General features: G+C 40.4%; 1 protein-coding gene across 1 annotated transcript; it reads right to left on the bottom strand.

The window, feature by feature from the left end:
- Positions 1-41,929: 41,929 nt before the first annotated feature.
- Positions 41,930-108,366, bottom strand: LOC308068144 (uncharacterized protein). The gene is made up of 9 exons (XM_080398233.1): positions 108,333-108,366; positions 84,370-92,093; positions 83,630-83,787; positions 82,154-82,221; positions 79,544-79,643; positions 67,753-67,878; positions 63,218-63,349; positions 60,178-60,309; positions 41,930-45,059 (listed from the first exon to the last, which is right to left on the bottom strand). Exons 2-9 carry the CDS (start codon positions 84,513-84,515, stop codon positions 45,046-45,048), a joined length of 876 nt encoding a protein of 291 aa, XP_080254359.1. The 5' UTR covers positions 84,516-92,093; positions 108,333-108,366; the 3' UTR covers positions 41,930-45,045.
- Positions 108,367-144,179: the final 35,813 nt, after the last annotated feature.

Here is a 144,179-nt window from a genome sequence, read left to right as displayed (position 1 = left end):
GTAATAAACCATGTCTGTAGACCTTTTTGCACACCAAAAACCCTGCCACAAAAGTGAAGAGTCACACAGATAAGCAGTGCAATCCTTTGCCCAATCACTACTACCTGTTCAATCAAAGAATTTTGAACTTCAGCTGAATTCACTTAGACCCTGAGGATTATATGGGCAGAAACCTACATTACAAATCAAAGAGCACTGAATAGCACATGTATATGTTCCAGTTATGAAAGCTGCTTAATGATTAAAGTCATCTATGCTTAAAAAAAAAAAAAAAAAAAAAAAAAAAAAAAAGAGAGAGAGAGAAAAGCAAAAACCAAACCTGACGTTGAGATCTGAAAGTATGTCTCTGGATTGACAGGTCATAGGTTAAGTACAGATGAGGGGCACTCAAGCCTGGTGTTAGTCTAAATGAGAACAGCATTAATGCTCAAAAATCCTCACAATGAGCTCACCACCTGTCTGCAGCAGAAATCCGACAGTGTAGGTTCAGTTTAAACTTGCTGTTTACTTGCATTTACAATACTTACACGCTGCTAACTAGGGAGAATAGGTAATCTGTCTTCCGATTTCAATCACTGTTCCTATCCTTAAATTGCTTTTGCCTGTTGCCTTTTAAGAAAGGCACCATCTTTCATCGCAAGTGCAACAGGATGCTTGTGCTTTTTAACTATGACAGAGAGCAGTTTCAGTAGAGCATAACTTTTAATGGTAAACCTTCTCAGGAAAACACCAGAATCTAGCTTCCTTGTTTATTTATTTATCTATTTTCTGATTTACAAGGTGTTCATACTGCATTTTTACGAGAGAGGTTTGAAAAAGATAAAGGAGAATTTGTGGAAACTGTAAATTGGCAATCATAGCAGTGTCAACAATACTAACACTTAGGTGCTGATCTCAAATAGAAAAATGTCTTATTGATTTAGAACTGCGCTTTGTATAACATCAAGGGGTTAAAATAACCAACACTTAAAGGAAAGAGGAACAGATTACTTACTACACATATTCTACTATTTGCTTAAAACTCATAGGGTTGATGTAAGCCTGTTATCATTCCCTAAAAGATAAAATTTGTTGCAGAAGGTACTCATTTTGCAAGTGTATATAACAGCTAATCTCAGACCACTAATAGATTTAACCTTGCACATTCATACATATGTAAAAGTGTTACGGTTTGAAGGTCAACTCCACTGTCTTACAGTAAAAGGAAAGCAAAGAAAGGAATAAAAATTAGAAAGAATTAATTCTTCAAAAAGTTTTTACAAATCAAAACCCTGCAGTTTCACACTGAGAACAAAAGAAGCATATTAAACACCAAAGTTTATCAAGACAAATTAGGTCCCAGTTTCAAATTTTCTTTAATCTTTTGCATCTGAACGTTTTTTTGCCTCATGCTGTTTTCCCTAGTTAAATGTTAAAATGAGTTCTAGCCAATACCATTGACTTCCTCCCTTAAAAATATTGAGACACATAATAAAAAATTAATTACTTCCCCTAATTTCCGTGTGATTCTTTAAAAAGATGTAAAATTCATTTAAAGTAAGTGGTGACTTTGTCTTTGAAGATCACGACAATTAACATGGATCAAAGCTTAGGTTCTGTAACGATGATAGCTTATTAGCATAATGAAATTAACTTAGAGACAAGAATCTTTAATAGGTACAACAAAAACGCTTTAATAATACTTGAAGAAAATTATGTATTTGCTAGAAGTACAGCAGTTTCAGACTTTCTATCCAATTAATAAGTTGTTAATTAACTCCTTTTCCAAACAATGTGCACTTTAAGTTAACATCTGCCATTGGATAACACTTTCCTATGGTGTGGTTTTTTGTGGGCTTTTTATATATATATATACACTATAGAACTGCAACAGTGTTTTACTGGGAATTCCTCACAAGACTATTCTTATACAAGGGAAACAGGACCCAAATATAGTAATATGCTTTCTATATCCAACCAATTAGAAAAAGAGAAGGCTTATTTCACAGATGGGGAGGAGGAATGGGTATTTCCTTAATTATGGAAGCATTGTTTGCAGCAGTGTGTAGTTTCAGATTTCTTTGCATTTTCAATAGAAAGTATTTTATGCAGTTTATGTGCCCCTGCAAAATGGCTCTTTGCTGACTAGCACCATATATAGACTTGATTTGGGAGCAATTTTAATATTTTTTTTTAAATATCTATTTTTAGTTACATGTTACAAGATTTTACAGTGTTATTTATAAGATTATAAATCAATAACTATTGTTTTTGAAGATACGGAGTGGGAAGGTTGTTCACAAAAATTTAAAATAGAACCTTATGTATAAAAAGAGTATTTTAATAGTCTTTGCTTTGTAGTGCAGAATAATAAGGGCTTTCAGCACTTTAATTTTTAATTAAAATGACACATTTTTGGTTTAGGGGCTTCTGCCTACATAGTGGTTCGGGGATCAAAAATTTCACAGAGCATTTTGAAAGTGGATTTGGAGAACACACGTGACCGCACTGCACCGATAGGCCTGCAAGACTCAGCGCAGGCTGCTTAGGCCAGCGGTGGACCAATTAAATAGGCCTTATTTGAAACAAATGAGTTATTATATTCTATTGGGTCAAGGATTCATGTTTTAATAAATCCCTAATTACAGTAACTTTTCATTTAATCTGGCGAATTCTAAGCAAGTTAAGAATTTATGAGAGTTGGAATCAGCAATAAAAAATATGCCTGTCTGCCATTCTGCTCAAGGCCACACAGGTTGAACTCATTTTGAGTAGCGTGGAAGCCAGGAATGTATCTCCCAAACAGGGCACTGCAACATGATTACATCTATATGTGCATAAAATAATATTATATAATAAACCATATATAAAATGTGTATAATTATTACATTATTATTAACAACAATAACCTGGAAATTCTTATTTCCCTTTTCCAGAAAGAAGAAAGAAGCAACAAAACCAAAACAAACAAAAGCACCCATAAAACCCCCAGCTTAATCATGAAAACATTTTTGATGTGAGTTGGGTTGGGTTTTTTTTTTGCCTTGGCAAACTTTTCTACCACAAACCTGTGAGTACACAAACCTTTTTGTGCCACATTCAGCCCAAACTCTTCCAGTCGCTACTGGCTAAGTTCAGGGTTTCTATTTCCGATCATGTATGGCTCTGGCCAGACTCCTCCCAGCCGATGGCATGGGGTTGTCAGAGTACAGACACCTTTGAAAGAGATTAAAATGAGTCCTGGTGCATGCCTTCATATGAAATTTTTAGCATTAGAATTTGCTGGTTCAACACCACCTTAAACACATGTCTGCTAGCCACAGCCAAACCTCTTCTCTGAAACAACATCCCCGTGAGTAATAACTAATTAATACTCAGCACACACATGTAGCCCAGGCTTCACCGTCCACTGAAATGCCATTCTCCTTGGGATGGGAACAAAGTGCAATTGATAACTCAGCTGGAGACAGCATGACAGTAGAATGAAACTGAGGAACGCGCCATTTGTGATACACAGAGAAAATGCCTCTATTTTGCTGAAGGTTGTTGTCTCTTTACCAAACATAAATACGTAAAATCCTAGCAATTACACGTGTAGCTGGTTGATTTTGTTTTGTTTTGTTTTGTTTAATCTGTCATTTGGAAAATTCTTAGTTGTTGATTTGTGGGGTATTATTTGTTGTTGCAGATCAGAAATGATCATATTTCAAAATTTATCCTAAAATACCAAAGGCTGAAGACCCTTATTTGGAAACAACAAAGCGCAAGAGCTGTGCACTGCAAGCTGCTCTCTGGGGCCCAGCAGCAGCTGCCCACGAGCTCACCACAGCCCATGACTAACAAGAGCAATGGGGACAGCACAAGGGGTGGCAGATGTGGTCCCTATTTTGGTCAACAGTTTCGAGGTCTACCTTGTTCCCTGGTGCTGGGGCAGTTTTGCCACCAAAATTGCTCTAAGTATTAGTAATATTAAGAGTTCTGTAGCCAGGAGGTCCTTCTTGGAGGAGGCTAACCCAAATGCTGGCAGGATTTGAGGCCATGCCCTGGGGAAGTCACCATTAGCGATCCGTGCGGGTGGCTGAGCTCTCCAGAAACCTGCTTCCAGCAGAATCTGTCTAAAAAAACCAAAGATGTTTCCTTTTAACTTCTTGCTTTTGGCACATCAGGATTTTTGAGGTAAAACATTTCCAAATTGTAAATCCATCAGATAATTCCTCAATTCCAAGTTCCTCGGTATCCAAGAAATACAATACGACCTTGGCTGGGAAGCGCAGTCAAAAGAACATCATCACCTATTGCCTTTCCTGCATACTTCCATGGCATACCTATTTTTCCCTGGATGACTCCCAAACTAAGAAAAGTCTGTCTCCTTGCTTAGTAAAATCCAATACCTACGTTGTACAAGATACTATGAGTGCAGGCCAGAAACATTACAGGTTCTAAGTAAGACATTATCCTTTACAAGAGGAAAAATAGATCAGGCTCATCTCTGAAAATGAGAAACATACTTATTGTTCCAAATTTTGAGGCAATCTTCAGAGTTAGATTATATATAAGGTTCTGCTGGAGTTTTACGGGAGATTGATACAATGCCAGAAGATACTAAATTCTCATTTTTAAGTGAATGACCACTGCACAGAGCTGCCAACCAAGAGTTTCCTTGATGGTAATAAAGAGCTTGCCAGGATAACCTCAGTAAAAAATTGACGCTGATAAATGCATCGGTTTAAAGATAACCAACACAGCACTTCCATTGTTCACACATGGTTTTATTTTTTGGGCCGTAGAGTATATTTTCCTTGCCCGAGTTCTCCTTCCAAGGAGGTACTTCAGTCTTTTTCCTGCTTTGGAAACAGAATACTGTATGACTAAATCATGAGTACACATGCAATGCTGTCAGTCGGCATGATACAATGGACACACATGAGGGCAGGATTTGGCTGTTGAGAAATGGCAGCGTAGCATGTTTTTCAAATTATATAATAGCTTTCTTCATCCATCCTATTCCAAATTATCTCTCTAGAATAATAACAATAAAAAAAAATGTAGACCCATTTTTCATTGATTATTCCATTTGAAATATAGCCCTTCCCTGTTAATGTGGTGGTGTTGGTTCCAGCTTTCTGTGATTTCTCTCAGTTGTGCCCAGGATCTGGATTTCCCTTGATGGCCCTGTTCTTTCAATGCTGCTGTTCCTGTCTGTTTTCAGAGTAATTTCGTTTCACACTTCATTTGCACGTTTTCTCCACTGCATGGGAAAAAAACAAGAACGAGTTTCCTTCTCTCCAAATTCACAACTGAGAAAAAATATTTTCCCCTTTCTTCCCATTCCTCCTAGCCTGCTGCAGAGCTGGAAATGTTGCTACAGGCGTTCATGTGCAGCACTGTGGAAAATCATGAGCAGAAACCCTGGCTATGAAGTGGGAAAGTATGAGCAGGTAGAAGAGCAACAGGTATCTCTGGGATATGACAGCTCTGGGAGTGCTGATGGTCCTTTTTCTGTAGCGCATGCCACAGAGGAGGACATGGCAGCTGAATCACGGTGGATGATGACCTGAGGACCACACACCACTAGAAGAACACAAACTACACTGGCTTCAGGTAAAAGCATAATTTCATCTTTTTCAATTCACATTGTCTTAAAATCTTTAAGTTTTAGTTGCAGGTTTGGGTAAGTACCTACTAAATTCCACCTTTTTAAATAGATGGGTTTCACCATTGCTTTTGCCTGCATCAGCAAGTTGAGCTTCTTAAATTTCAAGTGCAGATGCAACAAACTGACACAAAGGATGAGCTCTGCTGTGGGGTCACCCTCAATTATGTTGGTTTTACTCACCACTTACAATTTCACCCTCTATCCCCCTGCAAATACTACAGCACATGCTGAAAACTTCATCAAGTCAACAATCACACATGGCTTATAGAAAAATGACATCACACATTAAAAAAAAACACAACAAACCTAGAACATAAGGCACGATAGAAGCACATATTCAGAACTGTGCTGTGTCTCTGGTGCTTGTTTTAAAAACTGTTGAAAAGTGAGGAAAGAGCATAAATATGAAAACGGGATTCAGGTGCTGAAGCAAAGCCACAGATATTGCTAGAAACATTGCCTGATCCCTCTTCTCATTTATAAACCTTTAGCAGTCAGTCTAAGCAGAGAATCATTTCACTAGTTGGGGTTTCAGGGTCTTGCCCAGTGGTTATTAGTTGTTACTTGTATTATATCAGCAACAAAAGGCAGGCGAGAGCTTGCTCCATATAGCACCCCTCACTCCTGAATTACAACCCAGTAACACAACCCACAGCATTATACTACTCCACTTGGCCCTCATTACTGAGCACTTAGCATTCACACCCCGGTTGTCTGGTCTTTAATAAGAAATGAAGTTGTTTGTTTATTTTATACCTATTTAACTTGTCATTTAAGATTTGCAGAATGCCATCAATCTTTGCCTCAGTACATTGACCTCACTTTAATTGTTGGGACTCTAAATTCTGCACAGATGTTATTACTATGAATTTAACTTTATATAGCAAGAAATTCAGTACTGCCATATGCAGTCTTTTATGAGCTTGCAGTTTGTAATGAATATCCATGACTAATGCTTTTGACCCAGGTAAGTCCATGATTATGGAAGGTAAAAAGTTTACTAAACTTTATTGCAGTGCTTTCAGTAATTTTATCAACAACCAATGCACACATCTCCCCTGCCTCTGTATCGATATAAAAAATTGCTTAGCTTTTCATAATACATCTGTCCACATCCAGTGGCATTAATGGACTCTGATGAGTCAGTCAAAAATTTCTAGATTTATAGTCACATATCAGAGGGGATAAGATTATGGTCTCTGATATCCCAGTACAAGTCAGACATTTGTCAACGGTTTGTTTCTGTTGTTGTGTATTGGGGTTGTTGTTTTTTGGGGGTGTTTTTTTGTTAAATAAATTGGGAAAAAACTTTCTGAAGCTCAGTAGGAATAAGCCACGTGCTAGAATTCAAATATATCTATTAAGTTTGTGGGTTCAAATATTGTAAACAATTGCTATATAGCAGTAGGGAATACCTATTTGTAAGTAACTTAATCTATATTACTCAAGGATATGAACCAGATATTAGCTCCTGTCTAAATTAGTTTTTAAAACTACAACTGGTCTTATCAGACAGCAAATTTAGAACCAAAAAATAAACTTCCAAAACCAGAGAAGTACATCAATTGTGCAGTCCAGTCAGCTACTCCCCAAACATGGAGAGGACCTCTGCCTGCAGAGAGATGCTGAGCTGTGGGCTGCATGCTCAGCAGGGCTGGTGGCAGTCACAGTGACATAGGAACCAAGGAAATGTAAGGTGGCTAAGGTTGCAAGGATTGTTGCAAGAACTTGTTAAGGTTTAAATGAAGGTGATCTGGCTTCAGCAGCCTGTAGATGTACTGAAATCCAGAGCTGGATCCTCCTTTGGAGGGAAGATGAGATACCAATATCCCCACAATTAATTTAATTCATATTAAATAATGCATCTTTCGTTAACTGTAGGTGTGTCTTTTCTAGAGAATGGACTTGCGTCCTTCTCTGTATGGGGAAAGTCCACCAACATGGAAGGTAGGACTCAAGATGTCAGCAGGAGATTTGCCCTTCTCCTGGAATTATGAATTAAGGAGCCAACTTTTTACAAGGGGGTTTAAAGTAACTCAAAAGACATTGACTACTTTCCTGTAGATCTTTTTAGTAGGTAATTAGAAATCAAAGCAAAAGAGTAAATAGGAGATTATGAGGCCTGAAAGTCAGATTTGACCCACTTGGCATCAAACAGCTAACACCTGAGCATGCTAGAGGTGACTTACCAGGGCAGCTGAAGGTCACATCCCACACTGTAAACATCCCGACTGCCATAACATCCTCAAGTAAAATCAATGATATGTCCTGTTAGAAAACGACACTGACAACCAAAAGTATTCAAAGTCTTTACCATGAACCATTTTCCATGCAGCAGCTGAATATTAACTATCATAGTAAAACAAGAGCACAGAGAGTTGATATTTTGTGTTTCCATTAATCAGTAAGAGACTGAAGGTGAGCTGAGAGTAAATACTTGACAGTGGTAATGTGTGAGTCCATTTATTCAGTGCTGTATAACATTGTTCTTCTCAAATATCAATTAAAAAGGACCTAAGTGATAGCAAAGGAATCCTGGTCCTGCATCATTAATTTTTTGTCAGCATTGCAGGAAGTGTATCACTGATCCTATTACTGCCACTTTCCAGTGTGCTAAATGTTAGGGAAGGGATGCTCGTCTCAGCGTACAACTAGCTGATCTCAATCCTAGCATGCTCAACAAAGTAACACGAGACAAAATTCATGCAAGGTAAGAATGAAGTTTCTGGCCATCAGTCTTCCCTCTTATTCTTCCCACGTAGTCATGCTTGCTCTGCTAAGTGAAAGTAATAGTTGACAAGATGGTAACAGATGCTGAGTCTCACATACAACTGATAAGCAGCCAAGCCCTCTCTGGTTCACCTGATCTGAAGGTATAGACCATAGAGGCTTTTTCATTCCTTTTTTGAACACATTTGAGCCTTTTACCCTCTATATAGGACAAATAGAACTCAGACCCATAGTGACTGGTGACGGAGTGCCCCTAGGACATCCTTAGCTAGTATTAGTACTATAGTTTTGGAAAACCACTGTGCCAGGAAAGAGTTACTAATATAACACCAGAGACATGGCTCCCTTGGAAAGACTTCACTGCAGCTACAAAAAGGCTATCCACATTATATTCAGACATTCTGCCGTTGAATTATATCAACTGACATCTGGGTCTAGTCTCTTTTTTTTCTGCCTCAGATACTTCAGTTTTAATGTCTATTTTGTTTCACTATAATTCCATCTTTTTGTTTTATTGCTGCCTTGTTTTCACTTAAAGATATGCATTTATTCTCAATCAATTTCTTTTCAGAGTTAATAGTCTTATCTCTTGTGAAGTCAATGGCCAAATGTACCAAAATCGGCTATTGAGATGAGGGACATTTATGCAGTACAGTTTGAATTTAGCACAAGAGGAATTAATGCAGGACTCTACCACCATGACTATGGTTTAGAAGACATTTTCTGATTTTGGCTAAAGCAAATAGCGAAACAGATTTTTATCCGAAGCTCTGGAATCTGGAAAGCATAATAAAAAGATAAAACTCCCTTATTAAATTCCATTTCCTGTTTGAGGTTTACTGGACTTATCCTAAACCAAATTCTGCTGTCTCTCCTCAAGGCCCTATTATCCTCTTCAATGACTTCTTCCATCTAAAGAACAAAAATGCCTGAGTTCTCTCATGTTTTTACTGGTGAGGGATGAAAAGTGAATTTGCTGTCCCTTTACAGCTGACAGAGGTTTTGGCATCCGCAACAGAGAAGCCCAAGTCTTCTCTTACTCTTGCCTGTGATGTTTCCCTTGGCCTTGGTTTCTAGAGAGACACACAGGAGACACCACACCACCAGGAAAGAACAGCAAGGCATTCACCTCAGCTTAGGTGAAGGGAATGGGAGAAGCGCCACACCTGCAGAAGCAGAAATGCTCCCTTCTATGGAAAAGAGCTTTATGTATTTTCCAACTCCTCGTGGAGGACATACACAGAAAAGAAGAAAGCGATTCTCTGTTTCATGCATGACAATTGTCACATTTTTATCATCAAAATGTATATACACATAAATCAGTAATGTTGAAACTACTGCTTTACCCTGCCTCCTGGGATAAGGTGGATGAAGCTGCTACCAGTGTCACATAGACACAGATTCCAGGCCATGACTTGAAAGAAAGGCTAGCAGACATCTCTGCTGTTGCCATTTCAGGCTAAAGTCCCTTTGACACAAGTGAACACTTCATCTGAACAAGGGTCTCTACGATTAGACTCAGTGGAAAGAGTTTCTTGCCCCTGGTTCCAGCCAGAAGTAGAAAACCCAGAGATACCTGAAAAAATTAGGAAAACTTTTATGAACTGTGATCTATCATAAACTTCTTAAACTTCATTCCACCCAACACAAGCAGGAGGCAATGAGGAGAACATACATCTGAATTTATTATCTGATAACTTTCAACTATTAACCTTTTAAAAAAGGCAGCATGATTGCAGGGTGCATCAGCTGAATTATTTCCAGAACGAAGTGGAAATGTCATGGTAGAGGGAGCTGGTAGAGCTTTCTCTGAAATAAAGTGTGTGGTGAAGTTTAGTTGCAGTATAGCTTCAGTTTATCTGAAGCTCCAAGAAAACAGTTCACAGTTAGTGAACCTATTGTTCTGTAAACACCAGGAAAGAGGAAACATTATTCCATTTAAGAAGCAATCTGGAAAACAAGGAGTAGGAAAAAGAAAAAAAACTAGTGGATATAAATCAGTCATACATATATTTCCAATGCCAAGTAGGAGAAGGTCTTCAAACAACAGAGAACTGAGGCTGTGATGCATTCTTACTGCAGGAATGGAGGAATTGGAAAACCTAACATATCTCCAGATGTAACTAGCTAAGTTTTCCAAAGTGATTAAGTGAAGTGCAGCAGCAAGTAGGGGGACGTGAAGATCAGGAGTCCCTCTCCAGACGTATTTCTATGTCCCTACTCAGTTGTTTCCCTTAACCTTGCTAAATAAATTGCTCAGCTATTAGCTGTCAAGCAATAACAAACTCTCTCTCATTGACACAAAACATATCACAGCCAAAAGCACAGCAAAAAAAGTGAAAATGTCAATAAATCTGAAGCACCAAAAAGTTAAAGTTGCTGTTTAACAAGTAGTACTACATTTGCAGCAGCTCCTATCTTCACAGCACCTCGGTGTACATCTACTGAGGCAGCTAACGAACACGAATTGGAGCGTTGCTCTTATGAGTCATTCTGTTTGTAAACCTTTACATATTTAAAAAATAAATAAATAAAATAAATAAATAAAAAACCCCATGTGTTAAAAGTATCTCAGCCAAACATGCTATTTCTCTTAAATATACAACAAAACACAACTGTCCTCAAGGTAAATATCCTCTGTTTTATTATCTTAGGTCACTTTTCAGTGCTGCAATCATGTCATTAGGATTGCAGTTCCTGGCTTCCAAAGAAGCAACCATTTAACTATAACCTTCTGTTTTCCCAATCTATTTTGTCTGTGTCACTTTGCAGGGACAACCAGAGTTCGGTGGGTCTGAGCCTACCACTGAATCCGATGGCAGTAGGCTTAAGTCTCCTTGGTCCATGCTGTGTCCAAAGGAGACTAATTTTCTTCTCAACACTGCAGTTTCTAACAGATGCTCAGACAGCTCGAACCTGGAGATTCATATCAGGAGATATGTAGAAAGATACAACTGGAGACTGTATCAGGAAAAAAAGTGTTGGCAGGCTGTGCTACCCACTGATTTCCCAGCAGCATTTCTGCTGGTATCACCAGGGGATTCTGTGCTTCTGGTATTTTCTTTTGTATCCTAAAAAACATTGCAGGGGAACAGGGGAAGTGTCTTCCTTTGGCCTATAGGTGGAAAGGGGTTTGGATACTGAATCACTGCAATTGTTCTTCTGCAGGTCGTCGTAAGGCCACCGCAGTGACTCCCAGGATCAGACTGCTTCTTAGCTTTTACTCTAAGATTTTGTACCTTACTGTGCAATATCCTTGAGGATAAGAGCTCAAAAACTTGGTTTCAGCCTATTATAGTTAAAACAAGGTTAGTATGGGAATTCCAGTTGTTTTGTTTTCATAAAGTTTTGCAATATGTTACGCTCTATTTTCACTATGTCTGGAGCCAGAAAAGTCGCATCTGTCATGGGTAACTTCTGCAAAAAATATGATAGTGGAGACCAAAGAGTGACAGAAATGCTTCCACACTAAAAGGCCTCTCCCTACAATAACAGTATTCATCAATAATGGCAACAGCAAATGGCCGCAAGATCTAAGTGTCCTTAAACTACCTTTATGCCTCTCTACACAGTTTCACTGTCCCATCCTGCAGACGAGGTTGGGACCTCCCTTGTAGTAAGGTAGCTGTGGGCCAACTGTGTGCAAGCACTAGGAAAGTAACCTCTCAGGTGGTCCAGGCGTGTGCAAAAGCTACACTGACAAGTGGTAAGTAACAGGCCTGTAGACCAAACCAGTGTAGCATAGCCCCAAAAGATGCTCAAAGCTACTTTTAAGCATGAGCCCTACAGCTCATGATGGGCTCACCAGCCCTAACCTACCACAGATGTGCAGACTAGAGCTCCCATAGCCCCTAAATAACCATTGTTTTATTTATTCATTTTTAGAAATAAGATTGCAGATACAAGATGATACTTCAAAACCCTAAGTTATTTTTTAGCTCTCCATTGAGTGTCTATATTTGCCATGTTTCCTGAGGTTAAATCAGTGGCAGCTTTAATTGCACTTACAAGGAATGTTGCTAAAATGGGCACAAACTCCTAAACTTAAGTTTTTTTTCATTATTTTGCAACTTTGGGAGCCTGCCAACATCGTTGCGAGATTTGGCATGCGTTTACCTGGAAAGAATGAGACTTCATATTCCATTTCAGCTTTGCAAGGTTTTCTCCAACCTACCTCCCCTCAAAAAAGAGCAAGCAGAGGAATCAGAAACACAGTCAAAGAGTAAGGCCGGTCCCTTTACCATTGGTATAGGTCAACACGGCTCAACAAGCTTCTGAGAAGCTCCCCTTGACAGCAAGAGCAGCTTCATTGCAAGTGACTACACCTTTGTGGGTAGCCAACTCTCCACTTTCCACAAATCTGGGTGCGCAGAGAATATTTTTACCTGCTCTTCCACCTAAGGCCAGCTTGCTATGTGAGAGGTTCGTCACACTTGGATGTGAAAGGATGAATTACAGAGGCCAAGTTGATAACCTTACCTGCAGCCTAGTGCCTTAAAGCCAGATCTGCATTTAAACTCCTGGTTTAGACCTTTAATACAGAAAACAATCCTTGTGGAGCTGTTACTTGGTGCTTGGAGGCCATAGATGGCTTTGTGCTGACACTCAAGCTTGCCAGGCAGCTAGCAGGATTTTGTTAGAGATGTATATTAGCTATTTTGATGTGAAATATTTTAACAGCCTCAAGAAGGGATGGATGTAGCGGTTACTACCACCCATATCCCACCTGAGCCGCTGCCCCGCTGATACCTTAGCAAGTCATGCTTCTTGCTTTTGCTCCCTGCCTGGGGCTGCTTCAACAAGGATTCAACTACACCCACATAAAGCAAGTGCTTGCCTTTTGCTAGGTTAAAACAACAGCTCTGTAGAGTTGGATCCCCTCTGGAAAATCACAACACTGAAGCTGGGTTTCTCACCAACTGGGATGGTACTTACACAGTGAAGATGCTGCACGGGAGGAGGGGGGCTCCTGCCTGCTGCAAGGCGCGAGCCCTTGCCTGGGGATGAACTGCGAGGAAAGAGATACCCACAGCGGTGCTGAGAGGCGGACACCTCTTCCATCAGGGTGCTTTAGCTGTTGAATAAAAGCATTTTCCTGGTTAGATTCCCGGAGCTGTGCTTCTCCCGTCTGCGATGTCTAACTTTCTCCATACACCCTGCAAAGACTCGCTAACTCCTATCTCAAGCTACGGTAATCTACCAGGCCTACAATTTAAGCATAGCTATGTCAAAGCCCTTTTGTGGATCTGGTCTTCCCTCTGCAGCTGCCCCACTAAAAGGATTAAGCTATTTGGGAAATGAAGTACTGTTCGCTGTGAGTAAGGATGTCAGACACCAGTCCCAAAGAAGCGATGTCTCAGTATATTTTGGTTTAATGTTCTTATGTCAATGACACTGGTAGGAAATGGAAAAAGGTAAAAACTCTGTGAGGCATGTAAAACGAGCGTGGACAAGGCAATAGGAGTGTGACAGTAGGAACTGGCTGCGTATCAGCACAGGGGCCAGCACGGCTGTCACCGGGGCTGGCAGAAAGCATTCCCTACGGACCTGAAGCGCTTCCAGCACTCCCGACCCGAAGAGTTAAATTTTGCTCTTCGCCTGAGCGGTATAAATCCGTAGCATTTTGACTGAATCCCATAAAAGTAAATCAGTGTAAGTGAGGCCAGACTGTGGCCTAGCAATCCTGCAAACCGACGCTGAGAAAAAGACGGCAATACCAGTTAGCAGCAGCTCCCGCCACGCTGGTAGCAGAATAGCACAGAGTCAGCCAGGGAGCAGCTGGGTGGGAGCCAGATGGGCAATGAAAAGGGCACAGCAAGCTCCTCAAAACCTAGTTTTTTAATTGTAGGAAATTTTGCAAGACATCCCTGACATAAAGTTGAATTATTTTCATTTTTGCTCAAACAGCAAAAATGTAAATGCTGCCGTTTGCACAGAGAGGGGTTTTTCAAGTTGTTGTTGCAAGGTTGCACTTAAAAGGGGGCTGGTATTAATCATCTCTTCTTAAGGCAAGTTTAAAGGGGCATATCAACCAATTATTTGAGGCAGCTGATGGGCAGTGGTCTATTTTGCTGGCTGGTGTTTTTTTGGAGCAGGTATCAAATGGGTCCACGTGGCATGAACAGAACATAGCTCCAGATGGGAGAGCAGTTCCCATCTTTTGCAGAGTAAATCTGCTGTTTAAGACTATATTATATGACTGAAATTTTATACATATGACTTTGTTGGAGCTGGGATCTCTTCCTTTGAAAATGTGCTACAATAATAATTGCATTTACCAGTTGCCAGTCCTTCTCGCAAAACATTTTTTTGTTCGGATTGTGAAATTAATTGTCTCTAGCTAATATAATTAAAAACAAACACTTCTGATTTCAGCACAGGGAAAGGAGAAGGGGGGTGGGGGGTGGGGTGGGGGGGGGAAGGCAAACTGCAGCCCTGATTTTCTATTGACAACAAGAAAGCTCTGCCATCCCCGAACTGTTTAATTATTGAAATGAACTGTAACAGTACACTGGATTGTTGCCGAGGTCACCGAGTAGTACTGGATGTCAAAAGGAAAGCAGCAGCTCCGAGAGCCCTCCAACGCCCCAGGCTCCGTCTAAAAACCCACACACTTTTTCTCAAGCATTCAGCCTCTGATAGGTAGCCTGATAGCACGGCCGATTTGCTAGTATTACAGAGGTCCAACGGTGCTTGCTTGTTTTAAGACGAGCCAAACTATGCTCTGGTGACCACCGTGACGCTGTGATTCCCATGCCCTATCGCATTCCTCTTTCTCAGATCCCAGGCATTTTTTTTTTCCCCTACGTGCAGTCCAGGATGTAGACAAATGAATTCCAAGTGACCTATGTGGGGGTGGACTCTTTGGAAACAAACAACAAAAATAAGATATCTCCTGTCCTCACTTTCTCATTTGCTTGTTCCCTGGATACAGTTTATTCATGGCAATGAAATACACATTGTGTCTCTGGAGCTAGATCCAGCAGTAACATCTTTACCACCCCCTAACCTTGGCTGTTTTTTTTTTTAATTTATTTTTCTCTTCTTTCCTTTCTTTCCTTTTTTTCTTTTCTTTCCCTGACTTCCTACTTCAGCAGTTACAAAAGAGGTCTTGTTTAGCATTATCTGCTTCTTTGGAAGTCGGTCTGCCCCTTAAAGCCTATCGTATCAAGGCTTGCTATTGATTTAAATGGTGTTTTTTTCCTAGAAAAAGTTTAGGAAACTGGAAGCTTTTAAAAATGCTTGTATGAATCTTCACTGGCAGGAGGATCTGTTGTGCTAGTAATCACTGTGTTTGCAGGAAAGGGAAAAACTTCTTTTGTAACTTTCAATGTGAAGAAAATCCTGTAGGCACAAAAACTGTTAAAAAGAAATAAAACTGCAGTTGGGAAACAGACAATAAACATTTCAGATTGCTTTATGGCACACTATTACAGGCAACTATCTTGCTTAAGTAGGCATAACATTTTTCACAGTATATATTTAAGGTTTCTTTATGGTTTGGATTAACAGCAGGAAACCATTGCTCATGAAGGGAGAGGAGAAATAATTTTCGCCAGTCCAGTGTCCTGATAGGTAGCAAAAAAATTATTTTAAAATGACCTGAGAAAGGCACTGTGTGGTCAGGCACAAGCAGCCTACCCTGACACTCACATTGTGGACTGCATGCACAACCCATGGGTGGGAAAAGCAAGAAGTGACCCTTGGGATCAGTTCTGGCCCTGCAAGGCACTGGTGTAGCTGCACTGGTTTCCAAGACTTTCGCTTTAGGGGCACCTATGGAAAAGGCAGCCCAGAGATCTGGTGCCGGCAGCGCCAAGTGCAGACGGTGCTGGGAAGATGTTTCTGCTGTCAGACATCTGTGCTCTCCCGCCACCGGCGCGCTCGGAGCGTCGATGAGCCAACTGGCAGCAGCCCCTTGTTCTTGCTATCACTGTAAGCCTGCCTTGCTCACCAAAGTCACTGCCTGATTTTAAGGCCAGACATCAGACCGTTTGGGGCCACCACAGCCTCTCTGTGGACTTCAGCCGTCCTCTGGAGCAGCTCTCGAGGACAGCAAGCTATGCGGTGATATCTCCTCCCAGGCTGCCAGCTCCCGCAAGCTTGAAACAATGGAACAAAGAATGATGGGAAAAGAACAGTCCACAATAATGCATCCAGCATTGTCCTGCGTCCCCTTTGGCTTCATTAAAATCAGTGACGTCCTTCAGTCCTGGGTGCACCAGACTGCACAAAGCCAGCCCAGCGCCACAGAACCCTGCCCAGCAAACAGCTCTCCGCACTTCTCGCCTGCCCCTGCTGACACGATCAGCTTTGCAGCTCTGGAGCCCCAGCCCTGTGTGGGGAAACCACGCTGCAGCCACCTTGTCCCCTTGTCTCCTTCTCATTCCTCCTGTCCCAGGGGTTCAGCTGGGAGCACAGACCCATGCCTGCAAGCTTGCTGCTTGCAGGACATGAAGACATGTAGATATTTCATTGTCTGAAGGAAATTAGAGCAAACTGATCTTTATCATTCCCCATAGTAAAACAACTCACCCTGTTACCCAATTTACTTTTAACTCCTTCGAAACTTACACCATTTACCCCAGATGCTCCTGCAAGTGGCCAGACACTCATGGGCATGGGGGCAACAAAACCGTCCCTGGAATACACAAAGTTTCTGCACAGACACAAGGAGCTAAACTCTTTGTAAATTATGTGCACTGAAGTAAGTGATTTAACAGCTTATTCCCTCAGGTAGCCAGTGACCACTGTCCCTGTAATTTAATTTCACAGTTAACCTTTTGAAGGCTGGTAGTCATTTTAGATTACCTTTTTTATCTTAAAAATTAGTAAGCAATTTTCATCTGGTTAATTTTTTTTAATTGTTAGTTTTTCCACGTATTTCCAGTGGTCATCTCATCTAATAATTTCTTCATCCTTTTCAATGCATCACTTTGTGAGTCAGAGTAGGGCGGGCAGAGGAGGAGGAAGGGTTGCTAAGAAATTGGAAAACATTATTTAAGTAGGTAAGATTAAGTATTTGTGCTGTAGTTTACAATTATAGTAAAATAAATTTCAAAACTATTTCATGTATGAGAGCATGTACATTAGAAGAAAATATTTCTGTAATAGATAACCATCTTCTGAACACTAGAATGTTAGCAATTTGTCAGTTTTTCTTTTAATTAAAACTGTGACTATAGTTATGCTCTGTTTGATTCAGTGCCAACATTTTGAATGGGGGCTAAAACTGATTTCCTCTTAAATCTGTTGCATTTCTCAGGACAACTGATGAAGTGTGCCTTAACATTAAGCTCTTGAACCCATGAGGTTTGCTTGTTTCAAGATCAGTAAATCAACAGATATTAGAGTAATAGCTCTGATAAGGCTCAAGACTTCTAACACTTCTGTAAATTCTCTCTTTACCAAAACTACATCCATTTTTCCTCTCAGACAACCTGTTTTAATTCATTGCATCATTACCAAATTGGTCCACTGTAAAATGAATTAAAATTATGCTAGTTAGAAGTATCATTCTAATTATTTTTCTCAATGCAACCCATGAAACATTTAGAGTCTAAACTTTTTTGTCTTTTAAACAGCACAAAAATCCGCCTGGTCTTCCTCCACATCATTTTTAAAAGTCATTGTTATTTTCAGTCTTCCTTTGGGAGAATACGTAAACTTGCATGAATTAAGGATATGTCTCCAAAACTAGTAAGTATTAACCAGGGAAGGGCTCCAGTGACATCTTTACCAGGGCAAGTACAAGTGGCTTTGTCCCTCCCTCGATTATTTCAGTCCCTCAAAATACAATCACTGTAAGAAAAGTGCTAATTCAAAGAACTGATACACAATTTGAAGTCAGCATCCACCAAAAAGCATCTGCTGGGTTATGGTTCATGCACCACAGGATGCTTAGGTGATCTGTTCTCACCCCTTGCCATCAGCTTAGTCTGGGGTGGGTAGGCACACGATACCCACGCGTTACAGAACTGGCCTCAAAATCTGACCAACCCACACAAAATACAAGTGGATTTACACAGTGTGGTAAAAAAAATAAAACCTCAAAAAACTTTAGATAGAAGATCATTTGTTAGGGGAGTGATTGTCATTGGTTTTTAAGAGTGTCTCCAGTTCAGCGTGTTTGCCAGTTAATATTCAGCAGAAACCGCTGTGGAAAGTCTGATTGAATTAGGATCCCCAGCCCTCATGCCCAACTGAAGAAGTTCATTCCACCCCAGTATCAAAAGAAAAAGGAGCTCAAACTGGGGCTTGGTCTGGGGAGGACCAGGAAAAGCTTATTTCAGCAGTCGCCAGGGATGAGTCCCTTTGCTGCAATGGCTGAGGAGCAGGACGCGCTGTGCAGGCAGCTGCAGCGCTAGGACCAGCGTGGGTGCTCTCAGCCTAGGTGCTGAATCAAAAGCCAACCTGTACCTTGTGCATAAAGGTGAATGCATGAATAATTTTTTGCTGTAAAGAAGGGGACCGTGGGATACAATATATATTAAGTATTACAGTCTGCGTCCCCATGCATTCATGTCCCCTGTTCCCCTGCCACTGAGAAGCTGAGTTAAGCCACACAGAGAGTGGAAATAATCACTACATTTCTTAAAAGCACTCATAAGTTACCATATTTAGCTCCAAGCTTTAGTTCCTTCTACCTTGCTGATTTTAATAAATACTCAGGGAACTCAATAAAATTAAAACATCGATGAACAAAACAGATCTGTATGAAATTTTCCCTAGGGATTAGGAATGGAAGGGAAGCACATCTGGTACAGGAGAGTCATGTTGCTTAGTATGCTATACTTCCCCACTGATAGGGGAGTACAACAATAATCTTATTTATCTGTAATGTACCTGAATGCTTCCTGGATCAAAGCCGGGGAGATGCAAAAGAGAAACTCCACTCAAAAAAAGATAGTAACTTTCAAACGAATAATGTAATCACCATGGTAGTGAAAAAGAGCTTGTGCTTGCTTCCCTGGGAATTACCTCAAGACAAACATGGTGAGAATTACTTTGGAGAGTATGTGAGGAAAAGCACACCATGAGAAAGAGGAGCAGATGCATCTTTAGAGTTCCGTATTCCTCATGCCTCTAACTTCACATGCCCTTTACACAATCTTCTACTAATTTTTCTACACTGATAATCTATAGAACCTAATTACACAAAGTTTTTTTTAAAAATATCTTCTATAAAAATCATAATGCCTGATATCTGAGTCACAAGCACAGTTAATGTAATCTAACACATATTGCGGGAACCTACTGCACACAGATATTACCAATTAGCACATGATTTTAACAATCAACATTCATGCAATTAATAGAACACTTCATATTCCTTCTAATTTTGAGCTCTGCATGAGCATATGTTATCATGACGGAATGTGGGATCATTTATTTATACTGGAAGCAAGGCTCCACATAGAAAGCCTAGATGCTGAAAGTTAGCCTGAAAGTGAAAAGGCTCAGTTTTGTATTGAGAAAAGAGTATTTTTAGTCTGATTTCTAAAAGTTGAGCTGTGTCCTTACCTTCTTGTTGATCCGTGCTGTTAGTGAACTTCTGGAGAGGAAACTGCCCTGATTACAGCTGGGGAACACCACTATCAATTAATCAACAAGCGGGTAAACATTTTCTCTAGAATTAGAAACTGCAACATAATCAAGACTCATGAAAAAGAAATAATCATAGTCTTGCTTAAATATATATATCTATTTTTTATTATTTATTTATTTACATTCAGAGACAACAGTAGCTGAGCACCTTGTTTTCCTTAACATGTTTATTATTATTATACTCCATTTTGAGGAGAGAAGAATTATTATTCTTGTAGGACAGATGAAGAGCTAAGGTATAGAGAGATTCAGCCCAGATCCCCACAGTATTTACATTGAATTCCATAGGATTTAGGCATTTAATACCTTTAGGATCCAGTCCTGTCTTTTTTCACTGCAGCAGAAGCAGCCGGGAGCTGCACGCCTGTTTCCCAGGGCCCCGGTGCGAAGCCTACCTTCCTTGTCTCTCTCCTTGCTCTCCAGTGCTAACATAAGTCAAAAGCAATAAAAACTTACTTTAATTACTGAAGTCATAGCTGTGTTACTAGCTCATTGAGGAGACGAGGTGCTTACTAAGAGGGTGGTTTTTACACGTAGACTGCAAGGAATCACACTGCACTGCTGCAGTAGCTGGAACTGCTATATTCCCCATCTATCGCCATGAAGAATAATGTCAAAACACAGGGGTCGTGCAAGCCTTTGCTCCAGAACTTCCTCACATCTTCAGCTGCCTTGTTACAGAGATGTCCCACGCATGTTTCCAATGACTGAAGACATTCCAGCAGGCCTTCACAGCTAAGCACACCCTCCAGTGACTCCTGCAAGCTTGAGTACAAAGGTGTGCCGTGCCAGCGCCCCACTGTGCTGACCCTCCCTGTGGTTTAGGAAGCTACCTCCTCTAATCCTGCTCTCAATCAATTCTAGAGAACACGACAAGAGTCACAGCCAGCAGGGAGTCCTCTTCCACTTGCAAAGTGGCGGCAGAGATGGTGCGAGATGGGGCATCTGGTGGCAGGAGCAGCCTCTGTCCTTCAAGCCGCACGGTGGCTGTCCGTTCCACTCCTTCCCAGTGGGTTAGCAACAGCCATAGGTGTCCTTGGGCTTGTGCTTCAGGAACTGCTCTAAGCCCCTCCGTCAAGAGGCCATTGATGCAGGGAATTCTCCTTCAGCAGCAGGGACCGAAGCAGCTGCAAGAGCTGCAGATGTAGGCTCTAAATCATTGTGTCTTTTCCTCTTTTAGGACAAGCTCCTGAGAGAATTTGGTTTACCACACATCTGACATGTATTTATGTGTTGCAGAACAGGAGTAAAGTAACGATTCTCTGGGTATAACTGTATTTCTGAAAAACGTCAGAGAAGTATTTATGTCCCCCGTTGCTGCAACCCCTCTCGAGGAAGCCTTCATGAAGCATCACCTATTGGGTTGCTGCTGTTTCAAACAAGAATAGTTTATAACAGTCTATAGATGACTAAAGAAAAGAGAGATTTCACCTGTGACTGCACCTCTCATACTTATCTCAAGGGCTCTTCAACCAAACTCTGGTAAGCATGGTAGTAAACATTCTCCACAGTCAGCGTCCAATGGTGTAACTTGTACATTTCGAAATAAGTATGTGGTGAAGTCAGTCCAGATTTCCATGATGACCAGGGGAGATGCACAGCTCTAGAGAAATAAGAGGAAAAAAGAAAGATCTCAAATTCAGTATGCTTGAGTAACTACAGCCATGACAATAGAGCAGCATCAGTGTCACTCGCAGGGAGGTAAACTAAGCGTAATTTTTTTCACAGTGACTATGTACATTAGGAATGACCTTCCTGTCACACACACACACACAAAAAAAAAAAAAAATCAAGATATACTTTCTTCTGCCAATATCAATAGCAAATACTTATTTTTCTTAACCATTATTTTTACTAAAGGCTTTACTGCACAAAGAATCCAGGGGGAACAGAAAATTGTATAATTGTGCAGGTTGGGGAATTCTCTAAAAATACATAACCATGGCACCCTTGTCATTACCAATCAAATAATCTTGATAAAAAGTAAAGTAATTAGCCTTTGAGAAGAGCATAAAGCTAATTAAAAATGACAACTTAGTCATCTCAATAAACAACCGCACAGAACCAGTCAGTAGTTCTAACTATAGCACAATGCGATAACCTGACCTGCCAGAATGGCTTGCCTTCAAGCCCGCTTAAAGAAGCCACAGTTCATGAGAGTGAAACCTTGATAACCTTTTCTTTTATTTCAAAAGTTCAATTTCCTTCATCTACCAACCAATATTTCCATTTGCTTTCTCTGTTTCATCTTCCTTTACTAAGATTTTGCCCACCTATCAGTAACTTTTACAAATGAAATGATGGAAACTCCTGTAATCTGCTAAAAGGGGACTATAAAATGTGAAGTATGAACATACATGTTGTCGAAAAGATTTACAAGTTGCAAATAATGAGTTCAGTCTCATAAAAAAGTTGCTTGTTCAGAATCTGTATATAATAACCAGAAACGAAAAGACACCACCGGTCTCTCATATATATAGCAATCTGAGGGTCTGTCCTCTCATACATGTTAATGGCAAAGTTTTAATTAATTTCTATGGGAACAAAAGTGAATTTTTCTTTGTTTCTTGCCATCAAAAACTCCTTGAAATTCAGAAAATTTTCACAACTACCAACACCTTCCTCAGCAGGTATATATACTCAGGTTGCAGATACTGAAGGAAGCAAATCACTCTCTTTTCAAATCACAAGACTCTACTAAATATTTCCTAACACAAATATATATATGTATTATATATATAATTACACCCACAAGTTACAGCCAGGAGTCCATGGTACTATATCCCTTAAAGCTGAGAGCCCATTTGCTTTAAGAATTAAAATGTCCTAATCTAAGCGTCATGCACACAACTTACTCTCCATGAAGCTTTGATGCAACTCCTGAGCCCATACTGACAGGCTTAGATTTAAAAAGGATAAATTGGTACTGTCATGGGCCAAGCCCAAACATTGGTATCTTAAACAGATCCAGCTGAGTGATGCTGACACTTAATCACGCTGATATACCTTCTTCAAGCCCACAGAGAAATACAGGTTTGATCCTCGGAATAGGGATTGACTGGAATAGGAAAAGAGGTAGAAGAGATTATGATTAGGTTTTGCCCAGCCCGTGCTAATCTTTGACTATAGTTTTGGTTCCTTCTTGCTAGGAAAGAACAGAATAATGATTTAGAGAAGCCCTTAGGCTGCTGAAACACAATGCATAGGAAGCAACCTGCAAAACAGAATGATTGCAACTCAATGCAAGAAAGTGAGAACTTAAGCTCCTTTGACTTACAGTATATATGAATACATGACTTGGTAAAATGGTTACAGATGTGTATCTAAACCAAATGAAAAGACCTTGCAGCCATGGAGAAATTATGTATCTGCTTGTGCTGCACTACTTCCACTCTTAGGAAAGCTTGGAGCAGAAATAAAATGTTTGCTTATATTTTGAACAAACGTTGAACGAAACAAAATTCTGAGCAACCGTGAACTAGATAAAGACCTTGATCCTGCTCTGTAATGCATGGTAAGGCACAGTTCACGAAGGCCAGCTCTGGCTTAGGAAAGCAAGTCTCCCTAAGCTTTCTCTGCAGTCGGTGTAGACAGGGATCATCCATCCCCAGCTATTGTAAACAGGCGTCGTTCCATTCCAAGCCAGGGAAGCAGACCAACACATACAGGCTGAATATCTTAGGCTGTGATCCCAAATCTACAGACCTGCACCTCTTAATAATTCTTCATATGCTAAATGTAATAAAAGTTGACAACCTCTCTGAGCTTCAGTTTGCAAGCTTTTCACTGAAAACATTTTCAGTGTCACATAGTCCTCCAGCTGAATTCTGTATCACAAATTTGGTGCAATTTTGGGTGATGCCAGGGTGCTTTTTTCAATTCTTTAAAGTATTTGCACAAATGTATTTTTAAAGTTCCATGTCTCTTTTAAAAGAAGCTTTCTCTAAAAAAGTTTTTAAAGGTCTTCAAGGAAACACAATCCCTCTTCATAGCAGGTGTTTTGCTCCACTCTTTGGTGTTACAGGACATCAGGGAAGATAAGAGAAGTGTTGCTTTTCTCTTCCTTTTTTGCTTTCCCTGAGCAAAAATTAATTTTTTACGGGGATGAGGTAGTAATCTACAACACCTGCAAAGACAAAGTATCTACTTGATCTTTTGACATGCCATTACTTTATGTAAGGAAGGTGGAGACAAAAATGAGATATCTGTCTAGTAAGGAAAGAAGAAAAGTGCAAAATCTCCACTTGCTCTTGTACCTCTCATCAGACCTACAGGCTCTTAAACTTAATTCCAAGTTTAACCTGGACAAAGACATGGAAAAAATGCACTGTAGGGAACTGGACTGAGTTGGCAGTGGAGTGGATTCAATGACTTAATAGTTCTTTTTCCAGCTCTGATTTCTTTGATACTATTTATAAAAAGGAAACAAAAATGATGGGCCACTCCAAACAAATTGTTACCATAAACCAATAACGAACATCAAAAGTGACAAATGCCCCTTTAAGACTTGCATGGCTCATGGAGCCAGGGAGAAGACTAATAATGTACCTCTCTGAAGGTCCTGGACTATGTTTATTTCCCGCATTTATTTAAAAGAAAATCAAAATACTTTTAAGCAAGTCGGTTGGTTCCAAATTTAAGAACAATTGAACAAAGAGGAATCTGCTAATTCCAGATGGAGTGCATATAGTCCCCTGGCACTTGTTACTTACCAAATGTTTCAGAAAGCAAACACATGACCTAAAAGATTTTGTGAGTGTGGGGTCCTCAAAAAGTTTTTAACAAGTCATGTATTTCTAACCGTATTTACTTTACCCACACACAAAACCCCACTTCGTTTTCCCGTTTTTTTTTTTTTCCTAAAACAGACAATACTCCCTTTGAAGACTATTTATGTACAACTCAGTTACCCCATAAGGCAAGAGGCTCTAAAGGTGTCACCTCTGAAAGGCTTCAGCTGCAGAGCATCTGTTCCCCATGCAAGGGCCACCTTCCCCAGCACTGTGGCTGGCGCAGGTGTTTTGCTAATGTGGGATCCTCCTGTCCAGAGGTGCAGGAACGGGCACCCACAGATGGTTTCTCATCTCAAAGATGCAACATACTTTTCTGGTTTTTGGTTTGAGTTTTTTTGTTTTGTTGTTGTTTTTTTTTAAAAATCTGGTCCTTTGCACATACCTAAGCTGTTCACCAGCATCCTCTACATGGGTGCCAAGCCACCCTCAAAACACACCTCTAGGCAAATTAATAGAGCGTTGCTGGTATGCATTCTGTATTCATTACTGAGATTTTATATTCATTTCACAAGAAAATGAGGGTGATTAATACAATTAAGAATGTTTTTAGCAAGTGTTATATTCCATTTTTATAATTGTGTCCTCCCCAAATTAAATATTTTGAGGGAAGAGTAAAGTAGAAAATTTGAATTTTGAGGCCGTTTGGTGAAAGTTAGCCATTTGGCAGTTGCTCTCCAACCCAAAGAGCACAGAACCTTACAGAAGTGGCGGTGCCATTAGCTCCTGCGCCCATCCCAAGCTGCCGTAGCTGGTGCACAGCAGCACGTGTAGGTCCATGTAGGCAACAAGCCTGACCCATATAGGGGAGCTGCTTTGGGAGATCTTTGCTAAACCCCTTCACTGTGAGAAGGTGGGAAGGTTTCACTTCTATTCCACTGCACAAACAGAAATACCCCAGGGACAATTTTCATAACACAGACCACAAAAACTTCAAGATTTCTGCTGCTGGTTCTCTTCTGCTGGTTGGACAAACCCAGTCCTGCAAAAGCGGCAGAACCAAGGAGAGCAGGCTACAGAAAAAATGTTTAATAAACATCAGGCTTAATTATGAACTTGGATTTTTTTTTCTATTATTACTTTCAACATTGTTCTAATAACTTGTCTTTTCATAAAAGGCAAAACCCTTCCCCTGTTCTCAAAGGGGGAATAAAAATCCGTTAAAGACAGTGAGTTGTGACTAAAAGAGACCAAAAAGAGAAAGCACTTATGATAATATAAACAGGCCAGGTAAGTACAATTTAGTCTTGAGTTTTACATGAGAGATATCTCTTCCCTTTAATATTTTTTTTCCTCTAATTCTGTCCCTTATTTTAAAAGCCTTACTTTCAGTTATGCTGCAATCCTTTCCTTTGGACTTCTGTGGATGTCATTTTTCCATAGCCACAGACTCAGACCAGAAAGAAACTGAGGGCAAATGTTATTTTTTCAATTCAAGTATCTACAAAGGGAAATTTATCTGCTGACAAAGACATACACCCATTCTCCTTCTCCTGCAACTCTCTTCTGTGTGCAGTGTGATAGTCCCCAAAGTTTTACTGCTGTCGGCATTTCTCTGCAAATCCTTAAGCTGCACCAGCAAACTCCACTGAATGTGTTACTTCACATTTTTAACTGAAATGCTTTTTGTTTTTATTTTAATGAATCCCCTAACTCCAAGGTTAATTAAACTCATGTTTTTTAATTAATTACCAACAAATGCAAATAAGGCATACTACACAAACATGCATTCACTGTTCACTGATAGATATGTGGAGTTGTTTGTTTTTAATCCTGAAGTGTCAGGATTTTAAAATCTCAAAGTCTTGAGGGTTACAACCTAAAAATTATTTTCACTTGGGGCTTTATGAGAATATCTTACTAGTGTATGACAGGGAGCTTAATTGCTTAAAGGAACAGAAAGCGCACTGCAGGTTCTTAAGCTTTACCCAAGTCATTCTTGCTAAACAGTAAAACTCAGCAGAATTAGGTCTCTACATACAATTATTGGAAGAGGAAAGAAGAACACAATAATTTCTCCATCATAATTATGTTTAACTGCCCTAACAGCTGACAAATACGGACTCATTAAGTGCTCTTTCTGATTATTTAAGTTCAACTACAACAGAAATCCTCAAAGGAAGAAATAGGAGTTCAAGCAACAAACTCCAAATCCATAAACTCCAAGGCGGCCAAATTTAAGAGATGTAATACACTCATGTTTAAAACTTGAAACCGTCTCCTGGTACTTGCAAGTAGTGACTATTGCTAGTGCCTGAGGACAATACACAGCTGAATTGACTTCTTTACTATATAAGCGTTACTATTTTCAGGAGAAAATATTTCAAAATCTCATGAAATATTTCTCTGAGGAGTTGCTCAAAATTCTCTTAGCCTCTCTGATGACTTTTTCAACTTAAAGCACTGCAAAAAGCAGCCTGTCCCGAATATGTGGAATTATTGAAATCATTAAAGCAGGAGGCCAGGAATATTTATTTCTGTTCTCTTCCTAGGGCTGACATGGATGAATTTGGCTACGACCAAACATCTAGTTCAGCTCACTCTCACAGTCCCAGAATGACTTGAATCCACACACAGAGGTCTCGAGCTTGCTTAAAGCCTAAACCTGGTGCTTGAGCTCTGGCCCTCCTGGATCGCTGCCCAGAGCTCAGCCCCACGTCCTGGCCCTCTGCACCGTGGACACGAAGCAAAGCCAGCACTGGAGTGCTCAGCAAGACAGTCCCCGGACACTGTATTTTCCCCTCAAGTCAGCAGGTAAGAGTTGCTTTTCCTACATGGCAAAAGGATTTCTTACATGCAGCAGAATGACACACCGATGGAAAACACATTCTGGAAGTGTTGCAAGCCTTTGTGTTTCCACTTGCTTTTATAACTACTTTTAGATTACTTTTTGCGACATAATGAATATGTTTAGGTACATATGCACACACATATACCTCTAAGTACATATATATAGTACCTCTTCTACTTCCCCTTCCCCCAAAATATCAGGCAAATTTCTCCACCGCTTACCATGGGCTGGAAGGAGCAGGTCAAAGGGCTGGCACTAAAGTCCCTTTTCCTCCACAAGGGGTTTGCTGCCCCATAAGATGCAAGATGTGATTGCACAAATCTGTGGTGCTTCTTTCCCCACCAAGAGGGGAAATAAATAACTTAGAAGGGAAATTAATAGCTTAGAGACCTGCCTATGTAGATAACTTTTGGGCTAGTGGGATTTTTTCCAGCTCTCTGTCCCTCCATATCCCCAGATGAAAAATGGGAATAAGTCACCCTTAACAATCTTATGCAAAAATTTAATTATGTTTAGCTTATCTAATTGATATATTTTGAAGAGGCTGGCTAAAAGATGTCATATGTGCAAAGTTATTTGTTGTGTTTAAAGATATTTGTGCTCCCATCCTTGGGAAAATTCTTCACGTTCCCTGTCCTGCTGCACTTAGAAATGATCCTATCTTGATTGCTTTCCAGTTACCCAGCATCAAAAATAATCAGGAATAGGAAAGATAAAGTGCAAAAGTGTTCTGTGGAAGGCTGCAATTCCAGTGACTTCTCCTTGCCCTGCTTGTCTAGCCTCAACATATGTAATTCTTAGGGGGGGAACAAAAAAAGCAAACAAAAAAGCAGCCAAAAAAACCCAAACAAACAAAACCAACCAAATAAAAAAAAATAGCAGAGCAGTGTCCACTCATCTCCTGAGCAGTTCCTGCAGTACGATAATCTGTAGGCAGCCATGTAAGATTTATCATCAGAATTTCACAGCTTAAGAAAGTCCTTAAAATATCCCATGTCCCTCAGCCAACTCCTTAAAAAATGAGGAAACCAAGATATTCCCTCCTTTGCTTTTTCACAACTTCCTTTCAGCCCGTACGTCGGGAGCAGTGCGGAGGATGCCTGCACGCCGCGCTTCCTTGCACTGGGTGCCCGGAGGTGCACGGGAACCTGGGCTCCCACCCAGCCGGCCCCTGTCAGAACGAGCTTCAGCAAGAAGGGGTTTTCCTTGCTTAAGAAATATTGCAAACAGAAGATTCCCATGTTTGAAAGGTCAGAGGAAAAAAATATAATGCACTCATGAAGAGACAACCTCATTAATCCTGTTGTTCTTGGCCCAGTCAATAGAAGAAACATAAATGCTGTCAACACTGTGCTTCTAGATAAAGGATAAAAAGTGGGAATGAAATGTTTTACTGCAAGGACTGTTCTTATGGTTTGAGAACATTTCTGGAAATAACCTGAGCTGAGAAAATGTACCCTAGGAGGAATACATGCTGTGGGAAACTGTGTGGAAGATAAAGTTTGGTCAGCGACCTTCTCACTATCCTCTAATCGCACAGCGTACACTGCTCCAGAGAGAAAAAAAAAAAAAAAAAAAAAAAAAAGGGATACTGTGCAGCCAAGACACTTTACCTTCCCCACATTACACGAACTGAAGTGGAAAACACAAGAGTATCATAAATCTCTGTTTCATGCTTTCAGATACTGTAGTGAAATAAGAATCTACTGTAACTTGCAGGAAAAAATACCCCGTGACTTTTGGTTTAGGGCACTTCAACAGCACAAAATGCAATACACCTTCAGTGATCGTAAAAACAAATGACTGGAAGTTGCTAAAAGGGGAACATGCCTTTTCGTCTGTGCAACATCAGAAATAGAGAAAGATCATCACATTTCTCACCAAAAGCAGGAATGACAGAGAGGAGGAGGACACAAGGCTACCTCTCCAGTGCAGGCAGTTCCCAGGGGTGATACATTGCAGAGAAGCCCAGTTTAAACACTTGCACGTTAATGTACCAGCAGCACTCAGATACTGTATCTGTGCAGGCAGAATGAGTAAATATTAGCGTATGTGGTTACTCCTGGGAAGATTAAGGAGTCATCAAATATGGATGTCCCTAGTGCTCCTCACACAGTGAGGGTATTGGAAAACTCCCACCTTTAGATATTGGCGAGGAATATCACTTTTTTCCTTATTTTCTTTTTTTTTTATTCTTTTATTTATTTTTCCTTTAAAAACAGAATTACTGTAATTACTGTCAAAGGTAGTTATGTGAGGACTGGTGTGGCATGCACACAAATGCCAGAGCTTTTTCAGCTTCTGTAGCACAAATCTCAGAAATACAGCGCGATCTTCCTGAAATGGCATTACTGGGGTAATGCCACAGCATAGAAGTTGGGTAAATATTTTCCTTGTGCTCATCAGTTACTGGCTGTTGACAAATACACTACCTAGAGTGGTAACGCAGGGTAATGATGTCATTACTGGGGGATAAACAACACAGCTGCAGCACATGCCTATAGCTCTTGCAGATTCAAGGGCTGGGAGTGAATTACTTTGTGGATCCCAGATCTTCCAAATATTTCACCAGTCATTGCAGAAATAATTGCAAAAGTGATTGGTGAGCTAATTCAGACAAAATACAGGCTAGCCTGAACTGCTCAAATTAGAGATGACCCTTTTTTTGAACAGAGTTTAGGAATAAATGGAATGGACTAGATAGAAAAAGAGTTCTTTCCCTCATCTCTACTTGCTGGTTTCAAATCGGACATGGAACAGAAAGGCTGCAATAAGCTATTCTCTTCTTTTCCTTCCATCCATCTGGAAACAAGAACTACCAGAAGTCTGACAAGAAAGCCTGATCTCCAGCCAGATTTCTAGAAATGCTAATACGAGTTCCTTATTCAAAAAGCACCTTTAAAACTTCTTAACTATCAGGAAGAGAACCTCAGATGTCTCATCATCTACCACAATTATTCCTGGAAAAAGACCAAGAAGTGCCCTACAGAATTCTTCTGCTACTGTCTGTAACGAAACCCACATACATAAAAATACAGGGGTGTTATCGTACATATACATGACAATGCTGGTGACTACAGATGAGATTAGGAATAAAACCTTTTGGAAAACCTCAAGGGATGGACAGCGGGGAACAGCAGCTTAAGAAATCTTCTCTCATGGGTTTTGCTCAAAATAAATCTATGGAGGGAGCCTATTCCCTTTGCTTAGGTGTCAGCTTAGAGCTTTCCAGGCACAAACCAGAAACATCTCAGAGACTCCATGATGATGGGGGAGCATCTCCAGCAATTCAGTCGGGTACGCTTCAGCTGCAAAATGAGCTCAGGACCGCGCAGAGCCTGCAGAGGCTTGGAGGGGTGGCACACTGCAACTGAGGGGAGTCACCAGCAGAATTTCCCTGTTCCACTTTAAGCAGTGCAACTTAATGGCATATCGACATCTTCTATGATATACATCCTGTGATCAGTGCAATTACTGCATGTCATCACCACTGTAAATTTACCCAGCCTGAAACCATTTTAAACTTAAACTGCATACTTAAGAACTACTATCCACCTCCTCTTTGTAAATTAGCTATATGATTTATCTGTGGGAACCATTTCAAAAAGTATACATTCAGAAATACATATACCACATGATGTCTTTTCCATATGGCATCTCATAATTATTTTGCTGTGTGTGAACATGATGAAAACAGTTTCATAATTCTCTGAGGGTTAGGGTAAATTATTTCAATTAGACATATTTCAGAGCAAACATTACCTTAGGGTTTATTAATAATAGTACCTGAGAAGGAACAGCTGCCTTTTAAGCGGCAAGAGCTGTCAGCTTCTCACTGCCCCCCTGTAGCACCCCTTTTGTGACTCAAAAAAAATGGCAGATTTTCTCATGCTTTACCTAAACAGAGAACTTGGCAGCAGAGACCTGGTTGTAATCCTCAGCAAGGGAGCTGGTGGGTGGATTTTTTCTCTATAAACTCTTGTATAAACCACACCAGTCTCCTGGTATTTATTTTGTGTAATGTTGGAAATCATACACAGATCCAACAGGCCATGTAAAGGAGTTTTGTAACTTCCTGAAACCCTTTCAAGCAAAATCCTTTCTCCAACAGCAGTCCCAGGTCGTCAGGATATTATCACCATTTTTAAGGGCAAGGTTCCTTGGCCATTTGTAATAGTATAGCATTGAAAAGATGAAATGCAAATCTAAATTAGATCAGGTCATTATTAGGAATTGCTATTAGAATTATTAAAAAAAAAATTAGCTCCATTGTCGAAGTCTGTGGACTGTTTTGTAAGCACGGGGCTTACAAACAGATTGCTTTGCAGCTTTATGTGCTCTGATCCTCATCTAGCTGGTTTTCCCTATTAATACCGTCATATGACATGCACTGATTTTTGAGCTACCAATTCTGTAACAAAACCCCTCTGCACAATGTAGCCCATCTGCTTTGGGGCACCACACCACTCTGCAAGTGCATCTGCCTCTTCGCAAGGAACGCTTACATTTTGTCACACAAATGCCTAAGAAACACCTAGGTTCATGCAAGCCCCTAAAACGCTGAAGTGGAAGTGAGCTGAGAGCCAGTCAGGGAACAGGCATGGAAAATCCCTGCCTCTCCTCGCCCTGCACAGCGCGGGAGAGGTGAGTGAATTGACCCTGAATACACAGTCACTAACGCTGGGTTGAAAAAAGGGACAGACCTACGTCCGTTGGCTAATAAATAATGCAGGTACAATCACAGAGAAGGCTGCTGTGACTGACTACTTGTAACAACCTGTGGGCTGGAAGAAAATTGTTGTGGCGCTGTAGTGGGAGGTGAGGGCATCAGCCCCCCACCAATCCTGCTTATTCCAGCCTCATGCAAGGAGTGGGGCTGAAGGCACCCAGCATGGAGAGAATAAAAATTTAAACTGGAATACCTGTAATAACATCTGTGAAGAGTTTTAAAATTAATATGCTGAGAATTGAGCTCTCACCTTGTCAGTCTCTGAATCCAGCAATCCCTTTGTGCCTAGGAAGAGCGGGCTTCTAATTAATTTAGCATATCACAAATAGATATACACACACACAAACAGCACAAAAAAGAGAGAAAAAGGGTGTATTTGCATGCATAACTGTAGCTATAACACACATGTACAAGCCCACATTTGCTTGAACGCCAAAACCAGGATATCCAAAGCTTAGTTATCACCTGGCCAAACACGACTGTTCCACTGCATCGTTATCATACTCTAATCTTTTCATCTACGCTACAAGAGGAAAAAAGCATTTCCAAAGAGAAAAAGCGATTAGTAAAAGGCATTCAAGCTATAAAATATTTCCTTTTGGTTCAGGTCCTAGTATTTTTGCCTGGCTCAAGTTCAGGAAGCTCTATATAACTTTGCTGAATAATTTCCAAAGGCCTCTTGCCTGTATCTTTGTGTAAGACCACTCATACTTCGCCTTGAAATTGCCACCTAAAAGAAAAGGGAATTCATTTGCTTCTCTGACTTCTGTGGTGTAATGAAGCCCATGGATTTCTACAGAGCTATTTGCCTGTCACTTCTGCAGAGGTTGCTTCTGGTCCCAGCCCCACAAAGCCCCTTCAGCTCTGGGTGCCCCGTACTCGAAGGTCCAGGGGCAGACTTTCTTTCCCACTTGTGGATCCTGCTCCAGTGTATAGAAACCCATAGTAAGCAAACAAATGAGAACCCTGAGCCCGAGGCCTCTTTAATAAAATGAATAAACAAGCTTTTGTCTAACGTTTGGTCTTTGAAACTACTACCTCATTTTGGGAAGGCTATATTCTCAATCATGGAAACTTCTAATCTCTTCCTCCATGTCATCCAAGGAGTGGACTGACCTCTGACCTTTGCTTTCCTCTCTACTTAATCCCATTATTTATGCTCATTCACTCCATAACCAGACAATCTTTGTTACAGTTCAAATGCTTTTATACTTTTCAAAATCCTACACTTTTCCGAGTTCAATTTTTTGGACAACTGTCCTGCAGAAACGAAGCTTATATGTTGGCCACGTCTGCCAGACTTTTTATTCCTTAGCCATTTGCAAATTCATTGGCTTATTTCAATCCAATTCAATAGAGAGGTAGAAGTCCTGAAGATAATTAAATTCCTGTAACTTCTGCAAACATTGGCAGCTGGAGACAGGGAGGGGATGGAAAGGAGTGCCTGTGCTGCGGGAAAAGCTGCAATGTGAGGCTCTGCAGTAACATTTCTGCTGGCTTGGCCTTGGCCAAGAGGCACATGCCTGCGCCTGGAGAGCTCCCAGTCTCTCGTGCAAACAGCAGCTCAAGGGAAACTGAGGCACGCCCTGTAGGCTGTATGGAGGGGACTGGAGGTAGTGCCAGAAGGTGAAGCCGTTAGTACCTGGTGGGACAGTAGGGGGATGAAAGACCCAAATCCACAGGCAGTGAAGCTTCAACAGCTCTGCATCTCACGGTACAATGTTTATTTTGCTGTTCTCATTTCCACAAGTGTTGATTCTTAAATCTGTGTTTCATCCCATCTTTACAGAGAAATATAAGAACAAGCAAAATGACGTGGCTGCCTGGTACCCAGAGAGGAGAATTTTGTAGCAAATTCAACATCCACACATAAAATGTTGCCATTTGCCTGTAGCTTTTGAACCTGAAATCTAATGACAGCAACGAAGCAAATGTTTATATTGGTATTTGTCTTCACAGTAGTTTCTGGCATATGGCAGGGCTCACGCTACTCTTGTACCTGTTCATAGTGACGTTGCATGAGTGACTTGGCTATATACTTGTGCTCAACAATTACGCAGTATCCTCTGTTGACAATGGGACTAAGCTGGGAGTCAGGAGACAGACTTCCATCTGTTTGTAAAAGGTTGTGGGACTGCAGAAAGTTTTCTTCTTTTTTTTTTCCCTCTGTCCTTCTTTTTTCCTCTCCTATACTTTGCCTTTTTTGTTGGTTTGAGCTAAACGTCCTGGGTGGAAAGGCCTTTTTTTTACCAGATGTTTGCATGAGCCTAACACATTGGGAACCCTTTCTTAGCTGAAGTCCAGATGGCCTACTGAAATGTAGATAATAACAAGACTCCAGCAAATACTGATGTTCTTATATCTATATGACAACATCACCTTTGCAATGGGAATGTTTGTCTGTATGTTTTTACTTGTAAAAAAAAAAAAAAAAACCAAAGTAAAAGAATACGTTTTTACTTGTGTATTTAACCATAATAGCCCCACTAAAATACAAACATGAGACCTTAAAAGTATCAAAGTATCTCCATCAAAATTAATGGACAGTTTGTCAGAGATCAAACTTGTTTTCTGCAAAAATATTAATAATTTTAAGGCATCTGAGATTTTTCCATGCCTGTCTTGTTTGTCTTCTACTGTGTTATGCTGTGCTGCATGCTGTACCCTGCCTGTTAAAAACCTATCTCTTCCCTTGCTCAAAAAAGAAAGGCTGGACCTCTCATGAATGTTGTCTACCGCCCACGAGTCTGGCTCAAGACCCATCTATAAATTTCATTTGCCTTTTGAAGAGAAGACATTTTCCTTGATGAAGGTGATTATCAGGTATTAAAGGCTAATCTTATAATAAATTTCTGAATTAGTAAGCTTATTTCTTAACTAGTCAAAAGCAAATCCCTCTTGCTCATACCTTGTTATGCTAGCATTGCATTCTATCATATCACTGCTATTTAATCATTTGTCAGGGGGGAAAAAAAATCTCAAGCAGAGATATTCACTCACTGAAATGAGCTAAGGTGGCTAGGTTACTCACCATAATGTGTTTTTCAGATTTTTTTTTTAAATTTTTATTTAATCCCAAAGGGCTTTTATTTTTTGTCAATTTGTACAATAAAGTTCTGTTTTACGAGACTGACTTTGCTCATACGTTGTTAGTGCACTTAATTAAACTCAGAAATGCTTAATTCTTTCTAAGGCCCTAATTCTGTTCTGAAATACAAACAGTGTTATGTGCCCTCAATGAGAAAAAGTCAGTGTAATTTGACACAATTTCAAAGACCTCCCCGAAGCCTTTCTTTCTATGTCGTGCAAAGGAGAAGAGAGGGAAATGGTTGAATGCTGGCTTTTGAATTGCCCCCATTTTGAAGGTGAGGACAATCTGCAATACTTGGACCTGCTTCTAATACCCCTGTAGTCTGGATGCACGGCTTGATTCAGGTCCATCTGTACCCAAAAGCAGGAATAAATTATGCATGTGAGGGGCTGCAGCAGCCTTCACATTAAATATTGATCTGCTGGTCCTCTGCCACTCTGCAAAACCGTGCATCTCCAGATCCACCTGTCTGCACCATGGTGACAGCAGCTCCCCGAGGAGGGGCTTTAACATTGCACACAAAGCCCATTGTCCAAAATAGGTGGATCTAGAGCAAATTTCTTGAGCGCAATTTATTCCACGCCCTTGCTAGCATAACAAGTGTTCCTGAGCCTCTGTAGATATGTATTCAAGAGGGAGCTGTCTGTCTACATTTGATTTTACATTTCCTTCAGCTAGTTCAGAGATCCATAAGCAAAATCCAGCACCCAGGGACATCCAAGAGGACTGTGAATTCATAAACAATAAATGGTTTACAATCATACATTCCTTAACATTTTGATTTCTGACAGGTAGGGTTTGGATAACTGCTTCTGGGCAGCATGCAGACTCTGTGTAATACAGCTTTATTCACCTACACTGCATATTTCACTTGACTTGCTTCTAAGAAGGACTGCATGAGAATGAGGAAACAAAAAACCTGCCCAAAGGGTGTTCAGGTGCTGGAAGCAGGGAGACATCACCTATGCTCTCCCGACAGTGGTCTGGCAGGCAGAGCTACCTTTCAGTAAGAGGGAGCACATGCAGCACCCTTTTCAAAGGCTCCACTCATGCATGCCACCCAATGAGACTAATGGAAAAACTCTTTCTAATCCTACTGCAGCACTCCTCGACCTCAACATTGGGGGCCACGCTTTGCAAACGCACTGTAGCTTACAAGTCAGATCACACCAAAGCAAGCCCTGCTTCCCGTACCTTTTCCCCAACTCCCCACAACATAAACTGAACATGTGTTTGATCCAGAGGAAGTTCTGGAGCCACACAATGCTTCTAACCTCTATGGTAAGGTACCCATATTGCAAAGAACCGCTGCCCCAAGAGACTGGTAAACCCCCGCGAGTTAAAGGCTAGACCGTTACATTTGCCTTCCAATATGACCGAAGACACAGGCATCAAAGAAATACCCTTCGGGGGGTCTCCCTCCCATCCTGCAGCATTCTCCTACCTCCAGACACAGGTCCTTGAGGTACATTAGAAGACCAGAAGCAGATGCCTTCTCCAGCCCACGTGCTTATCTAATCCACTTGTCGATGTGTTTGTCGGTAAAGGTGCTGACATTTGCTTGAGACATCAAAACTGTAAGACTGAATCAGACCTGTGAAGTGTACAAATAACAGAGCGTTAAGTAATTTCTTTTACAAGAAATAACTGTAAGCCATTTTCCCAGTATTCCTTCACTACATCCAGATTTCTAAGTTGCAATGAGTCATTAAAAACATTCCCAGTTTTCTTCTTATTAGACACTCCAGACATGTTCCAACAAGCATCTGTGTAGCCCGACCGTGTAAGAAAGGCTGGAAGGGTGGTATGGTCAGGACTGAGATCTAATAGCACCCTTTAGCTAAACATTTCCCAGCAAGAGTCACATATCAAAGTTTTTCCACAGCTGAAAACATAAAGTCTTAAAGAAAGTTACTTAGTAAGGGTTTAGTGTGGTGTGCCCATTGACTTCATATTCCAGCCAGACTGAAAACTCTTACAGGCTGAGCCTTTACTATTGTATTTCCTTTTTCTTCCTAATTGCAATGAAGCCAAGAAAGCACAAGGTAGGAGAAAACAATGCAAGAAAAATGTAGGAGAACCATCCCCTTGTCTCATTTTCATAAAGAAAGATTTGGATTTAGCTTTTGGGAGGAGATTCAGCTCAGCTGACATTTTCACATAACCAGTACATCCTTCCCTATCTGCTGCACTGAGCCGAGTTCAAAATAGCTGAATAGAAATAACTAGCAGGCCAGTTGTGGATCTGACATTCAGAATTAAGCAGATGGTAAGCACAAAAATACAGTCTGGGTTAAATACTGACCACATTTGCCAGAAGCACAGACATAGAAACCCTAGCCACATCCAGATCATAGGCAGAGCACATACAGATCTACCAAAACAGTAAGAGCAGAATTCAGTATAAATTATTCTGTGTTAATAGTACATGGACATCTGACAGTATTTTTCTTTTATGCACTTTTTTTTTTTTCTTCAAAAGGATGGAATTTCACTCTGTACTGGACACTTTGGCTAAGATCTTTTTCCCAAATGGATGCAATCCCCTTTCTGATCTGAGTGCCTAACACCAGTCTCCTACCATTTCATCCAGACACGCTGCCCCCGCCACGCTGACGGGTAGGAGGTGATATTTAAAGCAATGCCAACTGAACACAACAGGGGATAGGCATAGCAGAGGCAACAGAAGGAGGATTTTGCAAGAGCTCGCTAGGTCATGTTAAACTCCTTCTCTGGCCACATCCAGTGTCCAGCCCGTATGTCTGAAGAACTTGCTGTAAGCCTTTGTTATTTATTTGGAAATTTACTGTGGCTGTGGTTTGACTCTGTGTTTTGGAGCTATTCTTTAAGTGATATAGTGCACTTCATCCTTCATAAACTATAACCAAAAGGTGTCAGTGCCTCAGACGACAGGAAGGCACATGATCGATACCAGTGGATGACCTGGTCTCTATAAGAATGTTACTTCTATGTCAAAATTTCTACTGAAGAAGAGAAAGCAAGTGTGTAAGAGCTGTATTTATTAGGTTAAGAAACTCATACCTTTGGCCAAGCATCAATAAAAGCCTCATAGACAAACTTCTTTGTTTCTGGCAGGAATAAATATTTATTATTGCACTGGGAAAAAATATTCTCACAAAGCCTAAGTATTTTAATAAAAAATTTAATATGTTTATTTCTTACAGACAGGAGATAAAAAGCTGTCAGAAAAATAATGGTTTAAATTACAGTGAGATGTTTTCTTTACCTATTCTTTCTTTTTCTTCTTTCCCAAAATCTATGCTGCGTGCTCAGAATTTTTATTTTTAGTAAGAAATGTCAAGGAAACACTTTATGGTAAGTGGCTGCTCACTATTAATTCTTTTGTTATTAAACGTGGGAACATTAATTACCATTAAACGTTTTGGCTCTAATATAGATTTCCCACAATAAATTCTTTACACACATATACAGACCCTATAATCTAATCAAGCAATTTTCTCCTACCTACTTGGAAGGGAGAGAAAGAGCAAGATTGTTATTGTTATTTCTAGGTTTTTTAATTCTGAGGAGGAGGAATTACAGGAGAAACTGGTAATGGGACCTATATAAGAACACAGAAAAACAATAACTATTCCTACAGCCAGTGTATGTGCTACTCAATTGGTAACCATACGTTCTAAAAGGTAAAGTACCTTAATAAAAGGTAAAGGAATTCAGTAGGAAAGACAGAGGTACGTAGCTCTAAGTCATCGAGCAAACGTATTGCTCTGCAAAAGCAGTGGTAATAATAATACTTTGCTTTCCCTCAAGACAAAAAAAGTAAAGTCTGAAATAATTTAGCAGCTATTAGCACAGTGCTTTCTAGCGTAGCTTGCATACAGCCCCAATTTCAATGAAAGTTCACATTTAGCGACATAAACATAGCAGAAGTTTAACAAGATAAAGAGGAGTTGCAAATGCTGGCTGTCGTGGACAAGGTAGTCGTGGGAGCTTGTGCTGCAAACTGTTGGTTTACACAGGATAAAACGGGGCTGCTGAACTCTTTGTAAAGATGCCATCATCAGATTTACCGATTCTCACATTGGCAGGTACGTTCTCTAAACCACTGGAGATAATTTTGCAGAATCAGGTTGTTATTGCTCCTCAGTTGCCCCAATTTGAATAAACATGATGAATGAATATACTGTACTTCTCAGAACAAACAAGCTGCAAGCTCCATCTTAAGCACAGAAGCTACAGTGTGACTGATTAAGTATGTATGCTGCTTGCCAAATCTCTGCAGATCAACACAGGACTTAAATCTCACTTTCACTTTTAGACTTATAATTATTCTCAGAATGAAGTTTCCATAATGAACAGTTAAAACCATTTATTTCAAATATTGATTTACAACTGGAGGCCTTACATTAGCATGTGTCTTTGTCACTTTGGGCCCTTACGACTAATCAAGGTCTGTGCAGACAGAGGAGAAAAACTCCATGTCGATACCCTTCCCCGGAACACGGTCCACAGATTGCGCTTTGAGGTCCAAAATCACTCATCCAAAATCCAGCAGCAAGACAAGGCAGCCAGATTCCAGCAAAATCCTTTCCTCTCACTTCACATTAGATTTAATTTTTTAAGTCTGTTCTTGCAAAACTTTAACAAACAGGTTTTAATCCCTGCACTCATGCCCTCCCACTCCAGACAGCTCCCACCATTCCTGCCTCTGAGCTTCAGCTCCTCTGCATCCTCTGAGCTCCTCCACAAGCTTGCTTTTCCTCCCTGGGACTCCAGTGTCCTTTAACTCTTCTTGCAAGTAATTCCAGAAACACAACTCTTTAATATAAAAATTCAGTCTTCTCAGAAAAGACAGTCAAACATTACTTTTTTCTTTCTTCCCCCCTCCCCCCGCCCCGAAAAATCACTGAACTGACATAACTTCATAGCTTGGTCAATTCCTACATTATTTTCTATTTCCCTTCCTCAGCCCAACAGGGTTTTACAGATTGCAAAGCAACTCAGAAGTATTTTTATGTAACCTGCAGCACAGGCAGCTGCTGAGGTGCTGCAGAGGTTCTAGACCATCTATGTGCAATGGTGCATGGCTGGACTCTGTTCACACACTTCCCTTAATGAAATCCTTTAAGGGGCAGAAATAATGGAACATGAGGTCATTGCAGGTCATATCAATTCCTTGATGATGGAAATATTTTAAGAAGAATAGTTATTCCAGTATTTCAGTAGTTCCCATAGATGCACGGAAACTCTATGGAAAACATCAGCTCGGATGCAGCGTGCAGTCATTTTGATCTGCCAAAAGCATTGCTGAAAGATCCTGACTTCCCATCTGCTCGGTAGATAAACTGCATCAAGGTCCCTCCAGTAATGTGCTACAGTGTGGATCTAAAAGGGCAGGAGTACGAAAGCATCCCTTTTCATTCTCCTCCATCCGCCAGCAGGACTGAGGGCTAACCTACTTTCTCCCAAGGAGTCCCTCTCTCTCAAAGGAGCACACCCATACCAGCAGCTCTCCAGCACAATGACTCAGAACGCAGAGCGCTAACTCACATATATTATTTGATCACATTTTAGCACCAAACTGCTTTTTCTACCCATCAGCCCACAGTTTTTCCTCCTCCCAGGATGTCACGGAGTTATTGACATTGACAGAACCAGGTTAACAGTGACTAAAGGAACACTACAAATTCCTGCCCCTAGCACAAGTGATTGAATAATGCTTTTTTTTCCTTTCTTCTCCTTTTTTCCTTTTTTTTTTTTTTTTTCCCTCCCAATGTAAAAGTTTGCAAGCTCGGGACAACAACAGGTTGCAATACAGGTTATTTAAAACCGCACCGCAAATGTTCATAGCCTTTTTGCAACCTGACTGGGTCATCCAGACCCCTCTCCAAATTCCTTTGTAAAGAGTTAAATTCTGACAAGTTATTTTCTTCAGCTGCATGAAACCCAGAAAAGGTAACATGAAATTGCATAGCATACCCATGTACTAAATTTTGAAAAAAATGCAGGGTTTTTTTCAATTTATGCCAGAACCAGTGAGAGCTACCCTTATCTCAATATTAGTCAATTATAACCTGAAAAAAAAAAAAACCACAAGCGACTGTCATAATTTCCAGTACTGCATTTTAGTGTTTTTGAGCTATTCAAATGTGATTCATTGGCTTATGGTTACCTTCTGGGAAAAAACAAATAAATAAATACATCTGATAATTTTCAGCTTCTACTACAGAAGAGACAAAATGCCTATGACTTAGAGAACCTGTCACAAGTTATAAGCATAAATACCGCACTTTTATATCTTCGGGAATAACTTCAAATACACAGAACAGCCCCTGGTTTTAATCTTATTTTTTCCATTAATAATTGACCTACATAAGCAACCAAATCCTTGGTACATTTTAGTGGCATAATTTACATTTCTCTTACGTGTACTGTGGAGTTGTCACTGAAGTCCCTAACCAATCATTACAGAAGACTGAGGAGTGGAGCAATGCTTTAGTTGCTGCAGTATTTAGGGGAAGAAAAAAAAAAACGATAGAAGAAAGAAAAAAAAAAACCTCAAGAAATGAACAACCTGGTGGAGATTTCAATCCATTAGCAGCATTGAGCTTGCCAGTTCTTTACTGCAGCATTTGACAAGGCTCTGAGCCAGAGATTAAGGCACGTCTCCTGAGGAAGGAAAAGAACAGGAGCTTCCACACTTCATTAAGGATATGTTTTATTTGCAAACTGCCAACCCACAGAGTGGCACTGACTTTTGGGTCATGGAAAAGGTTGCCGTTGTGCACTTGAACCGTGCCAAGCTGAGTTGGATAACACTCTTAAAAAAGAAAATCAAAGAAAAATGATAAGAAAAATAGGGAAATCCATGACTGCAAACCACCTAAAATAGGACTTGAAATGTAGCTTGTGCTCCAATCAGGTTTTTCCTCCTTAAAAATTGTACTAGAGCAGGACAAGTGCCCAAAACAACAAGGAGCAGTTAGCTACAAAATGCATATTCATGCTGTTTTTTTTTTTATAATTTAAACATACATTTGCAGATTTATTCCACATTGATTGCTTTAAAAATGTTAATATCCCTATAGAGTCAAGCCTTATCATTATTTGATCCTTTGCCAAAGACTGTGCTAGCATTCCACAACTGTATACATTTTTACTAAGCTATTGTTGCTTTTTCGTGGCTTGTTTTTCAAAATCCAAATAGAAATACATAACTTATATAGTTTAAAGTATAAATCATAAATCATTCATCATAAAGGGCCAGTTCTTGGAGTCTTTATTTGGTATTTGCACTGGCAATTTCCCAATCATTTTCGAATGGAGTTGTTGAGTAAAGACGTGGATGCCAGTAAAGGTAAATTTTCTCCATTCCAGCAAAAAAAAAGCTTTAACAACAATGTTCTCTGTTAGGTCCCAGATCCTCTTTACATCAACAGGATAGTCTGCAATGAAAGGCGTTCAGAGGTTAAAGGCAAAAAAACCCAAAAGTGATGTTACTGGGAAACTTGCCTAAGAATAGGTAAATTACACTATCGTAATACACATGACCTATTTTCTCAGTTTCAAATATACATATATGCACTAATAGTGGTCATCGACAGAGCTTTGAGCTGCTCAGCCTGTGCAACCAGCTGGTAGAGTTGCAATCACAACTACAGGTATTGCAGTGGGCTGAGGGCAGCAAGTGATGCCGGAAGAAGGTGCATTTCACTGAGATAAAAATCAGACCTTATGGTTATATATCACCTTCAATACCTAGGGAAAAGCAATGCAATTACAATTCCTTCTTTAATCTGTAGCTGAACTAAAACCGCTTATGGACAGAAAATGTTCCTGCTGTGTCTTCTGCTTTTCTTCATTACCTATGAAAATATGAACCTGATAAACTACAGATGCATAAAGTAGTAAGAATTTTTTTAAAGTACCGCAAGCTCAGCAACCTTAGTAGAATTTCTCTCTCTCTCTTTTTTTTTTTTTTTTTTTTTTTTTTGGTAATGCATGCAGATCTCATAGTATTCAAGTTTATTTCACATGTCCATGCATGGGTCTATCAACCATGGCTGAGTTCTACTTCTCCTGATAAATTTCCTGATCTTCCCCATTTCACAACCTTTAATGAGAATTTCAAATAGGACAGGTACTTTCCACATAACCCAAAATGGCAAGATTTCATGACAACTGTAATTAGCAGCAAAAGTAGCAGCCTGCCTCAGACCTGGCAAAGGCTTTGGTAAGCATCTTTAATGAGATCAATGGAAGATTTGCTTTGCTCTGTTCCCAGAACTGCTTTGCCTTTCCTCTCTGTTACAGTCATGCAGAGAAGGGAAAAGTCAACAGCTGTAAAGATATTGGTCTTTTTTGTCTTATCCATTCAGGATCACCAATTTTCTGACCTTTGAAGGAAGAGCCAAGCTATTTGTAAAGCTGAGGTGAAGGCTAGATTAGGATTCAAACTTCATGAATAAAATCATCAGCCAAAATAGAGCATTCATCCAGAGAAGTATGGCATCTTCTTTTGGTCTTATGAGTTGAGAGAAACGAGTGATTGGGAAAAATAAATTTAAAAAAAAGTGCAAGAGAGAACTTTTGAACTGTTGGCCAACTCTGCTTTGCTCCTATAAATCTTCTTCACTTGCCATACTCCTTTTGCAAAGAAAAAACCCCAAAAAACTAACAATAAAAACCCCAAACCTATAAACATTAGTTAGCTTTGTGGTAAGGTGTTTGTCTGCCAACCTGAGGTTAGAAGCAGAGCTGGGATCCCAAGAGCTAGGCTTTGTATTATAGTATTGTATTTTTGATATGGTAGTTAAGAGTCAATTACTGTTTCCATTATAAACCCTGTTTTCCAAGGGTTTATACCTCAACCATTTTCATTTCCATCATGCTGAACTTGGCATACAAGCAGTATGGATACACATTTTTTAAATAGACTAAATGAGGTTGACCCATTTTTAGATACAGAGTAGACAGAAACTGGCAGTTGGTTTTGACTTTTGATTCTTTGAATTTCACAAACTATAGTTTCACTTTTAAAAGTAGATTACTTCAGAGAATTAGTCTCTGTGGTTGGGTCTGATACCTCATCGCTTCTAAGGAAAATTTATTTGCTTTTTTTACAAAAAATACGGAAGCCTGTTGAGAAAATTCTCCCTTTAAGAGCTGATTTTCTATGTGTAATTTCAGATGCTAAGGCCCCCAAGCCATATGTCCCGACAGTGACTGGTGCATATGAAGCCACTTACAGCTCAAAAGTGGATTTTATCCAAGTAACATACCTCATTTTGTAAAACTGGGGGTGATGCATCAATCCAGAGGTCAACATCTTCAGTAATGATCTTTCCAGTGACTGCAGGAAGCTTTGGGCCTGACAGATTCAGCGGAACTGGCTCACGGCTTTCCCCACCAATGACTCAGGGTTGACAGTGCAACACGGGGCTGTCTCGCCGGCCAGGTGAAACCCAGGACAGAGCGTACCCTTGGTAAAGACCAAAATCCAGATGGCCACTGGCTGCCGGAGCCCTCTGTCTGGGGCTGCGTGTCACTCATAATTGCACACAGCAGATGCCAATTGCTTAAAAGCTACTTCATCTTAGAAAACTCACTCTGCCAAGGCCACAACAAATATTTTTCTTTGACTTCAATTTCCATGCATTCCTTCCACCTGAATTTCCTGCATTTTTTCGATTAATTGAAGATAGCTGGAATCACAGAGCAATGACACAAAAGTTTCACAATTTGCCTTTACCACTGTTAGACTGACTCATATTGGGTTCATCCCTGTAAATGTCTCTAGAAAAAAAGGTTTGTTTCCTCTGAAGTACAAAAAACTCCAAGCTAATTTTTACTAGAAAAGTTTCTGATATTCTTCCCCCAACAGAACTGCTCTGCAGTCTAAAAACAGAGCAGCTCCCTATTTTTAAGATGACAAATAACACCCTGAACTTCTAAAACACCATACCATTAGCATCTCAATTTTTTTATTTTTTTTTTTTTTCTGACAAATCCTTTTTAGAGTACACCAGTAAGATATGCAAGTTTGATTGTACTAATTTTACTCTTTGGGAAAAACAGTCACAGCTTTACTGTGACTCACCCAAAATCGCACAGAGGATCAGGGTCAGAGATAGGAGGAGAGCAAACATCCCAATTCCCACTGCCATGTTTCAGGCTTTCAGCGGGTTGCTTTCCCAGCGCAGACTGAGCAGAAAGCTATTAGGTTCTAATCCAAACTTTGCTGACGGTGATTGATTTCAATAAGCTTCAGCTCAAAACCTTATTTCTCATTTATTCTGGAGAGACATGCATCTAGTCTGTTGAATGTAACATCATCCAACGTTGCCACCTCTCCACACACCCCGCATCGCCACAAGGCGAGATACCAAACTGGTAGGTGTAGCACTAAGCTTCATTGCTGCCATGGTTTGCGTCGTGTTGTGAGGTCGATGTAATTTTCTTCATGCATAATAGATAAGGCATATTACAGGGGTGAAACGCGCACTCTTGGGTTACTGTCTTCCCTTGCACTGTCTACATACAATCACCATGGGCTGTATGTTCTGAAAGAGCACGCTCAGATCATGTTTTTGTGAACACTGACAACAACTTTCTTGAAAGCTATCAGAGCCATCCTCATTATCCTTTATGGGCTGTGTAGAAAATGTCTCCACTATTAGACATTTAACTGGAGTGTGGCAGAATGGTTTTGCTGGCCCCCTCCAGTTCTTTGGGTAAAAGCTCTGTTCATAATCAGTTTCTGCTTTTTTTAATGACCCTCAAGCGGTCCCTTCTGGTACACTTCAGTTCCCTTTCTAGTGTCCCATTGATTTTACAGACTTTAGGAACTTGCTCTTAACCTTCTGCTTTTTTCCTGGATCACTGCTGAATGATTAGGCACTATACAGCCTTTTGTTACCCCATACACTGAGAGTGATATCTGGAGAATTAAACACCAGTTACAATAATATTTGCTAGGGAAAGAGACCGCTCTTCTCTCAGGGCTATTCACCCTATTTATGTGCATGATTTTTCTAGGAGAACAAGAATTACTTCAGACTCATAGGAAAAAATACAGGACTATCTGCTTGAGTACGAGACTGAAATTCACTCAAAAGCCTACGCTTGTACTGTGGATTTTAACAGCAGAAGCGGAGGCATTTAGTGTTGGGAAGGGTGGGCCAGAGCCTGGAATATGGTGGGCAGCATGTAAGAATAAAAAGTAGACATTAAAAAAAAGAAAAAAGAAAAAAAAAGGATTTTAAAGGATTTTCCAACTAAAGTGTTTCCAGTTATCTGATTTGATTCACATGGAGCCACATCAGTGCCAAAAATGCATATTTGTTGGGGCTGGGTTTTTTTGAAGTTAGAGGAGTTTGAGTAATACCTTTTAAGACATGCCAGGTAAATCCAACAGAAGGATGCTTGGTGCAAGGACATCCTCCTAACCACGGTATAGCAGTGGCACAGCCTGTGAGGGAATGTGCCATTCCCCACGATGACCCTGACCATTCTCAGATGCTCTCCTTCCACCGGGATCTTGCTGCAGGAAGGACTGATCTTCCCTCGGTGATTATAGGACTTTTTCCTCTGCTACATCCTTCCCAAGCATCATATCAAACTTTTTAAAGGTAGATTAGTTCCTTGAAAAAGATAAAGGACAGAGCTCCTGTAATACCCTACAAACCTGACCCCTTTCCCCCAGTTTTTCCAGGGGGACCAAGTTCAGGCAACTCCATTTGCATCAACAGGTTTGAACGGCGTGTGGAGACGGTTGCAGCCCAATTACCGCCCGCTCTCGGCTTCTGCTGCCTAGCTGAAAGATGCTGGGGGGGGCGGGGGGGGGGGGGGGGGAAGTGAAAAGCAACCTTTTAAAACCAGGAAAATAATTCGCATCGTTGTTGTTGTTGTTGTGATGCCAGCTGAAAAGGAATCATTATAAAGAGGTTTCTACTTTCAGGGGGAAGACAGAGGACTCACCCGAATGATCCTAGTTAAGGGCCTTAACAGAGAGACGGCTTAACGTCTCTTTGAAACTGGTGAGTCTCCCTGCTTGGCTGAGTTTGAATCGTGTGCTACTGCAGTAACATTTCACAAATAGGGATACCCCCTCCTTTTAAAAACTATTCGCTCCTGAAATAGCAACACAATTTAGCAATATTTTGTATCAAGACAATTACATTGTAGTATTATTGTAGTCTTAGTACCTCATTAAAACAAAAAAATGTTAAATCCTTGTTTTGTTGAACACAAGAGATGAATAGTAAATATTGATTTAGAATGAATGCAAACATTTCCCTAGGAGTGGATAATTACAGCCTTTCTATGCAAAACACTTATATTTGAAGAAGCACTTCACTTACTTTGCCATGTGGTATACATTCTTTAGTACATTTTAAATTATACGTTGTCCTGGACAGTGTCTGCTCTATAATTTCTTGTGTCTCTACACCAGAGTCAGTATGTAATTTTAAACTGCAAACTTTCTGCCAACTAGAAAGGGAGAACAGGCTTAACTCTTTCCCTTAGCTGGGCTCAGAAATCAATTCAGACTGCACACATAGTCATAAGACCAGTGAGCTCAGTGCTCAAGCAGCAAAGAACAAGTTTGGTCTAGCTGGAATTTAACAAAGATGCTGCTCCCAGCAGTCCTCGTTTTCACATGGCATTTTCTGATTATGTATGAGGCTTGATGTGCTCTAATTTCTAGCCAGATCACAAGGAGTCCAAATGTTTGAACAAAAACTTTACTTCCAGAGAATTCACACATGAACTGAACATTTGAAAAAGAGCGCCTAGGTTGAGAGCATTCGAACGCATATTTGAAGCAAATGATTTATTCTACTCATTTTGGCATTCAGATGTGTAGTTCATTTGCAGACTGACATGGGATGTACCCGGCTCTTTCCAAGGAGGGTCAGGCATTTGTGTGGTGCCTCATGAAAGGAGGGGACAGAATTTATGCTCCAAACCCTATAGCCCTTGTCAGGCATTTTAAACTGTGTTGGTTTATTAGGTTGCAAGACTGGGACATAAATTCATACACAACTTAATCAGGCTACATGAATGTGAAGACAATATGCCCCTGTAGTAACTTTAGAGATTAATCCAAATGACTTGTGAATTTTGTTATCTTATACAACCACAAACATCCTTACTGCACGTATTTTATGGGTTGAGTTTTCCAAACCTGGGACCTTGCACCTAAACGACTTTACTTTCATAAATATTCCCATCCTCATCCCTCCATTCCCAAAACAGAAAAGCCCAAATGGATATTTAAACTCATCCCAGTTTAAGCAGCATTTAAAGATGCGTTTACAGCCTCTTGACATATCATGCAATGAGAAGCTCATACGTTTGGCTGGATACAGAAAATTTAGGTCCCACAGAAGATTACTGACTATGGTTAATTCGTTGCAGTAACGAGCACTACAATGGTACTCAAAGGAAGAGCAAACAGGAGCTGAATGTGATTCCAGACATTGACCACAAATTGCATCGAATAACCCAGCACCAGCACACTGAATAAAAGCGCGGCGCTGGTAGGAAGCTGTTACACGTGCCATATATTCTGATTATCTTCAATGTTTTTTGTAAAACATACAAAGCAGCCTGTAGCTACAGGTCTTACACCCTGCCACACACACTGGCACACTCGTGTTTGCTCACAGAGCAGATCCCACTATTATTCCTGCTAGATTTTTAGCCTGGAAATCCATTGAGTATCTATGACTGTACATTAGATTTAAGCATAGGTTTAAGGAAAATTTTCTGTATTAGTGGAGAGGTGGAAAGAAACTAGATAAATTTGAAAGAAAATAGAATTCACTATTTCAAAATCATTTCCCAGCCAGGGAAAAAATGAAATATGAGAAAGAAGAAGAAAATAAAAGTGTAACAAAATATTGCAAGTGTTAATCAAAGCAGCAAAAGCTGTCTGGGAGAAGAAATGCAGCGCTGATGCCCCATATTTTCTCCAAGATATTTCTCATGAGCCCTACACTTCACCCACCACCAGACCCTTTCCATGCAAAAGGTTTATTCAGCAGCTGGTTGTATAGAGATACATTTCCCTAACATGTGTTTCCTAAGAACCAGCTTTGTACTTCCAGAGAAGCTTAGCAGAGCATTAAGGCAAGAGACTCCAATCCTGTGGGCAAAGTTATGTGTCTACAAGGAAAATATTCAGCTTCCCCACTTGGCACCTACCCCTGCGCTATTTGGAAGTAGCCACATCTCTACCACAGCACCCAGGATAGTCCTGCTCAGAGCGACGGAAGAAACCTTCCACTGGAATTTACTTGCTTTAGAATTAGCTCTTCCCCTTGCCCCCTATCCTGAGGATTTGCATAACCATAGGGGAAAAGACGACACGAGATAAAAATAAATTTGGCTGCTACAGATCCAAAATCAAGGGGAAAGTGTCAGAGCACTGTTTTGCTTTGGGTTTTAGTGGAGACAAAATAACTGAAACTACTAGGAAAGATAACGTATGACTAAGAAAATTCCCTGAGCAATCAGAGGATGTGTTTTCAGCTTTTTTACATTTTAGTTTTATTTTCTCACAGCAATGAACTAGGATGAGATTGGAGTCCCATGACCAAGCTGGCGCAATCCACGCACCCTACCTGGATAATCACAGATTGTAAATCATCATTTCATAAGAATTTAACTTTTCCGCTTCCAACATAATCAAACGTAGTGGTGAGGGGGCCACTAATCATGACAAAAAATATACTTCAGATTCTTTCTTGAAGTGCCAACTCCAATAAGTTCTCTGAGTAAAATTAAATGTGTGCTCTCATTCCAAACCACAGTTTTCCCCTGGGATGGACGAATCTCAAGTGGGGGCTGAAAGGCCAGTTGTACCACAGCCCAGGGTTACACCCATTTTTGCAGTTTTTTTAACTACTGCATGTAGTATAAATTGTATTCCAGCCCACTCAGTGACTGCGCTTTCCAGCATCGGTAATAAAAAAATATGTCTTCATAGTTTCCACATTCCAGCACTAACGAGTGGGCCAGTCCATATCTTCCCTCAGTTTCTCACAGTTTTGTGTTTGTTTGCTTTAAAGGCTTCTCTGCGAAGCTAAGGGCAGAAGAGAAAGAAAGATCTGGTGTGTGGTGTAAGCAATGGTTGGCGCCAAGTCTGAGAACAGTAACAAAGAGTCATTTTAGAGTAGAAATTAAAGTGGAAAAGACCTATTAGTCCGCACACTTCATCTCCCTGCCAACGTGAGGTTGCACCACAGAGTGATGCTTTTTCGCAGGCTCAGCGCTGAGCCCCGCTCCTGCCACCAGCATGCTCCCGCCCTGAAACAGTGCCATTTGGGCCCAAAAGGCAGCCCTCGACATCCCAACACTGCAAATCCTCGAGGAGAGCACTTCACCTTCTGAAGCCTGCCAGAAACTGAGCATCTCCATTCCACATGCCGCCAGGAGGACCTGCCCCAACCCATCCTCCAGCAAAGGAGCCGGCCACGGTGCCACTGTGCCAGTAACTGCCCCACCACCACAGAAGCCAAAGCAAACAACATGCCATGCAAATTTATAACAAAAAGCAGAGCAGAGGCCAAGCAAAATGCCCTCCTGGTGGGAGTAAGTATGGAGACAAGACTTTTTTTTTTCCTTCCTTTAATTTGTTTTTTTTACCACCCCCCCCACCCCCCTTCTCCTTGGAATGGAGGAGAAATGTTTCTTGGCTCCTCACCATGAAATACAGCATGGGCAAGGGAGCAGAGGCAAATCTAGGCACTGGCTTTGGCAGATATCGATCTCTCTGCACGCTGAAGTGGCTAGTGACCTTTGAAAACCTCATCCTCAGCCAGAAAGCAGATTCAGGGAAGACTGTCTGAGATAGAAAGAGCCATTTTAGTCACTTTTTAGCCTAGCAGTCCCTCAGAGGATATGAAACCCTGGAGAACATACTCTTTCTGGTAACACAGGAGAGAGTACAAGGCGAGCAAATGCTGCAGCAGGGTGGGCAGACTGGAAGAAAAGGGTGGTGTGGGGTCAGGTTTTCCCATCCTGGTTCCCAGATCATCTCCAGAAAGCTGATGGCATAGAAGGGAGCTAGAAAGGATGAAGTCCTTTGCTCATGGCATGAGTCAGATATAGAGGCAGAAAAAAAACAGTGGAAGCGCCAACGGACTGACACTATTTTTTTTTTTTTTAAGAGTAATTTCATGCTTTAACAATACTGGCAGTCAGGAAAAATGCCTTTTTTGAAAGTTGTCGTGTGTTTAGGGCTCCAGTATTCCCCCCCAGACACATCCATCCTCCATTCACAGGACTGATGGCCAATGCATTCACGGCTAACTCGGCACATTCCTGATCTCTAGGACCGCTCTGCGTGTGCAGAAGGACTTTTCACAATGCAGGCAGTTGATCCGCACACACTGCGGGCTTTGTCCAGGACTTCTCAGTGTCAGGCATCCAAACTGGAGCTGCTGAAGTCCGGAAACAGCCCAGACAAATAACCGAAACACTATTTCTCTGTATGCAGAACACTTTTAAGCAGAATAAGTGCACTTGGATTATCCCAGCTGTGTAGGGGAACAACCTTAAAAGTCCACGATGCCACTTTAGTGGACCCAGCAGACAGGCCAGCTAGGGAACAAGTCTCTGTATCAAATGATAACCATGGGTAGGTGAAACAAATCCGAATTTCCTAAGTGCAGAGAACGCTTGCAGGACTGGTGGAGACTGTACTTACCATACGAAAGTGTTAACAAGCAGTGAAAGAACTGAAGCGCATCTAATTAAAAATGCATACCAAGGCATAAAGACAGAGTATAAGAGTAAACAAATGGCAGAGACCAGATTTGTTTGCAATAAATGAAGAGGAAAACACCACACAATGCAAACTCATCCAGCATGGAGGATACGGAGGGAGGCGAGCAGGCAAAGGCACCGCTCTGCAAAACCTCCCAAAATGAAGTACAAGGCAAGTGAAAAGTACGTGGCATGCCCAGGCACAAACAAGCAGGATAAAGAGTCAAAGTGGTGCAGAGATATGGTCCTAGGCAGGAACATTTGCCATTTCAAAATAGGTACCACATTGCAATATGCTCAGACCTAAAGATGCTGCCAAGCAGAGCTCCAGCTCAGCGTACGAACAGGCCATCACAGGACACAGAACTAAACCAAGCTTTCGGGGTGAGGGGGGGGGTGGGGTGGGGAGAGAAAGTATATTTTAATATTTCTGCTCTAAGTTATCTAGAAAGATGCTAGAGTTGGGCTGGGCAGTTGGGGTTGTCCCCCTCAAGCACCTTAAAGAGCCACCTCTGTTTTAGCAGCTGGATGCGAGGAGCTGATGGTCATTACGAGTGTCGCTGCCTTCTTCACATTGGGTTTTCAGAAATACCATTAGCAGAGCTCTTGCAGCCAGGAAATACTGACACTCACTAGCGCTAGTGTGTTAATCATTCCTGATTCTGAACAACGCCGGAAAATAAAGTCCAGCTGCTCTGCTAAGACTTGTGCATGTCACACCTTTACCACAAGAAAACTGTGGGCTGTCCAGAGCCGGCAGGAACTCAGGGACATTGGCAACAGCTTGTCCCATCTTCCCTCGCCTCAGTCACGAGGCCACCTTCCTTTCTTCAATAATTATTTTTTTTTTTTTTACGTCCTGCAGCACTGAACAATAGTGATCATACTATTTCTCAGAAGCAGCGTTTACTTGATTACTGCAGAGTACTGTCATCTGTTTGTTTTTTCAACACATGATAGGCCACTGTGTTCATCCCCTTGGGATTCCCAGCCAAGCACAGTTCCCATCCAAATGGGGATAGAAGTTCAATTTTATTTCACGGTTTTGTCTTCCTTACAACAAATCTTTTCTGACAGTGTTTTCTGACTGCTAAACTGTTCCGTTTTGAGCGATTGATCTAAAACATCTGTCTGTGAGATTAAAAAGCAACATTGAAGGGATACTGCGAGTCTACGCCGAAGGTGTGGAAGATTTCGAACATGAAACTAGTAAGCAACAGGAGGAAACTTTTAGGCAAATCCGTGCACTGCACCGCGTGGATTTTGAGGCGTGCATCTTTCCCCTGAAAGTTTTGCCAACTGCCACATAATACAGGAAGTCATGCTTCAAAATATTTAAGGTTGCATTTCTCACCATTTCCTTCTTATCTTTCATAAGACTTACATTTTAAAATGTCAACTTACATATGGGAATGTTTAATCTCAAGGATGCTGATCCATCAGGAAACTTTTAAAATCTTCTCTGAAAGTTGTAGGGGTTTGTGGTTTTTTCCCCCTCTGCTTCTCCCTTCTCTTAATGGATTGCTTCTGTTTAGCTTGTACCTGCTCTTTCAGCTGACATCACCCCCCAGACTCGAGCTGTTCTCCCCTTAAAGCAGAGGGAGTGGCGAAGGGACTGATGTACATGTTTAGTAATACAGTTGAGGGGGGAATATATTCTGGCATTTTAGTCTTCCAAGAAATACCATAAAATGATAAACCAGCTAATTTCACTCAGAACAGATTTAAACCGTGGAAGTTTGTGTGCAATGAATGCACAGGGTGTTAGTTCTGAAGTAAGTCTGAATACGATTCCCCATGCTTGCAATTACATTTTTGTTTAAATTCCATTGCTTACAATTTTGCCATGTTATTATATTTATTTTCCATATATATGTTCCTTACTGCCAATGTAAATTCATTTAACATTAGGCATAAAACAGCTTTTCAATACCTTTCTGTTATTTGGCTGTATAATTAGCTTCCTAAAATATGATTTATTTCACTTGATTTAGTTTTGGCAAGGAAGTAGGGGGCATGGGGGGTTCTTCAGAGCAAGCACAAATTTACTACTGGCAACACTGCTATGAATGGCATGGAGACCAGCATCAGAAATCCACCTTATTCACAGAAAGGCCAAATCTATTGGGGATTAAGTGTAGCCCCTCTCCAGCCTCCCCCCTTCCCTGCCCCCCTTGGCTACCCTCCAACATTTACCAGCTCGTGGATGGGACTGGGACTTACTGCCCAGTTCAGAAAAAGTGGCTATTACAGAACAACACCAGTTCCAAGTGTGCTGGATTGTGTCCAGGCAAAATTTGTTCTTTTCTTAATAACAACATCACATCTTTCTAGGCCATTAATAAATAAAGGGTTTGAAGGGGCAATAAAAGGATTTTTCTTTTTCTTTACTAAATGAAACTATTACTATAAAAGCCCTACATAATTTGCAGTAACCTGTGGTATCATAATAAACTGTGTTCTTTGGCCCCAGCTCATATAGTGCTTAAGAATATGCTTAACTTTGAGAGTGAATGTGACTCCCATTTAAATAAGAAAATGTTTCCCTGCCTTTCGGGAGGAACATATGTGCTAATGTCTGCAGATATTTAGGCACCTGTGCACCTTGACTCCTGGAAATAACCATGGTGAGGTCAGTGGCAACCAAACATATCAGATTCTGCATATTGTAGAAATTATTTTATGCCAGGTTATTTCTATTTCTTCAGAAAGCTCCTAATCACTTCAGGAATAGATTAGGTACATCTTCCCCCATAATGCCAGCAGACCAAAAGCAACAGACACGATAGCCATCTTTAATAAGTGTTTTAGACTTACTCCTTCAAGCTAAAGGACCTGTCTGTGTGGGTGTGAGCAGTCCTGAACACCAAACAAAAAGCCAATCTGACAGAAAAAATCCATCAGTGATTCCAAAAGCTATAATGAGATATATGCTATTTGCTAGAATTAAACTAAAAGATGAGATACATATGATGATATATAATGCAGTGAGCCCAGAGGAGGGCCAGAAAGATTCTCAGAGGGCTGGAGCCCCTCTCCTGGGAAGCCGTGCTGGGAGAGCTGGGGCTGTTCAGCCTGGAGAAAAGCAGGCTCCGGGGGGGCCTTAGAGCAGCTCCCAGCGCCTGAAGGGGCCGGCAGGAAAGCTGGGGGGGGGCTTCTTACAGGGGCACGTGTGACAGGGCACGGGGGTGGCTTTGAGCGCAGACAGGGCAGATGCAGGTCAGATATCAGGAAGAACCTCTCCCCGTGAGGGCGGCGAGGCGGTGGGCCAGGCTGCCCAGAGCAGCTGTGGGTGCCCCATCCCTGGCAGTGCTCCAGGCCAGGCTGGATGGGGCTGGGAGCAGCCTGGGCTGGGGGGGGATCCCTGCCTGGGCCAGGGGGGCTTGAACTAGATGACCTTTAAGGTCCCTTCCAACCCAGACCATTCTGTGATTCTGTTCTATAATGGCAGGTACATAGGCCAGGTGTAGACAGACACCTATCCCAAATACCAGTTCTTTATCAAGGTTTGTCTCTAGAAGAGATCCAAGAGACCCGATTGGAGCAGATATTTTTCTGTGAATAGTTTTCTGTTTCTTCTGATAGCATTTACATCATACTGTCTGATGTACTAAAGTGCTTTGACAGACTCCTTGGGACAGCAAACAAAAAGAATACGTATCTAAACCCCATCACCATCCCTATTCCAATCTGTGCCTTAATGTCAATATTAAATAGGGAAAATATACACAGCCTTGAAACTGTGGTGTCTGGGCAGCTTGACGTTATGGCGGACACGACATGGATCTCAGGATGCATGCCTTCCTCTCTGTTTCTTGCTGTGATGAAGCACTAATGAATGAAACTCCTTATCTTTTTGGATTATTAATCTACATGCAAGAACGCAGACCTGATCCTTCAAAAAAAGTCAGCATCTTATTGTTTTAAGATGCAATATGACCACGCTGAAGCCTTCCCTGCATTCAGCTCATCCGACCCTTTAGAAACAGGTGAGGTCTCACGGTGCCGGGGTGGCCCAGGACTGGGGTCAGCTACAGCCTCTCCCAGGCTCACCTTTCCTATGGGAAAAATGGGGTGTCACTCAGTGACAGCAGGGGAAGCCCCATCTCATGCCTTTCCCCTATCCAGGCTGAGAAATGGGGACACTGCACATCCTCTTACACCACTCAGCCATGAAACCGGTGCAGGGCTTTGAATAATTAACAGCAACGGCTAGCCTCGCCTGCTTACAGAAGTCATCAAGAGAGATTAGCTAGAAGCAAGTACTGATGCTCTTAAACTTCTTAAGTCTACAGCTGGCCTTGTTTTTCCCCCCTCCCCATTTCATTTAGCACCAAATCCTCCAGGTGCTTATGGGGCAGAGCCAACATGAGCTGTAACGGGGGCTCATCCCCACTCCCACTGCAGAGCCAGGTCCTTCCAGGTTGGCAGTAACCCCCAGCTCGATGGGATCAAGCTCAAGTCCCCACAGCTTTGCTTGTCATGTCATAAAAAGGGCATGGGAGCAGCGGTCCGTCATGCTAAATCATCTTAGCACCTCCATTACCCTACATGGACTTACAGTGCTGAGAGCACATTTGTATTTTCCTCCTGCTACTTTGGATTTATACAAAAAATGCCCCAATTTCCATTTATTTGTGACAGAATATTGCCTGTCTTCTTGTTTTATCTTTTCAGTTTAAGAAAAAAAACATAGGACATGATCGCCACTAACGAGATGGCACATTCTATATAACTTTTCCCACTGTGTTGTTTTATATACCAGCTTTCACATCCCTACCCTTCGTCTTTCCAACCTCCTTTTAAATGAAAGGATCCTCTTGTCACTGTGAAGTTCCTATCATCTACACTGGTTTGCATGTTAAAGTTTCAGCATCGGTTATTCTGCTTAATGACTCCTATACCCCTGTTAATACTGTTTTATCTGGCTCTAATATTTTAAGGTCTTGTCTAATATTAATGCTAAATGCTAATATCAAAGATTTGCTACTAATATTTTAAGCTCTAGCTGCTCGTATACTAATGTTTGGGGAGGTGCTTGGGAGTTCATTGTATTGGAAAGGCTGCTGAGTAAATTTTAATGTCCTTTATGACTATTGCATAGAAATCTAGGCAAAATACATGGAATATAGGAGGAGATTTTAGCGATTTATTTATGGAATATCCTGCCAGCAACGAGCTCAGAATGAGGTTGAATATGTATGTGTGTGTGGGCACGTGAGTGTGTGTGTCTCTGCATCTCACCGATAAACCAGAGAGAAAAGCAGCCACCATGCGAGCAGAGGTGGGGGACACATGCCACCTCTCCTCCATCGGGTTATAGTGACTGCTGTCACCCAGGGTGACACCACAGGGACAGGAGATGGCTGCCACCCCCAGGTGCCAACCCCCAACCCTGAGTTACAGTTCCTCCAGTATTGCTATTTGCCCACTTAGAGTAGCCAGCTACAACCAGTCAAGTTTATCTCGTGGCAATATAACATCCTAAAAATTTACAGGGGACTAGAAAAAAACCCAAACCAAACCACAAACCAACCACCAAAGCCCTATCTTAACATCAGTTTATTAGCACAAACCTCCACCACATGCAGAGGGAGACTAGAATCCGCTCCTTCTCTGAAGAACAACCTCTCCACTAAAAATAAAATATAGTGCAGCATTTATTTCACCACAGTTTAAGAGTTAATGAAAGATTTGCACCTGTACAGCTGTTGCAGACTGAAACTAGCTTGTGGAGCGAATGTGTTTTCTGGTTGAGACAGTTGTAAATGCCTTGAGTAAAAACACTGAAGACTGCTAATGGATAGGTTTATTTTAAAGCATGCCATCTGCTATCAATCATAGAGAAGTATAGGAAGCAAGTTTGGCTGTGCTCCCTCCTTGTGAGCCTGATAAAGATAGGGCTGTGGTACTCTGGAACATTTAGTACTCAAGAGAATAAAACATCAAACCTACTCAGCAGCTCCACTAACAATAATAAAAATGCCTCTGCCTAAAGGTGACATTCTGAATTTACGATTATTTGTGTCTATAAAGTGTATTCTTTGGCTCCTGACTCATTCTGACTGTCTCACTACAAGAACAATACATTAAGCCTGCCTGAAGTAAATGGAAATCCTATCCTTTTATTAAACCAGCAGCCAGTACCTGAGATGTTCTAATGCCCTGTAGGACCCAAAGAAGGTTTTCTGCTCTAAGTGTTAATTCTTTTGCTAGGATTAAAGTCAACTGCAGAGAAAATGATTATTTTGTGCACTCAAAACTAAGCCCTTCTGCAGGTAAATGTAGTCTTAAAAGAAGAAGAATAAAAACAAGAAAACCCAAGGCAGATTCTGAATATGCAAATGATCACAAAGCAAAGGCTACAAAAGTTGCAATTCACCCTGATAGCTCATATTTTATGCTACTTAGCATTTGAGACAGGAAAAGCTTATGCTGTAAGAACCTGCCTAGGAAAACCATGCACAAAACGCCCGAAAGGTGTGTGCCAATCTTCCTTCCTAGCAGTGAACTTCACATGTGCTTAGATTCTCCAGAAGCAAATCCAGGGATTTTTTTATTTATTTTTTTTCTCTCTCTCCTCTTTTCCTACACTGCATTTTCCTCAGAAGAGACAGTTGGAAGCCGCAGAGCTACTTCCCCGAGACACACGAGCATTTGGTTAACTTCAGTGGTATGAATCATTCCCCTGGCTTACGCCACATCCCTCATCTCTCATTTGCCCTCTGGTACCCTGCCGATCAGGGGCTCTTGAGCCTGCCTGCTTAAAAATAATTAAATATATAATGCTACCTGGCAAATTCACTAGATATAAAAAACAGCGATGAAGCACTCCATATCCGATAACATTAGGCTCCTATCTGCAGCTTAACAAAATTCCCCTGCAAGTCTGCTGCTGATGGAAAGCATTGCTGAGGAAGCTTGGGGAAAACCCACCTGGTGATCAAGATCATGAGCCTAATTAAAGTTAGTAGAGAAATTAAAAGTGGGCAAAAATTGGAACGGCAGTGTGTGTGTGTGTGGGGGAAAGTAAGCACTAGGAATAGAAGGAAGATAAAAAGCAATGGGAAAAGTGAGCTTTCCTTTGAAGTCTGTTCTGGAAAGTGACGGCTTTGTCTTTCTTTGCCCCCCACACCCTAAATGCTTTACGCAGTGGGCCATAGGTCCAAGCAGAAAAACAGAAAGCAGAGGGTTATGCATATGAGGTTCACAATATTAAATCAAGGCTTCTTCTGCTCTGTATTCATTCTTTTGGTCCTCAAGAGCTTAACCGTCTCTAAAGTCTGTGGTCAAATGACCACTGATTTCAAACTGCAAGTTCAATCTGGTGACCAAAAGAACTGAGAAATAAGTTTCTCTGTAAGGATCAAAATTAGTGGATGTTTGAAATGAGTAAGAAGAAAGATTACCAAAAAATTAGGAGACTATGGAGACAAAGGAAAACTACATAGGTATAGAAGGTTGTCCTAAGGAGAGATGAATCAGCTCTGAGTGGGCTGGGAGCAGTCTGCATGGTCACTTGGCTGCAGACACACAGAAATATTGGAAAGAATGTAGGGATATAGGAAAACAAAACTCAAGTAAGAGAAAAACCTGAAAAGAGGCAGTTATCGAGACTTCCATGCTCAGCAACACCTGGGAAATAACTCCCTGGAGGTAGTCCTTACCCTCTAGGTGAGAATTTCCAGGCACCCTTTCTGCTCAAGAGCAACACCCCATCTCATAAGGAAAGAAATAACTGTCTCTTTATTACTGAGCTCTGTACCAAACCCAGTTACATGCTTCAGGAAGAGGGACAGTAAGTCACATAACAGCACATCATAATACTGAGATCTCAGACCAGTCATGACCATTACAACCTCCAGGAGAAAAAAAAAAAAAAAAAGTTCATCAAAATTTTATTCATCAAAAATCAGAATAGCATTGAATCTTTCGCAAAGAGGTACCTGTTTCCCAAAAAAATGTCATTGGCTGGATATTTTTATTTTAAGTCTGAAATGAGGCTTTTGGATTACAGGACAGAAGAGAACATCAATTCTGACTCACCCGTAGCCTGATGGTCACACATCTGGGGCTGGCAGGAGGTCCAGGTTCCAATCCCATCTTTGAAGTGCCCACATTGAAGATGGCGTCCAGCAAGGAAGATGCTCTCCATAGCCTTGCTCCATAACACTTCGACTTTGCAGGCAAAAAAAAAAAAAAAAAAAAAAAAAAAAAAAATCCCAAGGTTTTATTTTCTCTCTCCTGAGAAACGGAAACAAATTAAAAGACTTGAAATTTTTTCATGACACAGACTTCTTGTTTCTGGCCAGCCCTAACCACCAAACTGCCCAGAGGTTCAAAGGCATGTTGTTCCTACCAGAGCTGATATTGTGAACTCTCCAACTTTTGCATGAATTTAACAGGTTCTTTTTAGATTTGGTCTGTAATACACACAGTACATTTTCATATGAAAGCTTGCAAACTCGGAGCAGCTTGCTCACCAGAGTTCAAGTCCCTGGCACACAGTCCATTGCAGCTCTAATGAAAAAGCACAATGATTAGGCCTGTGTTGCTAAGATTAGACATTAGTGGCCATATCAAGAAGAGAAATACCTGCAGATTAGCACAGCAATTTGCTGCTCTAAATCTGAACCTTCTAATCTCTCTTTTTTTTAAAGTAAGTAGCAGCCCATGAATATGGGAAAAGAATTAAAACTACATTTACTAAGTGATTTCTAAAATACTGCAGCATGTGTTTTAGAAAACTGACAAGTCATTAAAATATAGTTAATAAACATTATTCAGAACTCATTGCCTTAGATTAACACTACTTTAAAATCACAGACATTCACTGATTCAGTCAGCACGCTGCCGCAAGACTAACTCTGACTGGTGCTCATGCCCTGTTTAATAAAGTATATGATGGCCAGCTCAGAGTTTACCTTGTATTTGTGTTTTCCAACTGCAAAACTATTTCAGAAATATTTGCAGAAGTCTTTAAAACTTTGCATCCTGGCAAGTGAGGGCATGCACAGAAATTGCTGTGCAGTGGCGCGTGGGAGGAGGGAGAGCCACGCTTCCACCAGCAGGTTACTGAGAAGCATCTCCTCCCATACGGGGCAGCTTACTAAAACCAGACACAGCACAGCCCACAGAAGCATCACTTGAATTCAAATGTTTTGAAAGTGAATTGCAGTTTGGTTGGGCCTAAACACGCTCTGAGCAGCAAATGCACCAGATCCAGCCGAGCGGCCAGTTCGGCCAAGCACTCACCTCCAGCCTAACAAATGCTCATCCTGTGCTGACTGATGCTACCAGCTAAAGGCATCCTAAACCTGAGTCAAAAGAAGAGTTTGTTGTATCAGCCTTCCTGGTAAAATGAACTGTGTTTTTCAGATGTGTTGGCACATGCCAAGTAAAACTGATTGACACGTTATGAAAGGCTGAAGTTAGAAAATAGTGAGGGTAAAAACTGGGGACCACTACTGCTTGGCTCTGTGAGATTACTGAAGACGCCAGAGTAGTGGGGCTCTCACTGAGCCAATACTCCTGCAATAGGAGACTGGAAACAAAGGTACAAAACATGAAAAGGTTCAAGGGAAAGCAAGGGGTGGAAGCAAAAATAAAATAGGGGAAAAAAAGGTAGCACTAATTCTCAGTGACCAATTCCAAAGAACCTGAAACCATGAACCATTTTTAATCAAACCAAGGAGAGAACCATCATGCATGACTTTCACCGATGACAGCTTTTCCAAATTTATTATGTGACTATCAAGAAATTTCCCCTTTTAGAAGCTCTGTCTTGAGCCAACTGGAGCTGACTGCTTTTCCTAAGCATACTTTATGCAACCATGATCAGCTCAGATACTGAGGGTGAAGCAAACTCGTGCAAAGCTCCCAAGTCTGAACGGTTGCCAGTGACCAGCAGCCACCAGGTGAGCCTGTCCTCACTGTGCAGAGGGTGGCAACCTGCTCCTGTTGCTGGTTTAACATTGGGGAAGGATTTGGTGAGACTATTGCTGTTTTGAGAAGGGGATGGCTGGACTCTCTTTGTATTAAAATCCCTTCACTGTCATGTTTTTTCTCTATCCTAGTATGTACACTGCAGTTCAAAAATATGACTTGAAAGGGCTGAAACTGAGAAGGGAGTCAACGTATTTGAAAAATTAAAACATTACTATTCATAGCTGACTTAGTAATGTAGTTAAAAGAAAAAAATGATGGCTTAATCAAAATTGTGTCCATCTAACAAGCTAAGATAAACATTTGCGAATGCTTTTCATGACCATTTTTAACCACTTGTAGGAATTAATGGGCAGCTTTCCTTTGTTCCTTTTTTTTTTTTTTTTTTTTTAATAAACTATTTGATAGTCAGAGATGTCTGTAACCTGATGGATGGCTTTGATTTATGACATCTGTCAGACATCAGAATTCTGGATTTGAAAGCTGAACCACGAGGGAGACCCAGATACTCAACTGGCTGTATTTTTCAACCTTTTAAAGTGATTAGGAGTTCAAAGTCTTTCATTCATTCCCCTTTCATACTGTTACTTATACAGGAGAAAGAATAACACTTTGCACAGACCTAAGATCATTTGAATGATACCAGCAAGTTTATACTCGAAGGTTCTTATGAAACATGCGTAATTAAACCCCCTTTTACCTGCTTTGAGCCAGGATGCCATATTTTGGTGCCACAGGTGTGCTAAGCTCCAAGAAACCCCATAAACCTGCCCATCTTCTCCTTGCAGGACAGTGGTCGCCACCACTGTGGCTTGGGCACATTTGCTGCACAGGGCTAAGCAGAGCAAAGCAAAGCAGAGGAAAGCATGTAGCCAGCTCCTGCGCAATGCACTGTGTTAAACGTATTAACTGAGCAGTGCTGACACGAGGTGAAGCTGTAGAGGAGCATATGCAACGAGAAAGTGCAACGAGCAGGTTCCCTGTTCCCAGGGCAAGCACTGCCAACATCAGCAGAGCAGCCCCAGGAAGGGGAGCGAAGCAGGGAAAGGAGTTGCCAGTGGGGAACAGCCCCCACACCTCCCTGGCAGCTGTGCAGGTCAGGGATGCTTTAGCAGGAGACTCTGAGATACATGGTACGCACATGAGGATACTGGGTCAGTCAGGGCCTCCCTGGAGCAGCCTGGTTGGAGGCGAGTCCTCCGGCGGCACATCTTGAAGCAACAAGGATTATTTTTGAGGCTGCAACTGCTCTGAAGTCTGCAAGGAAAATAACCTGTTTAAAAATAATTTAAAAATCTTTGAGAAACTCGGAAGTGTGGATCAAGCTCTTGTTTACCTTAGCCCAGTGGCGAAGGAAAACTGCTGTCAGAAATACAAGTATTTAAACAGTCTATAACAGCAAGGAAGCAAATGACTACTTTTGCCAGTGACGGAGGAGAGCTCAGCTGCTCTCTGCAAGCCAGAGGGATTTGCATCCAGCCCAGAGCTGGAAACACTCTCTGGAGCAGAAATCCCTCTCCTCAGCCTCCCCAGTGCCTGTCGCATCAGGCATGGATGAAACCTCGAAGCTCCCGATCACGCGACTCTGTTCCCATCTGGATTGCTGCCGCCTGGTCCCACACGGCGGGTGGCAGGAGGAGGACCCACTCGGCACGGGGCTGAACCACCATCCTCCGTCTTCTTCTGCGCCACCGCTTCCAGCAGTTGAAAACGAGCCATGAGTGCATAAATATGTGAAAATATTTATCGCCCACTCCTAGCCATGTTGAAAAGAAACCTGTTGTGGTTAAATGACTCGGTCAGTTCTTTAGGGATTTTCCGAAGTTTCCTATAAAAAGAAATCTGTGGGAAACGAATGGTTGCATAATCACTAACACATGCCAATTCATATAAGCCTATTATCTTTTATGGCATTTTGTACTCTATTGTCCTTACTCTGGTGAATTGCTGTCTTACAATTCTTTTCCCTATTAAATTATTTACACATTTTGCTCTCTCCGACCCTTTTGCATCAGTGAGATACTTAGCATCCACATTAGGAAAGAAGGCAAAGACAAAGGGTCCCTTCTCCTCTTCTGACATCATGTTTTTCCCACCTTCACAGGCCTATCCAAACAACAGTCTCAGTCTCCTTCAGAATGGGAAGGACCTTTTCAAGTGAGAAGAGGCAATAATATTAGCTGTGTCTTGATGCCACAAAAGGTACCTTTTTTCTTAAAGAAAATGCATTTTTAGAGAGGGCTTGCCAAGGTCCCTGATAAGAAATGTCCCACATTCATAATTTTAAAATTACATATTCTCTTGAAAATGCTGAAAGTTGCCTACAGGTCATCAAAGCAATTCTTAGAAATAAACCCCAAGTGTCTTGGAAGTCTTAATTACACTGTATTTCAATTGGATTTAGGTTACTAAAACACAGACTTTAATAGGAACTTCAGACCTTTAAAAACCTTCTGGTTTTAGCTTTTAGGAGCCTGACACTGCCTGAAAGCCAACCAGGACTTCACCTTTAGAATCACGTTTTCAGTGGCGTTTTTCAGTTTTACATTCTTCCCAAGAACAACTAGCTAATAAATATATGAATCATGGCTAAGCAGTCACTTTTCCAAAAGATGTGGCGTCCAACATTGCTGCAGTTTTTAATAAGTAAAGGAAAAGCGGAGAAGACCTGTGTGTCTACATAATATATATAAGCCTTTATATATATATATATATATATATATATATATATATATAAAAAATATATAAATAATGTAAGCCTTCCCCCCCCCCCAAAAAAAAAAAAAAAGCTATAACCTTTTTTTTTCTCTAAAATTACCTAGATACTGAGAGCAGTTATCATTAACTGCTACTAACCACAGAGCTGTAGGACCAGGGAAGAGCCCAAATTAGCTGCAGCAATCTTTAGAATAAACTGAGAGGTAACCCCCTATAATCATAATATGTGAGAGAGGACACTGCACAGCAAAAATGGGTCCTAGGGATGCGCAGGCAGGGAATAAATGAGCTATAGGTTCACAGCACAGCTACTAGTCCTAAATACATGGTAAAATAGCTGTCCTTTGGCTATACCACTTTCATTTCTGCATGGCAGACAAGTCCAGTTCTTCAGAGCAGATTTATGTGACTTTTTCCCAGAAATGCTACAGGAAAACAGGAGGACTGGGGAGAGACCTCATGTCTCCTGGACTTCTCAGTTCTCCACCTCCCGTGTACTGCCCATGCCAAGGGGTTCAGACACTTCTGCAGGGCAGTTTCATCTTTGGAAAAGCAGCAGATCTGAAAGGGTAGCCTAGAGGTAAGTTTGGAGGTCAGTGGAGATCAGACCTGGGGATGCCAAAGACGAGGAAGCAAGCCAGCAATGATCAATTACTGAATGAAAGTGCAGACAGGAGACATTTCTGTTGTTACACAACATCCTCCCAAACATGTAAACCCTTGGTATTCATGCAGGGACTCAAACAATTGCAACCAAAATCAACTGCAGCTTTGACCTCTTTTGCCATTCTTGAGGTATTAATGTCTTAGATTCCATTTCCCTCTGAACAAGGAGGCAATGGCCAGCAGCTCCCCAATTTATCTGACACATTTTAGAAGGCCTGCCAGCCCCAGCAAGTCAACATGAGCTCCTCTTCATTTACCTCCGACTCCCAGCAAGCAAGAGCAGAAAAGCTCTCTATCAAGGGCAGAAACATGCCAGGCCAACAAACAAGTCCCTGCAAACCATGTCAACCTTCCAGAAAAAGATTCTTTCCATTGTCAACATGAGCTGGCTTTTACAGACAAAGATACCCATTTCAGTTCTCCTGTGATATTCCACTTATTTTAGGTGTTTTCTTTAATGTGCATTTTTCTGAACCTAGACTGAGTTTTCTTTTAATTACAAATAATTTCTAAAACTACTTGCCAGCATTCACACCCTGCAAACATTTGCTTGTTGTCAAGGGCTTCTGAGGACCTCTAGCACCTGTCATCTTCTGCCAACATCAACCTTTCCATATGGGTCTCCAGAAAAGAATACGGAGAGCTGTAAAACACACTCATCTTAAATCATGGTTTCTCTGATGTGCATCAGGAGTTCAGAGAGGAGGTTCCATTCCCTTTTGTTCCTCCTCCCGTGTCTGTATCTTCCTTTCTTGATTCTCCCTTCAAAAACAGATTTACTCTTATTTCTACCAGTCTTGCAAGATCTACTTTGGTTCTACCTCTTCCCATTAGCTAGGAGACCAAACTATTCAGTCCACTGGTAACATTTTAAAGCATTATATCAGCCTATATAATTTTATCATCATTGTGTTATTTTCACTAAAAAAAAAATGTAACTGATCAGACACCTAATGCTACTTAAGTGTGAATAGATATTTTTGTGATTGAATAATAACATCTGTTTTGATTTTCCAGCCACAAAAGTGCTTTTAATCTGGCCTTCCTTTATTTGAACTTTTCACATCTGCTCAGGCCTGCTTCCCATAAACTAAATACCAGATCCTTTCACAATGTAGGAAATTTACCTGCACAAGTTGTTGTCCTAGCTCCAAAGATTTCTTTATAGGAGCCAGATAAAAATGTCAGAAGACTAATAAATATAGTCTTAGTGCACTGTATATTTATTAAATGTTACTATTTATTTTCTCAGTCCCAAATGGTTGGTATTCACAGATCTAATCCCGCAAAACTTATTTTCATGAATGAACTCATTAACTTATATTGAATAAAGTATGTTATAGGATGGTGCCCCATATTTCACACAGAATTTAGAGGTAAACTTGTACAATACATTACAGCATCAGTACAAATTCAATCAATCAGAAATTATAGGGATGGGCCGATGCACTGTGCTTTCAGCAGATAAAAAAAAAGCCGTAAGGGGGATTTCATACAGCATTTTCAGGGTTACCTCCAAAGGCTTGGTAGTGGATTATGAATTTTGACTTACTCTGATCTCTTCAGAGGTGAGCAAAGTCAGGAAGGAGAACAATCCTCTCAAAAAAGCTTTCCCCACCCACCCACCCTTTTTTTTTTTTTTTTTTTTTAATTAGGCATTTGGTTTCTAATTGTAGCTCAGATCCTAAAAATAGATATGTTTAGGGTTTGGTTTGTTGTTTTTTTTTTAAAGACAGAAAATTAAAGGGAGGGGTATGAAACTTCAACTAAAACAAAACAGGCTGAAGGGTTTTGCTGCTGACATCACCAGGATGGGAAATGCATCCCGGGTATCAAGCAAACGTTAAGGATCATTCTTTAAACTCAAAGCTAAACTACAGAAGAATTTTGCAAAAAAACGCCCTCTCATCAGCCTCTTCATAATATCTTCATCTATTCAGCATTTCTTTCCACTGTTAGAAAGATATATCTGGAGAACTCCTACGTCCCTGGGCCCCATGCAGCTGAGGCTGTGTCTGCAGTAAAACTGCAACATTAGGCTGCTTTTCTTAGGGAGATAACTCAGCAGATAGCTCTTCAAAGCAAAGGGGAGCACTGTTTGCAGAGCAGCCGAGAAGACAGGTTTTCCCAATCTCGGGGTGCCAGGAGCACTTCTTTTCAAAGTCTCCTACCTCTGCAAGAGTGAGGCAACAAGGTTTCATCCTTTTATTTTGTTTTGAATCTTCAACAAAACTTAGGCTCTGTGATTTGGCAATCTCATTAAACATAGATTTATCAAGTGAAAACACTCACCAGCACCAGTTTTAAATAGATGTGAGGTGGGAAAGTACAGCAAGGACCACAGTGGCTTTGCAAAGACTCGGAGAAAAAAAGCAGAATCTACGCGCTGCCCTTGATTTACACCTTGATTTTTTCCATCTGCAAAAAGAAATGGAACTGCGTCACGATGGAACAGTTGTGAGAATCACAAAGAACTTAACAAGTCAGAAATGGATTAAAAAGCACTTTATGGCTTGTTAAAGAAATCCCCCTGTTCCTCAGAAGCATTTTTAGCATCTTATTAGTGGTATTTGATCTGACTAACATATTGACTAGTCATTTGAATAGGAGATGAATCCTTTTTGATGGACCACAAAGGGAGTATAAATTCAAATGAGGCACTTCTCCAAATTTTTATTTTAGTATAACCCCAAACAGCCAATAACTTCTGTAAAGGTTTTTTCTGTGCCCCACAGAAGACAATCCTAATGATCTTTTAAATCACGTATCTCTTTCTTCTTTGAAAGCAACTGTTGCATTCGTATTTAACTCAAATAATTGTGAGTTGAAAGTTCTCTTTTTACCTGCTTTCTGAAATACCGGGTACCTATTTGGCCTAAGGAAATACTCCAAGTCAGTACCTTCTTCAATCTTTTTCTTAACCCATCCATCATCAAACCAGTACGCTGCCATCAGTTGAATTCACTGTCAATATCTTTCTCGCACCAAGTAGTTCAGAATTTGACAAACGAAAAATAAGAGGCATATCAGAGAAATATACGAAAAGCCTGGGTGCTTTCAGTTGGGCTCTGACCTGAAACGCTTTCTATCCGTTCAATCTGGACTGTTTAAGACTAGTTTCAGTGTCACCAGTACGGACACTGCTACAGAGTCCATGGGCTGACCCACAATTATCTTCTGCTTGGCAAAAGCCAGGAAACTTGTTTCTAGTCATTTCTGAGCAGTTTTACATTATCTAAGATTTTGCACTTAGAAATAAGTTGGAGACCTCCAGCTCATTTTGAAAACAGTAATTTATAGCTACACAGACTTTATGATTTTACAGTGTTTTGATAGTTACGCCTTCACTATACACATGGAACATTTAAAAACGGATTAGAAGCCATTAATCTCAGAATATATGAGGAATTCGTAGCCTAAAGAGGAACTCAGAGCATTTGCAGTCTAAGTCTTTGCATCTAGGTGTACAGTTTTATGAAGGTATTATATCCTATTAGAGAAGCAGGTCAAGAATTAGACAACCATATTGTGGTAAAAGTGCTGTATTACAAATCAGGGATCTGAATACTTTGTCATACAGTACAAAATACTGACCTTAGACAAGTATTTAGGTTGGAAATAATTTTAGGCAGTTCCTGTCTCTTGTTGCAATCTCCAACAGCACCTAGCGCGTTGAATCCCTATACGCCATTTCATCCTTCAGGCACAACAATAACCGTAGTCTCCCACTTCATTAAAGTCTTTAATTTTAAAATTTAAATACCTTAAAGTCAGAGATCAGGTCAAATCCAATCCTTCTATTTTCCATACCTATGCCTTGAAACATGGAGGAAATGGACTCAATCCAGACCTTTGCAGTAGGCCATTAGTCCCACCAGAGCCTGACCTCCGATGCTAGGTTGAAATACGCCTACCCTCTGGTGAATGTCAGGTCCAAATCCAAATCTGGATCCCAAATTTGCGGTATGGGCCCATCTGTACTTGAAAGCAACATTTTAAAGAAAGAGGAAAGCTAAGATCATGAAAATCTCTATTGGAATACCACACACAATAGATTTATGAACCTAAGCAACTAATCTTTTTTTTTCCTGTGTAAAATCAAAACTACCACAGGATTTCCCGTCCATATATCCCACATGCTTTTACCAACTTTCTTTAAAATTCTCAGTGTCCCAATATTCTGAAACTTCTGAGCATCCACTGTTTTTCTGCAAGCTTTATCCGCTCTGAAAACTAGGCCATGGTCAAGAATTAATTTTTGTATAGGAAAAGTGATTTTATCTATTTACTTTTGCAATATAGTTATGACTGGTGAAAGCATAGTACACAATAAAACCCTTGGGTAACAGCCTGAAATATGATTAATTCTCTTCAATGACAAGTTGGTTTATTTCTGTGGAGCTGACTGTATACATTGGGTCAAGACGCATGCAAGACCAAGCCCTGCAAACTGCCAGCGCACGCCTTGCAGGATCTTCGGAGTGCAGTCTTCATTTAGAGAACAGTCAGGAGCACGTCAAGTAAAACACCAACAGCACTAAAGGGAACTTATAAATGTTTGCAAATTCGTTTCACGGATTAATGACCCTACATATAAGAATTGACATTTCCAGGACAAATCACTTCTTTATCCTACCAAATATTTCAGCAGTTTTTGCTTACACCAAAGCAGAGTCAAATTTTTCCTTCTTCAGATCAAACGAGATCTAAAATCTGGGAAGATTTAACGGTAAAATAAAAGCAATGGGGAATGTAAATGTTAACCATCTGCAATTGGCATTACTGCTATTTCTTATTAGGTGATATCTCTATCAATGGCATTATAATTTTACTTTTGTTATCTCTCACAACTTTTCTGTCTATTATGGTTAATCATTGATAAACAAACACTTTGACTGACTTAAAAAGTGGCAATCATCTCATCTAAATTTAACTGTGTAAAAGTCAAACACCTACTCCAAGCTACTCGTGAAGGCTCCTTCTATAGATAGTGGTGACAGATTGGCATTTTCAGAGAGAGACTTATCCTACCTGTCTTACACACTTGTTTTAAGATGGGATTAATCACTCTTTGGAAGTACTTTCTTCTTTTTCTTGCCTTGGACTGACTTCAGTAAAAAGAAACACACCTGTTTTGACAAAAAAAAAAAAAAACAACAACAACAACAACAACAACAAAAAATCCAAAAGATTATTTTAGGCCCTGATCTTGAAGCCACAAAGGTATTTAGCCTCAAAAGCACAGTTCCTTTAGGATGCAGAAAGCCTCCTAAAGGCAGATGGGAAGAAGGAAGGTGGAGAGAGACAGAAGCAGTCTTCACAATTACACTTGTTACCTGCCCCAGTTCTTTTCCTTTAGGGCTGGTAAGAAGAAATGCTTAGGAGAACCAAGGCACAAGGAATTTATTATTATTATTATTGTGTGCTACTTAATGTAAAGAAACGGTGGGGACTGCCACAGTTTCACCCTTGGTGGAATTCCAGTGACAGAAACGTTTTCCAGGCTTTGGCAGGGGAGGGCGACTGGCCAATAGCTATTCTCCTTCAGCAGAAGCAAAGCAAAACCAGCATCTCCTTTTTTCACATGAGATCAGCTCAAGCTCAACACAGAGAAGGACCACACACCAACTGTTGCTTCAGGACACGAGCCTTAGGAACCAATTCAATGGAAACTTCTAATACCCTTAAAATCATTCAAAAGAAAAGATGCTGATGCTGATGAGGGAAGAAACATTCTTCTTGGCGTCTCTCCATTTCAAATTCTGCTACAGTGACAGTATCTGGATTAGGCTCCAGGACAGTATTTCTGAAACAGCAGGAGCCCTGCTTACTGCATCAGTTTTAAATTATAAGCCTTCCAAAGATGTCAACACCACTTTCCTGGAGACTTTCCTGAAATTAAAACACTGAGCTTTTCCCCTGAGCCGTCACAGAATCATATGGATCCGTTGCCCAGTGCCACCATTTGTATTATGATTTGCCTATGTTGGGTCACTGCTACTTCTTCATTTCTGCTCTGTAGTCTGCCTTGCTCTTTGATGTTACTCAGTCACTGTTTCCTTTCCCTTTACTTTTATCTCTGTCCTGGCATTCTTCCTTTAAGCATCCTCTCTACCAGATGGTCTCCATCTCTCCTTCAGAAGTGCCCAAAATATTCCTACTGCCTCCTCTTGATCTTCCCTCAGCAGCAAACCTCTTCATCCTACAGAGCTCAAATACCAATGGGTTTCTCCTCCTTGCTGCTCTGCATCTTTCTCGCACTTTGAAAAGGAATTCATTGGAAGCAGCTAACCTCCCATCCTCATTATGCATGATGCACTCATTTATAAGAGCTTACCCGGGAGAAAAATTCAGACGGGATACACCCTGGTACAATATTGTTTTTTCAAGTGGAAATGCATCTGATGTCTGCGTGCCAAACTGGAGCTCTAGTTTATAAACAGGAGCTCCAACTTTTTCATTTGGAAATCCATATGGATCCTCTAATCTGAAGGTCAAAACAGCTTTCATGAAAGATACTGAAAACAACAATACTTTATATTCACCAGCATAATTCTATAAAGATGGTTCAATATTATAGCATCATCAGAGGATTCAACAAAGTCTCTGTATTATGTATTTTTAAGATGGGGTTTAGAGACTGTAAGATGAGGCTTCAGAAGTTTACAGAGAGAAAAAAAAATCTTGTCACAATTTATATCTTCCTAATAGGTCACTGAAACTCTGAGGATAACAATTGCTTTTGCTTGCAGTTGGCAGTACACTATTATCAAGAATAAAGCTCCAGATATTTCCGTGGAAGTACAAGCACTTACTAAATGCAGCAGCATAATAATGTATTATATATTATACAAATACAGCAAGGTAGGATTTGTGTTTGTCTCTTTGTGAAAGAAGAAAACTCTGAAATGACCTTCTGTTCATAAGTTTCTTTGAAAAAGGCTTGGCCTGAAACCACTTCACTGCTATTGATACAGTCTGGGTTTTGTACATAAATCTTAAATGTAAGCATTGCTTCAAAAATAACTAAGCAATCACAAAGCTTTACTTTTCAGATTCAATTGCCTTCAAATCCTTTATTGAAGTCCCCTTGGCACTGTCACTTCAAAATCAGGATAATGCTGTATAGTGTTTCTCAGTTTCAGTAAAACAAAAGCCTTATTGAATAAATATGTGTGAAAATGCTGAAAACAAAACAGTCTCAGCAGTCACCACCTGACCGGCTCACGGTGACCCTCCCTGGTGACCCATGTGGGCTCAGCACTCAACTTCTTGCCATGTCGCAGCACCATTCAGTTTCACCGTCTTTGTCCTTAAAAACTGTAGCAAAACACACGTTTTCTTCGCAGAAACCTAAAAGCAGGCTTTAGACATCAAGGAACAGCAAGGTGACCTAGGATTTCCATATGCAGGAAGCTGATGATCAAATAATATATCCTTTTTTAATCTGCTTCTTGTGTCACGAATATACAGAAAACCTGGTGGGTTCTAATAATCCCTTAACCCCGGGGTTTGTGAGGAGAGCTTACAATGCTACCGCATTACAGAAACGTAAAGGCAGAACGAAAAAAACTAGTATTTACTATCTGGTGCCTCGTTCTGCTCTCAAAAAGTATGACTCAGGAACAGTTTTCTTTTTTTCCACAAGTCATCTTCCAGTATAGCCTGTGCTTCCCTGCAGTTAAAATATTAGCTCAGCCCCATAGATCCCATTACTGCAGTAAGACAGCAGCGCGTGCCAGCGTCCCAGTGGTCAGGTTGCCCTCTCCTCTCAGGGCCATGGATCCCAGGTGTCCAAGCCACAGAAACTGGAGTCACCCAGCAATTAGTTGCTGCCTCTCTGGCACTCAGTATTGGCAGGAGGCACTGGGCTAGCGCTGGTTCACAGCTGACTGCACCAAACAACTACCAGGCAGGACAAAGTCTGCTTGAATTAGATTCGATTTTGCTTTCAAAAATGTTCTCCCTCTCATTAATTTGCTCCAGCCTTGTATTTCACTTTGCTATCAAAGAGCTGCAATAGTCTTCAAAAGCTCAAAGAACCTCATAAGAAAATATATTTTTGTTAGCAGGTGAAGTAACAGGGTTTTTTAGTTGTGAAAGATTAATTCCAATAAGTTTGCACTAAAAGGCAAGATTCATCAGTTTTATTCCTGACTCTTTAAGTCCATTTAAACTAAAAGAAAAAAGTACCAAGTAATTATTAAAAATCAACTTGATAAGCTACAGAATAAGGAACAAAACATGAGCTGTTTATAAAAAAGTATGAAGAACTGTGAACCCTGTAGTTCAAGTACCAAGAATGAGAGAGACACCAAGTACCCAGAAAAGATGCTGTTTTCTTCTGGAGACTAGAAATATCCATCAGGGATCACAGTACAGACCGACAGTTGGGCTGAGGCACTGCAGTTTTGCTTCACCTGAACACGAGGTAGTCCCAGCTCTGCCTGACACCCTGACACCCATGTACCTGTGAAGCCAGTGCTGGTTTTCCCCCCAGTCATGCATTGCTAAACCCTCCATACCTCCTTAAACCCAGTCTGTGACAGCTAGTGCCCAAATCGGGTGTGCAGAGCCCGGGGAGGTGGCCTCAACACAGGCAGGGCAAGGAGGGCAGCCTTGGCTTAATGCTGGGACCGCTATGAATGCCTGACCCTCCTCACTTCACATCACTGTGTGCAGCAGATGTCCAACTCCACGCAGTTGGAAAGGGCAGATAAAAAAAGGAGTGAATAAATGCTACAAATTGAGGTTGGGTTAGCTCTGCAATATAGGAGATCAGACTAGACAGAAGCAAAAATATTTTTTTCTCAGATTAGAAATGGATAAATGAGAGAGAGAAGGAAGGAAAACACGCAATACAGAAACGAAGATAAGAAAGAAATTGTTCATCTTATGTATGGGAACCAACTGCTGCGCGTGTATTTCCTGTGCAATTTTAGTAACTACTCCAAGTTGTTAATCTGAAACACTTTGCAGGAAGTGGACCATCTCTTTAATTTAAAATGTTGTTTGGAACACTACAGGATTTTTAGATAATTGAGCTAACACACTGGATTCTCGATCTGCACAGCATAAGGGCTACGGCCAGGATTTTCACACGTAGATGTAGATGTTTCACTGCAGAATAGGACATCTAAGCATTCAAGTTCAATCATTTATATTTGCATACTTACACAGTCTTGTAAGGTAACTGTTTACTGGCAATATCAAGTATAAAATTTCATCCCGGTGACATACACGTTACTGTGGACATACAATCATCCACCACAGTTAGCCAGGGTGAGCATACACTAAGCCCAAAAGTAAAGGCTATTTCCAAATTAATTAATATAAAAACAAATAACCTGTAAACTAAGGTGACTGCTTGTTCATAAATTAACACAGAACAGCCTGGCGGGAATGCAATGTGTGCAGTTTTCACACATGGCAAAAGTTTGCCAGTGGTTGTATCCTTTACAAGGTGAAGGCTATGTTACCAACAAGCACGTTTTCATCTGGCCTTCGACTTCAAAATAACAGTAAAAATCAAACACAAACAGTTATTTTCTTTCTTTTGGGATTTGGCACATGTGTTATAACAGACATAGATGGAAACCTCTAAAATAAATTAAGAAATGTACTTGTCAGTTTATTAATCAAAGTTTACCTGCTTCACATTACATGGAGACAAATTAAACAAGCTACCATGGTACTCAGAAAACATCTGCTAATGAAGTCAGAAGTAATGATAAACAAACTTGAGTTCCCTTTGTGGTTGATTTCCATCCAGCTGCATTTAATTATAAAAGAGCTATCAAAGAAAGCTCCCCATTAGCAGCTAATTCAGAATGACTTCAGAGGAAAATCCCAGAGCCTCCAGTGATATCTTCCCAACAACTTTCTCATCTCTGCAAGTGATTGAGAAGAGCTGAATCAGACCAGTTTAGTGATCAGTCCTCCCACTAACTATTGGAATAAAATGAGGATGATCTATCTTTTCACTACCTGTGATGATCTGTTTTCAAAGCATTCTTGTTGGTAGGACCTCCACGATCTAGCAGTCTCTTTTGTGAGCAATCTCTGCCAAAAACATCAGTGTCAATGAGCAAGACAGAGGTAAATCTGAAAATTACTGTATGCATTTTCTAAAGCGGAGCATCTGCTGATATTACTGAGAATATTTGTTGCTACAAGCTTTTTAATAATGCCTCTTTGACTTCGGTATTTCTCACAATGAGATTAAAGGTGTAGTAATTAATAAATATCTAATTCTGGTTTACATCAGTCAGGAATTTTTGTGTTGATATAGCTAGAGGTCTGTGTAGTCCCAGACTGATGTTCTGAACCAGCATGGCCACACCTGAATGTTATTAAAGTATAGCAGCCACTGGAAAAAAAAAAAAAAATAAAAGCAAATACATCAGGGTTTCTCTGTTACTCCTTAGATTGAGAATTTTTGGTAATTCTATGGACAAGCAACCTGTCCATCAAACCAAAAAAAAGTGAAAATTTTGCAATGCACCCAGAACTACCAACAATTTTTTAAAACTCCATTAATTCCAGCAATAACCATGATTCCCCAAAAGGGCTCTGTGTACACCGTGTGGTAACGCACAAGCAACTTGTAACATTTTTCCATTAGAAGGTTTGGATAATGGCAAGGAGACAAGTACAATAAATCATTGAATGATTTTTGGTTTTTTCCTCTCTTATTCTTTTTCTTTAAGACAGTAATGGGTGATTCTTCCCTGAAACCTAGCTGCTATCTGGCCAGCAAGCAAATATGAAATCAAAACCCCAGTGTGCCAGATATGCACAGCTGTATTTGTGCTTCTGCAGCTCCCAGAGGAAAGCACACCACATGTCGGTTACTTGACTTAGGGTGGGTTGGTGAGGTGTAAGTTAAAAGGGCAGCTGTACACTCTGGGAAATTTTCCAGATTCATTTTCCACCAATTGCTTTAACAATGCCACAAGCAACAGTGAAGAGGTAGGGATGCTGGGTAACACAGGTAGAAAATAAGAAAACTTTTCCTACAGCTTATTTCTTATTTGGTCCCCAGGCTCTCTTGAAAAATCTGTAGGCACTTTATAGAGGATTTTTTCCTTGCAAGAATAAAGGGGTTGGCTCCAATTGCTGCTATTCTAAGAGGTTAAGGGAAGAAAAGACATTATAATATATCCACATGGTAATCAACCAAGGTTTCATGTAACTATTCCTGTTGATGTGGTTGTTCCTGGCTCTTCTAGAAAACAGTTTATTGGTGTACCTGGCCTAGAAGTTTGAGAGCCGAAGGAAGAAAATGATAACACAGTTTAACAGACCCTTTGTTTACGTAAACATCCATCCACAATCTGTGTCTGACAGGGTGAACATACGGCTTTAATTTTACCCTTGGCACATGGATCAAACAATGTTGCCAATATCTATTGTTCTCCTCATAACAATATGCCTGGTGGTTTCAACATATCCTCTCCATTAGCTGGCTTCAGATCAAGCATTACTGTGTATGTGCTTGTGTCTTCATAAAACTGGAATATGGATAATTTTTTTCTTCTTCTTTGTACCAAATGTGTAAGAAGGAACACAGTTGAGAATGGTGGTCAACCATCCCTGTGAGTCATGAGAACAGCTCGCTTCATGGCAGAGCCGGCACACGGGTGGGAAAAGGGGTTGGATTGGATTTGCAAAGCCCTGGCCATAGAGCTCAATTTTTTTTCAAAAACCAGAGGAAGTGGTGAGTCAGATCCTTATCCCATTTTATCTGAGCTTCAGCAAACCTTTCTGGATTTGATCCATTTCTGATCTGCTTGAGCCCTGCTCTGGAGCATCCACACACTAGGCAGCTGTGAGAAAGGTGGTTTGGGTTGCTTTTTCTTGCTGCGTCCCCCCTCCCCTCCTTACTTTTTTCAGTTTCACTAGATCTCTATTTGCTGCAGAAGACTATGATAATGCTCTTTTTCTTTCATAAATATGCAGCTTCTGTAGAGGCAGCATAACAGAGGACATTTGGGGGTCTGGGGAAAGGCACAAGAAGAAACCTCAGATGGTCTTACTGAGCCAGAGTAGCTTGTCATCTCCATGCTAATCTTCTCAGCTCCTGCCTCAGCCGCTGGATCAGCAGCACTGCTTTCTTATGTTTCCAGCAGCAATCAAACTTGACATTTCTCCTCTACATTGTGCTGCATTTTAACCTGTACTCACAAATGTTTGGTCCAAAATTCACTTAAGTCAATGGAAGGCATCTCATTGCCTTGAATATACTTTGGATCTGGCACCTTCTTCCCACCTGATCAATAACCCCTGACTTATATTTGTGAAATTGGTGAGAAAAATCCAGCCTTCTGATTTCTCTGGTGCCATTTCACAGTAATGGAGAATCTTTCACTAAAAAAAATATCACTTAGTAAAGACAGCAACTATATTTGAGCCATTCAGGGAACTTACGGTGTGTTTGGTGGTTTCTTTGTCCATGATATTTTGTTTTTGAAGGCTGATACATGATATTCAAGAGGGACTGGCTGGGAAGAGTTGATGGTACCCCAGCCATTTGTCCTGCCCGGACCAGAAAGCCACTGCTGTGGGAGGCAGCGTTCCGACACCTTTGGGCGCTCCGAGACCCTACATGTAGCATAAAAATGCAAGTGAAGGCTTGTGGGAGCGTGGGGAAGGAGGCAGCTCCGGGAGATAACACAGTGGCGATTAGCATCACCAAAAATAGGGATCTGCAGGCCTTTTTTTCCCCATGCTCTCATGATCCTCCTCCTCACTGGAAGTAGTAATCTCAAAAAGCTTTGGTTTTTATTCAGTATTTCTGTTTTCTTCCTACTGCACAGTTTCTCACTTCTCTGTTTCTCCCCGACTTCAACATTTTACCTTCTGAATGTGCTGAATCTAAGCCCAGTGCTCTGAATGATTTCACTGACCCTGTAATGCTGCATACCAGCACAGATACATATCTTTTAGGTTTACTTTTATCTATGCTAATTTTCCTTCCCCCTCACATTTGCAAGTAGAGAGCAACTGCAAGGTTTCCTGCGCATCACAGGCTACAATTTAAGGAGTTTAAGAAGAATTAGTCTGGATGCTGCTTGTGCACTCATATATATGCAGCACAGCTTTCAGTCTCATCGCTACACGTATGCTTCAGCCTGTTCTCAACTGTCAGAGCGCTAACATTTCTCTATAAACTGATTCATTAAGACTATCAGAATGCAATTATCTCTGCTGTGCAGAACAAATGGAGGTTTTCCCCCAGTAATGGCATGGCAAGAGACAGAGAAAAGGGGGTAGAAAACCGCTTCTTTTATTTTTGGAATTACTGTTTTTCTTAGAAAGCCAAAGCAGTTCTAGCATTGCTCTGAACACCCTGGGAAGCCTAACAGTGACAGCCAAGTCATAAGCCTTAATGCCTGAACCCACGTAGAAACAGAATCCTTCCTTCAATAAATCATGTAGTTTCTGTATCGTTCTAAGTTTTTTGGGTCAAAATAAAGCTAAAGAAGTGGTTCCCCACAAAAACACCTGCAGAAGTTGGGAAGGCTGGGAGTCAGCAGGAGAACAGACATGTATGATTTAAGCCTTATGGGGAAAAAACTCCATGCATTAACCTCAAAATTGTCTAATACCACAAATATGAATTTATTATACAATTAATTACCGTACTTGAAGTGACATTCATTGATTCATGATATTTTGTCTAATTTTCTATTGTGTATGAAAATGCAATATATTGTAATGTAAATTGCAGCTATTACTTTAAATGCCAATTAAATCAAGGAGTTTTGACAAATGTAACTATAGACCAATTACTTTTTTGCCAGTATTTTATGTCAGAAGTTTGTCAATTTTACTATCACTCTGGTTTCATACTGAAGTAGCAAATTATCACCATAAAAATCCTTTTGTCCCAAATCCACACAGTTAGTTTTAAAAATGCTTTATCCTTCCTGGCTATTGTCACATTAAGCACAGGACATAATTTGAGTTTAAATGCAGGGAAAAATCAAGAACACAGCTGTCCCCACAAACACATGGGTCAAGCAGCAGAGTTACAACAGGGTTGCATTTCACTTGCCTCTCCTGTCTGTGTCCAGCTTACCCTCAGCAGTTTCTGGAGCTCTGCTCAGGGCAGGTTTGGAGGCATCTCTGGAAAGAAGGTTTCTAACCAGACATCCCTGGCAAACTCCAGAAAAGACCTGCTAGTAAGGGAATTAAAGCAATATTAAGCCAAACTGAAGCAAATGCTGGCTTATAATTAACATAGCATTGTCAAAGATACCTCATAGTTTAATTTTAGTGTGGAAAATATGGTATCTCAGATACCATGATATGGGTGTTTGTTCACAGCCACTGTACCTGTCAACTATTATTATATTGATGCCGCTGTGTTCCCTGAACTGTTTTGATTTCTTAACAAGAAGAGAATTTTCTCTGATGCGCCATCTGTAAGGTACAGTTTACCAAAGGAAAACTTTATCTCAAATTTTTAATAATTTTCTGTCAATTCCAATAAAAACTGATATATTTTTATAATACTTACAAAATAATAGCAAATGTGACTCACCACATGTGCCACTATTTCATTTGATATTCCTCTTCTCCCACTGACTTCTCTCTTCAGCACAAAATGCAATTTAAATGTCAACTTGAACTAAAAAAGTTACATTCCTGTGGAGATTGCTAGTATCTCATACAATCTCAAATAATTCAGCTTCTTTCCACTCCTTTACCTATTTTTTTCTATTTTAGTATCTCATTGTGCAGGTTCTAAAAATAACAAATGGTGGATGGGATAAAGTAACGTGCAGTTTGTTTACATTTAAGTGACAGGACAAAATGTCCTTTCGTGCCTAAAAAGGGATGGTCCCAGTCCGTCACAGGATCCAAAGTTCATATATGGAATATACCAGCACACACTAAAGGATTAGGATGTCTTTAGCAATGCCACTGCTGGCTGCATAAAATGAGGAATATAATCCAAGGGGGAAAATGGTAGGAACAGAAAAAGTAGGAAGGATATTTATTTTATATTTAGCATCTGCTTGCCAATCAAGTTCATAGGCAGTATAGGAGGTGTGGGTCTGCTTTGTTCTGCCAGGAGTCTTTATGCTTGGGAGATTCATTAAAGATTGTGAGGATATTTAGTCTTATATTTTGGATTTAGACCTTGCTAAGACTTGCAAGTTCCCCTAGGAAAGCTGTCATCCCTATGTAGGGATGTTTGCAGTCTCCACAAAGGTCCTTTTCATTGGGGCAGAACCACAGTTGCTGGGCACAAGCACCACCAGCACCACAGTGCTCAGCTCGACTCTCCCTCCTGGGATGTGGCACAGGAGGGGTTTTCAGCTCAAGCTCACTATCATACAGTCAGGAAACAGTGACAGCAACCATGTGTCCTGCCTTAATGCTAGAGTTCAAACCCCTTCTTTCACTGCTAAATCTGTACACGTCTTTTTCACTTCCATAAAAATGCCTTATTCATAAAGCCAGAGAATTTGCATCACCTTTCTTGCCTAAAGATCATTTTTTCTCTGCACTTCCTAGGAAGACTGCTGAATGTCATTCTCCACTCCCCAAAACGTTGTGAAACAGGCATGGGAAAACAGCTTTGTCTGCTGACATCAGTTAGACGTCAAAAAGTTTAGTGCTGGGAAAACTAAGCCCTGAGACTTAGCCCTAATCTCTGTGTCTTAGTTCCCTAAGTGCAACACTACTAGCGCTCACCAGTTTGTGAGGACATACAATAAAGACTGAGACAACTGGTTCCTCCGTGACTGGCATCACAGAATTAACTTGGACTGTTCCACTTAAGCAGAAATAAGGCAAAAATGACTGTGGTATTGCAGCGCTTTGCAGATTCGCTCCTGCCTGATTTAGGATGGAGTTGTCTTAGAATAAATGTAAATTAGAGGCCCAATTTGCCAAAGACACCGAAAGCACCACAAAATGTAGGAAGCACAGCCTAGGGGTCAGAAGGAACTCAAGGCTCACCTGGGATGGCCATGGAAACCAACTGCTGGAAGAGGCATCTGGAAAAATGCCTTCACCAGAAGAGTTTTCAGCCAGCCTGCCTGGGCCTTTCAACCCTTCTGAAGAGAGAATGTTGTTATAGACACACAAAAAATCCGGCTGTGCCACAGCAGATTTCCAGGGTCTTGACGGTATCTGCAGTGATGGGCAAAGACCTGCCATAAAGAGGTGTGCCACGGGAGATTTTCAGAACTACTTTCTAGTGAAACTATTGAAAATATGGGCTAGAGTCAAGTTCTATGTATTGACACTGACTACAGGGGCTGTTAGCACAACCGAAAGCTCAACTCTTCCTTTCTTTCTCTGGAAATCTCTGCATCACCCGCTGTTGCCATGGAACTTCAGCAGCAAACAGGCGAAGACCTCATTAACTCCCCGATTTCGACTCATTCCTGTGGCCAAACCCATCCTTCGCACTGCACGAGGGATGACCCTGCAGGAAAGCATTTTTGGGTGACATTTTTTTACTCAGGATCTGACCCTAGATTTGATAAAAAGAGATGTATTTAAGTTGCCTTGGTTCTGTTTAGATCAAGAGCCCCAAAATAGGCTCCATCACTGTATTAAGACTCTGGATCTTGATTAGGCTTGCACAAGCATTTAAGTTAGTGCAACTTGTTGAAGCTTCAGGAAAGAGTACTTTCACCAAGTGAGCAACAGGTATGCTGATTAAACTTACCTTTCCTTTTCCAGCACAGCCACAGAGCTCTGTGTTCTGCCTTACCACACTTCCATCCAAATTCCCCCCTATTAGAAAGGATGCAGAGAGAGAGTTTTCGTGGATTTGTTTCAAAGAATAAAGGTTTAAAAGGCAAAAGAAGAGACAAATAGTGCAACTCCAGCTCTGGTAAGTGGATTTCATTGACCTGTTTTTTTTAAAAAAGTATATATAAAGGCAGGCAAAACCCCACTGTCAGCTGCACAGCACGTCTGTGGGGTAGAGTAGGTGCAACTCAGTAAAGCACTGCTCTCAGATTAGCATCTCTGCTGCTCTGATGATCATATAAAAAGTGAAATCAGATAACCAGCAATAAATCAAACCTAATATGTAAATATTAGGCACTGATTCTACATATTATCACAGGCTGTTCAAGACTAATGGTGGCAGAGGGAAGCTCTCCTGCAGCCCCTGTATATTTCAGGAGTTCCTAGGGTTGCTCTGCTCCGCACCTCATACTGCACCATACATGCCTTGCAGAGGTGTTAGAGACCGTAATTAATTACCATTTGTAGAACTCACTGAGATTGTCAAAGAAAGGCACTAGAGAGCAAGTGGCATTATAAATTATTACACTTGAAATCATTCAAACTCTTCAGCCTTCCACTGCTCGCCTTCTCACAAACTTGAAGCATTTCCTTTTTTTCTCCTGAAATAAAATTTGCCCTCTTGACACAGAGAAACCATTAGAGAGGCTGTATTTACAAGCACCTAACAGTATTTTCTCAAGTTTATTTTGACATTGACTTTTAATCAACATGATGATGATTGAAAAAGCTAGTCCAACGTTTCACTAAAAAAGGAATATTAAAAGTACATTGATTGTGTCTACAAAGATATGCAATTAAAAAGTATGAGTGCTGTTATTTAACACTTGACTTTATTTGTTTTGAACTCTTGTGGCCCTGTTGTGTACATGGTTAAATGTGCAATGCTGTGTGTTTCAAGTAAATCGTCTGTAAGCAATTTTATATTTTAATGAAAATAATTACAGTTTGAGTAATATGAAGTGTATCTGAAGTATAACCCCTGATGCTACTTCCCCAGAATTAGCTGTGATATAAATTATCATGATTTATTATGGTTACTCTGTGCTTTATGTGTTTATAGGGGATCCTGGCTAGCAGTGATGATTCTTAACTAACAAAGAATTGCATTTCGAAAGCAATTTTTTCTTGGATCTCATCTGTAATTCTTCCACAAAAGTGATATGATTTAACTATGCTGCAGTATGTGATATTGCAAAGATGGCATTATTGTGCTGTCATTTTGACAGCTTACTTTAATTTACACCATTTAATGGGTGAATACATTTTTTAAAAAATCTGGTGTTATTCTTTCTTAATATACCATATGCCATCGATCCCACATACACTTCTTTGCATAAGCGCACCAAATTATACAGTGGTATAAAGCAACCTATGTGTCATATACAACCTGTCTTTTGAGTGACACATCTGAAGCTGAGGTCCTGTCTGTTCAAGGATACTGTGGGTCCTATGACATTTCCGAGTCCCGAGCTGAAACATGTGACGCAGTACTTTGTGTACTGATTAGCATCTGTCCACCTCAGAGACAGGCACTTCTCAGATGTACTGTACAAAAATAAATTTATAAAAGTAATTTGCCTTGCTAAAAGCAAGACTATAGAGAATGTAAAGATTATTATAATTAAATTACTGCAAAAGCTAATATCTGCAGCAGCTGGTTTCATATGCAACCACTATTTTAAACTATTTTGACAAACCCTTCCAGTTCCTAACACATTTTTCCATCTAATGGTAACTACCCATCAGTACATGCAAAGGTTAGACAATCATTCCCTTTGTCTTCTTCTGGGGAGGGCAGCCCGATCATTCTTCTGGTAAGGGAATTACAGGGTCATCTCCAAAGGGAACAGAGAATACACCGGTCTGACCCAGGCCCAGCCCCACCTGTCCCATAAATGAACACCTCAGCTCAACAGAGCTTCCACATGCAAAATCCTTTATTTAAGCAACTTTTCTAAAGGAGACAGACACTCAGGCTACTCATATTTCAAACTGCTTAGAAGTTGCACAGCTACATAGAATGCCACTAAGCTCAAGAGACCAAGCCCTCCTTCTCAGGAGGACCCATTACTCTGGGTTCATGTACTTTTCAGATGTGAAAACATCTACAGGGCTTCCATGTCACACCTGTCTTTTATCTGTCTTGCTTGGACCTGTCCACAAAAACCTTTGTCGATGTGCTCAGCAGAGCCTGAAGTCCTGGCACAGGAGTAATCTCTGAAGACTTCAGCAAATCTGCTGTGGGACGTTATGTCAGTGGGGGAAAATTTCATGGTGCCTTTGGGAAGCAGTCTGATTTAAAGAAAAACAATTTCATGACAGGGTTTAAAGCAAGCTGATGATACCTTCAGAACTTAGCTTTATTTAGTAGACTTTTTTTCCACTTTCCAAGGACACCTAAGAGTTAAATAAGTTAAAACTACAATTAAAAAAAAAAAAAAAAAAAGCCTCGTCATTCTATTTTCCTGTTACAGATATTATTTTTGGACAGGAATGTTGCAAACAAAAATGCAGTAAGAGCTAAAGGTTTTCAGTAGGAGGTATCCAAGGTTGAAAAGGATTTTGCTGACGTGAACTAAAGAAATACAGCATACCTTTATACTTACTTAGCTCTTTGATGTTATACATGATACCCAGTATGGCATTACAACCAACAGTACATGTCATAAAAATACAAAGATTCCATGTGGAGTAAACCTGCAGTGAATTAATACCTCTGTAAAGGTGTATCCTGTGATGTATTAAGCTATCCTTACTTCAAATTCCAGCTCACATGCTCTCTACAGCTCACATGACCAAGAACATGTAAATGTCCTGGCAGAACCAGGAGTTTAAATTCCATCACACTGACTACCAGCACATTTGAAATAAGAAAACACACGAGATATTTAGAAAATTATGTGCTTATTCATAAATGTTAATTACTGTGGGAAAATAAATAATTCCTTTTTTTTTTTTTAATGATAATTTAAGGCATTAGCATGCTGACTCACCTAAAAAACTGTTAGGAATTTTGTATGAGCAGAAATGAAGTATTTGCACATAACTAAGAAACAGATATTGACAACTGACACTTGCTTCCAGCACCTACTGAATTTTTATTTTTTTTTTTTTTTTTTTTTTTTTTAGGAGACATCTCTGAGATAGGATTTAGCAGTTTCATTGGGCTTTGTTGTAGAGGTACAGAAGCTACATCTTTTAAATCTCTGGTAAAAGTCCTACAGTGTGGAAGTGGCAATGGACTCCAGCTCCCTCCCCCTCCAGTGTGAAAGAAGAGATGAGAAACTTTACAAGTTGGATGCGTGGCCCCTTGACCCACGTGATACTGGATAACCCTCTGCATTGTCAAGCAACGGATCATCTTACCTGCTGCTGGGTGGAAAGGACACTTGCCTGTCTCTGAGGCAGACCTCCTCCCATCCTACTTAACCTATGGAAGGAAGGAAAGAAAAAAAAAAAAGGTGGGGCGGAACCCAACAAAAGAAATAACCAAAAAACAGTATGAAGAGAAAATTTCCAGACAATTGAAGGCAAAACCGAAAATATTTCACAAACCAGCCTTGAAAAGGCAAATTTCTAGGCATTTCCACTCCTCTTTCAGGGTGGGAATGGAGCTCTGGAAAACATACAGCAGGCTTTGAGGCCCTGAGGGAAAGGAGAGTGTTTCTGGACACCAAGAAATGCACTGAAGCAGACTGGTATGGAATCATATTCATTTCTGATGGATTTAGTTGGTCAGCCCTTTTCCTCCTTCCATACAACACAGGCACGCTGATCTATAGCACGCACATATGGACACCAGCATATAGGCAGCAAATGCCAGATATAGTAAGAGTAAATTTAAGAGGTTATAAATGTTTTTTCATAATACTGTGTATTCAATATTATCACTAATGTAAGAGTCCACAGACACAATTTGAAAGCTTTTCTCCTCTCTTATGCAACCATAACATAATGAAGGAAAATCATTTCAATTCAACTTAGTAATGGCTTTGCTCACTGTCATTAGAAGGTGATTAAAAAGGCAAAACAACTTCCATTTTGAATCTCTAAGGAGAACGACTGCCATAGTCAAAATTAGTTAAAAAGATTCATCCCTGCCATTTGGTCGTAAAAAGGCAAAACATTTTGAGGGGGAAGGAGGACATGGGAGAGAGGATGAGGAGGACCGTGACATTGTTGGTACAACATAGTCCCTGTCACACCGAGAGGGAGACTGAGGCCTTGTGAAATCAGTGCCATATCACCTCTACAGCTGTGTCCAGCCCCCTCTTTGTAGTTTCAAACAAAAATCTAGCATTATGCATCTGCAACGAGCCTGCCACAGAAGCTTTTTGTTCAAAGGGATGATGAGATTCACTTTATCAGCTAACACTACAGTCCTGTCTGATGTGGCACAGGGGGAAAGAGATACTGCCTTAAAAACATTCTGAATTTCTTTTTATGCAACCCACATACGCAGTCATTACTTTGCTGTCCTGAAAGACAAAACTGCGTGTGGCTTGGGTGTACTGCAGACCATCTCTACCCCTTGCACTGCTGGTGGAAGTCTGTGGAGGAATAACACCGTCAGCCGGTCGTTCCATCAGCTGTGAGGCTGCCAAGTGCACAGAGCCGGATTTCCCCGCGGCCTGCCTTCCCTTTTCGGCACGGAGCTTAGTGCACTGAGTGCATTTTGGGTGTTCGTCTCAGTAAAAAAACCTGGCCACAAGATTTAGAATCAAAGGCACTGAGTTTCCAACCCTGCTGAAAATCTGGCACTTGCTGAGATGTCGGAGTACTTATGGTCAAAATATGGCCATAATCACTAAAATATACAATTGTCGTTCATAATCAGCAGTATTTGCTCACACAAATAGTTTCATTGACTTCAGTCGCAAGAAATACTAATTTTGTCTGACACTGGAAAGGATTTCTAAGACCTAGAAGACAACAACAGCATAAATATTATTAAGACAGAGCTATCTTTGTCCGCCCATTAAGCCTTTATCACTACAGCTTCAGCAGATACAAACCAGAGTCAGCCATAATTCTATGAATATTACTGCATCACCTCACCAGAATGTGGGAGCAAGAGGTGGGCTTCTTTTATTCCTTGGAAAATATTGAGAAGCTAAGAGATAGTTGAGGGAAAGATGGAGATCTCAGTCAGAGTAGCAACATATTTGCAAAGCACAAAACAACGACACCGTGCCTGAGAAAAGATAAACAAATTATTTCTTTATGCATTTTGGTTCTGTTTGGTCTCAAAAGACAGTCACACAGCTGAGATGCCCAACACTTGAGTTTTCAATTGACTGGTCTGGGATGGTCTCTCATCAAGGGATCAGCTCTATAATACATCAGCTACTGGGCCAGTGTACATCAGTGGTTGGACGATAGATATACTTCAAGTCAAGCATATGCTCCAGCATTTGCTTATAAAGCTCTTTTGAACATAGGCTCAGGGACCTGGGTTAGACCAGACATAGCTGTCTTACAATATTTTCTTAAAGTATTGCCCAGCCTTGGAAATACAGCTTAACGTCTTGGATTCTTCTCGTAAAGTGGAAAGGGCCATGTGTCTTGTAAAGACTAGCCCCAAGGGAACTGAGGTAAAGTATTTTTGTAGCCTTACCACAAATTTTCCTTGTGTTTATAGCTTCATTATTTTAGTGGGTGTGTTATTTCAGTGTTATTTCTGCTACTTATTTTCTATCTTTTTTACTGTTCTTTTTTTCTGTCTTTTTGAAATAAGGAAAATGGACTCAACAGATGATGCAGAAGTCTTTATAGCAGAGCTACTGGTTTTCATTTCTGTTTCCTGAACCTCAAATAGACATGCGTTTAATATGCTCAAAGAATATTTCTGTAACGTTATAATATTAAAGTTCCTGCTAATGTCTGGTCAATGCAAAAACTCCCCATACAAACAAAGGTGAAAATTTCTAGGCATCTATCTTCTGTTAAAGGTATGTAAGGAGTTAAGACAAAATGAATTAAAGTAGTACAAATGATAACAGAAAAATTGTTTCTGATTAGCAGGAAACCTCAGGATTAGGATGCGGTTACTCTGTAATTGCAAAATCTGATCTTCAGTAATACCTGGCAGGGTAGAACGGGACAAAAAAAAAAAGTAGTGGAAGCACTGAAAATCAACACTAACCTCTTTTAATGTAAATTCATCTAAAGTACTGGTCTCCATACCTGTGGAGGGGTGCCCTATGCTGGGACAGACCTACCTCTGTAGCAATGTGTTGAACCTGGTAGGACAGGTCCTGTCTAGCACATCTGTCCAGCCTGGGCAGTGTATTTTTCACATAAGTGCTGTGTTTGCCTGGTGCCAGAGGTGGGTGAATTGGTAGAGCTTCAACCAAAATGCACAAAGACAGCAGCTATTGATCAAGCATAGCTAAACCAATGTATTTTCTATCCTGATGACCCATCCAAATTTCCAGTATATTAATTATCACATTTATTTTATCTAACATCAACTCACTTGCCAGACCTACTTTACTGGTAGCTTGTTTGCCTAATTAGCAGTAATTTGCCTATTAACTGAGCCTCTAAGTTTCTTGTACTCTCTGTGCTTAGGGACTCCAGTGATGACCAAGTTGTTGGACAAAGTTTTGATAAGAAGTAATGCTTAAGTAAATTCTACAAGCCATCACCCTAAGGCAAAATAAGTTCATGGTAAGGATGACTGGGTAAAATAATAGGAAACCTGAAGCTTTTCTCAAATCTGAAGCAAAACCTCGAGCCAAATCTTTTACAAGATGTGAAGTTAAGGTCTATTTTTTATTATTATTATTTTTAATTTGTCCTAGCCTTTTGTTCTGTGCCAGAAAAAAAAGAAATACCAAAATATCAAGACAAAAGGCTATTCTTGGATTTATGACATGAGAAAATCCAGGAAGGAAAGGAGACCTCATGAGAAAGCCTATTTTCACAAGATTTTTACATAGCTTTCAAAGTGTGTGTGTGTGTACTCAGAGGCAGAAAACGGTACATCAAGCTAACAAAACAGAATGTACCATAACATGATGAGTTACTTTGCTTACCAAGTCAAAATAGCCGGTACGATGCATTAAAACCTGGCAGAGTCCTTACGTTCCTGTCCCATGATGTGCAGACTCGATCTTCAGCAAAAGCCTGTTAACATCAGGTTGCCCAGCGCTCAGCAGCAGCTAAATGGAGTCACGTCTTTGCATAGAGCAAAGCACCACAGACCTCTTCCATTTCAGCTGCGTATATCTCAAACACTCTCTTAATTTCATTCAAATATTTTAAAAATACAATGGAGAGGCATGCGTACATGGTATAGGCATAGGAAAAATTCAAGGCAACAGGCAGAAGTATGCTCAAAGGAGAGCAGATAAGTTACAGTAGTTAATGTTTTACTGTTTCAAACAAAAGAAGTGCAACAAAAAAATAAATGCAATAGATGTAACACAGAGAACGGTTTGGTAGGAAACACAACGTGTGATTTGACTCAAGTGAAAGTAAACCAACATCAAGGAATATCACTTTACTGGGTTATTTTAAGAGGTGGTGCCCCTTCTTCCCCCACTCACAACTAGTTCAACATGGTTGAATTTGCCACGGACATGGCTGGACTCAGCATGGACCAAGAAAAGGTAGCCGAAGCACACCACAGAAAGTAATTAAGAATGTGAAGTCTATCACCCACCATTCCTCTGTAGTGCAATTTTGCCTTTTGTTTCCTTCTGGTTGTGAAGTTTCAGAGAACGCTTGAGTTTAAAATTCTCATCTTATACAAAGGACTATATGTTTCCCTCAATCCAAGTCACTTTATTTCTGCTGAAATTCCTCAGCTTTTGTGAAATAACCTAATTCTGCTTGCAGGCCCTTTGGATAGAGAGTCCTTGTTGAGTGAAATCCAGTTGGTTTACCATAGAAGGATATATAAAAAGACATTAGTCATCAACAAAATTGAAACAGCAACCAAAGGTACCTCCCTGCAAATGCTTTGTGCTATGGTTATAAACCTTTCATCCTGTGAGGACCAGCCCCATGAGTCAGCTCAAAGTTTCAGCAAGAGAGCCCAGCAGTAGCTATAAATGAGTTTATACTGGTGGTCAGGATCTGGCCATTGATCTTGACAGACGTTGTCATCCCTTCCCTTTACCCAGAGATCTTCCGAGCGTCCTTCTCATACCTGGTGTAGGGCTCAGGCAGCTGTTGCAATCTGGCCATGTGGAACAGCAGCCTCATATTGTGGAAAGTGGATATTGGTGTCCTTTTCACACGCTCATCTAATAATTCTCCCAGAAAAGCAACCATGTGGGAAGTTGTCCCTCATTGTGCTCTAACAATCTAACCAAGGGTTAAAATACTGATCTTTACCTGAATTATAACACAGCTTGGCATGTTTCATCAAGCTTGTGGTTCTCACCTCAGTTCCAGAGCACCTCTCTGAAAAGTAAAAACAGAACAAAACAAAACAAAACAAAAAAACCTTCTAAGATTACTACTAACTTGTAAACTATATTGAAGTAAAGCAAAAGAGCAGAGCAAAGAATGCCTTTTATTGTTGGCACAATAGAAAGTTAAACACCAAACTTTAAACAAATTGTGCTATTTGCTTTTGCAGCAGCAAAAGAGTTTATTATTTCACTATTTCATCTCACCTTGTGTCATTAAAATATAGGACACAAGTAGTAAAACACAAAGTAAATATGCACATATCTTTACACCATGTAGTGTAGCTATAAATCTTACTCTTTGATAACAGCTGTACTATAGCAATCATTTGAGTAGTGCAGCTGCCACAACAATATCAAATTTTATAGTTAAAAAGCAGTCAAAACTTTAATGGTACAGTGGAGGTAGATATATATTGTGCTATAAATAAACATTATCTAATGAAGAAATGAAACATGTTTATTTTTCCTTGACATATCATTCAATATCATATATCTCTGCTCCTGCAAGCTGCTATAATAGCAGCCATTATACTTCAGCATGTATAACAACAGTCTGTAGTTGTACTAATTATGTTGGATTTAAATGAGGGATGGGAGAACTTCAGATAATGTGGCCTTGCTTGCAAGGCCTCTATTTCATTAAAGAAGTATCTTAAAATGTTATCGGAGTTAACATGTGCTGGCAGAGGTTCTGAAGTGGTTGGGAATGCAGTGAGAAATGAGTGGGTTTTCCCCTTAGACGATGACTTCTGCTGTGTTTGTCTGACATAGTGTAATCGATCTGGGGAGCAGAAGACCATGAGAACTGATGTACTGGTTCAGGCAAGCAGCTGCTGCCATGTTAGTCAAAGCCATGACAAAATCTCTGAAAGCATATGAGAGCGCACAGGTCTAGGGGAGGCAGGATCACGTCCCACCCAAGGCAATACATGCCTCAAACACGGCCCCTGTGCATTGACTTTGCTTTCCGGGATTGCTGGTGTGCTCGGCGTTGAGCCTAGGGATGCAGTGACAGCACTGGTGACACTCACGGAAATGTTCACCTGCCTACTACGTAGAGAGTGAATTAGGGCATGGAAGCGTGGGAGAGATCTTCAGCAAACGTGCTAGAAACGATAAATTTTGAAGAGTTCATAGAACATGATTCATCATGCTGTGGCACAAAACACTGTTTAACATTCAGGTGTGTGTTTCTGCAAGTGTATTTGCTTCAGTCCAGAATGGACTTCTGAAAGATACCTTCCAGTCCCTTCTACTCACCACACCAGGAGCCGCTGTGAAGAGCTTTCTGGAAACCACACACTGGGTGCCTTTTGAAGGACACTAAAATGCAGGTGCACACCAGGGCAATCTGATCGCTAACAGGGGGCCAAATCCATGGGACCAAATCCATGGGACCATACTGGCTTCAGTCCAAGGCTAACCCTAAAACATAAACAGGGTAGATTTGAGGTCTTCAGCACCAGCTGCTCTCCTCCTCAGCTCCATCCCTACTACTCCACTGCTCTCTAACATAAACATAGCCTCAGACCACTACATAAAAGACCAAATCCCACTACTACAGTATGTCACAAGATAAGAAAGAGGGGTGGGAGAGTGGGAACAAATATCCTGGGTTCCTGCAACGCTAACGAACTTGGCAAGTAAAATTAATGAACTCCGTTCTCTTAAAAATCCTCCTTGGAAAGCCGTGCTTCCTTTCTTCACATCAGAAAAATTACGCTGGAAGCATCCTTACCAGAAGGGAGATTAACATCTTGCCTAGAGTTTGCCTCCTGTTCAGTGTGGGTTCCTCTGAAGATGACACATGGACACCCTGGTGGGAACTGCAGCAACCCAGGGGAGCTGATCCACTGGAGATCAAATCCCAAATCCCCAATGCTTACAAACAGCTTACTGCAGCTAAACTTTGTGTGTGCCCACCATCAGAGAACATCAGGGTGCTTTTGCTTGCCATCAACAATGCGTTTATCTGAAAAACCCCATGAGATGCTATAAAATAAACTCAACAGCTGCTAGCAGAAGATGACAAATCCTAGAAACCTTTTTGTCACATTGCAACCTATACAATTTATTCCGTGTTTACAAACAAATTGCTACAGAAAAATATTAAGTCCTGGCATTTAGAGAAGCTCTAGAAATTACTCACTCCCCTGGAATTCTGCATGACAAATTAAGACTATGCTTCAACTCCTAATAAATGAAGCTAGAGCAGAGTTTCATAAACGTTCTTGAGATTTCTTCTGTAACAGCTTTATTTTGGCTCCCCACTTTCCTGCTTAAACAAATGGAAAGGTTGGCTGATATTGTCAAAATACAGCACTTCTCATGAACCAGGAGTCATTTAGTAATGTAATTTATTGAGCCTGCATTGTAAAACATAAAATCATATTTTGGGGGTGGGGGAGGTGGACACCCACCAAAAAACTCATTACCCTAAGCTAAGACTATTTTCTTTAAAAGACAAATTATTGCCATTGTGGACTCTGTAAGTAAGATTATGTGCTTCCAGAACTGGCCTTTCAGAGGCCAACAGGGTAAGTTTTAATGAACCGTGCAGTGTTGGGTAAGAACAGAACAGATGTTTGCACAACCATCAGGTAGACCTTTGTATATATAAATACACCACAGCAGATAATATCTAATACCTTTCTCACAGCTTTAACCTTCCCACTAAAAATACAAACAGGCTTTCTCCCAGTTGTGAACATGCTTAAAATCTAATTAATACACAGCCGATTGCAAACCCAAACTGCTCACACAGGGTCGGACCTGTCATCCAGCGTCACCTCTTTCATGACACAGTCTTAATCTCCTCCTTTGTCGTTATATTGCAGTTTTTGCTCTAAAGGTTTCTGCACTAAAAAAGTGGGAAGGTGAAGCCATAGTTCAATTCAATTTATTTTTATATTGCCTCTCAGAGAAAGTCTTTCAAAACGCTTTATAGTGAGAGATAAAATAATCATATAACACTTGCCAGAATTCAGCACTGTGACTTTCATACTCTCAGGGTAAAAGCTACATACCAGGAAAATAAAATATAGAAAATTTATAAACAGAGAGAGTATTAATAAATATGCATCGGCTCCACGCTGTATAGTAATGAGAAGAGGGAAGCAGACCCCTGTCATGGCGCGTTCATAGCCCTTCCCTTAGGCAGGAGGGTCCCTCCCAGCTCTGCAGGCACACACGGAGGCATGTACATGGAGCAGGGCAAGCATAGCAAGGGCAGCGGGGCTGCTGGAGGCAGCGCTCAAAGGAGCCATCTACAGCTGCAGTGGGCACAGAACCAGGAGCCAGTGGTTTCCCCCCAGATGTAAAGCACAATTGCCATTCAGAAAATGAAAAAAAAAAAAAAAAAATCAACTGTCTTGAGAAAGGAATGGAAAAGAGCACCGAGTCGCTGATGTCCATCGTGTGACAAACCCAGCACAGGAATAGCCCTGCAACCAGGGAGGGAAACGTTTCTGCAAAAGGAGAGCCTATAACAGGCAGCAAAGAAAAAACTGTTTGTGGCCACACCATTATTGTATTTAACTTCAAGTACACATAAACACTCAGTGTCCCAAGCACGACCCTACATTAAGTAATGCAATTATTTATCAGAATAAACCTGGAACCAGGTGCATGCTGCACATTGGCAGTACAGCGCAAGCAGCAGCCTGCATGCAGGGACAGACACTGGAGCCAGCGGGTGAGCTCCATTTACTCCGCTAAACACATTCTCATCGAGCCTACAAAACACAGGCAGAGAAAACTGCCTCTCGAGCTCCTAAAGCAGCTCTACCCCTATCTAAACAAAACCGGAATATCGGGACACTCCCTCCGTTAATTCAAGTATAACCTCAAGCAACACGAGAAAGATCCTCCCCAAAACACCCTAACTGTTAAACAAAGGGTGCTATAAATTCTCTGATGCAGTCTTAAATTGGCATTCTAAAAGTTTACTACATCTCCAAGACCCATTTCAGAATCCCATGCATGCAGAAGGCTGGTAAAAGAGCATTTAAGAAAATATTTGGGCAACAACTAATATTTCTTCTCACCTGTCTTCATGCCTGTGCTGCTCACACCAAGTCACATCTTTATAATGCACAGTAAGAAAACACAATACATAGTAACTCATTTTCTGACCTTTTAATATTTCTGTCATTGATTGTCAGAAGTGAGGACTGCTCTCTATCCTAAGGTGATGGATTATTTAATTAACTATTGACCTTTTCAGTATCAGATGTTGACAATGAATGCGCCTCTATGTAAGCTGCCTCCTCTGGACGCCGTTCAGTTCCCCACTGCACGCTGATTTTTCCCACATTTTAGTTTTAGGTCTAACGTTTCTATTACATTCATTTAAAAACATGTCAAGGTCTTGTATTTAGCGAGGAATACTTTTATGATCTCCTGCTTTGCACTTTCTTTTGAACACTGGCTGTATTTATAGCGGGATTTATATGAATATTAACAAAATTAAGTCTTTCATAGATAAAATCATTTCTACTGCTAACCTATTAGGTTTCTGGCATGCTTTCAGGACAACTTCTTATGCACCAGGAGGTGAAGGAGCCAACACAGAAAGGAAAATTGCTCATCATCTGTGCACTCGGGTCAAAAGACATCCCAGACTAAAAACTGTAAAAATTGTTTGATATTACGCTTTGCCTTTGGGCCCAGCAAAGACTTCAGCCAGGAACATGACATTTATACAGAGCACCTTTAAAAAGCAAACATTTCACTACTTTCCCACAGGACGGGCAACGGGAAGCTTTGTTTACACATAAACAAACTGACTTAAGACTTTTTCTCCCCAAAAACAAAGGATGCTGATCTTCATCCTGGAGACCCAAGATCCCAGTGCTCCTGTTCTCAGCAATTAATATTCAGCCACAATCTTTTTATAAGCAAACAAGGTATTTTCCTCCACGAGCATGTTGTTGGAACTCAACACTGAACAAATGATCCGTGCCTCCAGGTTGTCAGAGAGATTTACATGTGACTACACAGCAGTTTGGGTATTCCACTGTGATTTCTCTCCAGGGCCAAGCAACCTGATTAATCTAACATATTCCTGGTAGAAACTGTCCAGCATTTCTTCAGGAAAAAAGTTTGTAGCCTGGCACAACCTTGCAATAAATACTCAATGCTAATTTCATTTGTTCACTCAGGAAACACTTTTTTGCCAAACCTGGTACCAAATAAGAGCTGGGGGGGTGCTTTTTTCTGTGTTAAACAGTCATTAATATTTTTTCAAAGTGTTCCACTTCCTTAATTATTTTAGTAACTATATAACCAAACAATCACTTCATAGGAATAAAGTCAATAAAGTATCCCTGTAGCAGCAAAGAATAACAATTAACAAATTTCCAGAAGAGCTATTTACAACAAGTCATTGCATTCCCCTCTTTTTTTTCTTTTTTCTTCTGTTTTTTGGGTTTTTTGCCCATGAAATTAGCAGCAGCACGCACAGCAGTAAATATTTCTACCGCTGATGGATTTGGTAAGTGGTTTTAATCAGAAGCTTTCCTTTTGCATCAATCAGCTTTCCCCGTAACCTAGGAGAGACCCCCACATATGTCATCGATATACCCAGATAGTGGAGTTATAAGTCTGATTTTTTGTGATGTTAATGCAATATTATGATAGATATCTATTAGCAGGGAGAGCCAAGTAGCAGACAGACTCCAGTGCCTTTGACAGCGGCTGCTCTTTCTTTGTCAGTGTCAATCCGCGCCGGAATCGCAGGGAATGAACGAATGTGACAGGAGAGGACCGCACCAATTATGGATGAAGGGATACTATCTACTCCCACTGGTTGATGTGATTTATTCGACGGTCCTTCTGCATTTATAGAACAGCAGATTGTAGCTGCTTATGAAGTGACAAATAGTGCTCAATGACATTGACTGACTTGTCTGATCAATTTAGCTTGTCTGAAAAGTAGCCGTGAATCGCTGTCCTTGTTGAATGACGGTACGAACGGTCCAGGTTCAACTTTATGGATGTGAAATCTCAAATGCCATTAGAAAACTGATAAAGGTGACTGCCTTTAAACAAATAACACTAGGGTCCCGTACAAGGAATGAAAAATAGTAACCCTTCCTTTGAAATGCATCTCACTTAAAGAATGTCTTCTCTTTAAGACCATGTCAGTGGAACATTTTTATTTTTTTATAGGTTCTTGAATATTTGATATATTTTGGAGGAGAAGCAATGTATCTGATGGAGGGGAAACATGTGGAGTTTTCTTGCAAGAACCAACAAAGCAACTTTTCATGTTTTCTAGCAAAGTTGCCAACTGTCCTGATTTTATTGAGCCTTGAGTCATTAGAATCATTTTTAAATTCAGAGCTCCTGAAGTCTGGTGATGATGTAACTCAGCCTTCCTATTAAAATCGAGAAGAAAAAGAAGTTGCTGGCCTAGTGGTCAGAAAGCAACTTGAAAATGTGATTTCAGCGAACCTGGTACAATCAAAATCCAAAAGAACCTGGAAACCAACTTGCAAATGCGGAGGGGTTTTGGGTTTTTGGGGGGTCTGAGAAGTAATCTGAGGAGACTGACAGGATTTCTTCATGCTTGGGTTTGGCAGCACAGGAACTTCTTAGAAGTCCGGCTTGTTTTGATAGAGCCCTTGTGTCAATAACCTAATATCGAGTACTGTCAGACTTCCAGCGGCTGGTAACCCTTCTGGCAGGAGGAGCTGTTAGAAGACATGGAAGCGCCAGGCTGTTGGGTGCAGTGTAATTCTCAGTGCTTTAGTGAGCCTCACACAGCCCTTCCGATAATGCTGGAATTATACGATAAGGTGTTGCTCGGCATGAGTAAGGACTGCACAATACAGCTTTAAACAAACACTGAATTAAAAACCATTGAGAAACTGTTAACAAATTGTATATTATCTAGCATTAGATTAGTATTTTTATAAAGTCATAATGTCATGTCGCACCTTATAAATAATACTTGTGGTATTTCTTATATGAAGCAGGCACAGGAGTTGCCTGAAAATGGTAATTTCACATATAAACATATACAAACCTGTGAGTGGGTCTACACGCACATATCAATATACATATATATATAAATATATGGTGGTACATATGTATAAATCAATGTCTGCATGTGGGGGGTGCATGTGTGCTGTTCATTATATATTACAATATTAAACAGTTACCCATGCACAAGTATATTTATGTATATATTTCAATTTATTAGAGCTAGGCAGTCCTTTATGGACTCAATAAAGAGCACCAGCATTAGAAGCCAAGAACCATTTTTCCCTTTCCCTGTATTATTCAAATTTATTAAACAATATTTCACATTTGTTTGACACAATGTCAAACTCGGGACTCCTAAAGAACTGCTGCAGCTTTGGAACTGTTATGCTTTCTTGGACTTTAATCATTTTTGGCAAGGTTCCATTTCCTGTCAGAAAGTGAAACAGCTTAGGAATGTCATTTTCACGAAAGAAAACAGAGAGAATCCGAGAGGAAGTTCTCCTCCACTCCAGAGCCCCTAAGATACTCAAACACACTCGCAGGAGGGCTGGAATACATCAAACATTAGCAGAGGGAAAAGGACACACTTTTCCCACATTAAAATACATGGATAAAGTTGAACTTTTGCTAAAAATAGCTCCCATGACTAATCCTATTAAGTTTTTAAAAAATTGGGTCCTATCTCCCTTGAAGTCAAATTGTTTTTTAACTTCAGAATGATATTAGGAAAAGACTCTAAAGTGTCTTTCCTTAAGTCAAAGTCCCTGCAAGATTATTTTTTTCTTTTCTTTTTTTTTTTCCTTTTTTTCTTTTTTTTTTTTTTTTAAGTGAGATATGAAAAATGAGGACAGGAGCACAGATCACTCTTCTAAAAGGGCAATTTACCTATTGAAGAGGTGGGAAGTATCAGTCTCTGCCAGATCATCGCTTGTGATTTACTTTTTTAAAAGCAAGGCTCCCTAAGGAGGGAGGAGGTTAAAGGGAGCAGATAAAAGCTAACCCTTAGCTCTGCCAGCTCAGTGCCTACAGAAGCTGAGCACAGCCACAGCGGTTGAAGGGTATAAAGCCCTGCCACACTTTTGGACAAGAATCACCTATTTCCTTCATTCAGAGGGCTACTTATGTAAAAACCACCTTGACTACTTGTGATGAGGAAACAAGCAACAGCCAGATGGATTTTGAGAACACAACCCACACCCCAGCAGGAAGAGCACTGCCCCAGTTAGCCATTCCCACTGCACAGCGGCCACATGGGCAGTGCACGTAACAAAGGGCTTCTGACAGCCACCAGGTCCACATGCAATCTATGATTCTTATTCAAGACTCATCTGGGTGGTTTTCTATCAGATCAAATGCTTTGGTTTTATTCTGACATTTATGCCATCCTTGTTTGTTTGTGCTAACATCCTAAACAGAAATCCCAAGCTGCGGTAATGCCATGTTTCAGAGGGAGAGCAGAAGGGAGCTGGCTGCAAAGGAGGTTGGAAATCCATTTCTAAAGGAAAAGCCATTTGCAGCAGCATCCTGAGAGAAAAGGGATGCTTAGGTCCTTAAAGGAATTTGACCTAAATACAAACAACACTCATACATGACCAGGAAAGGCAAGTAGAATTATCTGTTGCACTTTCCCTAGAGTAAGGTTGAACACCAAATGATGGGGTTTTAGCAGCCTTGCAAGTGCCTTTAGCCAAGTTAGCTTTGGTTGCAATGTCTGCTTGAGTTTGTGCATTACAAACCCTAGTGGGGCACACGCTGCCCTGTGCACCAGTGTGCAAGTCAGCAGGCTGGTGAGCCAGAGCTGGGAGGACATCCCAGCACCACGGTCTACAGGACCCAAAGATAAAAGCCCCAGAAAAGACCATCTAGCTAGCAAAAGCTGAGCAAAAAGCATGACACATCCTCAAAGAAAAAGTGAAATCCTACAGGGAAAAACTATGACCCACACACACTCCAGGAAAAGCACAGATGCTTCTAGCTCAGGCACAAGAAAGGCATGGTTTGGCATTAACAAAACCCTTCTCCAGCTGAAACACTGAAGAAGGAAGTTAGAAAAGGGAAAGTAAAATGAAAATAAATTCATGAACTCACTTCATTTATTGCTATAAATCCACACTTTCTACAGTTTGCTCCTGGATTTTTCTATGAAGAGATGAGCATGGTGCATGAAGGGATGAGGAATGGAGGGTTCACAGCAGCTATCTGCTTTCATAAACCTTCACAGCTCCCAGTTAAAATGCATCCTCCATCTATCTTCTGCTCAGCATTGAACAGAGAGCAAATGCCAACAGCATAAGCACGCATTCAAGTTTGTCCAGGTAGAGGCAGAGAGGCAAGCCCTTAGGGAAAGGAAAGAGCAGAGCAGGTTAGAGCAGGAAAACGACCCCCCTCACATGTGCTTTTTCTCTCCGTGTCTCTGGCAGCACGGGTTAGGTACGATCGGGTGGTCCCAGCATGTTACACACACACCAGGGGACTGTAAAAACTCTCAGCATCAGCCTACATCTGCTTGCATTGAAGTTGTCCCACACACACATACTTCAATGGCAGCTGAGTTAGGTCAATACCGAAACACTTGTGAACACGTCGCTCACCGCATCGCTCCTTCCCACCCCGCCGAAACCCCTCCGGCGGCATTGTTTTCCTTTCTGCCCCCAGCTGAGCTTTCATGGTGCTCTCTGATGTGCCTGCAAGGAATAACTCATTCCCCCAGCCCAAACCTGTGCAATATGTACCTTCAGTTTTCCCACCACACCATTGCCAGCCATCCTGACAGTACCTTCTGCCTCGGGCCACCTTTACTGCTGAATCTCTAATGCAAAACTAGCACATGGCATTTGTTTGTTGTTAAAAGTATAACTTCATGTTTGCACTTATAGTAACATCTTGTAGCAAGTTAGTCACCAAGGAACTTCTCCAGTCATTTATTTTCCAGCACAGACTACAGGTTTCCATGGCTATATTCCACAGGAAAAAAAAAAAAAAAAATCCAATTTCATGTGTAGATGAAATACTTCAGTCTCAAACACTCAAGCCATCACTAACACATGCAATAATATAAACTGGAATGAATTTTCAGGATGTAGTAGGCTAAAACTCAGCTTTCAGAGCAGCAGGGTCGAAGTGCACTTTGACACCGACCCTCCCCACCCCCACTGACTCGTCCTTACCTCCTCCTCTTCGCATGCTTGGCCCCATCTGACAGCAGCTGGCAATCACCGACACCAGATCCCATGAATTTGTCCAAGCTGCAGCTCAGTCTGCACTCCCAACCCATGCGCTCTGACCGCCATAGAGTCAGTTCATGTGGTCAATCCATGAATTCAGCCCATTATATGTTCCTCCAAAAACCTCTCCGTTCCTTAGGAACCAGCCTTTCTTCAACCCGTCTTTAACCTCATGGCACCGTGTATTTTTCCCTCCCCTTTAAGGCCAACGGTGGCCCTTGGTTTATCCCAGAGCCATCCAAATCCCTCACCTTCAAGAACTACCCTGCAAAGCCACTGCTCATGCACCATGACTATATACTGAGCATCTGCTTCTTCAACAGTCTATGAAATGCTGTTTGATAAATCATTGTTAAAAGTTTTGTTTGTATTATGGAGAGAATCTTCTTTTGTACTGAAGGGAAGGAATTTGGAGAGTAAAATCTAAACCTGGAGCTATATTTTTCTGCATAGTTAAATACAAGTAAGAAAATTACCAAAGTCAGTGAATTAAAAAAAAAAAAAAAGAAAAAAGAAAAAATCTACAACAAACCTTATCATTAATAAGTTCTTAAGTGATGACCACCGTGATTATTATTCTTGATCTGCTGTGTCACTTAAACCCCAGCCTTTTTACATTCCCATTGCTATGGGTGCCTCTGAAACAGTAGTTCATGCATTGCCCCTCACCCACCTCCCCTCTGGCCCTGCCTGGTACCTCCTTGAGGGTCTGTCTCAGCCACACGTTTCTCTTCCCTTTTATCAGCTCTCAGAGCCCTTCAAAGATGGTCACAACTTCTTGTGCCCTCCCCCTTTTTTTCCCTCTCCACCTCCCCGCCAAATTTCCATTTATATCTAGATCTTTGCCAGCCCAACACAAGCTAACGGGCAGGAGAAGGTCTGAGCCCAGATTGTTTAACAATGCCTTGAGGGGCTTATTCACCAAAGTTCGATGCTCTGATGAACAGCTTGCTGCAGCTCTAATGGTAAGGCATATAAAATGCATCATACATTAAATTTAATGTTGCCTCATTAGTCTTAATTAGATTCCTACATTACACCAGGATTATAGTTTCTCCGTGTTTATGTTTGCTCCTAAAATAAAGTCTACACTAGACACCAGTTCTGTGTACTTTCTAACCTTTGAATAAGCATGCCCTGAATTGGTACCTACCAATATTTTTAACCTGGAAGAAACAGAATTTAGGTGATACTGCAATTGCCTGTTGGACAGAGAAGCTACGTAGTCAGTTGCAAAGGAATAAATTTAAAGGAAAAAAATTGTATGTAAACATCAGAAATTGCTTATCTGGTGTTTATAAGTGGTAAGCAGTGAAGGGAAAGGAAAGGGTTGTTTCTTTTAAAGAATTGGATGGCTTTTCTATTTCTATAGAGATGCTTTGATAGCTTCCTCTCATACTACTTAATATTGTCTTCTGGACTAGGCTTTTCAAATTTTATTGACTTTCAGCTGTAAAATCTGTTTCAAGATGATGCCACTAAATCAGCTTTGAAGCTTGGCTAGAAGTTGACATCAGAGTAGAGCGCACCCCATGATTAGACATAATGACCTATGCCAGGACCATGGCATGTCAGAGGCCAGCGGTAACTGGAAAGATGATGACCCAAATCATGCTTTTCAACATATCAACAAAAACACTACTCTGACAGGTCCGGAAATTGAGCTGCTGTTGCAAAAGCCTTTCTTTCATCCAAGGAAAGAAGCCACATATTCTGGGATTCCCCCCATCACTCAGATGGTCCCAGCTCAGTCTCCTTGTGGTGGTGAGCTGTCCCCCAGTGCCAGCACCATCCCCCCCAACACCTACAGCAGCTCCCAGCACCCGGCATCTCCTCCAGCCGCCGCCGTCTGGTGCAGGTCCACACCTGATGCAACTCAAACAACTGGTCTTGCGTGACAGTCCCAACTGAAAAGGCATTTACATTTAAAATGAATAGCTATGAATATGTGGGGTGTACTTTATGATATAACAGTGAGTTTTAGAAGGTTAAACCAAATGGATTTTTTTTTCCATAAAACGTGGGGGTTTTTAATAATAAAAAGTCTAGTGACACCAGAATTGTTTGAGGAATCAAGTTTCTTTTCAATACTTTTTTTTCTCTCCAAGCCTTTAATAAATTGAGTACCCCATTTTTCTTCTTGTAGTTAATTTAACAACTGATTTTAAATTTCAAAAAGATTGAAAAAGTAACATTTTTTTTTCATGTCAAACTGAAGCTTGATTGTTTTAAACACTGAAAGGATGATAGCTGCTTTACAAAATGTTGTTATTCTTAATATTTTGGCCCAGATTTGCCATGAAACGGCTCAGCCTCTTGAAGCTATTTCTCACCCAACAGAGTACAATTCCTACATATTTATCTATTTCTTTCCAACCGACTTATACAAGCACCCACAGTATCATAGGAGCAAAGAGAAGCCAATTAGCATTAATAACAGTTAGTGTTCTGCTAATATTTTTAATAACAGTTTGTTTCATGTCCCATAACATTCCTTTGGTAAAATATAATAAAATTCCATTTGAATTTGCATGTGGCCACTCTCACTTGTTAATTAGAATTTGAATAATATTATAAAAAATACAGTGCAAACCTATATATTCCATTTGTCTAAGGGTTTAAAAGAAATTCTTTTGTCTTGTTTGGATTTTCCCTTTTCAGAAATGTTTGCAAAAACTGAGCATTTCAGGTATTCTCACATTGAAATGCACATATTTTTGTGGTCTCACCAGGTACACTAAAATCACATTATTTCATCTGAGATAAAACAAGCTGACTTAAGCTTTGAAAAATCCTTTCCTTAGCTCAGGAAATGGGGAAATACTTATGAAAATTTTCAAGAACTATCTGGCTTTATAAGTAGATCAAAGTCTAAATATTTGTACCACATACAATACTGAAACAATCATTTAAATGACTAAGAGATTTGACAGCATCCATCCCCAAGCACATTAGAGTGCACACGTACTGACTTTGTTCAAACTTAAGTTTAAACTTTACATCCATCTACGCTACAGTAGCACATTTTCATTAGGACTGATGTCTCAGGAAAGGCCTACGCAACCCAAAAAGGAAAAGGCTTACATTTTCTGAAATCCCCTAATCCTGCTTTTTTGCAGTCTCTCCATAAATTGCTACCTTTTCCTGAGGGGATAAAAAGCTCAGAGGTTTCTTCAGTTCTTTGCAGGCTTTGTTGTGTTATACCCACCAGCGAGGAAAGAGGGGAAAAAAAGGACCAGGTGACTCCTGTGGCCAACTGCAGTCATGGAATAGCTTAAGTCCCAAACAAACAAACAAAAAACCCAGGAATGCACAAAACTCCTACTGTTCTTCATCACAAATTCAGTGAATACCAAAATCTTTCAGTAAATATGGATGAGGGACATATCAATGGGCTACTGATGGCTTCACAGAAGGAAGGAGGACTGGATGTACCAAGTACATGTCTTTAGCAGATAATATGTATAATTACAGTATCATGCAGAGCACCTGAAACAAATTTGGGAGAGGAGGGTGGGGAAAAAAAATAATGGATGATGAGCTGGCATTTATAAAAAAAAAGATGTGGATGTTCGAGAAAAAACCCTCACTTTCTATCTTCAAACTACATAAATTCTATCAGAGTTGGTAAAACTTAGCAGAATTATTTCTTTTGCCAAAAGGCCCAAGAAAAATCAACTTCATCTCTTGCATGGATGTGCTGCAAGGCAGGAAACAGCCAGGCATGACACATCCCTCTCCCTTGATATTGGCTAATACAACCTCCAGCAAAAAAATCATAGACATTGTAGGAAGGCTGGGATGAGTTCTTGTCTTTTTATTGCCTTGCTGTGGTGGCCTGCGGGTAGCAAGGACAACCAGCCATGCTGGGCTTCACTGGAAAAGGCTCCCAGCATGGCTGGAACTGGATCCATGGGAGAAGGGGAGCATGTGAACCCCAGGCACCCCGTGCTGCAGACCAGACCTCCAGATGTTGGAAGGAGAGCAGCTCCCGCTCAGCAGGCGAGGGAGGAGGCGATGAGGGTGGTGCTCCTGCCGCTAGGAACTGCTCTGCTCTGCAGAGCTGGCAGGAGATGAGAGGTACGTCGAGCTCTGCAAAGAGCCGCAGCAACTTCCTCCAGAGCAACGGGGAACTTAGCAAAGAGCGGCTGCACATTAAATCACAGCTCCAAGGCTCCTGCAGGTGAGGCACAGCTGAGCAGTGCTTTGCACGCTGGGATGGTGCAAGCACAAGTCTGGTCCACCCCATTGCCATCACTCTACACCTCTGGTTGGATCACAGCCTTACCGTTTTACTGGCTGTGGGTGGGTGTGATCTATTGCCTTCCTGTTGAGTTTCATTTGAGACATAAGGAAAGCTCTGGGACATCACCCAGAAGCAGATTAATTAATTTATTCCGCCTTTCCAAAGAAGGTTTGAATGTTTCCGCGATCAGCCGTCCTCCTTGCATGCACATTAGCTGTTCTGGCAAGAGCGCCTCAGCCCAATTTGGTTTGAGTGACAAAAGTTAATTTTATTGATGCACAGCCTTCTGTGATGCTAGGTAGGAGGTCCGACGATGCAAATCAAATGGCTTCTCCAAAAATATCCCAGTGATTGATAATGAGGCAGTGATGCACATTTTGTGACACTTTTGACCCTACCATAAGCAAATACTAAATTTAGATGTGAGAATTTTAAAAACTAATGCCACATTGCTTTAAAAGTGATCAGTGACAGATATACATAGTTTAACGGAGACTAATGTTGTTCATGAAGATTTTTTTTAATTTTTTTTTAATCCAAAACAAAATCATAACAAGCAGGATGGGGGGGGGGGGAGAAAAAAAAAAGGGAGGAAATTAACTTGAAACAAACCTAGGTATAGAAATATGCCAAATATGCTATTAAAATGTAATTGCAGGTTTAATAGGAAGGTCATACACCACAATTTGATTTCTCTAGTGTATATTACTATATACATATGGATACACATCAACTATTATGTTAGGTGTATAAGGGATATATCTGGAAGCACTTGAACATGGAAGATGACTGACACTTACAAGAAAAGCCTTTATTATATGTCTATATTCTATTCCATTAATCATGTATGTTCATTAACCAATCATGGTAATTTATTATGCACTGTTTCAAGACATCTTATGTTACAATGGTGTCATTTTCACTTTGATCATCTAAAGATCTTGCAGGATGACATCTGCAGCCAAAAGACCTGGCTTCTCTGTACGTGCTGCATGAACATGTACTAGATATTCAGAAGTGATAAAAAAAAACTCTGTAGTGCAACACAGTTTGCAAGATGCAAAAATTAATTATGTAGCTCAAAGATAACAACTCACAAATTAGGTAGAAATATTCAGGTGAAGTGATTTGCACATCATTTTAATAGTGGATAAGCACCAAAAGGAGATGCTATTAATTTTGTCATGTAATATTTGATCATTACGTGTTTTGCTAGGCTGTATCATACCCAATCTATACAGCAGTCTGAAAAACATGCTCTTTACAAAACAACCTAAAAACATTCTCAGAAGTCTTGGCTTTTATCACTACCTGCTATTGCATTTACATAGTGAGAAACTAAATATATGTTTATGAAAAGTTAGTTAGAGGTACCATTACCATAACGCAGTACTTCCTTTCCCCTTAGTCTAATGGTCACTGCAAGAAATGTGAACGTAAGTATTAAATAGCATCTGATTTTATGGAACCAAGGTTTACTTCTTCACTGTTCATTTCTGCCTTTGGTTGCACCTTTCATAAACTTACTGATTAATATTAAACAGTGAACAACTCTGACAAGCAGGATTACTAATCCAACATAACTGTTTATAGTGTGAATGAAAAAAGTGCTCCATTTCCAGCCACTGCACTTAATAATAAATTCTTGTTGTACTTAAATGTTGAAGGGATTACATAACTGTCAAAGTTCCTTTAAATGTTAAGGGTAGTAATCATATTAAAGACATACTACACAGAAGCAAAAGCAAATGTCAGTTAAGTTATTATTACCATATTTGCATGGAGTTTTAAAATATAAGAGCAGATTCCTAAACACATCAAATTTGTGCTCGTTGCAGCTGAAGGGAGCAGGGAGGAAAAGGAGCTGCAAACCCCACCAGTCCCGCCGCAGTCGTGTGCCATATAAGGGTCAGAAAACGGAGCTTCACGTGCTGCAGCATAGCCAGGGGCTGCTCTTGATTACACCAGCTGAAACAGTACCATCAGGACAATTGTGCCAGAAAGACGAAGAGGAATACCACACATTCCTCCTCCCTCTCTCCCTCTTCCGCTGCGCATACTTCACTCGAGGAAGCTGTTAGATTGGCTCAATACCATCCTAGGACAATTCTGAAGCACCCACTTAAGACATGCTTATGACAACTGCGACCCTCTTAGGTATCCTAAGATAGTGATAGCCAGGAATCTGGCGCAAACAAAATCAAATGTGCAGATGCTTATACTTGCAGTCTTTTGATACTTTTCCTCTGACCCATACTATTGGCTTTAACCCTCCATACTAAACACCTGGGAGTCAATTAGTGCCTTATTAACCAGCAACATTATGAATTGTCAAACACTTCCAGGGAAAACACTGATAAATTAATTAAGCTCTTTAAAAAGAAAAAAAAAAAAAAAAGACAAAAAAAATCCAAACAAACAACAAAAACACCCAAGCAACCAACAACCCCCCCAAAACCAACAAAGACCTAGATCTCCAATTGCACACTATATTTACCTCATTCACTGCACTGGAGTCATTTGCAGGATTAAAACCTGAGCCTGGCGCCTCCCCACACTATGATTATTGGCAAAGAAACAATTCTTTGACTGTCTTCCAGTACTCTTTTAAAGGACCGGGGTTATTCACACAGAGCCACACCCCACATCCAGCAAGACAAGAGGAATGCCTGCCCATGGAAGTTATGTGCACGCAATGAAACTTGTTCCCAAGTTAGAAATGGGACCCCATTATTAGCATTCCTGATATTCATAGTGCTGCTCACGTTCCACAGCACCCAGCAGCGTTCAGCCAGCAGCCTCAATTAAAATATGTCTAACCATGACTTTCACGTTATCATTAAATCAGTCATTTTCAGAATTGCTCCCTTGCAGAATCCTGCTGCAGCGCTTGCTTTGGGAGGTAGAGCTCCAGCTAGAGTCTCACCCAAAAAACAAACCCCAGCGAAGCCAGCTGGTGTTAATGACCTGGAGGAGCATCAGCTCCACAGCTGCACCCGAGACCCTTCCTCCAGCACTCACTGAATGGTGTTTCTTGGAAATCACCCACTTAACTGTCAGAACTGCCAGCTTTGGCATATAATAAATAGAATAAAGAAAAGACAAAAAGTAGCAACTTTATTAATTCACTTCATGCTAAGGCCCAGGGACAGTTACAACATATTTGACGCCTAAAAATTAAGTATTGTCTGGTAACGTATTTACTGTTGGGTGGAAAGCAGTCTCCCATGGCTCGAGAATCCCGGAGATGTTGAACATTTTCCTCTACAAACTCAAAAATTCAAAACATTTGCCAATAATATACGTGTAAGAATAGAGATGTCTCCAGATAGGGTCTACAGAAGGTCAAATTGCTTTGAAACGTCGTCTCTTTTTTTAGGTTAGTTATCACTATGGCAGTGATAAATATTTTGTGAAAAATCTAAATAAAGCAGGCTGGATGTTGCATACTCAGAACGTGTGTCACTAGAGAACTCCCCCCCGCCTCCATGCACGTGAAATTTCTAGGAAGGATTCTGGCAAAACTGCTAGTGTGGAAAGCACCATGGGAAGTGCATTGGCCCTAACGCATTCAGCGACCTATGATGGGTTCCCTGTCACCGTGGCTATCACGTCTGGCCCCTCTTCATGTCAAGCTCTTCCTTTATGGGAATTTTGAGGAGGAGGGAAAGTTAGTCGTGCTGTTATTTCTCAACATTCTTTGACCAACCGTCAAGACAAACTGCTTTCTTCAAATTAAGCTTTTAGTTAGTGACCCTTTTTTTTCCATCTCTGTTTGTCAGCAGAGAGGAGATGGCTTGTGGCTTTGCAGATGGTCACCTTAGATGGGCTGCTGAGGGTTGGGAAGGTTGGAAGACAGACCCCCACACTCCTTGACTGGATTGTGAGGTCTCCCTGGCCCACTGACATCTACCATCTAATGCCTGATGACAGGGCAATGGAGACTGTGTGTTTCAGCCGCATTTCTAACACTATCAAAGCCCCTTTCCCTTGTAACTGAACTGTTCTAATTATGCACATTTCCCTTTGCTGTATTCCTCAAGGTCTTGTCTCACCAAATGATGTAACTCTTGATTACAGCTCTTGTATTCAGCTTGTACAACGAGGCTGAAATACTCCCGAACACCTTGATGACAAGTACATGAATTTGCCTGGCAAAACAATAACCACGCTAAAGCTCTTTTAACATCCTGGTTTCTTTGCTGAAAGCATCTGCCTATACTGTCAATTCATCCTGTGCCTCTTGGGTGTCTGACTTAAGCGTAAGTATGCAAGTCCTATAAATGAATACATGCCACTGGGGGTAGCACTTACAGTAGAAGAGTATCGTCTCATGAGTGATAAGGGTGACAGAAGTGCAAAACAGAGCTGAGTGGATCTGGCACTCACATTGTGAACAACACAGCATTCGTACGGGAAGATTTTCCCACAGAATGACATGCAATAATTTATTCTAAGCCCTTCCAACTTGAGTGTGGTTGGTTTTTTTGGTTCGGTGTTTTTTGTTGGGTTTTTTTTTTTTCCTCCTCTGCGAAGTTGCTATCTTCTGCAGTTTTTCCTAAATAACTATCTAAGAGAAGATGGCACTGCTAAAATAAAGTACCTCGTTTGAAGGAAAACTAACCAGTCCAACCAAGTAAATAATTATTAGTCAACACTATTCCCACATGACCGCATTCTACAAAAGTGTACCACTGAGGAAAAAAAGCATGGTATTTTTAATAATAAAAAGCTGATGGTCTAAGGTGAAATTTTAAAAAACACTCAATATTTAATCACTGGTTATAAACATACAAGCAAAATAAAAACATGTCTCCCCGAGTTTTAAGCAGGAAATGCTGTTTGCTCAATGACAACCGTGCTCTGAGCATTTCAACTTCCTAAAGGTCAGATCATGAAAGACTTCAGATCTCCCAATGCTATGCAGCACAGAGAAACATAAACACTCTTATCCTGAGCCAGACTGGTTCCCCAACACGTCTACTGTCATGTCTCCAACACTAGCCACCACCAGATGTTTCAGCAGATGCAAGAGCAGGTGAAATAGAGGTGGCTGTGAGACACTTCTTGTCTTCTGAAGGACAGCAAACACTATACAACCACATATGACCAGAGACCAGAAAGATATGGGCGCTGTCCCATCACTATTTAGAGCCATAACCTGCAATGAACATACTGTCATATATTTCTGCCCTGCATGGCACTTCTGCTGAAAAGGGCAGAATCCAGTGTTCCCAGGGTCTGAAGTCATAGAGGGAAAGTTTGAAATCTCCCTGGTCACCTAATAACATCCCTTTCTCTTCCCTCCACTTTTCCTGTCCCCCTCACCTAGGTTCTAGACCTGTTGCTGCTTAGCTGCATTGTTCACCTCTTTGGTAAAAGTAGCCATAAAGAAGTAGTAGTAGTAGTAGTAATAATAATAATAATAAATTACTACATTTATTCCATACATAAACTTAATAACTAAAATTCATGTATTTTACAAAGGTTTGCACTAGCATTCAAAAACTTCCATTCCATATAATTACAGAAATTCAAATAAAGGCAACAGAAACCTGTACCTTTCTCCTGAAAACTCTGCCAAGTTTTAAGCCTGTACTCACACATCCATGAGACATGATCCTCTTGCCTTTCTGCTGCCTGTTCTCCAGCTGTTGGTGGTTAGGGCAGAAGAGACAGGGAGACTGATACTACCGATACTGCTTTTCCAACCATTTCTGCTTCTCTGTCAGTACCTTTGCCTTCAGCAACCTGGTCAGAGCACAACTCAAACACACACCTTTAGACTAAAACTCCTAAGAGGGAGGAAAAAAAAAAAACCAAACATTAAAAGGAGGTAAGCATTCAGAATCACCATCAGTTCAGCTAGTCTTGATTTTCCCAGCCAGCAACCTCAAAATATAAGCACAGCCTTAAAAATGCAAGCTTATGATGTCAACTAAAGGTCACAAATTTATTATTTTTAAACTAGCTAAGAGTCTCAAAATGTCCAAATGGAAAAGAAAGAGTGTTAACGTTTCAGTTTGAACTGTCTAACAAGGCTGAAATATGAAAATCCTTTAGAAGTAGGAAATATATGTGAATGACCAGCTCTCACCTTGCTGTGCAGTGATGGGAAAGGAAAAAAAGACCTGTGTAACTTTTCTGAAAAGTACAATGTTATCTACAGTAGTTGATGTGTCTGGATTTGAAAGGCAACATTATCAGAGAGATAAGTGTCCACCATGAAGATCTGATGAGAATTTAGCACACGTTCTCCAGGTGGTAATCTTCACAGTTCACAGTTGCAGTGCCATAAAAATCACGCAAAAATATTTATATAAAGAACACACACACACACATATACAGGAACAAAGATTTTAAAAAAAAAAAAAAAAAAAAAAAAAAAAAAAAAACACAAACAACAAACCACAGAATTCACAAAAAGGAGGAAACACAATGAAAATGGTTTGAGAACCAACCTGTGAGATGCTGAGCAGGTCTGTTCCATCAGATATCTATGATGCTCCCAGGGCACCACTGCAGGGACATGCGAGTCATTGCTCCAGGAACATGCAGATCTTTGTGAGACTAGTCTTAATAGTTTTCTGTGATACAGACATGATTTAAAAACATACTTTCATTTAAAAGTTCAGTTTTGTAAGCACATCAAAGCTTTGCAAATGTAGATTTGTGTCTTTTAATAGTGCATATTAAAAATATTGATATAATTATCACTATTCATATTTAAAGACTCCCAAATACAAATTTGTCAAAGATTACTTGAAATTCAGAATGGGGAGGTAAAGAGATTCATAATTTAGTGGTTAGAAGTGGGAATCAAGTTTTCTGGAGCTTAATTTTTTCCACTGTTTAAATATTGCAGAGAATCAGTGCAAGGCTCTGAAATGAACTTTGAGAAAACTGTTCATTCTCATTACTACCCTTATCCGATATTTTAAACTCAATAGGCTAAAATTCCTATACTTTACAAAGATTTGGTGCTATTTAATAGAGTGCTTTGAGATCTCATGATGGAAGAGTGAACGCACATACAAAGCGATATAATAAATACCCTACCGTTAATCAGAATTATTAAAATTCAAACACTAAAACCTACAATCTAATCAGTAGGGACCAAGTTATTAGTGGATGGTTAATATAAGAATGAAAATTAGAAATATTAATTTGGACCATTGAACCTGGCATACCAAAATTGGCCTTTTTGTTTTGTTTAGTCTTTGGAGAACAGCAGATAGGTTCCTATAAGACAAGGACACTAAGCTGCTGTGTGTCTGTATACTTGGATTTTCTTTTTAAGATGGTCAGTTAGTACTTAACAGCAAACGCTAGGTAAAACAGGCCATTACTGGAGCAATCAGCAATGTGATGGGGAGAACAACACTGGTTTTATTCAAAAGGCAAAGACCAACAATCCCGCTGTCACTGGAGGTGGGCTGGGACATTGAGCAAGGTGGTGGATGCCAGTGAGGGCCACAGTCCACACACACGCCAACCCCTTGGGGTTCATTCCTCAAGTTTCCAGACTTCAACAGTTCTTGCGAATGCCTTCAAGAGAAAACAAAAAAAAATAAAATTTAAAAAAAATAATAAAACAAAACCAAACAACCACAACTAGGAGCAATTTGTCTGAGCCCTACCTTGGTAAGAGAGGTGAACTACTGCTGGGACTGTGCCCTCTCTGTCCCATACACTTATTTTTTTCCAGCCAAACCTTGCTTTAGCAGACACAGAGCAAACACACGCATGCAAAGTTCTTTTTACAGGCAGCAGGATCATCCAGCAACACAGGTGTCTGAACAAAGCTACAACAATGGCCACATCATCTATCTGCTGCCAGCCTGGAGACTGTGACTAACTTGCGCATACATTTGCATAAGTTATATAAAAATGAATGTATAAAGTTATATTTATCTGTACTTGTATCTTCTTTGATATGAGTGGATGTTGCTTGTCCACCCACAGTAAAAACTTACAATATTGTAGGCTTATAAATACAGAAAGGAGGAGAGCAAATTACAACAAATTTCTCCCAGGCTACACTTCAAATACTGTTCAGAGGAACGGAGCTGTGGACAGCAGCTAGGGCTCGTAACACATCAACAAGTTGGCCATCCACATAGCACCATTTTCAGTGCTCTTGGGTTCCCATGAATATAAAAAGGGGTCTGATGAGGTGTGATAATTAACTTCATTTCTTCACCTTCATTTTCCAATGCATCCAAGGTCCTTGGATGGATCCCATCAGCTACAGTCCTCTGCATGCACTGCATCCCGCTGTATCCCACCCCAAACGGGGCACCAATGTGAGCCATCAGGGTCTGAGCCAACTCCTGCTGGGAGCTGGTGGGACGTTTCCCGTTGACTTCAAAGACAGCTGAAGCAGGTCCTCACTGCATAGCAAGGAAGATGTTCATCAAGATTTATAAACATGATTTTCTGTGCGTCTTTCTACTTCCTAACTTCACAATCTCAGTTTCCTGGACTAATGCCATGGGTTGCTGTTCTGTAGTTGATTTACCATAAACAGAAGAAAAACCCTGTAAACTTGTATTTTACTGCCAGTGACACACATTTCAAATTCCTTCTGTATTCTCAATGAAAAAAAAAAAAAAGTTACTACAAAGATCTGGAAGAAATACAGTATCTGGCTTAATCCCTAATTGAAGAAGAGTAGATTGTTATGGAGACACAAATTATATTGTACATAATGAATTTCATCAGAATACAAATATAACAATATTGCTTTTTGCCTTTCAACTAGGGAACATCATATTTTTGACTTGGGAATCATTTAGCTTTCAGATTTCTCAAAGTAGTTGCAAGGAGACTTGGAATTTCAAAGTAATTGCAAGGGTATGTGAAGCTCAAATCCAGCTTAATGACAAAGGGGAAGAGAAACTAAGAGATCTCAATTAGCGTAACCAGTGATAACTAGATTCAGTTTCTGGGTGAACAGTATCAGATCAGTACAAGGAAACAGAACACTGGCTTAGGAAATATCAGGGTTTTGTGGGAAGGAAGAAAAAAAGTCAGGAGATCTCCAATTCAAGTTGCCATTACCCCCTTGAAAGAGCACAGCTCAAAGAGGGCCAGACTTCCCAGGATAATACAATAACTGAGCTTTCCTCGCTGGGGGTAGTTTAATTTATCATTAAATTTTTGCTTTTGCCTTTAAAGTTGTCCAGTGGGTAAAGCTAATAAGTTTAGTTTCAGGAAGAGAATTAAAAAGAAAAGGTCCTACTAAAAATACAGCTCACCCTTACCTATACTGCATGTACATATGTAACAACACTGATTCTCCAGGGAATATAATCTAGCAGGTAACTGTACCAGCATAGAGAGATTTGTAGTTGTTGCTATTCCGTATCCATTCACTGATCTCTGTAAATACAGGATTAACAAGTTTTCTTGAAACTTTTATTGTGTCTTCAATTGAACAAGAACATCTTCTTTGGGTAACACAATATAAATTACCAAATTAAGACACATGATCTCTGTAATAAACCCACATATATAAAACATGTGCAGCAAACAGTTTTTCAGCCCAAATGTATCATTGGATTTTTTTTTTATTATTTTCAATTTAGGAAAAAAAGTATACCACATGTAGACTGATAGTCTCCCAAATTTCCTTTTTCTTTTTTCTTTCAATTACGAGGGCATTGTCATTACACAAGTCTAAAACCAAGTCGCTCATGCTGGGAGATGTGCAATTTATTTCCAGATTTTAACCAAAAAAAGGATATGTTCAACTTTAAAAGTTGATACACATCTGTGTTATAAACTTACGTGTGGCAGCAATAATATTACATATGATATCACTATTAATGAATATAGCAAATGATATAGTTCATTCTATATCACCAGTACATTTATTGCTGAATAAAAAATTAGCATGACACGGAGGAAACACAGCACATATAATGCCAACAGCATGAAGTCCCCAAGTATGAATATGATCCTTGAGTACAGAAAATGGAGGATAATACACAGCAGCAGAGATGTGCTGTCTCCTCTGTGTACAGCACTGGGGAAGTCATTACAAAAAAAAACAAAACCAACGTTCATTTCTGGCATTCACACAGTAATAAATATGGTAAAATTCCTGGGAAAAAGACTTAGGAAAATAAAAAAAGAAAACTTAAATGACCAAACCCACTAAAATTTTTAAAAACCCACCTTACAGATTTAAACTCCACCTGTTTTATTTATAAAAGAGAAGGGTTTTGACGTAAGTTTATTCAAGCATAAAAAGAAGAATAAAATCCAAAGGTTAAAAGTTAAAGAAAAAGAAATTTCAATAGGAAATATTTTAAATACAAGGAAAAAAAGTTAACATAAGAACAACATTAAAACTTATATTTCCTGAGGACTATTTCTCGAGCTGAGGCTTTAGGAACTGTGTAAGCTGAAGCATAAATTAGAAATATCATGGTGGTATTACTGAACAAAGCCCTATGGCTCATAGATCAAGAGGTCAGACTAGTCCCTTCTGACGTTTAAATATAAGAGCAGCATTTTATTTAGGAGTTCTATTATTTGTATTCTGTTAGTCCTGAGAGTTCCCAGTGACAATTAAACTCTGCATCATGGAAGATCCTGAGCAAACAGAGAGATTTCATGGGCTGTCCCCAGTAGTTTACAGTCTTAAAGCTCCGTTTTGCAACTCATAGTGAATGAAGTTCCACATTAGTGGGATCATTTTCCCAACTTCAATGATAACACAATACTGACATTTATTATAATGGCGTTTCTTTCATTTTAGCATCATGGTATTTGAGAGTTTGACTGCATTCCTTGCTAAGTAGCCTATTCTGTTTTGCTCATAGGAGACTCCAAATTGCCGTTTAAAATTCCCGAGTTTATTAACTTTAAACTCCTGGTGCCAGCTATTTTATATAGTAAGCCAGAAGACAGGAAGAGGCTTGTGACTGACGTGACACGTACGTGTTCCTAGAGAACACACTAGAGACTTCTTTCTTTGATCTAAACCTCTCTAATAGAAAAAGGCTCATCACATTGGCTAGACAGACTCCATTTTCTCATTTTAAGGCCTTGAAGGTCCTCAAGTCACTCCAGGAAAGATTTATTAATCCTCATTTTGGCATAGCCAAGCTAATGGGGCGTCCCAGTTCCAAAGTCATCTGTTGAAATAGCCACACGTTTGAGGTCTCTCCTGTTTGCTTGAGGTCTAATACCGATGTACAAGCTTCTGGCTACTGGTGCCAAGAAATTACACATACCATGTTTAAGCAGTGCAGTTCATGTCCCCAGAATTGTTGTATTTCTGATCACCACAATAGTTACTAAAAGCTTGTGCTCCAGACTGGTGGGATTCGGTTTCAATTTTTAGCACACTATTTTCACTGCATCCTACACCCAGCCACAGCTTACCTATCATTTGCTTCTGACAGATACATATTTTATATTTTGACAAGCAACCCACTTGACTGCTTTCCTGTGACATCATCTTATCTCTGAATGTACCAACCTGTTAATAACTTCATTTTCTGGTTGAATTTTTCCAAATTAAATTAAGCAGGCGAAACATGTTAAGCTCACCAAGTCCTCTTAACACATCTGCTGAAGGGCATCTTCTGATAGCTATATTTTGAAAAGGGCAGCATACAACCTGTTCAGAGAGGGATCTGGTCCAAAATATCAGGTTTCTGGAAGGTGGAAGATTCCTTCCTCAGCTAAGAAATATAAAAAGGACAAAACACAAACCCAAACAACAAAAATTAAATATTTATCATCTGTTAACTAATATTCTAAAGATTATATCATTATTTAATGGTACTTGAAGGAAACCCTTATGAAATTAAAAGAAGCAATACAATCTAACATAAAATAATTTTCAATTTTTCTATTGTAGATAGAGAGATAGAAGCTAAATATAGTCCAACATTCGCATGAAATAATTTTCTCTCTATCTTGTGACAATAAAAAGTCAGCAGAAGCTTTTCTTTCATGTTAATTAAAACAATTTTAGGGAAAAAATAGTCTTCCTGGATATACTATATAATATTAATTAAACAGAAGCACTTTCATACTTATCTTATTCCATAATTAGCTCTTCTGTGAAAGCAATACCGCACTGGACATGAAATCACAGGACACTGACAAAATTTAATTGGATAACATGGGCACAAAATCAGAAAATCAGGCTCTTTTCCCAGTTGTGTAGCTCAGAACATTTTTTCCAATTTTGTGCCTCAGTCTGCTGCCATTTAAATTGAAAATGTTGCACCAAGAGAAGGAAAATCAATATGAGAACATAGCGCAACTTATTTTTTCCAGTTGTGTTACAAGCCGAAACACAGCACTCTGAGTTCCTGGAGGTTTCGAGCATACTCAGGTTGTTTCAAAAAGAAAGGTGGCATGCACAGAGCCACGAGCATCAATCCTGACCTGCTCAGCTACTGGGAGTCAAGGATTGCTCCTGAGCAGCAGAGCCACTTTTTGCCCAGAGGTGAGCCAGCATCTCTGGCCATCACCCCCACCCCAGGGACCTCGCCAGTAATGGAGCTCTGTGCTCCAGACACATCCTGTCTTGGAGAAAATGGTCTTGGCAGCCACCAGGACTGTGAGAAGGAGAAGGCCCAACAGCGTGGTTCAGCGCTAGGGAGGAGCCAAAAGGCTCCAACCGCTTTGCACCTATGATCGCCTCTGTGCTGAGAGGATGGATGAGGAGCCAAGAGAAAGGTTGTTGTTATTCCCATAGAGTTACACCTTTGAAAGCCTGTCCAGAGACCTGAAGCGCATAAAACGCCATTGCATATATTACCGCTACGCTGAGACTTTGTTACCATTCATCGATTGCATTGCTCGATATATCTGAAAATACCCATTCAGGGCCAAATCTTCATTGCAGTCAATTCAAGGAGGGTATATCTTTCAGCTCTAACAGGGTGTCAGACTCCAACAGGGAGTTTTGAAAACACAGTGTTGTATCTCGTTGGGCTTTATACCAGCAATCTTCAAAGATGCCTAGTGTGAGAAATGCCACCCAGCACAGGAGAAAGCTGTGAGAACATGCTAAGGGCTGCCAGAGCTCCCCAAGCTTGTGCCTTTCCCTACCCCACTTCTGCCTGCTACTAACTTCTAAGCCAACTTTATATTTATTGGAAAACATATTAGGACCAATAACTCAAGAGCCCAAGTTATGACAAATGCTTTCATTTTCATTAACAATGCTAAAAAAATTTCTGATGATGCTAACAGTGGCCTGATCCCATCCATCGTGCTCCTGTAACAACCCTATTTTAAATAATTGCAGGTTTTGCCTAGGAAAGAAGTCCAGACGTGAGGCAGAAGTAACTTGGGATCAGAAACCAGCTACAGAAGAGGCTGAGCCCTTTAAACAGAGATCCGTGCTACTTGGGAGCTATATACAGCAGCTGGAATACATGCCATTGTATCAGGGAGCAGAAAAAACAATCTGTAACTTCAACTTGTTTAAAATAGATTTAATTAGAACTAATACAAATGCATCTTTGCTACGCAGTTGATCTAATCAACACTGGCAGTTTTAATTACAAGCCTATTTAAGGTGAACATATTGCTTTACTGTGAGAAAGATGCATTATTTTACATGGAAGGTGTACCTCCTACTTCTCTATCTGTCGTGCAGGCAGTGTCTTTAATAGCTGTTAATGTTATGTCTCATTTTCTAAGTTCAATTTCTGAAGTTTCTAAGCACATCCGATGGAATCCAACCCAAATCTAATAATTGCAATCTATTTTATTTTTTCCTCACTATTTAGTTTTCACCACAAAGAGAATGACAGGTCTAATATGAAGCCCCTGAAATGTAGTTACATCTAAGCTTCAGCACTCCAGAGCACATAAAATAAATATATGATCAATGAAATGAAACATGACAAAATGTTTCATATTGATGTTATTTTTCTTTTCAAAATGTCTTTTATGGTTAATGCCCTCAGTCACTTTTTCCATACATTTTCTTTTTTGTAATATATAGCTTTTCTAGTTCTGATTTCAAGTTCAGGGTGCCTGGGGAGAATTGGAAGATTTCTTCAAACCAAGACTGTTCCTTCAGCCTTTCACATGAGAAAATTGTTAGGCGCATTAAAGTATTCCTGACTATGTTGCATTCCTTTGTTCAGAGTGAGTTTTGGGAACACATCCTTTTCTCATTATATTTCCATAAAATATATTTGATCTATTCTATTCTTAGAATACCTCTGATGTGGTCTGTGAATGGAGCACAGTATAAAAATATTTCTTTTTTTTTTTTTTTATACGAGACAAAATGTTTCCATTTCTTAGACACATAAAAAGTCACTATATAGCACTCCACAAAAGTAAAACTTTACAGAAAGTTTTAGTATAACTCAGCACAGATCACAAAAGGAATCCATCCTTGCAGTGTCCAGTTGTAACTCAGAGCCTCATCAAATGCGCACAGACAGTGACAGAAAGAGAAAGAGAAAGAGGGAGAGGAGAGGAGAGGAGAAGAAAAAAGGGAAGAGAAATAGAGAAGGAATGAGACCTGGATAATACTAGTGGGAAGCAAGTTTATATTTAGAAGCACAGAAAGATGTTAACCATGTGCCTCCTAGAAAAAAAAAATAAATCTGCCTTAATAGTAGTTGACAATAAAATCACCTTTGGAAAAAGTCTTAATACTTTCAGAGCACAACCCAGGATATTTCAAAATGCAGACAGATGTTTGAAGTGTTCACACAGACAGAACATTGCAGCAATTTAAGCATTTTTTTTCCCCCTTCGCTTCCCTATCTTCTGATTGTTGTCTTCTTTAGGACCTTGAGAAATGCCAAGTAGCAGCCGCTCTGAGCGGCTCTTTTCTGCAGGTCAGCCTTGGCTTGGCTGTTTATTGCTACACCCATAAAATTATGGTTTTGATCAATCTCTTCAGAACCTTCTTTTCCTCTGAAGTTTTCCGTTTGCCCAAGGAGCGCTGCTCCAACCTGACATGTTGGAAACACAAGGACAGAAAACACAAGGTTGTCTCCGGTCTGGATTTACCCCGATCCGGCAGGGAGCGAAATGCCCCCGCGCAGGCAGCAGGGGCAGAAACCACCCCTTCCAGCAGCTGAGCGTGCCCCCAGTTCTCACTCCAGTAATGTCATCTGATGTGAACCGGGAGCATGCAGCAGCCCAGCTGCATTGGTTACTGACCACAAATGACTTAATCCCCAATATAAACAAGGCCTAACGTTCAAACTCATCTGCCGATTCCCTCTCAGCTTCCTACTCACAGTTCACGGAAGATGACTTCTCCTCGTTCCCATGACTGGAAAGTCAGGATCAAAGGCTTGAAGAGAAATAATAAAAAGCTTTTTCTTTCTTTCTTTTTTTAAAGGCAGGTTGCAAATGTCTTTGCTTCACCGTGTTGAGGTGTTTAAAAAAAATACCCATAGAAAATGTTTAAATCTTTAAGCAGTAACAGGTTTGTGTACGTACAGGCAGCAGCGGCTGCATGGGATGTAGTTAGTGCCTCTTGCTATCCTCATAAATACGTATGTTTACTGTCGATTGTTTAACAGACAAGTGGCATTCCCTCCATATGCTCTTTGAAGAGCCATGGGAAGGCTTCAGTCGGTTGAGCCAGAAAAGGTGAAGTAGGGGATGCTTAGTTTATTGTTTAGTTTTCTTTTAATTCTCATCAGAATTGAAAAATATTAGAGAAAAATTAAGTAAACAAAAATGTAAAATCTGAGAAGAATGATGTTTTGGTTGGTTTGGGTTTTTTGGGTTTTTTTAAATCAGTATTTCTCTTTAGAGGAATGAAATAGAGTATGCAGGCTCAAAATCAGGCTGGTGGTCGTGTCTGCCTGAGAGCCTTTGATGTATCCACAGCACAAAATAACTGCCTGGTCCCGCACAAACGGCAGAGACTAGGAACATGGGAGTTATTCATATAGGTGTGTTGGCAGGGTTATGTCATCTACCCCATAGTGCACCTGGTTGCTATCACTTTTACTTTAAAGAGCACTAAAATTCAGCTAACAAAATTTAAAAAGAAAATCATATAAAGTGGCATATAAACAGGTTTCACACATGAATAAAAAAGCTTTAGCATGTTCTTTGACATGTGAAGTGTACATTCTCTTTTATCAAGCTTTTCCCAATTAAAATAATGAGAAACATGCACTACCTAAAAAAAATTTAAAAATAAAAAAACCTAAACTCACCCACATTAACAAGTAGTGCGTGTGTAACAGGATCATTTTGGCAAAGAAAAATTTTTCTCCCCCCTCATGAAATTTGCTTGGGTAACATACAACAACACATTTTCATCACACTGTCCACAGATTTGCACGCATAAAGGGACTTATGCGAGCTATTCTCCCCTAGAAGCTCCCCATTTCCAGCAGTTATTTTAATTGCCATGTGGCACTCCTCTCCTTTTGGTGCCCTTGGCTCTGCTACTGCCCCCCCCCCAAGCATCCTTCAGCCCAGAGACCGCAGCAATGTCCGTCTCAGAGGATCCCAGCCATGCAGGTAGACCCGCATCCCAGGCAGGTGGTCTGTGTCACACTTGCAGAGGACACTGTATTGCTTGTCACTGCCTTAGGGACTGGCTTCTGCAAGCACTGGAGATACCGATGGGAGCCAAGACTACCCCAGCACACACCTTCTGGTTGAACAGCTCCAGGAAAAATGACACAGTGCACCCTGGCTTATTTTAATTAATTAATTAAGCTCACCCTAAGTTATTTGGGCAAATAAAACCATTCATGTGAACTCCCCTTGCCACCGTGTGGCTGAATTTCAGACACTTTTCCCATTGATGAGGCTCATGAGCTCCAACCCTCGCTATAAGAAGCCGAAGAGCCAGTATCTGATAGACACCATCTCCTTACTGTAGCTAGGCTTCATAGCAGTGTTCTCCTCTCCACCTCTGCTTGCCATCAGCCCTCCCCAGTGTTCACAGCTGCCCAGATGCCCCTGCACAAGGGCTGGCAACAGACAAGCAGCCTGGCCATGCACATCAAGTACACAAGACTGTGCAAAGCCACTCCTCACGGACACTGCACAGGAGAATGTCCTAATGCACCCCTGCTGATGGGGTTTTCTCTATTTCACAGAAAAACACTCAACCGTTTGTCCAGAATGAAAAAAAAAAAAAAAAAAAAAAAAAGGAAAAGAAAGAAGAAAAAAATAATAATTGTATGCTTGGCTTCTCATCTAGCACACAAACACACAGACCCTGAAATGGCTGGGATCAGGAAAGCTTTACCATCTCAATTTCCCCTCTCACAAGTCTGTTGAAGTGCAAGGTAAAGGCCAGTGACAGAGTGTGAATTTTGTTTATTGACATTTCTTCATATCAGCTCAGCGATCTACAGGATCAATCCCTTAATTTGCAACATCTTTTAAGCATGTCAGAGATCAGAAATGAGCCATATCTTACTTCTTAATAAGTTCCTGTATAAATCACTGCCTTATTAAAAACAAAATGTAGTATCCTCCACTAATGATCAAATACTACAGTTTAGCAATGTTAATGACCCTTTACTAGGGAACACTGAAATATTTTTATGATAAAGGTTATGACTCACATTGTATTTATTGTAAGCAGGGGTTTTATATTTAAAAAGAAATCAATATTTTAATATGTAACACCTAAATATATGACCTTCCTATGGCTACATTTCAAAGGCAATGTGTGTGTTCCACTTAAGTTTTTTTTTTAAAAAAAAAAGCTCACTTTTCAGAAAGTTGTAAATATTCTAGAAAGCCTGTTAATCATGAAATCTTGTAAACTGAATTTTTTTAGGGTAAGGGGAATCTATATGATTTTCAGCAAACTGCCTTTGTTTCAGATGCACTGGTTCACGTGTCAGCACGCCAATGTGTCATGCCTGGTTACATGTGTCTTGTTGTGTTAAAATTATGTTCCTGACATACCCAGGCTCAATGCCCCATCTCCGTTATGTGTCAGGCTGCCCGTTTTAAAAGCATTAGCTTTTAATTCCCTTATTTTTTGCATTGCATGAATTTGCCAACTGGAGAGTCAGACTGATGCCCTCTTCTGTCACTGGTCCCAGTAGATACAACCCAGCAAGGCTCTTGCACCCACCAGGACTCCAAACATGCTTAAATCATATGTGGCAGTAGTCCAAGCACAAAGGAGAGGCTGTACAATAAACAGCTGTATCAGCTGAGCACGACAGTATAGCTCGATCCATATTGCTGTCCCAGAGCCCTTCCTGAAAGCCCTGCTCCTCACAGGAGAAATCATGAATGCTTACGTTTGTCACCTGGGCAAAATATGCTGTCACGTTAAACGTTCACCACCAGCTTTCTGACGAAAGGCTTTGTGGGCAGCTGGCTCCCTTTGAGGGGTTACATCCATGTGACTGTGTCATGGATGTTTCAGCTATAGGGCATCGTTTCCAGCAGGCATAGAGGCAGCTAGCAGGCAGGCAGTGCACAAAGCTTCATGTTTAACTAGAAAACCTAGATAAATTAAGCAAACGTGGGCTTTGATCCCACTGAAAGCAATCTAGGTAGGATTATTGCTCTGCAACACAGTTCTTGTCCAGCTGTTAGAAACTCTGATACACACCAGTCTCCAGTATTAACATTTGCTTCTGTTAAATTCAGTTAAATTAATCAAAATATTTTGCCTCTCCCTTCCTCTGAAATACTACATTATAATCAGCCCAGCACACAGGACTGACTTTGAGACAGCTAGAAATCACCAGTGAACAGAAGTTTCCTTCCAAGGACACTTTGAATTTCTTCTCCTTCTTACGTACCAGTGTTGAAATAACAAAACTCCCATCACAAAGCTTAAGACTTAAATATATCTCGTAGAAAAAATTATAACTTTTTATTACAGAAGTGAAACAGATAAAAACTGTAATATCATATTTTTATGGGGCTACAACGGTAATACAACAGGTATTAAATATTTTGTGCATTAAATTATTTTTTTTCTAGTTTCTTTTTAAACCAAGGCACAAGGTAGATGCCCACAGTACAATGCTTCATGGTAGCAGTGGGAATAACTCCCATACACACTCATCCTTTACCATACACATGTCCTGTCCATACACTTAACAGCCAAAAATTGAAAGTCTCTTTGAGTAAGGTAGTCCAGAGAGCAGCCACTTGAAAAAGTCTACAGCTCTGTTTTTCTATAATAGTCATTGACATTACTGATCTCCTCAAGTGAAAAGCACACATCCTATCACTTAATATCATATCATATCCAGCTGTACCGCCAGGAGCAGAAGCAGCAATGTATTAACTTTTTGAATTCCTGTACAAGAACTACATCTCCTCTGGGAAAGGGACCCTAGACCTCAGAAATTTACATTATAAATCATTTATAGAAGCACAAAAGTAAAGTAAACATGTTCATTAAGTGAAGACTTTTGTATAGCTGACTTTGCACATACCTCCCATGTTCAGGTCTTGAGGTAACATACTTCAAAGCTGACAGAAACCGATTTTATAAAAGCAAGAAGCCACAAAGCAATAATCAAGCTATCAAGCGTAATTACATCCCGTTACATTTCTCCAACAGCAGCTGATGTACGCTGTCTTGTCTCATGCACTCATAAAAAGCAATAGATATTACTTGTTGGTGCAAAATTTTAACGGCAAGCCCTGACCTTGGAAGCTAATGTAAGTACCAACACGTGTATGACAGGTGATCATAAAGGTACCTGAGCAGTTCAATATGAATAAGTCTGAAAATTTCACCCAGTGACAAGAGTCAGACTGGCCTAATATATGCTTGATATTTCATATGTAAGTATAACATTTCCTTATTACAAGGCTTCATATGGCTGCAAAGTAGCCCGCTACCCCCATTTTCAGCTGTGTTTCAAATAGCTGGGCAGCTTACGACCGAGACATGGTGAGACCCCAAGATAACATGGGGTTCGAGTTTGGGACTTTTTGAACTGCACCAGAAGTTTTCTGGAGAAAATTTGAAAGGCAAATTTGTGAGTCTGAAGCTAAACTTGTTTTTTTAATGAAATTGACTGGTTTACATCTTGCAGCATTCCAAAAAATTAAAAATAATAAACATCTCAGACTTGCTGCCTCTCTAGCTAGACAGGTTTCCCACAGCTGAATCCTTTGATGATACTCTTTGGACTTTCTATTTTAAGAAGTCATCCCTTTCTGCTTCTCTCTGGAGGCAAACTCTTTTGCTCTCCTGCCAATCTTCCTCTTGACCTTTCTGTCCTGTGTACTCGGCCCTTCCGTCTCTTTTCCAAAGTCCTCTCTCTCTCTCCTTCCACACTGCTAGGCCCTCTTCATTTCCAGGGCCAATGATTCCCCCTCAGTTGCCAGAAAACCTCTTCTTCCACCATAGTTGCCAAGCTATTTAATCTTCTAGCCCTTCTCCACTTTTGCCACACGATCTCTCCAACTTCCAGAGAAAGTGTATTGCCAAGACCACCCCATGTATTTGCACCAGTATAACAGCCAGTATTGATACAACTGGATGTATTAACTGCAGGAACCACATGTAGCAGTAAAAATCTATGTTGTTATGACATCAAAGTTATATGTAAACACTGACCTTAATTGCACATCAAGAGGAAATTACTTTTCAAATGCTATAGGTAATAATTTAAACTCAATATTTTGCTTTGGAAATTAGAGATTATGTTAAAGAACACAAAGATATACTGGAGACCACCTTTCTTGTGTGGAGAAGAGAGGTCTGCTTAGTAAACATCTCTTGGCCATGAACACCATAAAAATAGCAATATGGTTAGATCAGCTGCTTTGTACAAGTTTTGCATGAGCTGCCTCCTGTTCATTGCGATAGCTGCAAGACGGTACCCAACCGCCTCTCTCTCTTCAGCACACTAGTTGGCATAGTTCTTACCAAAACTATAATTCCCATTAAAGATTATCTACCAGACCCCTCCACACCACTCACCAGACCAAGAACTGTCCGTGTCTAGGGACTAAGACAGGGTGTCCTTTTTGGCCTTGGACAAAGATCTTCTCTATATGTGTATTATCCTCCCCAGCTACAGCAGTATATCTCTACCCACTCCAGCCAGATTAATATTTAAACATGGTGACACTGTCATTCAAAAGCTTCAGGCTTGATTACCATAGTTCTCATAGTCACAGTAGGAAACGACTAACTTAAAAGAATTACAAATCTTTCAGAGTCCAGCAAACCAGAAGCAGAGGTGGCCTCCAAGCCCACCATCCTTCAGCCTTCCTCCCATTAAATATCAAGCTAGATGCTTCGTTTCATTTTAAGTATTCAAAACCCTCCAAGGGACAGACCAGCTCTGTGGGCTCCGTCACCCAGCATGAACACACTTGCACTTGAGAATTGCCTTCAAATAGGAACATAACCAAGCAGCAAACTCATGGAGACAGATTAAGTGGTTCAGGCAACAAAAAGAGACTCACTCCTAAAAATATAGCAATGATTAGAATACCAGCATTTCTAAAAGCCGCTAATAAATCTTGCTTTATTGACCTACAGCAGCCTCACAAAAATAACACCATAAAATACACAACTCCACAAACTCCTCTTCATAGATTGGGGAAAAAAGGATAAATGCCTCCTTTACAAAATTCTGAAACCAAAAAGAAGAATGCTGCAAAAATACCTACACTCATACACAAGTGAATTGATTAAAACAGTTCTGAAGGCAGCCAAAATGTTTTAAAATACTCTGCTTGCCTGGTGTAAACTCTCCTCAATGTGAGGATGTCTTTTCCTCAGCTTGGAACATTCCAGCCTTTATTAACCTAGACCTGTAAAGTCTTAGAAGCTTATTATGCTTTTGACGGCCTTCAAGCTCTCTCTGTACCAGTTTTTACCTGGCAAAGGTATCCATCCTAATCTTCATGTTCACATTTTGTGCAGTAACATAGAACAGATTTCAATTTAGGGAACAAAACACCCTCCAGCTGAAGAAAATTCTCACATTACAGTATGTTAAGAAGTATCTACTTCAATTGTGGTCAATTGTCATGAAGAAGGAAGGGGGAAGAAAAAAAAAAAGTATATTCCCATGTGAAAACCTTTCTCATTTAGGGAAAAAAAGAAAAAGACAAAAATACAAACAAACCCCCAACTTCCCTCCTTCCTGCGCTTGACATTTTATGCAAAGTAGGTGAATCTGGAACGAGAGATCATTTAAGAAATACTCATTACGCTATTTATGTACATAAATGTGGTTGTGTAAAAGTATAACAGGAATGCATTCACAATTGGTTTAAGTAATTTTCTCTTGGCAAACCACCATGAAAAACAGGGGCGTCATGGCGCCACCAGAATCCTAAATTGTGGTGGAGAATCATCAGCACACATGGCATTAATCTCTGTCTCCTTGCAGGAGACACCCTTGCCTGCATTACTGGCCTGTCTCTTAAATCTAAGACGTTGTAACTTGAGTTTAAAATGACACCATAAATAAGATATACTCTCCCTCCCCAACAAAAAATTACCCACTTTATTAAAAAGACACGTATCTCAGGCAGTTTACTCCTGTTGAGAGTTCTTCGTCACCACAGCACACCAAAAGCGTAGTACTAACGGGTTAATAGCACATCATGTAATGTTCAGTATTCGTACTGGACGTGATTCAGACTACTGAGAGACTTTTTAAATATATACATATAATTAGTTAACCCATTGGTATTACATTCCTGTTACTTTGGATTGATCACAAGACTGTAGGGATCTCATTAGACCATACCAGTTTATTTTCCCTAGCGACTGAGAACACTTAGCTGTCTTTTAATATCTTACTATTAATCGCTTAGTAAGTTTTTAAATCTTCTTTTTCCTTCTTCCAAATTTAGGCAGAGTTTTGTTAACATAGCAATTTAAAATATCACCATTCTCTTTGCAAATTTCTCTGTGACTTGTAAACATTTTTAAAATGTTCTACCAGATGAAATTCATGTCTTTTAAAGGAAACTGTGTCTCTATTTTGGTGGAAAAAAAAAATAAAAGACTGATAGTTTGGGAACACCCACTCAAGATAAAATAAGGATCCTGGAAGATTTCCTGTGGGGGTTAATGGAGGCCAGGCCAATGGTAACTGACCTTGAAGTCCCCAGATGAAGCTTCGTGTTTGTCCTCAGATTATTTATGTATTTTTTTAAAGGATTCTTCAGCACGCAAAGCTAAGTTTGTCAACCCTGATATGGTGAGAGTCCAAAAAATGTCACTTTTAAGTGCCACCTTTATATGCGCCTACAAAAAAAAAGGGAACTCAATATGGAAATATTTTTAGTTCATTTTCTTGTAGTCTACTTAGTGCAACATTGCCAAAAACATGCTAACATAATTCAGAGATAGTACAGCAGCATAGCATTAGCATATTGAATAATTAGCAGATATAGGTATTTTAAATGAAACTTACCCACAATGACACATATTTAATTCAGATTATGAGCCATAGTGTGCTTTTCCCCAACAAGTTATATGACTGTAATACTGTCTTAAAAAGCTATTATTTTAGGTACCTCGGAAAAAGGAGAAGAAAAAAAAAGTGTTAAAGATCCATACACAGGGTTTCTGCAAATGAATATGATGTATTCCAGAAACAACATGCGTTCACACAGACACTCAATAAGAAAGGGACTGTTTACTCAGTTTATAGCTTGAAAACCACTAGGGACTGTGTTCCAGTATGGGAAATTTTAGTACAGTGCATTGTTAATACAAAATAAAAAGCAAGCCTGGGAAGTTAGGATTATATTTTTTTGAAAATGCTTGTTTGGACCATTAAAAAAAATATTGCCTTCTAATGTCAAAGTACGAACAAATACTTTTTCAGATGAATAAAATCTGTAATCAGTTAGATAAGAGCAATATGCCTTTTTTTGGCATTTAATCAAACAATGAAATCACATACACATTTCCTGACACAAAAGACAAATGATGTAATAATCTGAAGGAGTTTCTCTATCTCCTTGGAACTTTGCATACTTGACTTGTTTTCCATATTTTGTGACTTTAAATGGTGGGAAAATTATATTAAAATGCTTGTAGCAGTTCCTCTAAACTAGCATCCTTTTTGTTTTATTGTATTTAATATAAAAGCAGCAATTATTTGATTTCAAAGTTATGAAAATATGTACCTTATGAGAAAACAAGCAATTTAAGCTTTAATTGGTGTCATTTTTCACAGAACTGGCAAGATTCTTGCATCCCTGGCATGTTGTTTTCTATAAAACTGCAGAGCTGCTTTCAATGAATGTTTTACGAATGTATAAGTTGTTACATGAAGGTATGTGAGTGGATGCCTGGAAATATAAGATTTCTGGGGGGATTTATTCACAAAAGATGCATTTCATTTCATAGTGTATATACTGTAATTTTTCCTTAATATTCCTAATGTGCTTTGCTTCCCATTAAGCATTTCTTCCATTCTTGTATGGGAAGAAATGGGAGGTATGCAAGAGGGATATTTTGCATAGGAGAAATAGAAATAAAGATGGGGGAAACAATGGAAAAAACTACTTTGAAAAAATTATTTTGTGTATGTTTTTTGTGTAAAATTAGACACCCCAACCAGTTGGTTTTGGGTTGGGTTTAGGGGTTTGGGTTTTTTCTCCTTACTGAAAGCCTCAACCCCTAATTTAACTTTCTTCCATGAAGCTTATAATATATGCATGCCCTTATCTGTTAGGGGCATCTGTGTAGAGGCATACTTTTCTTTTCTAGTTTATTTAAAACTGTACCCACAAAACATGAACTAGAGAGGCCTCTGACACTAGTTTCTGTAAAGATGTCGCACAAAAGATAACCCCAGTTAAAGAGCTAGGCCTGTGTGTACAGCTATCCAACCCCACGCCAACCATGGAAAGACCTATATGACTGCAAATAGCAAGATACCCAACAAAGCGTTGCTTTGTGGCCCTGCCTCAAGAAGAATGCTTCTACAGATTGAGATGTGACCACAACCTGAGGTGCAGCCATAACTTTCGTGAGCATCAGGGTCTTAGGAAGGATCAGAAGCCTCATGGATGCTGTGTCACTCATCTCCAGTGCCCTCTCAGAGGCTTGTAGGACCAAGTTATGAAGGGGCCTCACTGCTGCACAGGGTGGTGGGCACCTCCAACAAGAGGGCATTTCACCAGTGGGTTGGTCTAGGACTTGGGGCTGTCCCAGTGTAAGAGAAAAAGCAATGTTGTGTCAAGAAAAGTGTGGAGGAACAACATCGCTGTGGATCTACCAGCCCCATGACAACAGGGAGCATCCCTACTGCTTTATGGGATGGTTTTTCCCTTCACACAGAGAGAGCAGCCACCAGTCAACAAATATACGTAACACAAGGACCTTGGTGCTTTGCTGTAGCAAGCAGACATTTAGACATGACATCATCCAAAAGGATTTCAATGAGCAGACCTTTCACCCTGCACATGGGCCAAACTGGTGAATTAATTCACTCACATACCGAGGAAATTATTTTTCAGAATAAGTACGTTCCATTAAAAGCCCACCATTGCCACTGGATATGGAGCCTGCCCGATACAATCAGCCACACATAAGGTGGTCAGTCTCTCCAAGACTGAGAGCACAGGAGACCAGAGCATTTTTTTCCTCCGTCTTAAAAATCAGGAACACCATAAGCCGAGGCATCACCAGCCACCACATCAGCACATCTCAGTCTCAACCAGAAGGGCACATTGAGGCTGAGCACATAATAAAGGGTTTGCAGCTGTTTAGTCCGTAATTTCTCAGTTCTAGATTTTACAAGGTAGACACCAACGCCTTTGGCTCACAAAGGTTTCTATTCAACACGTGTTTACTGGAACCAGTAGTGGGTACCTGTGAAATACCCAAATACGGTGACAGGCTCTGCAGCCTCTCCTCTCTCTATCCACCTTCTCATACATTCCCCTCTTACATCAAAACACCTACTACTGCAACTTTCTATCTGCCTGTGACCATTCCTTCTTTACACTTCAACATTTTAATTAAAAAGCAATAAAACACTTTAATTTGAGGTTTGTACATAAAAATACAAGTAAAAATGGCCTGAACACTGGGCAAATACTATTGAAATCTGAGCTGAAAGGCAGTTAGAGTAACTTTAACCACCTGAGAAATGCAATAATCACCCTGAAATGCACAGCCTGGAGTGTTTTATTGCCATTATAAACTGCAATTTATACATTAAAATAAGGAAAACAGTCAGACCCATCCATTTATGAGCTATAATAAATATGGTTATGACATCACTGACAACCAGTCACAAACTTCCAAACACATCCAGAGCTCTAAAGCAATTTCATGATTACCTTTTAAATCTGTTTTCTATCAGCACATGTGTATTTCTTGGGTGTGCACGTAGCCACAGACCTGACTCAGCAGCATGTCTTCATGGATGCAAAGGACTCCTGCATCCTGCAAGCCCTTGGCTTGACTTTGTCTTTCATGTCTCTTGCACTCCTCCAGTCCCCACTAACCTTACTGTCCTCCACCTTCCCCATGACACTCACGTAAACAACAGAACAAAAAGATCTGATGGTTAGAAATAACTCCTAATCTTTTTTTTTAACCCTCAAAACACCACCTTAACAGAATCTGGGAGGAACACTGTTACTTGGGAAACCTTGAAAATGACCATTACAGCTCTCATAAGTCCCTCTCTTTGAGGGACATCTGTTTCTCACCTATTTATGCTGACCAGTTGCAGCCCAGAAGAGTTGCACGCAGCCTTGAATACAGCTGCTGCATCGCTTTTGCTAGTCAAACACAGCCCCAACTTTTGTTCTTTCCACTCTTGCAAGTTTCTTGGGGGACGAGAGTTTCTAAAAAGGATAAATTGTACCTCAGGGAACAGCTTTTCTCTAAGAACAAACTAACAGGATAAGCCTATAATAGAAATATAAATCAACCTCAAAATTGGGTTTGGTTGGGGATTTTTTTTTTTTTTTTTTGAGAGTGTTTTTCTCTCAGAACCAGCAGTGCAAGTATTTCCTTCTGCAGTGCTCAGCTCCTTTCCTGATGAAACCTCTCCTGGTCCCTCTGCCTTCCAGCTGCCAATGCATTTGTCACATGCGCTGCAGCTTCATCGGGATCAAAAATCTTTGACTTCACCCTCAGACTCCAATAACCTGGAGAAGATGAGCTGTGGTAGCAGTTGCATGGGCCTGATCCAGCAGTGGCTGCCAAACATGAGGCCCCCCTACGCGGAGGACAACAGCTGAAGACATTCAGATCAGAGGGAACTTGCTGTGCTAAAGCCCAGAGGAGCTGGGAGTCACAGGGCGAGAAGCAGCCATCAATTTGGTGCCACACTGTGCGCAAGACAGGCTGGAGCAGTGCACCGGTGTGACCTGTCTGATTCACCAGCACAAGCAAAGGCTAAATACCAAGTCAGGGAAGGAAGGAGCACATGTTGTGCTGGAGAAGACACAGCCTTTGATATGCCTAGTTAAAAACAAAGTCTTGGAAGACTTAATGGTACTGACCCTGATATTTTACATTTTATCCCTCCCACTCAAAGCATCTCATTCCCTTTCTCTTCCTATCTTCATTGCCCAGAGGTGATTGCTTTTTTTCTCCCCGTGTTTTCCTTAAGTCAGCGTAACTTTCCTGCAAAATGGATTCCTGATTTTCACTCTCCACACAAGGAAGTCATCTCACCAGGGGACTGCTCTTCAAATCCTCCACCTTCCCTTGCCAAGCATTAATCTCAGCCCTTGGTGAAAGCTTCTAGCACAAAAGTACCAACAAACTGACATTGGTCAAGCAGACTTGAAAAAAAAAATAAATCACTGTGTGTACTTCATGGCCAGCAAAAGTAGAGTAGGATAGATGGGTAGTATGTGATAGGAGAGCAGTGGTCAGATAAGATAAAGCCCTTTCACAGGCCTTTACAGAAATTTCCTCTGAAGACACACTATGGTTATTTGCATGCAAAAATAACCTTAGTAGTCAGCAAGACTCAAGATGTTTGTCTTTGCAATGCCCCTCTGGAGTAGATGAAAGGAGTACTATTTTTACTACTTTGAGAAAGCAAAAACTGAAAAACAAGGACATTCTTGAATTTTTTTTCGTGGTTGCAGAAACCGTGGAAAACAATGGCCACTATGGCAAACACTTCTCAGGTGACTTATCCTATACTGCCTATGGAATTCTTGTTAATGCCTGAAGTGCAAGAACCAAGACTTTCACCTTGAATTGGAGGCTTAGAAGAAAAGCACAGAGCTGTTAAACCTGATTCAGTATTTTAAAGTAAGCTAATGGAGAGTGAAGTCCAGATCTAACATGCTTCATGCTTACAATATATCACATTATTCTCATTGTAACAACTAGAAAGGAAATAAAAGTAAACATAACAGATGAAGTCACACTTGAGATGAAGTCAGCTACCTACATAAAAAGAAATATCTATGCACCAACCAGAAGTGGTAGGAAAGGTTATTTGTCCTCACCACTGGAGTATCACACCTTTCATTCAGCCAGGTTCATCCAAATACCTTAAGCAAAGCTAGTGATGCGACTTTTGTCTCTGTGACTTCACCTGCCCACAAATACAGGACAGTCTCCCCTCTCTTGTCAATATTTGCAATGTTAGGTTTACCTTGACCATCACTGGCAGATGTGCTTTTCATTCCACTAGTGTTTTGCTTGCAATTGAGGAAGACACCAGCTATGTCATCTTCACCTATGTTGGGAGGCAAAAAACACAAAAGGAAAGGGATAAGATTTCTCCTTCTTTCAGTTGCAGTAGTCTCTTGCAGCACAGAGATGTACATTTCTTGTTCTGTACCATCCAACACCGTGTTGGATCAATAATACCCCCATGAAAACCCAAGGAAGCCTTCACAGTTTGGCAGCAAGGGCAGCGGCAGGCCTAACGTTTTGTAAGGAAAATTATTTTCTTGACCACAGAGGAGACCTGGGGGAGGTCCATCAGAAAGGTCACAGTGGGACAATAGTCAGCACAGGAAGATGACTAGGTGTTGACCTCTTCAAACCTCCTCATGGCACTGGCTTACACCAGTTTTGTAAAAGCAGGCCAGGCACTAAGGAAGCTTTTTGCTTCATTTTGAATGTATGTTAATATTTGAAAGGGTCCATTCTGAATAACTCCTGTGGATTTGGTTGACATGCTGCTGTTGGGGGAAAGGAGAGAGAAGAAAGTAGTTAAAAAATAATCAACATTGATGGTTAGTAAAAATGCAGCTGAGATTCTGAGAAAAAAGGATGAAAATTATTTCTCACTTAAGATAAAGCATTCTCCATCCTTCATCATGTACCAAAACAGGCAAGGAGTGCATTTTTTAAATGTAAACACGTTAATATATCTCCTTCTGTTCACAACTGAGCACAGGCAGATAGGGGACCAGGCAGGGGAAGCATTGCTCTTAATCTGGCGTAACGCACACATACATACACATGGACGCACACCTTAACCCAATGCTTCTCAACCTCGTGTTTGTGATCTCAGAACTCCTATGAAAGAAGTCACTTAAACTGAATTTTAAGAAAATCTGTAATACAAATCCAAAATTTTGAAAGTGATGATAAAAATAGGTGTGTACATGTGCATCAAATATATATGTTCTTCCAGGAAAATAAATCCTATTTTGTAAACTGGAAATTTATTTAATTCATGGGCTTTTCAGCATCAGCACACACAAATTTTTCACTAATACAGAATCAGAAAGTAATTCCTTAACTGGAAAAAACCCAACTCTTTAGTGTCTCTTATTAATATTTTAATAATTTAAAATCAGTTTAATGTATCCTAGATACCTAATTGTTTGCAGACTTTCACTTACACATTGCTAATGGGACAAACATCTTCCTGCCTCATTTATTTTTATTTGGGAAAAGTATTAAGTTACAACAAACGCAGTGTGTGATCTTAAATTCAGAATATTTGACCATTTTATGATAACCAACTGATAAGCAAGGATTACTCTCTCTCAAAACACTGAGACACTGTTCCTCTCAATATTTGATATGTGTTATTTGCTATTTGAACTGAGTGTTCCATCACTGTAGTGCTCTTGTTCTTTGATAAGATGGTCTAAGCTATACAAGCAGGTGGCTACTCTGACTAATTTGCTTTGGCTTTGCTTTTCTCTGAGGAATAGTGGAAATACTTCAGTTGGTGTGAATGACAGGCTATGAGAGGGTGGAAATCAAGCCAGCAGAATGACAAGGATTTAAAACATTTTCTTACAGGAGCAAGCACTGTGCATGGCTTAGTATATGAAGCAACAGGTTAATACATCTACCCTTTTTCTTAATAACTGAGGCAATAAAACAGTGAAAGCAAAATGTATGTTTAACTCTGAATTCAAGCTTCTCTTTTTGAGATCTCTAGTGAAAATGAATCTATATAACTGCAAACCAAGCCTTAACCCTGCAAAGACATATTAATATGCTTAGCTGTACCCTAGGTTGAGCAGTACCATTTTCAACAATAGGGTTCATCATGGGACTACTTAGAGACATTAACACCAATTAAACAAAAGCATAAAACTCTTTGCAGGGTTGAGACCTAAACGACTTCAATTTCCATTAAAAATTATTTTCATTTCATAGTCAAAGCAAATTTTTTATACTGGCATGGTATCTGATTGCCAGTTAAATACATGGAGGTAAAACTCTGTTAGTACAAGTGGCTTTCAGAAAGCCAATAAGAACAGTGAAAATATCTGTCTGTCTAAGTAAAATTTTTTTGTGAGTTTTTCTCATTTTTACTTCTTTACTATTCTTCACTATTACCATGACTTCAATACTTGCCCTAAATGTAGTCTATCACTTGTATTGGGTTTATGTCTTGTGGTCTGCAAGCACATTTCCAAAATTATAATACCTATTTGCATGCTACTAAGATACCACTTGGAACCTGCCTCCTTGCACAGCAGTGTTTTTTCAGTCTGCTGCATGCTTCCCCAGTTTACTTGTACCTCCAAGAACCTGCCCAAAATACTCTATTCCTCCACTCTAAATCCTGGCGGGTTTGGGCCATATCCTCATGCTTCAGAGCGCCCACTTGATCTCCACAGTTAGGTAAGCTCACTGCCAGCTTTACAGCATCCAATAAAGATATGCACATATTAAAACCTAGCAACCACCCAAAAACTAAACATTCTAGTCATCCTAAATCTTCTTCTCCTAACCAAAAGTTACCTTGCGTACCATAAATTCCTAATAATTATCATCTCTACAAAGGTAGAGAGTACTGTTATCTATTGGAGCAAAGCTGGGGTCTGCTTTCCATCATGTACATTACATTTTATTATGGGCAGACTCAGAGACTGTTCTGGAGGGCTACCAGGTTTAGGCCATGACCTGAAACTGCTGAAAAGCCAAGGAAAAAAAAAGAAAAGAAAAAAAAAAGAAAAAAAGATAAAAGGAATCAATATTACAGGCATACCATGGTATTCCTACAGAGCTTCTCAAAGAAAAAAATATCTATGGGGATGTTAAGGAGTGCAGGCATTGTGCCTTTTCCGAGGTCAAAATCATGTTCCTCCCAAGTCTGAAAAGTGAATATTGGACTCACTATCAGGTTTTTGTGGTTTAAAACCCAAGAATCACTTAGCCAGCTATTTCCCCAGCACTGTCAACCACAGCAGAGAAACACATCCTAGGACTCGGGCAATTATACTACTAACATTAATGTGGGTTTGGGCTTTTTGCAGTTTTTGTTGGGTTTTGGTTTGTTGGTTGGTGTTTTTTTTGGTGGGTTTGTTTTTGGTTTTTTGTTTTTTTTTTTTTTTTGGGGGGGGGGAGGGGCAGGGGGCATAGCTAGTAATCCCCTTACTAAAAACATACTGTAGGGTTCAACAGTAAAAAAGTGAAAGCCCTTCTGAGATTATAATGTTTCAGATCATTAGTGTAAACAAATATATTTTTAATTTTATTTTTTTCCTTAGAGTACACGCACTTTCAACTTCTCATGGGCCTTTTCCAACTACTTTTCTAAAATGTCATCAGCAAGCCAAGGCTAAAAACTTAATACGTCTGCTCCAACCCAACATAAAAGCATTATTATTTAAAGTGACAAAATGGCTAGGAAGTCTAACCATAGCTGTGGCCGCAGATGCCACAGTGAGCTTGCGATCTGGAGCAAGGCTGGGATGCTCAGAGGAGCAGCACATCTTTAAGGGTTGACAACATGGGCTGGAGCCTTGCTGCCATCGCAGCCCCACCACCACGGGAACGGCCAGGAGCTGAGCACGGGCTGTTTCTACACACCCTGCTTTGAATGCTGTTTGTACTACTGGAGTCCTATTTTGAGTATTTGGAGTTCTATTTTGAGAGTTTGGAATACACTTTTGACTCTACATGTAATGAGGGAATATCAGGAAATATAACATCAACCAAAATACCCCTTCAAAGAGGATTTTTTTAGCCTCCTTTCTTGAAGTCTGATCGAGACGATTGCAGGACACCCCCTGCCATGCCCTTCCACAGCACACCCCGTTACTCCCGCAGCACTGCCAGCTCGGGGCTCTGAGCCTTGCGGCAGCCCTCCAAATTATGAGATTTGCTCAAAAATACTACTTTTTTTTTTTTTTTTTTAATCAAAAGTAATTGAGAGAGTGGGAATGTTTGCTTGTTCTTTGTTATGAATGTGCTTCATATATTTCTTTAAATCTCTCCACATGGGGAATCCACCAGGAGAAATAAATTTTAATATTTTAAAAATGAGGAAAGCTGAAAATTTCATGCCACTGAAGCTGAAAAGAAAAGAGAAGCATCACCGTACTTACTGAAGGTGACAGCTTCAACATCTTTCTGGGAATGTCTGAAAAGAAGGAAAGCCCAGCAGGACCTTTTGACATAGGAACAGGAGGAGTGACAGGGACTGCCCATCATGTCTGAATTTTAACTGAGGCATAAACACAAGTTTGATTTCTGCGGTAATAAACGAGCACGGCACTCCTTTCCCTTTCTTCATGCTTAGTATTTCTGTACTATTGGAGGTCTACTCTTTGGCTTCACAGCCCTACTATAGCATCAAATCCTAGTGCCTGATTTGCATTTCCAAAAGCAAATTGTTTTCCACAAAGTGCATGTGGCAGCAAAAGACTCTAAACAACATTCTTATAGTTTCTTTACATTCTTATACACACAGTTGCACATCTCAAGCCAACTAAACTTACTGAGCCCTCCTCTATGTTTACAGCATGCTTCAAATAGTTTTCTAAGAGCCCAGAAAGTAAGCAGCAGACATGGTTGATTTATTGCAAATTTACCCTGTTAAATCTTAGCGTTAATGGCTATATTTTATGCCATTGTTAGTCCATGTGTGATGCATATATTAATAGAAAAAATTACCAAAATTAAGGCGTCAGTGTAAAAATAAAACATTCAATGACAAAAGCAAATACAGGAGTTAATTCTAAGCTGTGTCTTTTCTCTAAAAGACAAAAGAAAGGAAAAAAATGTCCAAAACTTTCTTAAAGTTGTCAATAGAGTCATTCAAAACTCCTTTTTCAGCTCCTGACCAGAACAGCACATCTCTGGCTTGGTATCTCGTAACACCTTGCTAACGTTCACAGAATCATGGAATGGTTTGGGTTGGAAGGGATCTTAATGGCCCCGGGCAGGGACCCCCCCCAGCCCAGGCTGCTCCCAGCCCCATCCAGCCTGGCCTGGAGCACTGCCAGGGATGGGGCACCCACAGCTGCTCTGGGCAGCCTGGCCCACCGCCTCGCCGCCCTCACGGGGAGAGGTTCTTCCTGATATCTGACCTGCATCTGCCCTCTTTCAGCTTAAAGCCATTCCCCCTTATCCTGTCATGACATGTCCCTGTACGAAGCCCCTCCCCAGCTTTCTTGTAGCTCTCCCTCAGGTACTGGGAGCTGCTCTAAGGCCCCCCCAAAGCCTGCTTTTCTCCAGTCTGAACAGCCCCAACTCTCCCAGCCTGTCTCCACAGGAGAGGTGCTCCAGCCCTCTGACCGTCTTGACTTCCTCTGGGCTCGCTCCAAAAGGTCCATGTCCTTCTTACATCAAGGGCCCCAGAGCTGGACGCAGTGCTGCAGGGGCGGGTCTCGCAAGAGCAGGGTGGAGAGGGAGAATCCTCTCCCTCGCTCTGCTGGCCCCACTGCTTTAGATCCAGCCCAGGGTATGGTTGGCTTTCTAGGATGCAAATGCACATTTCTGGGTCACGTTAAGCTTCTTGTCCACGAACACCCCCAAGCCCTTCTCCTCAGGGCTGCTCTCAACCCATTCTCCACCCAGCCTGTATTTGTGCTTGGGATTGCCCCCACCCACATGCAGGACCCTGCACTTGGCCTTGTAGAACTTCATAAGGTTTGCATGGGCTCACCTCTCAAGATTGTCAAGGTCCTTCTGGATTACATCCCTTCCTTCCAGCGTGTCAACCACACCACACATCTTGGTGTCATCAGCAAACTTGCTCAGGGTGCTCTCAATCCCACTGGCCATGTCACCAACAAAGATTGGCAACAGCACCAGTCACAGTCCCAACCCCTGAGAAATGCCACCCATTGCTGGTCTCCCCTTGGACACTGAGCCATTGACCACAACTCTTTGAGTGTGACCATCCAGCCAATTCCTTATCCACCACCCCCAAAACCCACATCTTTCCAGTCTGGAGACAGGGATGTTGTGCAGGACAGTGTCAAATGCTTTGCACAAGTCTAGGTAGATGCCATCAGTTGCTCTTCCCTTATCTACCAACACTATAACCTAGTTTTAGAAGGCCACCAAATCTGTCAGTCATGATTTGCTCTTAGTGAAGCCATGCTGGCTGTCACCAATCACCTCTCTGTTTTCTATGTGCTTTAGTTTTCTATGAGCTTTCTATTTTAGTTTTCTATTTAGCTTTCTATGAGCATAGTTTCCAGGAGGATCTGATCCATGATCTGGCCAGGCACAGAGATGAGACTAACTGGCCTGTAGGTCCTCAGTTCTTCCTTTTTTCCCTTTTTTAAAAATGGGGGCCATGTTTCTCCTTTTCCAGTAGGTGGGAACTCCATCCAACTGCCACAGCTTCTCAAATATGATGGACAATGGCTTAGCAACTTCACCTGCCAGTGCCCACAGAACCCATGGATGCATCTCATCAGGTCCATGGACCTGTGCACCTTCAGGTTCCTTAGATGGTCTCAGACCTGATCTTCTCCTATGTGTGGGCAGTTCTTCATTCTCTCAGTCCCTGCCTTTGCCTTCTGCGACTTGGGTGGTGTGGGTGGAGCACTGGCAGGTGAAGACCAAGGCAAAAAAGTCATTGAGTACCTCTGCCTTCTACATACCCCAGGCACCCAGGTCATCTGTTCCCTCCCAGAGAGGGCCTGCACTTTCCCTAGTCTTCTGTTAATCTCCTCTGGAGTTATTGGAAAGCCAACAAAAACAGAAATGCCAACCTGCAAATCCTTACAGGTGCCTACCTTCACCTTGGGCTGCACGCGTTGCAGCTCAGCGCTGTCACACACAGCTCGTCCCTGTGTCCCCAGCTGCTCATGTATCACAGTACCTGTGCTCCAGGGGCAGCACATTTGGTGACAACGTAAGACCATACGGCAGAAACTCTGCTGCAGTACTAATCTCCAGGAACCCTGCTCTCGGTCTGAACACAGCAACCTAGAGCCCTTCATGTAACAATGAAGAAAAGCTATTTTTAAATCTATTTGTATGCTTATAAAATAAACATAAGAGGATGATCAGGCTTAGGAATGGCACGCTTCACCAAATAAAGCTTCCAAATAATGGCTGTATTTTCACCAAGCAACCAGGTATTGGCTGTAGACTCAGCAGTAAGATAGAACCTTATGGAAGCCATACTTTGTCAACTCACCTAAGAGATGGTCAACATTGATTGCTCAGAGTTGTTTTGGCAAAACCAAGATCAAACAATATACAGAAAATATGTGCATACCATACACTGCTAAATGTTTCTAAAAACTTAAAAGTCTTCCTACCTATGAGTCTCAAGATATTTTTACCATTAGCAGTCCATCCAAGATTTACATAAAATACTATATATAGCTACTGTTGTTAGTGGATATGCAACACTATCATTTAATAGCCTCGAAATAAAATATCCTTTTTAAACTAAAATATATTTGCTGCTTTTTACATTAAGATAACCATTCCTTAGGCATGACATAAACATGATGACTGTCAAACAAAGATGAGGAGAGCAACAAATTTAATACATTTGTCAAGGAAGTTATTTTTGGAAAATAATTTTTACTGAGGGAAGGAGAAAAAAGTCCAGCTGAAGTAAACAATTTAGTTCATAGTCATCAACACAGGGACACTTTGCATAGACATTTCCTTTCATAGGTCACTACATTCATTGGATTAGAATTGGCTAGAGGATTGAAAACATTAAATGACAAAAAACTACTGGAAGTAGTAGCCCATGAAGCAAAATACAGCCAGCTAAGACAAAAATTAACTCACATTATGGTGAACCTACTCCTACCTGTCCTATAATTCAAGATCCAGTTTGCATATATACATCCAACTATGATTAAGTGTAAGGTTTATTAAAGGCTTCAGCTGTTGGGAAATTATTTAGCTTGTGGAATTTCTACCAGAAAAAAAAAAAAAAAAAAAAACCACCAAAAAATCCCACACCACACAACTGAAGAATACTTGTTAGGTCAAAGTTGTTTTTTTTGTTTTCTGGGTTTTTTTAATCATTCTCTGCATAGCTTTAACACTAGATAATACAGCGTAATGCATCAATACACTACAGCAAATTTTCTCTGCTTTAAATATCACTCTCATTCATACCATGATTCAATTTAAAGAATCATTCAAAGATAAATCTAAATAAATAACAAGCTAGCTTTCAGGCAAACAAATGAATTTGCATTGTTTTATATTCATCATAAATATTTCACTTAATTACTGAGGTACTATGTTCAGAAATACAAAACAACATTATAAATTTATTAGCACTGTCCCTGCTGATTTTACAGAAGTTCTGTGGAATGTAAAAGCCAAAAGTAGAAACAGGCTCAAGAGCATAACCAAAAGAGCAGAGGCTGCATTCAAATGCTAAACTGGATTGACACACTCTGGTTTGCTCTGTATATTTACCCCAGCTAAAGCTTCCTGTCTTGAATCAGGTGTTATCCTATTTATTCTCAAAACCCAAGGTCAACTAAACCCTTTTCCTTCTGTTGATTTTCAAAACCTAAACATCTGAATCAGGCTAGTTCAAGTATTATCTTGAAAACTATCATAGGAGTTATTTTTCCCCTCATTGTAAAATTGTGAAAACGTAAAAGGATGTAACAGCATTTTTCAAAAGTTTAGCGAGGTCAGCTATGTGAAGAAAAAATAAAAAGTGCTACTAAAACATAAAAGCTACAGTACATAGAATTTATCATCAAAATTATTTAAGTTCTTTTAATGGCTCTAAAGGCTCTGAAAAATATTTTTTAAATGTAAATATGTGGGTCTTTTAGAAGAAGTTATCCTTCTTTCTAAACCACAGTATCACTGGTGATTTATAATTTTCAGAAAATTTTAATCCCACAGGAAACATGAGAGTTCCTCTTTATTTTTAACCTGATACTGGATCTAATACGGAATGCAGTTTTTTATTATTAGCAAAAACTATTATTTTTATTTGCTTATAATAAATTAAGATAAAATCTGAAACAGTGCAAGTATGAAACCATTTTAAAAACAGAATATTTCCCCCCCCCCTTTAGCTTTGAAACAACTGTAGATGTAAATAAAATTGTAGATATCACATTTCCCTAAGGATTAAGTTCTCTTACTGTTCAAATGTCATTAATTACCCTTAATGCCGTTATGAACTATTTGGAGATTATCATTATTAAACTGTTAGAATATTTCTTAATTCCTCACCAAAAAGCCACAGAATAACTAGCTGAGCCTATCCCCACCCCACCCCCCTTTTTGTTGAAATAAAAATAGCCTAGAGGAATTGTGTCTGAAAAGAAAAAGTCAAGAATCAACAATAAAAAATATTTTTTTTTTACTAAGCGAGCAGAAGAGAGAAGAGTTTGGGGTTTAAAACCACATGCTATTTTGTAAGTATCTGGGTCCTGGTGCAGACAGATTCGAGCAGCTGGGTTTCTCCGAGTAACTGGGGAAGCAGCATAAATCCCTCTAATGCAAGTATCTTATCTGAAGCACGCCTGTTTTGGCAATACTGGAAAACACCTAATAAACCCCTCTCCCAAATAAAAGCATCCCCTGTTCATTGCCACAAAAAAGGAAGAGAGACCCTGTGTGTGTGTGCACACACGTGTGAGCAGCCACACCGGGTAGCACAAGCGCACCCCTGATGCGCAGTGCTTTTTTCCCCTGCTTGCATCCTGAAGCCGTGGGTTAGAGAGGTGGCTATTGTGAACAGCAACTAAATTTTAAAGCAGTTGATAGAGACTAAAAAAAAAAAATAAAAATTACACAAGACACCTTCCCCCAAAGAAAAAAAATATTCAAAGACAGTTGTGTTGCAGAAGCCTGCAGAATGAGTGAATGGTCATGTCCTCACTGATGTCTGAAAAGTTTAATTTTAGGGTCCTAAGGATGTTTCACTGCTGTTAAAAAATATTCACCAGAACAGAATATGGATACTGTATACACTGGATTTGGTATCGATGCACTTCATACTTAAAAATTCAAAAACCCTGCATTTTTGTCATTTCTTCATGCTCCTTTTGCAAAAATACTAAACCAATGAGGATTTTAGCATAGCTGTTACTTAAATTGTGTCACTTGGCTCTTTCTCTGAATAACTGTTGGGCTGGGAGGATGAGTTTGCTCAACCACAGGAGCCACGTGTTCCTACTACAATTCAGATACTCATCTCCTCTTCCAAGATAAATCACAGTGCTTGGATTCATATTATTTTGAAGCCTGTATTTTACTTTGTTATCATTATTTAACTTGTATTTTTCATTCAAGTACATGCCAGCACTTTTATATGTGTATGTTTAAAAACTCTTGTAATAAATTTGGCTACAGGTAAATTTAATCACAACTGTCAAATACAAAAAAAAAAATGCTGAACTGAAACTTTTTAAATGACTACCCGGAAAGATGAGAATGGGCAAATCTAAAGTATTTACTCACTTCTGGTGCTGAAAAACAAGCTACTTGCC

Source organism: Falco punctatus (genome assembly GCF_963210335.1).
Source record: "Falco punctatus genome assembly, chromosome: 8".
NCBI classification, from domain to species: domain Eukaryota; kingdom Metazoa; phylum Chordata; class Aves; order Falconiformes; family Falconidae; genus Falco; species Falco punctatus.
The sequence above is the reverse complement of the archived record's forward strand: the minus strand, read 5'-3'. Positions and strand labels throughout refer to the sequence as shown.

Excerpts from the sequence above, each read along its gene's own strand:
- LOC308068144 (XM_080398233.1), bottom strand. The coding sequence starts at position 84,515 with ATGAAATTTTCCCCCACTGACATAACGTCCCACAGCAGATTTGCTGAA. Across the intron at positions 82,222-83,629 it reads ATGTGTCACTCAAAAGACAG|GGGGGAATTTGGATGGAAGT; the intron begins GTTGTATATGAC and ends CCTTTCTAATAG. Across the intron at positions 60,310-63,217 it reads GACTGACCCAGTATCCTCAT|TCGAAGTGTTATGGAGCAAG; the intron begins GTGCGTACCATG and ends TTGCCTGCAAAG.